This window comes from Rhinoderma darwinii (genome assembly GCF_050947455.1).
Source record: "Rhinoderma darwinii isolate aRhiDar2 chromosome 1 unlocalized genomic scaffold, aRhiDar2.hap1 SUPER_1_unloc_23, whole genome shotgun sequence".
NCBI classification, from domain to species: Eukaryota; Metazoa; Chordata; class Amphibia; order Anura; family Rhinodermatidae; genus Rhinoderma; species Rhinoderma darwinii.
Genome location: NW_027461660.1, coordinates 1 through 110,383, shown reverse-complemented (window position 1 = coordinate 110,383; position 110,383 = coordinate 1). Strand labels below are relative to the sequence as shown.

Genomic DNA, 110,383 nt, shown 5'->3' with positions numbered 1-110,383 from the left:
GATACACATGGCAAACTCAGCAGTGATCTTTACACCAAAGAGACGGACAAGAATGGCCACTTGCACTACTCCAGCTGCCATCCACTGGCAACCAGAAATTCTCTACCTAGATCGCAGTATACACGGGTAAACCGTATTGTAGACAACCCATCACTGCTGAGAGAGAGAACTGAGAACATGACTAAGAAGTTTTTAGAAAGAGGCTATCCCAGTAGAGTCTTGGAGTCAGCCCAAATACCGAGTGTTCCCCACACCCGGGCCAAACCAAAACGCATCCCCTTCGTACATGTCTATCACCCTTGTACCTATAAGATCCATCACGTCATCAGGAAGCATTGGCCCTTATTACAAGAAGCCTACCCACAAATCACGGAATTTAAATCCCCCTTCTTACCCTGTTTAAAAAAAACTAAAAATCTAAAAGACAAGATTGTGAGGGCAGATATTGGATCATCCAGAAAAATATCTAGACAGACGTTCCTGAGCACACCTAAGAGGGGTACCTTCCCCTGCAGAAGCTGTCTCCAATGTTCCCATATTATTAAAGGGGATAAAATCCACCATCCATCATCCGGTCAGAGTATCCCGATTAGAGAATATTTTGATTGCAATACGAATTACGTGGTCTATATGACCAAATGTCCCTGTGGATTAGCCTACGTAGGTGAGACCACGCAACGGATCAAAGACAGAATCAGCCAACACAAGTCCAATATTAGATGCGGCAAAATACTACTTCCCATCCCTGCACACTTTGCCCATCACAAACACAATATTTCCCAACTCATGTTCCAAGTCATTTTAACACGTTCCAGCACATAGAAGAGGGGGCGACAGGATCAACCTACTGAAACGCAGAGAGGCCTACAGGATACATAAACTCCAGACACTAGAACCAAGGGGGTCTGAACAGGGAGTACGAGATCAGCAGCTTCCTATAAACAGTATTAGAAAACTTGCCGTTTCACCACCTACTAGTTAGTTAACTATGGTGTTATACCTCAACTGTAACTCTGCTTATCCATCTCAATGTGTCACCCTTCCTGATTCTATGTATATATCCCATTGTCCAGGTATAAATGTATTATACAGTTATTTTATAATTGACATTAACACAACCTGCATCTGTTTTTATCCCAGACTCGATGATTCCCTCTGAGCCTGCATGTACTTCAAGGGATCCTTACTCCAACTACCTACGCATCATCTCTATTGACACGGTATCCTTTTACAATAGGGCGTACTAGAGCCAACCAGTTCATGATTTACCTAATACTAAAAATTGCACTATCTGTCTAAAACTGCACTACCAGGCACATACACAAGATGGAGCCATAGTACAATTCAGCATTTCTCTGCTGAACATTTTGTAAGATAGAGTCATTTATGATTATAAAGACCCCCACCTACGAGTCCTTCTACTATCTAGTCCACGACATCACTTTTGATATCTTTAATGTGCCCAGAAAGGAGGCAGCGATCTCCCTTCATTTGAGATATCCATCCACTCTGGGCATGCGCGTGCGTTCCACGCCTTGCTAATAACACGCGGTGGAACGCACGGCCATCTTGACCGATGCGTTCCACCCAAATAGACACGCCCCCCCCCTCATAGCACTTAAAACCAGGAAGTGACCAGGAAGTGACCAGGGATTATCAGAGCCCATGAAGAGCGGTAAGCTGCTGAATACGATTCAGAGCAGCGCTATAACGCATTATCGATTGATATCGATCCAATCCCCAGTACGGCTCAGGTAAGGAACATATCATCAGAGTTGATGGAGGTGTCTACACTCCATTGTATAACCCCCCCCCCTTCCTTGGACCAGTGGAACTTCGCTTGTACAGCTAATCTTTGTCTGTTTCGTTTATCATATTTATTCTGTATGCCTTGAACCCATTTCAGTGATGCTTTCTAGTCTGCGTTGTCTATGATTTATAAGATTTGTAAAATGTACCTCCACAATGTTCTTTTAAAGGGACCACCAAGTGACGTAGATCATCATTGACAAATGGTACCCTGCCTATCAAATATGCTCACGAAATTATACATACCTGAATGTATATGACTACCTAGAACAGCAGCTATCTCCCTATAGTCATCTGGCGCTCCCCCTAATGTGGTGAATGTACCTGGGGTATATGCAACTGTCTCCTCCCATTGTTTTTAATCTTCATGTCAATTTCATAGTCTTATTTTTGTAAAGAATAACTATGTTAAGATTGACCCAGTTATATATTCTATACTACATCTAGTGTGTATATATATGACATATTATGTGATGTAATAATGTGAATTATGTGACAGCTCTCCAAACTCATGATATGCTATAATTATGTGTACATATTTTTCCAGTGCCCGACGAAGGTCTTACGACCGAAACGTTGACGTCGCACATATAGCCTCTGGCATTTATCCTGAGAATCTAATAAATATAATTTTTGAAACACAAGCAAGGTGTGCCGACTACAATTCTTGGCCATTATATGTGGTTATGAAGCGTACATCAGGAGTTCCACTTTTACGGGGCTTGCATCTCAGTAAATCACTGCAAGATGTTGTTTTAGCTCTCATATATCCTGCCTGTATTGTCCTTTTGCTATAACTCCTATCCTCAAATCTGGACCGCAGGTCCTCTGACTGTTTTTCAAACAGACCATTCGTGGAACAGATCCGCCTCATCCTGAGGAATTGACCAACCGGGATGGCTTTAATGGTGGGTCGTGTATGAGATGATGAGGCATGCAATAATGAATTCACAGATGTAGATTTTCGAAAAACATCTGTTTGAAGATATCCACATTGATCAGTGAAGATCCGTATATCCAGAAATTCGATTGTATGTCTGTGGAAAGTATACGTCAATTTGACATTGAATTGGTTTGAATTCAAATATTGCATGAAACCTGCCAAATCAGACTCTGATCCTTGCCACACAAAGAGACAGTCATCTATGTAGCGCAGCCAGCATTGCACGTGGTCAGCGGCATGGGCGCCGTCCCCCTGAAAAACCTGTCTCTCCCAAAACCCGAGTAACAGGTTCGCATAAGATGGCGCGCATGCCGCACCCATGGTAGTGCCCTGTGTCTGAAGGCAAAAATTATCCTTGTACACAAAAAAATTATGGCTTAGGATGTATTGTAATAGTTCTAAAATTAATTCACACATCTCGCCATCCCGGTTGTTAGTCCTCAGGAAGAAGCGGACCGCCTCAATGCCATCATGATGTTGTATACATGTATACAATGATTCCACATCAGCTGTAACAGTATTTGGCGCCCGATATTTAAATAACCCCATGACATGTCAATGGGGAGGTAATTGGCCAGGGGGCGTGTAACATTGCTGTGACACTGTCCAATCAGCAACGGACAGCGTCACAGCAAGAGCTGGAGAGAGAGCACGTGCGCGGGAGCGCGCAGCTCCCCCACCACTACGGAACAGAAGAGGAGAAGAAGAGCGTGAATTCTTCTTCTGTTTCATGGCATTGGAGCTGTGCGTGCACGCACGCTCTTACTCTTTAGCTCTCGGCCGACAAGACTGATCTCTCGCGAGAGATCACACAGTCTTGTACTTGCCTGCCGAGAGCTGAAGATAGAGAGAGCGTGTGCGCACGCACATGCTCTCCTCTCTCCAGCTCTTGCTGTTGACATTGTCCGTAGCAGATTGGACAGAGTCACAGTGATGTTACACGTTTATTTAAATATCGGGCGCCAAATATTATGGCACCGATATCTAAGTAAGGAAAGAGGGTACAAGAAAAAATGTGAAAAAAAGCTCACCTTGTCACAAGAAGGGTATAGGAATCGGCACACGGATCCTCGTGTCGGCACACGCAGGAGATACAGCAAAAACAGGGGAATTGGATCCAGTGCTGAAAGGTGCAATTTCTATTAAAACGGGAATCTGTTCCCAAGTTTTATTTAGTCTTGGTTAAAATCGCAGCAACTACGAGACAGCAGTTAGTGACGGGTAGGTATAGTCCAAAGTAACAGAGAGAAAAGGAGGATAGGCGGTAGCCTACGCGTTTCAGACCTTCACTAGGTCCTTAGTCATGGCTTATGGACCTAGTGAAGGTCTGAAACGCGTAGGCTACCGCGTAGGCTACCGCCTATCCTCCTTTTCTCTCTGTTACTTTGGACTATACCTACCCGTCACTAACTGCTGTCTCGTAGTTGCTGCGATTTTAACCAAGACTAAATAAAACTTGGGAACAGATTCCCGTTTTAATAGAAATTGCACCTTTCAGCGCTGGATCCAATTCCCCTGTTTTTGCTGTAAGGAAAGAGGGTGTTTGTGCAGCCCTGACCATTACATGCTGCACTCAAATGCACATCTATGGGCAGGTGAAAGGTTCTCTTTAAAGTGTAACAACCTTTTTAAAAACTTTTGACATGTCAGAAGTTCTGATCAGTGGGGTCCGAACACTGAGACCCCTCACTAGTCGCTAAAACGAAGCAGCAGAAGTGCTCGGGTGAGCGGTGTGCCGCTTCAATTCTGTTTGGCTTTCCTTGGAGCAGTGTACAGGCACAATAGAAAGTATATGAGTCCGTACACCGCTCACTCGGCTGAAAGTCGATCATAAATGAAGCAGCACAGCGCTCACCCGAGCACTTCTGCTGCTTCGTTTTAGCGATCGGTGGGGGTCTCAGTGCCCGGTCCCCCACCGATGAAAACTTCGGACATGTCACTATGACTGTAAAGGATTTGCCAGACACAGTTTCTGTGTCGACGCCCGTGGGCAATCAGTCTGCACCTGCTCCTATGTCTGTGAGACTGACTCCATCTTCCACCACTCAGGATGGCAGGCTTAGGAGTGGGAGAGCCTATCACAGCATGGCCAGACGGAGCTAGCTCCCGCCCACTGTCTATTTATACCTGTCTTTCCTGTTCCTCCTTTGCCTGTGATTCTTCTATGCTTGTTTCCTGGCTTGCTGCTGCTGCTTGTACTACTCATCCTCTGCTTGTTATTGACCTTGGCTTTCTGACCACTCTCCTGCTCAGCGTTTTGTACTTCGTTCTCTCCTGGTTTGACTCGGCTCGTTCACTACTCTTGTTGCTAACGGTGTCTCCGTGGGCAGCTGCCCCGTTTCCCTAGCTTCTGTGTACCCTTGTCTGTTTGTCTGTCTTGCACTTACTGAGCGTAGGGACCATCGCCCAGTTGTATCCCGTCGCTTAGGACGGGTCGTTGCAAATAGGCAGGGACTGAGTGGCGGGTAGATTAGGGCTCACCTGTCTGTCTCCCTACCCTGTCATTACATAATCACAGGCCCATATACCTAGTCTACCCTGGTCCCTGACACATCTATGGACCCCCTTGAGACCCTGGCTCAGCAGATGCAGGGCCTCTCCCTACAGGTCCAGGCCCTGGCTCAGAGGGACAACCTGCGTGATGCTTCCCTGGTAGTGCCCCCCACCTCACCTCTTGAACCCCACCTCAAGTTGCCTGACCGGTTCTCAGGGGACCGGAAGACTTTTTTCTCCTTTCGGGAGAGTTGTAGGCTCTATTTTCGCTTAAAGCCCCACTCCTCAGGTTCTGAGAGCCAGCGGGTGGGTATAATTATGTCCCGACTCCTTGACGGGCCCCAAGAATGGGCCTTCTCCTTGGCTCCTGACGCCCCTGAACTTTCCTCCGTTGATCTTTTCTTTTCTGCTCTCGGGCTCATTTAGACTGACAAGACTGCCTTTGCCGAGAGTCAGCTGGTGACCTTACGTCAGGGTAAGAGACCTGTAGAGGAGTATTGTTCTGACTTTAGAAAGTGGTGTGTAGCTTCTCGGTGGAATGACCCTGCCTTGAGGTGCCAGTTTAGATTGGGTCTGTCGAACGCCCTGAAAGACCTGCTAGTTAGCTATCCCTCTGCTGACTCCCTAGATCAGGTTATGGCTTTAGCGGTACGACTTGACCGACGTCTCAGGGAACGACGACTTGAACGTTTTTGTGCCTTCTCCTCGGACTCCCCCATGATGCCTCCCGAGGTTCCGTTGCTTCGTTCTTCCACGTAAGACTCGGATGTACCTATGCAACTCGGGGCCTCCGTGTCCCCCCAACAACGTAGAGAGTTCCGCAGGAAGAATGGTCTCTGCTTCTACTGTGGGGATGACAAGCATCAAGTGAACAACTGTCCTAGGCGTAAGAATAAGCAGCCGGAAAACGTCCGCGCCTAAGTGATCATCGGGGAGGTCACTTGGGCGCACAGGTATTTCCCGTGAAGATGAAACCTAATAAAATCTTGCTTCCCTTTCAAGTCTCTTTTGGTGGTTGGTCTGCTACCGGCAGTGCCTTTGTGGATTCAGGGTCTTCTACTAATATTATGTCCGTGGAATTTGCTATGTCTCTAGCTATGCCATTGATTGATTTGCCTAAACTGTCCCGGTAGTGGGTATCGACTCCACTCCTCTTGCTAATGGTTATTTTACACAGCATACCCCTGTTTTTGAACACCTTGTTGGCTCCATGCATTTGGAGCAGTGCTCTGTACTGGTGATGCAGGGATTATCGTCTGATTTGGTTTTAGGCCTTCCCTGGTTGCAGTTGCTGTTAGAAGAATTTTCCATACTTATCAATAATGATTCAAGTTTTCATCCCAATAAGAGTTTTATTCTCATCGATGAGGAGACAAGTCAAAATCAGCAGTTGTCTGCCTTCATTACATAAGCATAGGTTTATATACACATATACCAAATGAAAACCGTTTGTGGCTTTCTTGTCATATGAAACGTTACACTTCAGAATGAGATTAGGCCACGTTGGACTTCCTCTGGAGATTGCAATCTTTATTAAGAAGTCCAACTGCCTCATACACTTAAGAATATAACATATTTAACCCTTTGTCAACTAAAGCATTTTCTGAGAACCCTGCATGCACATTTAATATCTATTTCATGAAGTAACAATAAATTTAAAATAAAACTTGTCTAACATTCCCTCCTCTTATAAATTTATGTAGACATGTTCTGTAAGATTATCCAGGACAGGTTCTCTTCTTTTGAATCTCTTGGCACATTGTCTTTGTTACTGAGGTCTCAATTAATCTTTGGATCAATACTCTTATGTAGAGTGTCGCATCGACAAACAGTCAATATACTGGCAACAACGGCAATGGTCATGAGTACAGATGTTACCAGGCCAGTCCATTTTCCAAACTATCCCTCACTCCATGAGGTGAAGATGTCATTTATTATAACATTTTGCCCTGTCTCCTCCCAGGCTCTGGATGTTTTCTTCGCTGAAGTTTGAGACCAGTCACTTCTAACAAATGACCACCCTTTGTAATCAGTCTCTTATAGCCTAGGAGGATAGTGGCAATTCCCTAACTACCTTACAGTGTTATAAATGTATAATTATACGTTCAGCTATCTGTACGGCCGTAGGTGTGGTAAGCAGAACCTGATATGATCTTTTTCAATGAAAATAATATCCAATTTCCTGGCTTCACAGGTTCAGGTTCAGGTATAGTTACACCTGGAATACAAGTAGAGATAGAAACTTCCTTGTTGGTTAGCATTTTTGCCATAAATTCAGCAAGTGTAAAATCAAACTCTTCATCCATCCTAGAGAATGGATGTAACTGCGGTATTACAAATAGTCTACCCATTTGGTGAATACATCAATAATCACTAAACAATAATTCTTCCCTTTGAGTTTCGCATAAGAACTAAGGTCAAAAATAACTATTTTAATAACATGCGAAATCAGCATTAATATAATTGTCTTAAAGGAACAATGTCTTTCTTATTCACTAAATAAGAACAAGATGGGGTTTCCAGACAAGATGGCTGCTGCACAAAATAAATTAATCTAAACATTATTTTAATCACTTTCATTTTTCCCACCTTTTGTTTATTTTAGGACATTTTGTACCCAAGCCAGGTACTTAAAATAGGGCTTATCCCCCTTATGGACTTTATTTTCTTAGCTTGCTCTATCCTGCATAAGGCCAAAAAGGTCTATACAGTGGCAACAGGTTGAGACAACTACTTGGCAAATGCCCCTTTGGGCAGAATTCAAAACATAAAACACGTAATCTGTGCCAGTTTCCAATCTGTTGGCCACTTTCTCTATATTATGAGCATTCTTTACTGCTAAACCTACTAATATTGGCAATAATCCAAACTTCTCCTCCACGGTACATATTGGTCATAATTGTCGCACTGTCACTTACTGTTCTAATTCGACTTTTACCCCTGCAGATATAACAGGTCGTGGGCAGCATCTTCCTCAAACCTAAAGACACCCAGGTCACATGACCTCCGGGCTCTCATTGCTGCCATGTACTTCTTACATATGAGTGACAACAACCAGTGACCTTCACCTCACACCTCCACATAAAACACCTCAAGTTGTTATTCACAATACCGTGGCATACATTATAATTATAAACCTCAGACAATATAAACAATAGGGTCTCAACTAAGAAAATAATTCTATCACCAATCTCATGCTATCACCCCTCATGTTTGGGTCTCATCAGTTCATTGACAAGTCTTGTACATCAAATCAAACAAACACCTTTATAAGAAAAACTTCTCTGTCCCTCTGGACAGGGCACATAGATAATATGTAGTTACTGGGTACATTTTATGTCACACTTGTTGTTACCCTTTTCAGCAGGATTTGTACCTTAATCTGAGCTTATTACCTGTAACATCTACTCACAGAAATATTTATAGATACCATAGATACCATAATATTCACAGATAGTTTATCTGACAAGTGTCTCAAGCCAAATTTTTTCAAATCAACACCCTTATACATATACCTAATATCTTAGGAAGCAAAAACAACTTCAATGAAATCCATACAAATGTGTTAGAATGGATATTGTGGATTTGGGAACTGTTCTCTTTTTGGTCTTACATTCCCCTGTGAATTATATTTGGCGCATGTTAAACAAAATTTTTTTTTAGAGTAGTTAGTAAAGCCATATGCCGTGAACACTTTATATATGATCTCTACCATCCCCCCTGTTGAGACATGGCTTGTCCCATGGCTCAATATAACTGCACATCTGAATAAGTTGCTGGGTAGGATGTATTTGTTCTTACAAGATCCATCTACAAACAGTATGAGATCACTATCTAGTAGTGGAATATCTTTAAGATCTGATCTTGGTAACACTCTTTCTGCTATGGAGGATCGGCAATCAAGTGGTTCACCATCCTCCGCAGTAGACATCAAGGTCGAAAAATTAAAAGTGGTACATCTTTCTATCATAAATAACATTAATGTAACGGAAGCTCTTATAGCTTCTGCGGCGGCTACAACTTATTGAACACAGGGAGGTAAGGCTCTAGCTACAGGGTCGAGTTTTGATGAGTAGTAAGCTAGAGGTCTATCCTTTCCCCCATACTCCTGTGTTAGCACTGAAGTCATGTATCCATTTTTACAATCTATTGTTTGAATTAAAAAAAAAAATCTTTGTTGTTTTTATTAAATAATCAGTTAGTCCAAGCACTGAAGATCCTACAAGAACCTGTTTTATCTGGAAAAAAAAAATGCCTCTTCATAAATCAAAGACATCAATGGTCCCGTAATAGTAGCCTAATTGGCTATCCAACTCCTGCAGAAGTTAGTCATACCCAAAAAGGACATCATTTGTCTTTTTGTCAGAGGTTTCGGTGCTTGGAGTATTGCTGACTTTCTTCCTTCATCTAGATGTTTACCTTCATGGATAATATGGTGTATGGAATGCCTGCGTGATGCCGAGGCTAGTAAGTATATGCCCTAATACTTCTCCTATGAAGTGGGTTCTTCTGTCACTCTCGATTACTTCAGGACCTCCATAGCGGCATACTACTTCACTGAGTATTTTCCTAGCAGTGTTTTTAGCTATGTTTTTTGGTTACTGGCCATGCCTCAGGCCAATTTGAAAACATTTCAATAGATACAAGGACATATTCATATACACTCACCTCGGGTAGCTGTATGTAGTCCACCTGCAGTCGCTGGAAGAGGTAATCAAGGCAAGGCGTGCGCTTACTGGGTGTTTTTATCATTTTACCGGGGTTGTGTCTGACGCATGTCAGGCCACCCTCTACATGTTAAGCATCTGCGTTCTGAAATCCAGGTGCAAACCAGTGTTGTATTGGTTTGCCTGCTGCAGTCAGAAAGCCTCTTACTCGCCATATTGTGTCATAATCGTGTGAGACTCCAAAGGTGTACCTCGAGTCTATATAGACGTTCACCCTTTTACCTGTGCCCAACTTACATGCTTCTGCGAGTGCCATGAGTTCTGCCTCCTGGGCAGAGCTGCTGGAGGGCAGTGACTTTTTCAGCACTGTCTTACCTTCCTGGACTACTGCATACCCAGTGGTGAAATGTCCTGTCTGCTCATTCCAGTATCTGGATCCGTCTACAAAATACTGAACATCATAGTTAGTCAAAGGTTCATCAGTGACACCTGGTAACCCTTGGGCGTCAAGTTACATTAAACTGTGACAATCAGACTCATGTTCCATATCAAACAAGACATTGTCATTTGCAAATTCGTACATTAAAGAAACTGTATTTATAACTTTAAAACTTGATTTTACACAGCTAACTTAATTAACTTCTTAAAAAGTCAGTCTATTTACACAATCTTGTACTTTAGTTCAATGTTCTAGGACTTTTTACACACTAATTTTACATATAATAATAATTTGAAATTCAATTAATTCAGTTCTTAATCTGGATTGAGAAACACATCTCACATCAAACAGTACACAATTTCATTTCCTCCTCAGACTAGTCTGCAACAAACACCCTGTATACACGGGGACACACACTGTATACATGTCTACATCATACTTCTTGTTATCATCCACCTTACTCATTGCAATGTACCTATCTGTATTACTCTTTATCACTACTACAGTCACTATTATTGAATGCTATTATTTTATGCACATGCTATACATATCAACATTTATTGACACACTCTTCTATAGTTCTGCTTTTCCAATCATTTCATGGTCTTTCAACCAGCCAGCATTTTGTTCTATGAAAGTTTTTCATCTTGAACTATATAAACAACCTTCTTTAACATTCCTTATCATTTTAACATTCTGTCAACCTTCTACCTTGTTCTCCTTTGTGAGATTCTTCCAACCGTCGTCTTACACAATCAAAACCACACTTCTCTTTTTCCTTCACTAAATTATAGCATTCAATTACCCTCAAAGTCCTTTTAAATCCAAATTTGCCAGACCTTTATCATCATCATCATTGTACATTCACATCTAATTTGTGCATATACTTAACATCCCTTTCTAAAGGAATATTTTAATACTTTTTAACACAAACAACCACATGTTGAAGCTGTTCCTGATACGTTACACATGTTACGAGCAGTGTCCTTTTGAAAGGAAATCTAATTTAGCAATTTTAGTATATGTCTCTCTATTTATTTAATGGACACCTAAAAAGTTTCTTTTTTCTTTTTTCTAGAATAGGAGTCTTACGAGCACTTTTAATATGAAAAGATTTGATTAACTTTGTATCCTTTATCAATTATTTTGACTATTCTATGATCTGACTCTAATTTGATCTCATTCAAAGAGTCTTGTAGAATTTTGATGGTCATTTGGGAATATTGAATAACAGTGTTTGCTGCACCAAAACGTTCTTCTCCCTGGACTGTAGGACTCGCTGCACTCTACACGCCTAGAGCTGCTTACGAAAACACAGTCCCAAGACAGTAATGTCGCTCACCCAAGGTGACCACGACACGAAAATGTGAAACACTGTCTCAACTCTCACTTTTATCACATTTAGACAAGACACATGATTAACAAACAGACAAATTCGATATGAATAACAAAACCTACTATCATATTCTATATTTCTGTATACCTCGTATATCTTGACCACAAGGTATTTTCACCAAAGTTTCACAGTACACACACAAAACACAACAATATTTACAAGTATTATGCTGATCAGTCATATACTTCATGTTCCTGGGTGTTTTACAGTATTTTTCCTACTGATTTGTCCTTGTAACAATTTTACAAAGGACGATTCCTAATTGGACTCCCTTATACACACAGGGTTTTATTTATTTAACCCTCATACATTCATTCTTCACAGTCAAGGAGTCTCATATATGTTTCATCTATAACAACCATTTTTTTCAACTGCACCAAAGAAATACTTGATTACCTTAAAACTTCTGGTGTCAGGGGCGTCCAGAGACAATAAGAGGCTGGTCAGACCAGCAGCAGATGTCCTGGATGTGTCTTTACACCACAGTTTGAAAGTCTTTATCTTTCTTTAACTTTGGATTTAGTTTATCTCAATCATTCAATACTTTTAGTCACAATCATAAACTTTATAAAACAAATAATCCTAATACTCTATAAGAAACAATCATAATACTCTATAAGAAATAATCATAATACTTATTCTATAGGAGATCCTCCAAATCTCCAAGTACTTTATCTTTTACGTGCCGCACGGAGTTATTTATTACCTGTAGCCTTCTCACACAGGCTATGGACTACTAACCTCGAGAACCGCTATTCCCAGGTTTTTATATTAAGACCTCTGCTTAATATAACTAAGACCCAGTCTTAGTACCTAAGTTCCAACTCAGGTTTTTTACGTTATCTTTTTTTTTGGTTTTTTTATCACATAACCTTATAACATCTAAATATGAAAAATAATAAAAACACATATATACAAAATTATATTACCGTTATTCAGATGAAAACTCGAATCCTCAATTCTCCTTACACCTCGTCCCTCCGTCTGACTGGCCTCTTTTTAACGGTAATTTAACCGGAGGTCTTTGAATTAAGTGAGTATTTTGATGACTCACCCCGTGCACGGTGTACAGTCCTCGGGTGGACGAGGGTCTGGAAATATTGGTTTCCGGCTTCGAAGGACCAAGATGTTAGAAGAATTTTCCATACTTATCAATAATGATTCAAGTTTTCATCCCAATAAGAGTTTTATTCTCATCGATGAGGAGACAAGTCAAAATCAGCAGTTGTCTGCCTTCATTACATAAGCATAGGTTTATATACACATATACCAAATGAAAACCGTTTGTGGCTTTCCTGTCATATGAAACGTTACACTTCAGAATGAGATTAGGCCACGTTGGACTTCCTCTGGAGATTGCAATCTTTATTAAGAAGTCCAACCGCCTCATACACTTAAGAATATAACATATTTAACCCTTTGTCAACTAAAGCATTTTCTGAGAACCCTGCATGCACATTTAATATCTATTTCATGAAGTAACAATAAATTTAAAATAAAACTTGTCTAATCCCATGTTTAACTGGAATACTGGGGATCTTACCAAATGGGGTAATGAATGCATGACGTCATGTTTTTCTGTTAATTCTATTTCTCTCCCTGAGGAGGTGAACACTCTACCTGAGTTTGTTCTTGACTTCGCTGATGTTTTCTCTAAAGAGGCCTCCGAAGTGTTACCTCCTCATAGAGAATACGATTGCGCAATCGATTTGGTACCAGGATCTAAGCTCCCTAAGGGTAGGATATTCAATCTCTCTTCTCCCGAACGCGAAGCCATGAGAGAGTATATCCAGGAATGCCTGGCCAAGGGTTACATTCGGCCCTCTACTTCTCCGGTAGGTGCTGGCTTCTTCTTCGTAGGGAAGAAGGATGGTGGTCTTAAGCCGTGCATCGACTACCGGAACTTGAATAAGGTCACTGTAAGGAACCAGTACCCCCTTCCTTTGATTCCTGATCTCTTCAATCAGGTTCAGGGGGCCCAATGGTTCTCTAAGTTTTATCTACGGGGGGCTTATAACCTTATCCGCATCAAAGAGGGGGATGGGTGGAAGACTGCGTTTAACACGCCCGAAGGTCATTTCGAAAACCTCGTCATGCCCTTTGGGTTGTGTAATGCTCCCGCGGTCTTCCAGAATTTCATAAATGAGATTTTAAGAGACTACCTGGGTGTATTTCCTGTAGTGTACATTGATGACATACTTGTGTTTTCCAAGGACTGGTCCTCCCACATTGAGCATGTCAGGAAGGTGCTCCAGGTCCTTCGGGAAAACAAACTGTTTGCTAAGACCGAAAAATGTGTGTTTGGGGTGCAAGAGATACCATTTTTGAGTCAAATCCTCACTCCTCATGAATTCCGCATGGACCCCGCCAAGGTCCAGGCTGTGGCGGAATGGGTCCAACCTGCCTCCCTGAAGGTGTTACAGTGCTTCCTGGGATTCGCTAATTATTACAGGAGCTTTATTGCTAACTTCTCGGTCATCGCTAAGCCTCTTACGGATCTCACTCGCAAAGGGGCTGATCTCCTCCACTGGCCTCCTGAGGCTGTCCAGGCTTTTGAGGTCCTTAAGAAGTGCTTTATCTCGGCCCCAGTGCTGGTTCAGCCCAACCAAATGGAGCCATTCATCGTGGAGGTTGACGCCTCCGAGGTGGGAGTGGGTGCAGTCTTGTCCCAGGGTACCAGGTCCCTCACCCATTTCCGTCCCTGTGCCTACTTCTCCAGGAAGTTTTCGCCCACTGAGAGTAACTATGATATTGGCAACCGCGAACTCTTAGCCATTAAATGGGCATTTGAAGAGTGGCGCCACTTCCTGGAGGGGGCTAGGCACCAGGTAACGGTCCTTACCGACCACAAGAATCTGGTTTTCTTAAAATCTGCCCGGAGGCTAAACCCGAGACAAGCTCGATGGGCGTTATTTTTTACCAGATTCAACTTTTTGGTCACCTATAGGGCTGGGTCTAAAAATATTAAGGCTGACGCACTGTCGCGTAGCTTCATGGCCAGCCCTCCTTCGGAGGAAGATCCTGCTTGTATTTTGACTCCAGGTATAATCATTTCCTCTATTGATTCTCATTTAGGCTCCGAGACTGCGGCTGATCAAGGTTCAGCTCCCGGGAACCTTCCTGAGAACAAGCTGTTTGTTCCCCTGCAACTCCGGCTAAGGGTACTTAGGGAAAATCATGACTCTGCACTATCTGGCCATCCAGGCATCCTGGGTACCAAGCACCTTATTGCCAGAAACTACTGGTGGCCTGGGTTGCTTAAAGACGTTAAGGCCTACGTCGCCGCTTGTGAGGTTTGTGCTAGGTCCAAGACTCCCAGGTCCCGACCAGCGGGCTTACTATGTTCTTTGCCCATTCCCCAGAGACCTTGGACCCATATCTCCATGGATTTTATCACCGATTTGCCTCCATCTCAAGGCAAGTCGGTGGTGTGGGTGGTAGTAGACCGCTTCAGTAAGATGTGCCACTTTGTGCCCCTCAAAAAACTACCCAATGCTAAGACGTTAGCTACCTTGTTTGTCAAACACATCCTGCGTCTCCATGGGGTTCCTGTCAATATTGTTTCTGACAGAGGGGTACAATTTGTTTCATTGTTTTGGAGAGCCTTCTGTTAAAATTTGGAGATTGATCTGTCCTTCTCCTCGGCTTTCCATCCTGAAACTAATGGCCAAACGGAGAGGACTAATCAGTCTCTAGAACAATATTTAAGGTGTTTTATCTCTGACTGTCAACATGATTGGGTCTCATTCATTCCCCTCGCCGAATTTTCCCTTAATAACCGGGTCAGTAACTCGTCAGGGGTCTCCCCCTTTTTCTGTAATTTTGGGTTTAATCCACGGTTCTCCTCCGTTTCACCTGGTAGTTCCAACAATCCCGAGGTAGAGGTCGTTCATCGGGAACTGTGTACAGTCTGGGCCCAGGCTCAGAAGAACCTAGAGGCGTCCCAGAGCGTACAAAAGACTCAGGCAGATAGAAGACGTTCTGCTAACCCCTTGTTTGTGGTCGGGGATCTGGTGTGGCTATCTTCTAAAAATTTGCGCCTTAATGTCCCGTCCAAGAAGTTTGCTCCCCGGTTTATAGGGCCGTACAAGGTCATTGAAGTCCTTAACCCTGTCTCCTTCCGACTGGACTTGCCCCCGTCTTTTCGAGTGCACGACGTCTTTCATGCCTCCCTCCTTAAACGCTGCTCCCCGTCCTTGGCTCCCTCGAGGGAACCTCCGGTCCCTGTTCTCACCCCTGAGGGGGTAGAATTCGAGGTGGCCAAGATTGTGGACAACAGGATGGTCCAAGGCTCCCTCCAGTACCTGGTCCATTGGAGAGGATACGGGCCTGAGGAGAGGACTTTGGTACCCGCCCGGGATGTTCACGCTGGGGTATTGCTCAGGAGGTTCCACCTTCGTTTCCCCAATAAACCAGGTCCACCTAGAAAGGGTCCGGTGGTCCCTCATAAAAGGGGGGGTACTGTAAAGGATTTGCCAGACACAGCTTCTGTGTCGACGCCCGTGGGCAATCAGTCTGCACCTGCTCCTATGTCTGTGAGACTGACTCCATCTTCCACCACTCAGGATGGCAGGCTTAGGAGTGGGAGAGCCTATCACAGCCTGGCCAGACGGAGCTAGCTCCCGCCCTCTGTCTATTTATACCTGCCTTTCCTGTTCCTCCTTTGCCTGTGATTCTTCTATGCTTTGTTTCCTGGCTTGCTGCTGCTACTTCTACTACTCATCCTCTGCTTGTTATTGACCTTGGCTTTCTGACCACTCTCCTGCTCAGCATTTTGTACTTCGTTCTCTCCTGGTTTGACTCGGCTCGTTCACTACTCTTGTTGCTTGCGGTGTCTCCGTGGGCAGCTGCCCCATTTCTCTAGCTTCTGTGTACCCTTGTCTGTTTGTCTGTCTTGCACTTACTGAGCGTAGTGACCGTCGCCCAGTTGTACCCCGTCGCTTAGGACGGGTCGTTGCAAGTAGGCAGGGACTGAGTGGCGGGTAGATTAGGGCTCACCTGTCTGTCTCCCTACCCTGTCATTACAATGACATGATAAAAGTTTAGTTACAGTTTAAAGGCTATGTACACCTTTAAAAACATATTTTATATATATATATATATATATACATACAGGGGCGGATTATAATGAGGGCAATATGGGCAAATGCCCGGGCCCGAGGCTGGAAGTGGGCCCAGTTCGCCCCGGTTCCCCCTTACCGGCTGTTAAAATTACAGCCGGTTTGGAGAACCGGAGTCAAGCGGGACTGCTCACCCAACCAGTGGCGTAGCTAGAGGGGCCGCACTACACAGTAAAAAGTTACTAAAGTAACGGGAGCCGCGGGCCCGTTACTATAGTAACTACAGTACTTACCTTCCTGTTTCCGGTGCGCAGCGCATGACGTCACCACCATCATGTAGTTCAGAGTCAGGACATCCGCCGCAGCTGAAGAGCAGGGCAAGTTTCATATTCTGCTTAAAGCTGATTGGCGGGGTCCAACTCCCAGGACCGCCGCCAATCACCTATTTTGAAGGGGACGCAGCGCTCGTACGAGAGCTGGTGCTTCCCCTTCATTCCGGTCACTTGCTCACATTGTGAATCCATGTCGGCGATACACAGCGTGAGCGACTAAGTGACATGAAGGGGAAGCAGCTGTCGTAAGAGTGCTGCGGCCCCTTCAAAACAGGTGAGAGGCGGGGGTCCTGGGAGACGGACCCCAAGTCATCAGCTATTGATGGCCTATCCTGAGGATAGGCCATCAATGTTTAGGGACTGGACAATTCCTTTTAAGCCTACGATGTTGCAGGCTTAGAGGGCCCATGAGACAGGATCACAGATTGTGTGATGCTGTCTGCTGGGCCCTGTATCTAAGCCAATCACATGGTAGGTTAGATACAAGGCCCATGTGTGATCCTGTCTGCTGGGCCCTGTATCTAAGCATCTTACATAAGCACATGGTAGGCTTAGATACAAGGCCCATGTGTGATCCTGTTTGCTGGGCCCTGTATCTAAGCATCTTACGTAAGCACATGGTAGGCTTAGATACATGGCCCATGTGTGATCCTGTCTGATGGGCCCTGTATCTAAGCGTCTTACATAAGCACATGGTAGGCTTAGATACATGGCGCATGTGTGACCCTGTCTGATGGGCCCTGTATATAAGCATCTTACATAAGCACATGGTAGGCTTAGATACAGGGCCCATGTGTAACCCTGTCTGATGGGCCCTGTATATAAGCCTACCACATGTACTGTATAAGATTACTGTCTGCTGGACCCTGTATTTTGACAGACAGTATCACACATGGGCCCTGTACCTAAGCCTACCACATGTGTTACTAATCATTTTTGTTGTGTTTGTGTTTTTTACAGGTTTGGTCGTTGGACTACGTCGGATTCGAGGACTACTTTGATGATTGCGTTTTTATTATCAATAAAATGGTTAATGAGGGTTGTCTGGGTGTTTTCTATTTCAATAAAATATTTTTTCTATGTCTTTGTTTGTTTTTTAAACTTTATTACTACCGCCTTAGTAATGGACGCCGGCTGATTGACAGCGTCCATTACTAAGGCGAGGCTTAGTGTTAGCCGGTACAGAGGCTAACACTAACCCCCATTATTACCCCGGTACCCACCGCCACCAGGGGTGTCGGGAAAAGGCGGGTATGATCCAGTATCTGACCATCTGTAGTGATGGTCGGACAATGGGGCGGCCGCAAGATGGTATTATTAGGCTGGGAAAGGCCAAAAACGGTGGCCCTTCACCCTGGTAATGTTAACCTGCTGCTGCTTTCTTGAATCTGGCTGGTTATGAAAAATGGGGGGGACCCCACCGGATACAACAGCAGCAGCCTAGCATTACCAGGGGGGGTGGAAGCGTCACTGTTTTTGGCCTTTCCCAGGCTGATATTATCGTCGTACCCGGCTCTTCCCTGTACCACTGGTGGCGGTGGGTACCGGGGTAATGGGGGTTAGTGTTAGCCTCTCTGCCTGCTAATATTAAGCCTCGCCTTAGTAATGGATGTTGTCAATCAGCCAGCAGCTGTTAAGGCGATAATAATATATTTTAAAAACATACAAGGACATAGAAAAAATATTATATTGAAATAAAAGAACAAACACAACCCTCATTAACCATTTTAGTGAGAATAAAAAAACGCTACTAGTGAAGTAGTCCTCGAATCCGACGTAGTCCAACAACCGAACCTGTAAAATAATACAAACACACAAAAATAATTAGTAACACATAAAAAAGCAAAACAATTCTTATACTTACCTTTTCTGGGTCCAGCGCTGGAACCGCAATGTCAGCGAGCTGGTCCCTATATCTAATCCTATCATGTGTGATACTGTCTGTTGAGCTACTGTATCTAATCCTATAATGTGTGATACAGTCTGTTGAGTCACTGTATCTAATTCTATCCATAGTTTGTAGGGTCGTAGTACAATAGATATGCTGTCTCCTATACACACACACACACATTCAGGGGCACAGTGTATAGTACTATTATATTCAGGAGTACAGTGTATAGTACTATTATATTAAGGAGCACAGTGTATAGTACTATTATATTCAGGGGCGCAGTGTATAGTACTATTATATTCAAGAGCGCAGTGTATACAGTGTAATACATCCCCAGAACCAATGTACTGAGCTTGGGTCTGGGGATGTATACATGTACTGAGCTTGGTTCTGGTGCTGTATATATACTGAGCTTGGTTCTAGCATTATATATATATATATATATATATATATATATATATATATATATATATATACTGAGCTTGGTTCTAGCATTGTATATATGTACTGAGTTTGGTTCTGGGGATGTATATATGTATTGAGCTTTGTTCTAGTGCTGTATATATGTACTGAGCTTTGTTCTGGTGCTGTATTAATGTACTGAGCTTGCTTCTGGGGCTGTATTAATGTACTGAGCTTGGTTCTAGTGCTGTATATATGTACTGTGCTTGGTTCTGGTGTTGTATATATGTACTGAGCTTGGTTCTGGGGCTGTATATATGTGCTGAGCTTGGTTCTGGGTCTGTATATATTTACCTTCTCTTAAGTTAAAAGTATATATGTTAAATCTACTTTTACCTTAACTACTTAATGACCAGCCTATTTTAAACCTTAATGACCAAGCCATTTTTTAAGTTTTTCCATCGTCGCATTCCAAGAGCTATAACTCTTTTATTTTTGTGTCGACATAGCTGTATAAGGTCTTGTTTTTTGCGGGACAAGTTGTATTTTTTAATAGCACCATTTCAAGGTACATATTATTTATTGATTAACTTTTATAAAACTTTTTTTTGGGGGGGAATAGAAAAAACCCTGAAATTTCGCCATGCTTTTTCGCGTCTTAAATCTACGCCATTTACCGTGTGATATAAATAACACAATAACTTTATTCAGCGGGTCGTTATGATTGCAACGATACCAAATTTGTATAGTTTTTGTATGTTTTACTACTTTTACACAGTAAAAACGCTTTTTTTTTCAAAATTATTTGTTTTTGTGTCTCCATGTTTGAAGAGCCGTAACGTTTTTATTGTTCCGCCGATGCAGTTGCATGAGGGCTTTTTTTTTGCGGGAAGACTTGTCGTTTTTGTTGGTACCATTTTGGAGTAGATGCGACTTTTTGATCACTTTTTATAACATTTTTTTTAAGTCAGGATTCACAGAAAACAGCAATTTTTCCATAGTTTTTTTATTAAATTTTTTACAGCGTTCACCGTGCGGGTTAAATAATGTAATAGATTTATAGTCGGGGTCGTTACGGACACGGCGATACTAAATATGCTTAACTTTTTTAATTTATTTTGGATTTTAAAAATAAAGCATTTTGTAAGGGGAAAAGCTGGGTTTTTCATTTTTTTTCACATTTTTTTTTAAAATTAACTTTATTAAACTTTCTTTTAACTTTTTTACTAGTCCCACTAGGGGACTTCACTATGCGATTCTCCGATCGCTATTATAATACACTGCAATACTCCTGTATTGCAGTGTATTACTGCCTGTCCGTTTAAAACGGACAGGCATCTGCTAGGTCATGCCAGAGGCATGATCTAGCAGGCATTCATGACAGGCAGACCTGGGGGCCTTTATTAGGCCCCCGGCTGCCATATAAGACACTGACACTCGGCGATCTTATCGCCAGGTGTCGGTGGGAGGGAGAGGGAGCTCCGTCCCTCTCTCCAAAACCACTCAGATGCGGTGCTCGCTATTGCGCACCGCATCTGAGGGGTTAAACATGTGAGATCGATACTTATATCGATCTCACACGGCAGAGCAGGGACGCCCCCAGCCCTCAGCTACCTGACGGCTCCCTGCTCTGTTTACTTTATCCTGATGCAGTGCCGTAAAAAGGCATATGCATCAGAATAAAGCCCGTTAGTGGCCGCTGTTAAAAGGCGTATTGGCGGTCACTAACGGGTTAAGAGAAGGTAAATATATACAGTAAAAACTAAATCAAAAAAACCATGAAGGAATCTCAGTTATTTCAAATTCACCCATTATATGGTACTTTACATGGTGCCACTAAAAACTATAACTCCTCCCGCAAAAAAAAAGTCCTGCACACATCCCTCCATTAACGTAAAAATAAAAAAGTTATAAAGCTCCTGACCACTTCAGTGTCTCAAAGTATTTTGGTTTCTTTATTCTATATAAAACTCATTCTGCTTTTACAGCTAAATTAAAACCATGTCAGGTCTGTGGCCGCCTAAACAGAAATCTGCAAATATATACGGTACAGGGTCTTCGGAGTCCGCGGCTGGGGGGGGGGCAGACCTGAAAAAGTGCCCGAGGCCCATGGTACCCTTAATCCGCCCCTGTATATATATATATATATATATATATATATATATATATATATATATATACACACACATATACATACACCAAATTCCAAATTATTATGCAAATGTTATTTTTCGCAGATTTTCCTAAATAGTCGATGCAAATGACAGTCAGTATAATCTTCAAGCCATCAATCGTTGGAGTATAATGTGAATTTTATTGGACAAATCTAATGATAACAGGTTTTTTTTTAGAAGTAAAAAACTCAAAATGCACTATTTCAAATTATTATGCACAACAGAGATCAAAACATTTTAAAGGTTGTAAAGAGAACTGAAATGGTAATTTGTTGAATTTGCAGCATCAGGAGGTCATATTTGCAGAAATCAAAAGCTCTTTTAAATAAAAAAAAACATAGTAGGCCAAGTTACATGTTAACATAGGACCCCTTCTCTGATGTCACCTTCACAATTCTTGCATCCATTGAATTTGTGAGTATTTGGACAGTTTCTGCTTGAATATCTTTGCAGGATGTCAGAATAGCCTCCCAGAGCTTCTGTTTTGATGTGAACAGCCTCCCACCCTCATAGATATTTTGCTTGAGGATGCTTCAAAGGTTCTCAATAGGGTTGAGGTCAGGGGAACATGGGGGCCACACCATGAGTTTCTCTCCTTTTATGCCCATAGCAGCCAATGACACAGAGGTATTCTTTGCAGCATGAGATGGTGCATTGTCATGCCTGAAGATAATTTTGCTATGGAAGGCACGGTTCTTCTTTTTGTACCACGGAAGAAAGTGGTCAGTCATAAACTCTACGTACTTTGCAGAGGTCATTTTCACACCGTCAGGGACCCTAAAGGGGCCTACCACCTCTCTCCCCATGATTCCAGCCCAAAACATTACTCCGTCACCTCCTTGCTGGCGTCGCAGCCTTGTTGGGACATGGTGGCCATTCACCAACCATCCATCTGAACCATCCAGGGTTGCACAGTACTCTTCAGTAAACAACACAGTTTGAAAATTAGTCTTCATGTATTTCTGAGCCCACTACAACCGTTTCTGCTCGTGAGCATTGTTTAGGGGTGGCCAAATAATAGCTTTATGCACACTTGCAAACCTCTGGAGGATCCTACACCTTGAGGTTCGCGGGACTCCAGAGGCACCAGCGGCTTCAAATACCTGTTTGCTGCTGTGCAATGGCATTTTAGCAGCTGCTCTCCTAATCCTATTCATTTGTCTTGCAGAAACCTTCCTCATTATGCCTTTATCAGAACGAACCTGTCTGTGCTCTGAATCAGCCACAAATCTTTTCACAGTACGATGATCACGCTTAAGGTTTCTTGAAATATCCAATGTTTTCATACCTTGTCCAAGGTATTGCACTATTTCACACTTTTCGGCAGCAGAGAGATCCTTTTTCTTTCCCATATTGCTTGAAACCTGTGGCCTGCTTAATAATGTGGAACGTCCTTCTTAAGTAGTTTTCCTTTGATTGGGCACACCTGGAAAACTAATTATCACAGGTGTCTGAGATTGATTACAATGATCCAAAGAGCCCTAAGACACAATACCATCCATGAGTTTAATTAAAAAACTAATAATTAAATGTTTGACACTTAAATCCAATGTGCATAATAATTTTGAACACGGTGTATTTTGTGTGGTATTACTATCTGTTTTACAAGCAGATACATTTACATTTCGAAAAATGCTAATTTTTGCAAATTTTCTCTAAATTTTGGTGTTTTTCACATTTGTTGATTTTTTTTTCAGAAATCTTTTGGGAACGGTAATTCAGGGGCAAGGCCTCAAATATTGGATCAGGCTTTTGATTAGTGAAGGAGAACATATGAATGTCAATGAGTTTTTATAAGAAGTAAGTCAGATACAAAGTAATCTGACCTTATTTGCCAAAGCTTTAAAGCTTAGACATATCCAGTAAGACAGCAGTACGAAAGTGGAGAAAGAAGTAAGTTTTTGTCAGCTGGAGTAGAGCATTTACAGATGAAATCCTTCTCTAGGTTTTCCTTAATGTATGAGACGTAGCTTCTGTCTCAGGAACAGACAAAGGGTATACCCTGTCCCGAGGAGGAGCAGAATCGGTTACCAGGTCAATGGCACAATGGCACGATTTATTTGCGTCTCAGCATTTGAAACACAATCCTGACAGAGAGGTGGGGGGAGCAAGAAGCAGTGGAAATAAGAGGCATATAATGTATGACATCATATTCTACAGGAAGGTGGAGTGGAGATAACCAAATCCGAGATAAACACCGGAAGCATGGTCATAGGACTACATGTGGGACAGGCCTTTATCCACTTGTCCAACACAGATTTTACCCTTGCTGCTTTTTTCTGACGTCTTTTGGGAAAATCAGTTCAGGGTCAGGGTTTAAAATGTAGGATCTGGCTTCTGATTAGTGACAGAGCTGTGGGGTAGGGCTCTATGAGCAGCAAATTGCCTTACAGAAAGAGACAGGTCTGATCTTAGTTTTCTGATGAGGAGGATGGAAATTTTTCTTTAAATGGAAAAACTGCAGCATGATTCATTTTAGTTATTTTACAGTTTTAATAGGTTTATTAGACAGGAATGGCTTAAAGTGAAACTAAAAGAGTTGATGTTTCTTGGGAAGTTTTTTTTAATCTCTCTTTATAAAATGCTCCGCTGTGTTGAAGGACCTGTAGGTGACGTCACGCTGTGTGTCTGCAGTGAAATAAGCTGGGTGGGAACGATGAGGTCACCCACAGGTCCTTCAACCTTGGCGTCGGAAGAGAGTAGATACATCAGCTCCAGGCGTCAGAGGGTACAGTGCAGGGTATGTGCAGGTAAGCATAGCAAACTCCCTAGAGACGAGCATATTAACCTTTTGGACGCCTGGAGCTGATTTATCTTCTTTGTCCGACAACAAGGTTGAAGGACCTGTGGGTGACGACACGCTGTGTGTCTGCAGTGAAAGAAGCTGGGTGGGAACGATGAGAAGTGTATGATGCTGATTTGTCAGCGTCATACACTTCTCAGCATTGTGAGAAACTAGACATGGACCGCACAATCCACAATATATACGTTGATCTGAGCCGCTAGGCATAATTTAGAAACATGAACGTGAGGTTCTTTGTAAACATTTTGATCAAACTGTATAAGCCCACTTGCCACTTCACGGCGACCTCTTTTAAGTGGGTCCCTACTCTATCGGCTGCAGCACCGCATGGCGGCCCCCGCCACCGCAGCACCGCTCCCACAGAGGGAGCAACCCATTGGTCCAAAAGCACTTCTATTCACAACGCCCAGTTGGTAAAAACACAATACACGCCCAGTTGGTAAAAACACAATACACGCCCAGTTGGTAAAAACACAATACACGCCCAGTTGGTAAAATGAGAAAACACGCCCAGTTGTCCATTGAAAAGCTCATTTGCATAAATATAAAATTGCTCATAACTTGGGCAAAAATGATAGTTTTTTAAAAAAAACAACAACTTTGCTGTTATCTACATTGCAGCGCCGATCACATTCAATAGGAGATAGGGATTTTATAATCTGGTGACAGAGCCTCTTTGACCCCTAAAGGACGCAGCCTGTTTTGACCTTCAGGACACAGCCAATTTTTTAAAATCTGACATGTTTCACTTTATGTGGTAATAACTTGGGAATGCTTTTACCTATCCAAGCGATTCTGAGATTGGTTTCTCGTGACACATTGGACTTTATGTTACTGGCAAAATTTGCTCGATACATTAAGTATTTAATTGTGAAAAACACCAACATTTTGCGAAAAATTGCAAGAATTAGCATTTTTCTTAATTTAAATGTATCTGCTTGTAAGACAGATACTAATACCACACAAAGTTGTTGCTAATTAACATCACCCATATGTCTACTTTAGATTGGCATTGTTTTTTGAACATCCTTTTATTTTTCTAGGACGTTACATGGCTTAGAACTTTAGCAGCAATTTCTCACATTTTCAAGAAAATTTCAAAAGGCTATTTTTACAGGGGCCAGTTCAATTGTGAATTGGATTTTAGGGCCTTATATTTTATAAACCCCCGATAAGTCACCCCATTTTAAAAACGTCACCACTCAAAGTATTCAAAACAGCATTTAGAAAGTTTCCAAACCCTTTAGACGTTTCAGAGGAATTAAGGCAAAGTAGATGTGAAATTTTCAAATTTCTTCTTTTTTTTTTTGCAGAAATTCATTTTTCATCTATTTTTTTTGTAACACAGAAAGTTTTACCAGAGAAACACAACTCAATATCTATTGCCCTGATTCTGCAGTTTTTAGAAATACCCCACATGTGGCCCTAGTGCACTTATTGACTGAAGCACAGGCCTCAGTAGCAAAGGAGCACCTAGAGGATTTTGGGGCCTCCTTTTTATTAGAAAATATTTTAGGCACCATGTCAGGTTTGAAAGGCTCTTGTGGTGCCAAAACAGTGGAAATCCCCCAAAGGTGACCCCATTTTGGAAACTATACCCCTTGGGGAAATTATCTAGGGGTATAGTGAGCATTTTGACCCGCAGTTTTTTTGCAGAAATTATTGGAAGTATGCCGTGAAAATGAAACTACATTCCTTCAAAGAAAATGTAGTTTTAGCTAATTTTTTCTATTTTCCACAAGGACTAAAGGAGAAAATGCACCACTACATTTGTAAAGCAATTTCTCCCGAGTAAAACAATACCCCACATCTGGTCATAAATGGCTGTTTGGACACACGGCAGGGCTTAGAACGGAAAGAGCGCCACTTGGCTTTTGGAGCTGAAATTTAGCAGGAATGATTTGCGGAGACTACGTCGTATTTGCAAAACCCCTAAGGGACCAGAACAGTGAAAACGAGAAAAAAGTGACTCCATTTAGGAAACTACACCCCTTTAAGAATCCATTTAGGGGTGTAGTGAGCATTTTGACCCCACATGTGTGTCATAGATTTCATTAGAATTGGGCAGTGAAGATAAATAAAATCCTTTTTTTCCAATAAGACGTAGCTTTAGCTCAAAATTTTTCATTTTCTCAACAAATAAAGGAATAAAACAACCCCAACATTTGTAAAGCAACTTCTCTGGAGTACGGCAATACCCCATTTGTGGTCATAAACTGCTGTTTGGGCACACGGCAAGGATCAGAAGGAAAGGAGCGCCATTTGGCTTTTGGAGCACACATTTTGCTGGATTGGTTTCTTGACACCATGTCACTTTTGCAAAGCTCCTAAGGTACCAGTACAGTGGAAACTCCCCAAAAGTGACTCGATTCACAAAACTACACCCCTTGAGGAATTAATCTAGGGGTGTAGTGAGCATTTTGACCACACAGGTGTTTCATAGATTTTATTAGAATTGGGCAGTGAAAATAAAAAAAATCCTTTTTCTTCAATAAGACGTAGCTTCAGCTGAACATTTTTCATTTTCTTAATAAATAAATGAAAAAAAGCACTCCAACACTTGTAAAGCAACTTTTCCTGTGTACGGCAATACCCCATATGTGGTCATAAACGGCTGTTTGGGCACAGAGTAGGGCTCAGAAGGGAAGGAGCGCCATTTGCTTTTGGAGTACAGATTTTGCTGGATTGGTTTCAAGGCGCTATGTCGCATTTGCAAAGTCCCTGTGGGACCAAAACAGTGGATTCCCCCCAGAAGTGACCCCATTTTGGAAACTACACCCCTCTAGGGGTCTAGTGAGCATATTAACCCCGCAGGTGATTGGCAGAAATTGGTGTGCACTCGATGTTGCAGAGTGAAAATGGGTTTATTTCCATAGACATGCCAATATGTGGTGCCCGGCTTGTGCCACCATAACAAGACCGCTCTCTTATTATTATGCTGTGTTTCTCGGTTTTAGAATCACCCTACATGTGGCCCTAATCTTTTGCCTGGACATTCGACAAGGCTCAGGAGTGAAAGAGTACCATGTAAAATTAAGGCCTAATTTGGCAATTTACAAAGTATTGGATCACAATTGCAGAGGCTCTGATGTGAAATAATAAAAGAAACGGCTGAGAAGTGACCCCATTTTGGAAACTGCACCGCTCAAGGCATTTATTAAGGGGTGTAGTCCGCATTTTCACCCCACAGGCCTTTTCCATGAATGATTGCGCTGCGGAAGGTGCAAAGTAAAAATTTTAATTTTTCCCTAGATATGCTATTTCAGTGGCAAATATGTCGTGCCCAGCTTGTGCCACTGGAGACACCCACCCCAAAAATTGGTAAAAGGGTTCTCCCGGGTATGGCAATGCCATTTATGTGGAAGTAAACTGCTGTTTTGGCACACTGTAGGGTTCAGAAGGTAGGTAGCACCATTTGGCGTTTGGAGCGTGGATTTTGCTTGGTAGTAGTTTTGTTTGGAGTCTTACTGGTGTTTCAGTTTATAATGTGGGGGTACATGTAAGCTGGGCGGAGTATATAAGGGGCATAGTCAGGTGGTATAATAATGGGGTAAAAAAAAACAATAAAATAATGCATAGATATTTGTTACGCTGTGACACAATCCTTTCTGCATAGGCCGGTGTCGCACTAATAAATGGTTCTTACTTCTTTTCCTTTTGGTCCACTCTCAGCATCTTTGCAGTTTGGGGAATTTTGCTGGGAAAGTGTTGTCCCGGTATAAAACGGACGCCCTCGCTTCCAGCAGATATGTTTGGGCCCTCCCCTTACTGGTTCCCTAATGTTAGGGGCCTTGATAATTCACCACTTGAAACAGAAGAAATGTTTCCCTCGGCTCGGCACAACTGCATATTATTTCTTTCCAGAGTAATTGGAGCCTTAACTAATTTTATTTTTTCATAGACGTATTGGTATGTGGGCTGTTTTTTTGCGGGACGAGCTGTAGTTTTTATTGGTACCATTTTGGGAAACATGCGACTTTTTGATCACTTGTTATCCTTTTTTATTTGGGAGGCAAGGTGACCAAAAATAATGCAATTCTTGCATATTTTTTTAGTTGTTTTTATACAGCGTTCACCACGCGTTATAAATTACATGTTACCTTTATTCTGCAGGTCAGTCCGATTCTGGCGATTCCTAATTTATAGAACTTTATGTCTTCCAACTTTTTGCACAATAAAATAACTTTTGTAAAGAGAATGGATTTTTTCTGTTGCCAAGTTGTGAGAGGCATAACTTTTTTATTTTTCCGTCGACGGAGCTGTATGAGGGCTTGTTTTTTGTGAGACGAGCTATAGTTTTTATAGGTACCATTTTTGGGTACATGCGACTTTTTTGATCACTTTTTGTTTCAATTTTTGGAAGAGAAAGTGACCAAAAATAGCAATTATGTCAGTATTTTTTAGTTTTTTTTTTTACAGCGTTAACTTTGCGGAATAAATAACATAATATTTTTATATTTCAGGTCGTTACGGTCGCAGCGATACCAAATATGTATGGCTTTATTATTTTTTTCAATAATAAATGACTTGATAAGGGAAAAAGGGCGATTGTGTTTTATTTTAATACTTGAAACTTTTATCGTATTTTTTACAACTTTTATTTTTACTTTTTTTACACTTTTCTTTAGTCCCACTTGGGGACTTGAAGGTCCAACTTTTTGTTTTATGTTCGAATATATTGCACTACCTATGTAGTTCAATGTATTAAAACTGTCAGTTGTTCACGGGGCCTAATCGGCTTCCGTAATGGCAGATACGAAGCAATTGTTAGGCCTCCTGTTGCCATAGTAGCAGTCACCAGCCTTACCATCGCATGGCAGGCTGCCGATTTGATACAAACCACTTTGATGCAGCGATCGGATTGGATCGCTGCATTGAAGGGGTTAATGGCAGGAATCGGAGCTAGCTCCGGTTCCTGCCTTTACAGTCGGATGTACACTGTAACATACAGCGGACACCCACTTCTGATGATGCCGGCTCAGCTTCTGAGCCGGCGCCATCTTGCCGATGGTACCGGAAGCCTTTTGGGCCCCGCCAACGACGGGGCATAGGAGGATTTAGTTGCTGGCAGACCGGGAGGTAAGTATTAGGCCTCCGATCGCCTTTGCAGACACCAGCAACCCAGCGATCACGTTGCTCGGGTGCCGGTGGCTATAAACTCCTCACATGCTGCGATTACTATTGAACGCAGCATATGAGGGGTTAATCGGTCGGATCGGAGGCTAGCTCCGGTCTTGGACGATACCTTAGGGTGCCAGCTGTAACATATAGCTGTCATCCGGCGGTTATGTCGCTGGCTCAGCTCCTGAGCCAGCTCCATCTCCTTCACGTACAGTTACGTGGAATTGCCTGAAAACACCAGCTCCAATCACGTAACTGTACGTGAAAATGCGGGAAGGGGTTAATGTATTGAGACATAGCTTCTGTGTAAGGCACAGACAATGTATATACCCTGCCCCAAGGAGGAGTAGAATTGGCTACCAGGTCAATGGCACAATGGTACCATCTATTTGCATCCCAGCATTTGAAACACAATCCTGCCAGAGATAGGAAGAGGTGGGGAGAGCAGGAAGCAGTGGAAATAAGAGGCATATAATGTATGATATCATATTTCTTAGAGAGCTTAGTTCAGTTATTTCTGTCCCCCTCTTCATAATATTTAGAGATTCTCTAGTGATATAGTGCCAAGGGAATGGCGCAGGGCGAATGTGGTGCCTATTTTCAAAAAGGGCTCTAGGTTTTCCCCTGGTAATTAAAGACCAGTTAACTTAACATCCATCATCGGGAAAATGTTTGAGGGGCTATTGAGGGACTATATACAAGATTATGTGGAAAAAAAACAGTATTATAAGTGACAGCCAGCACGGTTTTACTAAGGACAGAAGCTGTCAAACTAACCTGATATGTTTTTATGAAGAGGTGAGCAGAAGCCTAGACAGAGGGGCCCACTGTGGATATAGTGTTTTTGGACTTTGCAAAGGCATTTGACACTGCATAGACATCTAATGGGTAAATTAAGGACTATAGGTTTAGAAAGTATAGTTTGAAATTGGATTGAGAATTGGCTCAAGGACCGTATCCAGGGAGTTGTGGTCAATGATTCCTACTCTGAATGGTCCACAGTTATAAGTGTTGTACCCCACGGTTCCGTGCTAGGACCACTACTATTTAACTTATTTATTAATGATATAGAGCAGGGGTCTCAAACTCGGCCGGTTAATTGGGCCACATATAGAAAAAATGGGAAGTTGATGGGCCACATTACTTTCAAATTTGATACAATACAAAATTATTGTTAATCAATTAGTTATTTGAACTACTATAAACAATATTACATTACTATAATAATACCGCTAGGTTTAAAATTTGAGAGATTTCTCCACGTGCTTATTTCAACAATCCAGTTTTCCAGTTTAAGTGTCGCTAAATGCAGTCCGGCAGCTCAGTTGGCAGCGTTTGGCAGACACACAAATTACAAGATTGGGCAGCCCTTTTTTTGATAGTGCCACAGAGTCCTCTGCAGATAGTGCCACAGGGTCCTCTGTAGATACTGCCACAGTACCCTCTGTAGATAATGCCACAATGCCCTCTGTAGATAATGCCACAATGCCCTCTGTAGATAATGCCACAGTGCCCTCTGCAGATGCTGCCACAGTGCCCACTGTAGATGCTGCCACAGTGCCCTCTGTAGATGTTGCCAGTGCCCTCCATAGATATGGCCACACTGCCCTCTATAGATATGGCCACACTGCCCTCTGTAGATAATGCCAAACACTGCACTCTGTAGATAATGTCACAGTGCCCTCTGTAGATAATGCCACACACTGAACTCTGTAGATAATGCCACACACTGCCCTCTGTAGATAATGCCACACCCTGCACTCTGTAGATAATGCCACACACTGCCCTGTGTAGATAATGCCACACACTGCCCTCTATCTACAGAGGGCACTGTGACACTATCTACAGAGGGCTGTATCTACACAGGGAAGTGTATGGCATTATCTACAGAGGGCAGTGTGGCACTATCTACAGAGGGCAGTGTGGTACTATCTACAATGCCACACACTGCCCTCTGTAGATAGTGTCACAGTGCCCTGTGTAGATAGTGCCACAGTGCCCTCTGTAGTGCCATACTGCCCTCTGTAGATAGTGTCACAAACCACTGTAGATCATCACACACACACACACACACACACACACACACACACACACACACACACACACACACACACACACACACACACCCTATAGATAGTACCACATCCCCCCTATAGGAGTGGAATCCCAAGTCAGAGCATGCCGATGCACTGGCCTGGGATTCCTTTTCTGTAGAATGGGCCCAACACACCCCACCCTGCTGACAGCGCCACACGCCACCTCCATGTAGGTAGCTCCATTAAGACGCCCTCCTCGACTGGGGTGTGTAGAACTGTCAAAAGTGGGGTGTGTGGGGCGCTACTACAGGGGGTTTCCACTACATGGGACATTTGGGCCACTGCCAGGGGCGTAACTAGGAAAGACTGGGTCCCATAGCAAACTCTTGACCAGGGCCCCCCCCCACCCGGGTGCCACAAGCAGCCCCCCTTATAAATAGTGCCCCCTGTAGAATGTGCCATACAGCCCCCCTGTAGACAGTCCTATATAGCCCCGCCTATAGACAGTGTCACACCCCATTTGTAGATAGCGCCCCCCCCCTCTAGATAGTGCCATACAGCCCCACGGTGGATAACACCATAAAGCCCCCACTGTATATAGCGCTATACAGCTCCCACTGTATATAGTGACACACAGCCACCCTCCCTTGTATATAGTGCCAGACAGCCCCCCCCCCTTAGTAGAAAGTGCAGCACAGCCCCCACAAGACAATGGCGCATCCGAGAAAGTTGTTTCGGCCAGGGAGATGTCACTAAAACATGGAAAAGTGGGTTTGGAGGCAGGACTATGTAACTCCTCAGGATAGCGGCACCACCCCATGACCCTCTAATGAGTAATTAGCATATAGTGTGCGCCGTTTTAAAAGTTGATTTTAAGAATTTTGCTGCATCTGAAAAAAAAATACAAGGGAATTGTAAAGGATCTGCCAGGCACAACTTCTGTGTATACGCCCATAGGTAATCAGTCTGCACCTGAGTCTATGTCTCTGAGACTGACTCCATCTTCCACCACTCAGGATGGCAGGCTTAGGAGTGGGAGAGCCTATCGCAGCCTGGCCAGACGGAGCTAGCTCCCGCCCTCTGTCTATTTATACCTGCCTTTCCTGTTCCTCCTTTGCTTGTGATTCTTCTCGTGTGGTTTCCTGGCCCAGCTACAGCTTCTAAGTATTTGATCCTGCTCTATACTGACCCTGGCTTACTGACTACTCTCCTGCTCTGCGTTTGGTACCTCGTACACTCCTGGTTTGACTCGGCTCGTTCACCACTCTTGTTGCTCACGGTGTTGCCGTGGGCAACTGCCCCATTTCCCTTAGCTTTGTTTACCCTTGTCTGTTTGTCTCGTGCACTTACTGAGTGTAGGGACCGCCGCCCAGTTGTACCCCGTCGCCTAGGGCGGGTCGTTGCAAGTAGGCAGGGACAGAGTGGCGGGTAGATTAGGGCTCACTTGTCCGTTTCCCTACCCCCATCATTACATAATCACAAGCCCATATACCTAGTCTACCCTGGTCCCTGACACTACTATGGACCCCCTTTAGACCCTGGCCCAGCAAATGCAGGGTCTCTCCCTACAGGTCCAGGCCCTGGCTCAGAGGGTCAACCAGCCTGATGCTACCTTGGTAGTGCCCCTCACCTCACCTCTTGAACCCCACCTCAAGTTGCCTGATCAGTTCTCAGGGGACCGGAGGACTTTTCTCTCCTTTCGGGAGAGTTGTAGGTGCTCCTTTCGCTTAAAGCCTCACTCCTCAGGTTCTGAGAGCCAGCGGGTGGGTATAATTATGTCCCGGCTCCAGGAAGGGCCCCAAGAATGGGCCTTCTCCTTGGCTCCTGACGCCCCTGAACTTTCCTCCGTTGATCTTTTCTTTTCTGCTCTCGGACTCATTTATGACGAGACTGACAGGACTGCCTTTGCCGAGAGTCAGCTGGTGACCTTACGTCAGGGTAAGAGACCTGTTGAGGAGTATTGTTCTGACTTTAGGAAGTGGTGCGTAGCTTCTCGGTGGAATGACCCTGCCTTAAGGTGCCAGTTTAGGTTGGGTCTGTCGAACGCCCTGAAAGACCTGCTAGTTAGCTATCCCTCTTCTGACTCCCTAGACCAGGTTATGGCTTTAGCGGTACAACTTGACCGACGTCTCAGGGAACGACAACTTGAAAGTTTTTGTGTTTTCCCCTCTGACTCCCCCATGATGCCTCCCGAGGTCCCGTTGCTTCACACTTCCATGGAAGACTCGGAGGTACCTATGCAACTCGGGGCATCCGTGTCCCCCCGACAACGTAGAGAATGGTCTCTGCTTCTATTGTGGGGATGACAAGCATCAAGTGAACACCTGTCCTAGGCGTAAGAATAAGCAGCCGGAAAACTTCCGCGCCTAAGTGATCATTGGGGAGGTCACTTGGGCGCACAGGTATTTCCCGTAAATATGAAACGTAATAAAATCTTGCTTCCCTTCCGGTCTCTTTTGGTGGTAGGTCTGCTACCGGCAGTGCCTTCGTGGATTCAGGGTCTTCTGCTAATATCATGTCTGTGGAATTTGCTATGTCTCTAGCTATGCCTTTGATTGATTTGCCTAAACTGTCCCGGTAGTGGGTATCGACTCCACTCCTCTTGCTAATGGTTATTTTACTCAGCATACCCCTGTTTTTGAACTCCTTGTTGGCTCCATGCATTTGGAGCAGTGCTCTGTACTGTTGATGCAGGGATTATCGTCCGATTTGGTTTTAGGCCTTCCCTGGTTGCAGTTGCATAATCCCACATTTGACTGGAATACTGGGGAGCTTACCAAATGGGGTAATGAATGCTTGACGTCATGTTTTTCTGTTAATTCTATTTCTCCCCCTGAGGAGGTGAACACGCTACCTGAGTTTGTTCAGGACTTCGCTGATGTTTTCTCTAAGGAGGAATCCGAAGCGTTACCTCCTCATAGAGAATAGGATTGCGCTATCGAATTGGTACCAGGAGCTAAGCTCCCTAAGGGTAGGATATTTAATCTTTCTTGTCCCGAACGTGAAGCCATGAGAGAGTATATCCAGGAATGCCTGGCCAAGGGTTACATTCGCCCCTCTACTTCTCCGGTAGGTGCTGGCTTCCTCTTCGTAGGGAACAAGGATGGTGGTCTTAGGCCATGCATTGACTACCGTAACTTGAATAAGGTCACTGTAAGGAACCAGTATCCCCTTCCTTTGATTCCTGATCTCTTTAATCAGGTTCAGGGGGCCCAATGGTTCTCTAAGTTTGATCTACGGGGGGCGTATAACCTTATCCGCATCAAAGAGGGGGATGAGTGGAAGACTGCGTTTAACACGCCCGAAGGTCATTTCGAATACCTCGTCATGCCCTTTGGGTTGTGTAATGCTCATGCGGTCTTCCAGAATTTCATAAATGAGATTTTAAGAGATTACCTGGGGGTATTTCTTGTAGTGTACCTTGATGACATACTGGTGTTTTCCAAGGACTTGTCCTCCCACATTGAGCATGTCAGGAAGGTGCTCCAGGTCCTTCGGGAAAACAAACGGTTTGCGAAAACCGAAAAATGTGTGTTTGGGGTACAGGAGATACCATTTTTGGGTCAAATCCTCACTCCTCATGAATTCCGCATGGACCCCGCCAAGGTCCAGGCTGTGGCGGAATGGGTCCAACCTGCCTCCCTGAAGGTGTTACAGTGTTTCTTGGGGTTCGCTAATTATTACAGGAGATTTATTGCTAACTTCTCGGTCATCACTAAGCCTCTTACGGACCTCACTCGCAAAGGTGCTGATCTCCTCCACTGGCCTCCTGAGGCTGTCCAGGCTTTTGAGGTCCTTAAGAAGTGCTTTATCTCGGCCCCGGTGCTGGTTCAGCCCAACCAAATGGAGCCATTTATCGTGGAAGTTGACGCATTCGAGGTGGGAGTGGGGGCTGTCTTGTCCCAGGGTACCAGGTCCCTCACCCATCTCCGTCCCTGTGCCTACTTCTCCAGGAAGTTTTCGCCCACTGAGAGTAACTATGATATTGGCAACCGCGAACTCTTATCCATTAAATGGGCATTTGAATAGTGGCGCCACTTCCTGGAGGGGGCTAGGCACCAGGTAACGGTCCTTACCGACCACAAGAATCTGGTTTTCCTAGAATCTGCCCGGAGGCTAAACCCGAGACAAGCTCGATGGGCGCTATTTTTTACCAGATTCAACTTTTTGGTTACCTATAGGGCTGGGTCTAAAAATATTAAGGCCGATGCACTGTCGCGTAGCTTCATGGCCAGCCCTCCTTCGGAGGAAGATCCTGCTTGTATTTTGCCTCCTGGTATAATCATTTCTTCTATTGATACTGATTTAGTCTCTGAAATTGCGGCTGATCAAGGTTCAGCTCTCGGGAACCTTCCTGAGGACAAGCTGTATGTTCCCCTGCAATTCCGGCTAAGGGTACTTAGGGAAAATCATAACTCCGCACTATCTGGTCATCCAGGCGTCCTGGGTACCAAACACCTCATTGCCAGGAACTATTGGTGGCCTGGGTTGCCTAAAGACGTTAAGGCCTACGTCGCCGCTTGTGAGGTTTGTGCTAGGTCAAAGACTCCCAGGTCCCGACCAGCGGGCTTACTATGTTCTTTGCCCATTCCCCAGAGACCTTGGACCCATATCTCCATGGATTTTATCACCGATTTGCCCCCATCTCAAGGCAAGTCGGTGGTGTGGGTTGTAGTAGACCGCTTCAGTAAGATGTGCCACTTTGTGCCCCTCAAGAAACTACCCAATGCCAAGACGTTAGCTACCTTGTTTGTCAAACACATCCTGCGTCTCCATGGGGTCCCTGTCAATATTGTTTCGGACAGAGGGGTACAATTTGTTTCATTGTTTTGGAGAGCCTTCTGTATGAAGTTGGAGATTGATCTGTCCTTCTCCTCTGCCTTCCATCCTGAAACTAATGGCCAAACTGAGAGGACTAATCAATCTCTAGAACAATATTTAAGGTGTTTTATCTCTGACTGTCAATATGATTGGGTCTCATTCATTCCCCTCGCCGAATTTTCCCTTAATAACCGGGTCAGTAACTCGTCAGGGGTCTCCCCCTTTTTCTGTAATTTTGGGTTTAATCCACGGTTCTCCTCCGTTTCACCTGGTAGTTCCAACAATCCCGAGGTAGAGGTCGTTCATCGGGAACTGTGCACAGTCTGGGCCCAGGTTCAGAAGAACCTAGAGGCATCCCAGAGCATACAAAAAACTCAGGCTGATAGAAGACGTTCTGCTAACCCCTTGTTTATGGTCGGGGATCTGGTGTGGTTATCGTCTAGGAACTTGCGCCTTAAGGTCCCGTCCAAGAAGTTTGCGCCCCGGTTTATTGGGCCGTATAAGGTCATTGAAGTCCTCAATCCTGTCTCCTTCCTACTGGAGTTGCCCCCATCTTTTCAAATACACGACGTGTTTCATGCCTCCCTCCTTAAACGCTGCTCCCCGTCCTTGGCTCCCTCGAGGAAACCTCCTGTTCCCATTCTCACCCACGAGGGGGTGGAATTCGAGGTGGCCAAGATTGTGGACAGCAAGATGGTCCAAGGCTCCCTCCAGTACCTGGTCCATTGGAGAGGATACGGGCCTGAGGAGAGGACTTGGGTACCAGCCCGGGATGTTCCCGCTGGGGTATTGGTCAGGAAGTTCCACCTTTGTTTCCCCAGTAAACCAGGTCCACTTAGAAAGGGTCCGGTGGCCCCTCATAAAAGGGGGGGTACTGTAAAGGATCTGCCAGGCACAACTTCTGTGTATACGCCCATAGGTAATAAGTCTGCACCTGAGTCTATGTCTCTGAGACTGACTCCATCTTCCACCACTCAGGATGGCAGGCTTAGGAGTGGGAGAGCCTATCGCAGCCTGGCCAGACGGAGCTAGCTCCCGCCCTCTGTCTATTTAAACCTGCCTTTCCTGTTCCTCCTTTGCTTGTGATTTTTCTCGTGTGGTTTCCTGGCCCAGCTACAGCTTCTAAGTATTTGATCCTGCTCCATACTGACCCTGGCTTACTGACTACTCTCCTGCTCTGCGTTTGGTACCTCGTACACTCCTGGTTTGACTCGGCTCGTTCACCACTCTTGTTGCTCACGGTGTTGCCGTGGGCAACTGCCCCATTTCCCTTAGCTTTGTGTACCCTTGTCTGTTTGTCTCGTGCACTTACTGAGCGTAGGGACCGCCGCCCAGTTGTACGCCGTCGCCTAGGGCGTGTCGTTGCAAGTAGGCAGGGACAGAGTGGCGGGTAGATTAGGGCTCACTTGTCCGTTTCCCTACCCCCATCATTACAGGAATGTTTGGAAATATTGTCAGGTCATGTATTACCGCATGGTGGTGGTCCAAGGGGTTAAAACTACCTGACAGATTCCCATTAAATATACAATGAATCGAGAACAATTCCATCTGCCCTGCAATTTTGTTATTATAAATATATCCTATATAACCACAGATCCAGAACCAACCTCTGACATATATACAGTACCACAACCAAGCTCAGTACATAAATACAGCACCAGAACAAAGCTCAGTACATAAATACAGCACCAGAACAAAGCTCAGTACATATATACAGCACCAGAACAAAGCTCAGTACATATATACAGCACCAGAACAAAGCTCAGTACATATATACAGCACCAGAACCAAGATCAGTACATATATACAGCACCAGAACAAAACTTATTACAAATATACACAGCACCAAAACCAATCTCATACGTATATGCAGCACCAGAACCAAGCTCAGTACTTACATACAGCATCAGAACCAAGATCAGTACATATATACAACACCAGAAAAAATACAGCTCAATTTAGTGCAACCTCTGCCGTATAGGCTTGTACGGCGTAAAACCACAGCTCCCAGCATGGCCCGAACAACGGTGAGGATATGCTGGGAGATGCTTTAACAAAAACAAATCATATCATAATCATCTCGTTGCAGATCTTACAGTGACTACAGTGCTGATTAGAGGCAGAATAAACATTTACATTAAGTGACTCACCGGTGACGTCTCAGATTCTAGTTCTTTTCTTCTCCCTCCGGTCCAGACATCTATGATGGATTTCTACCGGCCATGACCCATTTCTGCATTTTTCCGCTCAGATGTCTTCAGCTTCTCACTTTTAAAACTTTTCTGCACCTATAAACAAAAGTTAAAATTCTCAACACCTCTTGCACCTCTAACTATAATAGCGCCATACACTGTGTCCCTGATTATAATAGTACCATACACTGTCACACACACACACACACACACACACACACACACACACACCGTGCCCCCTGTATGTAGTGCCCCCATAGCCCCCTGTAGCTAGTGACCCCCATAGAGCCTCTGTAGATAGTGGCATACATAGAAGCCCCTGTAGATAGTGTCCCACATACAGCCCCTGTAGATAGTGCCCATATATGCACTCCAGAGCTGCAAGGCAATAGTGCTAACTGCTGAGCCACCGTGCTGCCCTACATATAGCTTCCCCTATAGATAGTGCTCCACGTATAGCTCACCTCTGTAGACAGTGCCCTACATATAGCCACCCTATTGCTAGTGCCCCACAAGTAACCCACCCCTGTATATAGTGTCCCACATATAGCCCACCATTATAGAAAGTGCCCTAAAAAATAGCTCCCCTATAGTGCTCTACATATAGCCCACCCCTGTATAGTGCCTCACATATAGCTCCCCTGTATATAGTGCCCCACATATAGACCACCCTGTAGATAGTGCCCTACATCCCCACATATAGATCCCCCTGTAGATAGTGGCCCACATATAGACCCCCCTGTATATAGTGGCCCACATCCCCACATATGGAGCCCCCCTGTAGATTGTGCTCCACATTCCCACATACAGACCACTACTGTATCTAGTGCCCCACATATAGACCCCCCTGTATATAGTGGCCCACATATAGAAGACCCCCCTGTAGATAGAGCCCCCACTATAGATAATGCCATTAACAGTTTTATGAGAAAAAAAACCAAAAAACTTTAAATACTCACATGATCCCGCTCCAACGCTGTTGGCTGGCAATGTAGACATGCTCTCTTCTGAGCGGGTCTGCAGGAGCTGAATGAGCGTCGTCCAATGGCGCTGATTGGCGGGGCAGAATGACTTGCCCCGACAATCAGAGCCTTTCAAGCGTGGAAGCGGCGCGATGATGTCATCGCGCCGTTAGCCAATCAGAGTCAATGTAAGGTGCTGATGCATGTATTTGGCTGTTGCTACCACAGGGGCCCCCTCCGGTGCTAGCGACACCTACAGGCATGAGAGGGCCTTTGTCGCCCGGCCCATACTTGTTGGAGGGTCGGCGGCGCGGGCCCCATAGTAGCGGCGCTTCCGCTGTAGCAGTCATAACGGCTGCTGGCGGCGCCACCGAGCATATGGGGGGGCGTGTCGGCTGGCGGCACGGGCCCCCTCAAGCTGCGGGCCCCCCGCTACGGCTGCTACCGCGGTAGTTTCGCCACTGGCCACTGCTCACCAATGAGTTCGCAGTGCGGGAGGACTGATGTCATGAAGGAGCACTCATCCTTCCGACCGCTCTATCCTCTCCCCGCGAGCTCACCAATGCGTTCGCATTGCCGGAGGACTGACGTCATGAAGGAGCGCTCCTCCTTCCAAACACTCTCTCCCCGTGGGTTGCAGGCTGCAGATGACTGCCTCAGGGGCCGCATGCGGCCCGCTTGACTGAGACCCCTGATATAGAGGATGGGATTAATAACACTATTTCTATTTTTGAAGATGAGACCAAGCTATGTAGTAACGTTCAGTCTATGGAATACGTTCGTGAATTGCAAGCGGATTTGGACACACTGAGTGTTTGAGCGTCCACTTGTCAAATGAGGTTTAATGTAGATAAATGTAAAGTTATGCATCTGGGTACTGTAACGTCCGCTGTCGCAGACCGCAGACTCCTCTCATCCTGCCGACGCCTTCCTCCCCAGAAATGCCAGCAAATGCGGCCGTCCTGGCCTGTAGTGACCACTAGGGTGCGCACGCGAGCTCAGTCCCGGACTTAAAGGGCCAGCGTGCACACATGTTTAGAATTGTCCAATCAACCCATAATCACTCTGGACTATAATAAGGGACCTGCCCCTTCATCCATTGCCTGAGCGTTGTTGTGTTTTCCCGTGTCAGTCTAGCAAATGGTCCCTTAGTGTTTTCCTGTTCCCAGGGTTTCCCTTCCTGCTACCTGTATCCTGTGCTACCTTGTTCCTGTGCCTTAAAAGAGTTGGAGTCATGTTGTGTTACACAACGCCTGGTGTCTGCTGCCAAGGTCCCATCTGAGCCTAGTCATCACTACTCTCTGTACTACCACAGGTACCTTTGCTCGGACTATAGACTTTACTTGGTACACTGTTTGGCCAGCTGCTATCTCACTATGGAGGTACGGCCCAGTGGGTCCACATACCCACAGCTCGTGACAGTACGCTCAGGCCATGGACCCCGCTGGTCAACCCAAGACCGTGACGACATCACAAGCCATGCAGGCGGATATGCTAGTCTGCCAATTACAACAGGACCAGCACCTCTAGGCGGTGAACTCCATTACACAGCAATTGGATGCGCAAGCTGCAGCCATCAAGGAACCTGTTCCGATTACCCCGGCTGTTCCTCCTGCTACACCTCCTGGCAGTGCTGACCCCGCAACTACACCTCCTGGCAGCGCTAGCCCACGATTTTCTCTGCCACTACCTCATCAAATGATGGAGATGTAAGGACCTGCAGGTGATTTCTGTGCCAGATCCACTTCAGCCTACATGCCACAGCATTTTCTACTGACGGCGCAAGGATCGCTTTCATTGTCTCTCTCCTTACAGGCAAGGCCCTAGCATGGGCGAATCCTATCTGGGAACATCAGGGACCAGAGACCCAGGACTTCCAGTGTTTCCTATAGATTTTTAGCAGGGTCTTTGAGGAACCTGGACGAGTCTCCTCAGCAGCTGCATCTCTGCTGACCCTTCAGAGCTGTCCTGAAACAATGAGGCCTTGGTGGCTACATTCTTGCAGGGACTGTCTCCTAAAATTAAAGATGAGCTTGCCGCTCATGATCTGTCACCTACCCTGGATGACCTCATACTTCTAGCCACCCGGATTGACATGAGGATCCGGGAGCGATCCCAAGTAGTTCGCCGGGAGGCAAGATTCCCACCAGAGGAGCCTATGCAGGTGGACCTGTTTAAACTGTAAGCCCAGGAGAGACACCGCAGACAGACTTCAGGACTTTGTCTGTATTGCGGCCTTTGAGGCCATGTTGTGCATTGGTGACCGCAGAAGCAAACGAAATTCCCGTGCCTAGGATTGGTTGAAGAGACAACCCTAGGTGGAACGGCGCTAGAGAGAAATTTATCTTCGAGACTATTCATTCCTGTGACCATAGTGTCTTTTGAAAAGATGCACCGCTCTCTGCGTATCTGGACTCAGGGTTTGCAGCAAACTTCATACGGAAAGACTTAGTGGATCTTCTTTAGTTGCCCACAGTCCCCCTGGCGACATCTTTGGCTGTTGCCTCGGTCAAGGAACTGCCTCTGCCCGACTCAATCATAGCGGATACTAAACTGCTGAAACTCCAAGTTGGAGCCCTTCATTCGGAGCTAATCTCATTTCTTGTTCTGCCCAAAGCCGGCTCTACCTTGACTTCGACTACATGCCCCAGTTACATAGTTACATAGTTACATAGTTACATAGTTAGTACGGCTGAAAAAAGACACATGTCCATCAAGTTCAACCAAGGGAAGGGATAAGGGAAGGAAAAATTTCTACACATAGGAGCTAATATTTTTTTGTTCTAGGAAATTATCTAACCCTTTTTTAAAGCCATCTACTGTCCCTGCTGTGACCAGCTCCTGCGGTAGGCTATTCCATAAATTCACAGTTCTCACTGTAAAGAAGCCTTGTCGCCTCTGCAGCTTGAACCTTTTTTTCTCCAGACGGAGGGAGTGCCCCCTTGTTTTTTGAGGGGGTTTTACAAGGAACAGGATTTCACCATATTTTTTGTATGTGCCATTAATATATTTATATAAGTTAATCATGTCCCCCCTTAGTCGTCTTTTTTCAAGGCTAAATAGGTTTAATTCTTTCAATCTTTCCTCATAACTTAAATTCTCCATGCCCCTTATTAGCTTCGTTGCTCTTCTTTGTATTTTTTCCAACTCCAGGGCATCCTTTCTATGAACTGGAGCCCAGAACTGAACTGCATATTCTAGATGAGGCCTCACTAATGCTTTGTAAAGTGGCATTATTACATCCCTGTCCCGCGAGTCCATGCCTCTTTTAATACACGACAATATCCTGCTGGCCTTTGAAGCAGCTGATTGACACTGCATGCTGTTATTGAGTTTATGATTTACAAGTACACCCAGATCCTTCTCAACAAGTGAATCCGCCAGTGTAGCGCCCCCTAGGACATATGATGCATGCAGGTTGTTGGTACCAAGATGCATAACTTTACATTTATCTACATTAAACTTCATTTGCCAAGTGGACGCCCAAACACTTAGTTTGTTTAAATCTGCCTGTAATTCATGAACATCTTCCATAGTCTGAACTATATTACATAGCTTGGTGTCATCTGCAAAAATAGAAATAGTGCTATTAATCCCTTCCTCTATATCATTAATAAATAAGTTGAATAATAGTGGTCCCAGCACTGAACCCTGGGGTACACCACTTATAACCGGGGACCATTCAGAGAAGGAATCATTGACCACAACCCTCTGGATACGGTCCTTGAGCCAATTCTCAATCCAATTACAAACTATATTTTCTAAACCTATAGTCCTTAATTTACCCATTAGGCGTCTATGGGGGACAGTGTCAAATGCCTTTGCAAAGTCCAAAAACACTAAATCCACAGCGGCCCCTCTGTCTAAACTTCTGCTCACCTCTTCATAAAAACAGATTAGGTTAGTTTGACAACTTCTGTCCTTAGTAAAACCGTGCTGGCTGTCACTTATAATGCTATTTATTGTCACATAATCCTGTATATAGTCCCTCAATAGCCCCTCAAACATTTTCCCCACGATGGATGTTAAGCTTACTGGTCTATAATTACCCGGGGAAGACCTAGAGCCCTTTTTGAAAATAGGCACCACATTTGCCCTGCGCCAGTCCCTTGGCACTATACCAGTCACTAGAGATTCTCTGAATATTATGAAAAGGGGGACAGAAATAACTGAACTAAGCTCTTTAAGAATTCTAGGGTGTAACCCATCTGGTCCCGGAGCCTTGTGCACATTTATTTTATTTAATTTAGCTTGGACCATCTCTACATTCATCCAATTCAGTATATCAACTGATATATTAACAGCACTGGCACCGGCTACATCAGCTGCTCTTTCTTCTGTTGTATATACAGAGCTAAAGAACCCATTTAGTAACTCTGCCTTCTCTTGATCCCCTGTGATCAACTCCCCATTACCATTATCTAGGGGTCCTACATGTTCAGACCTTGGCTTTTTTGCATTTATATGCTTGAAGAATTTTTTAGGATTTGTTTTACTATCCTTGGCCACCTGCCTTTCATTTTGTATTTTTGCTAATTTTATTACATTTTTACAGATTTTATTAAGCTCTTTATATTTTACAAAGGCTACAGCTGTACCCTCAGATTTGTATTTTTTAAATGCCCTTTTTTTGTCATGTATTGCCCCTTTCACAGAAGGTGTAAGCCATGTGGGGTTTAATTTGAGTCGTTTATACTTATTACCTGTAGGAATAAATTTTGCACTAGAATAACTCAAAGTAGATTTGAAAATCTCCCATTTATCATTTGTTCCATTATTTGACATTAGTTCTTCCCAGTCTATATCCTGAATTGCAGCCCTCATCCTGGGGAAATTGGCTTTCTTAAAATTAAATGTTTTTGCCCTCCCAGCCTGCGTTTGTTTTTTACAGTATAGGTAAAATGTAACTATATTATGATCACTGTTACCGAGGTTTTCACGAACATTGACATTCCCAACAAGATCTGCATTATTAGAAATGACCAGATCCAACAGAGCTTCACCTCTAGTCGGGTCTTCCACAAACTGGCCCATAAAATTTTCCTGCAACAGGTTGAGGAAATGTCTCCCCTTTGCAGTTGAAGCCGAACCATGACACCAATTAATATCCCGGAAATTAAAATCTCCCATTATCACTACAGTACCCGCCTGTGCAGCCCGCTCCATCTGTTTATATATCTGACCTTCCATCTCCTCAGTTATATTGGGGGGTCTATAGATTACACCAAAAGTAATTTTTTCAGTGTTTACCTCCCTTTCTAGTTCCACCCACAAGGTTTCAACCTCCTCACAGTCTTGACCCACTATTGTCTCTTTCACACTCGCCTTCATATCACTTCTCACATACAGACATACACCACCACCTTTCCTATTTGTCCTGTCTTTACGAAAAAGTGTAAAACCCTGTAGATTTACAGCCCAGTCATGTGAAGAGTCCAGCCATGTTTCAGCAACACCAACTATATCTATATTTTCTTCCAGTATCAAGGCCTCCAGCTCCCCCATTTTGCTTGCTAGACTTCTGGCATTTGTGAACATACACTTTAACTTGCCTGTCAGTTTTTCACTTTTATTATTGGAAATGTGATTTGACATTAATCGGTCCTTTTTATTTACACTGATGTTTTGTAACGAAAGGATCTCCTTATCTTGTTGTCTAGCCCTCTCCCCACATTCTGTTTCTCCCCCCACCAATATAGTCTGACCCCTCTCTAACCTGGCTACCCCTTTTTTTTTCTACATTGACCTCCCTCCTCAGCCCTAGTTTAAATACTCCGCCACCCCAGCTAGAATTCTCTCCCCCAGCACAGCGGACCCCCTTCCATTTAGGTGCAAATCATCTGCAGAATACAGTTTGTACCCCAATGAAAAGTCAGCCCAGTGCTCTAGGAACCCAAATCCTTCTCCTCTACACCAAGACTTCAGCCATGCATTTAACTCCCTAAGCTCCCGCTGTCTTTCCTGTGATGCGCATGGCACAGGCAGTATTCCTGAGAATACAACCTTGGAGGTCCTTCCCTTCAGCTTGTAGCCTAGTTCTTTAAAATTATTCTTAAGGCTCCTCCACCTACCATTTATTCTGTCGTTGGTACCGACATGGACCACGACAGCTGGATCATCACCAGCCCCTCCCAGCAATTTGTCCACCCGTTCCACCACATGCCGAACCCTGGCACCAGGGAGACAGCAAACCATTCGGTTGAGGCGGTCTTGGCGACAAATTATTCTATCTGTCTTCCTGATTATAGAATCCCCTACAACTATCAATTGTCTTGGCTTGCCTGCATTACCATCCCGCCGACTACTAGCTGGGCTGTTCTCCCGGCTGTTAGGGAGATCAGTATCCACTAGGGCTGCCTTTTCTGAGACTGACACCCTCGCATCATCACCCAACCTGGCAATTTTGCTTGGAATGCCAGAAACCGGATCGGCCTTCCTTGTCTTTGACCCCTTTCTACTGCCCCTAACTACATTAACCCAGCTACTTACCTGATCCTGCTCACCCATGTCTTCACCCTCCAGTTCTAACCCACTAACTGCATGCTCTGTGAGCAGCAAGCTCCGCTCAAAATTGTCTATCCTCCTCAGTGTTGCATTCTGCTCCTCCAGATCTCTAATACGAGCTTCCAGGTGAACAACATGCTCACATCTGCCACAGAGATATTCACCCTGGAACTCCGGCTCCAGTCGTGTATACATATGACAAACTGTGCACTGAAGAAAACCTCCAATCTTGCTATCCATTATCCAAGTTACACCAAAACAGCGAACAATTGTCAAAGAAAAAGAAGAGTACTTACTGGGGCTTCAACTCCTCTTTTCAACTCCGGTTTTAGAACTCCACTTAGTTCACAAGCCACTTAAACCACCAAGCTCAGAAAGAGCAAGCTCAAAATGAGGTCTGATGACTAATTTATACCACCTGTGTCCAGTTAACCCCTTCCCCCTCGTCAACTGCTCAGCTGGAACGAATCTGCAAGGGGAAAAAAAAAAAAAAAATTTACAATTTTTTTTTTAAATTGTGTGAGTTTTTGCTATCTTCTATTTGCTAGCAATCAAAACAGATTCACAAACACAGAAATACAGCAACACAATACAGAAGTACAGCAACACAATCCGGTTTTAGAACTCCACTTAGTTCACAAGCCACTTAAACCACCAAGCTGGACTGGAGTTCCGGAGAGGTTCTCCAATGGGGTCCCAAGTGTCGCAATCGCTGTCTGTTGCAGATCCATCTGGCCCAGTTTCCTTTGCCTCAGTCGTCGGCAGGATTGCCTCCTCAGTACTCTGAATTTGCGGATGTCTTCAGCAAGAAGGAGGCTGAGACTTTACCTCCAGACCCGGCTTATGACTGCCCCATTGAACTGGTTCATGAAGCGTCCCCTCCCCGTGGCTGGGTATACCCTCTCTCCTTGCCAGAGACTCAGTCCATGTCGATCTACATCAAGGAGAATCTGGAGAGGGGTTTCATACGGAAGTCTTCCTCCCCGGCTGGAGCCGGGTTCTTCTGCATTGACTATTGTGGTCTCAATCAAGTCACGGTCAAAAACAAATATCCGTTACACCTAATCTCTGAACTATTTGACTGCATACGAGGAGCCAAGATCTTCTCTAGACTTGCGTGGGGTTTACAACTTGATTCAAATCCGTCAAGGTGATAAGTGGAAGATGGCGTTTAACACTCAAGATGGGCACTAAGAATACCTGGTGATGCCCTTCCGTCTGTGTAATACTTCAGCGGTCTTCCAGGAATTCATCAATGATACCTTCCGAGACCTTCTCTATGTTTGTGTTAGGGTGTATCTATATGACATTTTAATTTTTTCTCCAGATCAGACGACTCATTGGAGACATGTCCGTCAAGTTCTGCTGCGACTAAGGGAGAATTGCCTCTATGCCAAGCTGAAGAAGTGCGTGTTTGAGAAAAATACTCTACCCTACATCATCTCGGATCAAGGAAAAGCCCGTCTTGAAATTGCCATGTCCTCAAGGCTTGAGGTCCATACAGCGCTTTTTGGAATTCGCCACACTTCCTTTCACTAATGGCTCCCATCTCCACCCTCACCAAGAAAGGTATGAACGCCAAGGTGTGGACTCCAGAGGCAGAATCTGTATTTAATAGCCTTAAGAGTGCCTTCACGTCAGCCTCAACCCTCCCTCAACCAGATGTATCTCTACACTTTTCTTTGGAGGTGGACGCCTCCTGTTGGTGCAGGCACACTTCTGTTCCAGAGAGGTTCTAAAGGGAAGGCAGTGGTATATGGCTATTATTCTAACCTTTTTTTTTCCGCAGAGCACAATTACTTTATTGGGGATTAGGAGTTATGAGCCATCAAATTGGCTCTGGAGAAGTGGAAACATCTACTAGAGTGTGCAGTTCACCCCATCCTGATATATAATGACCACAAGAACCTCACCTATCTCCAGTCGGCCCAACGGCTGAACCCCCGTCAAGCCAGGTGGTCACTGTTCTTTGCTCGCTTCTAGCTTGTGCTCCACTACTGCCCAGCCAACAAAAATGTGAGGGCTGATGCCTTGTCCAAGTCGTTCGAACAGAGGACACCGTGGAGTCTCCGCAAAATATCATTGATCCGTCCTGCACCATCTCTGTTAATCCCCTGCAAGTTAGAGACAACCCTTCCGGGGAGGACTTTTGTAAGCCTGGTAGACAGGAGGAGAATCCTTCGCTGCGGACACAGCTCCAAACTGGCAGGGCACGTGCCTGCCCGTAAAACCCGAGATCTGATTGCCCATCAGTTCTGGTGACCCATGCTGCCCAAAGACATCATGGACTTTGTCTCGTCCTGCACGGTGTGCGCATCTAACAAGGTTGCTCACTCCAGGCCTGCTGGTCTGCTCCAGCCGCTGCCTGTGCCCAATGCCCCCTGGCAGCATATAGAAATGGACTTTGTCACAGACCTGCCGCCCTCTGCTGGATGCAGTACGGTCTGGGTGGTGGTGGATTGATTCTCAAAAATGGCTCATTTTGTTCTGCTGACTGGCCTACCTTCTGCTTCTTGACTGGCCAACCTCTTCATCCAACACATCTTCCGCCTGCACGGCTTACCCCTGCATATCGTGTCTGATCGGGAGGTTCAGTTCACCTCAAAGTTCTGGAGAGCCCTCTGTAAACTCTTTGATGTAAAGTTGGACTTCTCCTCAGCCTACGACCCCCAGTCCAATGGTCAAGCTGAGAGGATCAATCAGATCATGGAAAACTACCTACGACACTTCATCTCCAGGCAGCATGATGACTGGGTGCAGCTTCTTCCTTGGGCCAAGTTCTCTTATAACAACCACACAAGCGAGTCCACTGCTGCCACACCGTTCTTCATAGTTTACGGCCAACACCCACGAATTTCTCACCCGGTGTCAGTTACATCCCAGGTGCCCGCAGCTGACTCTGCAGATCTGGCAGCAAACCAGATACTCTATTCTGCTGGCGGTCGACCGCATGAAGCGTAAGTTGGACACAAAGAGAAGAGAGCCACCTCAGTTTCTTCCAGGTACCAAGGTCTGGCTGTCCTCTAGGAATATCCGGCTGAAGGTGCCGTCACACAAGTTTGCTCCCAGGTTCCTTGGACCCTTCGAGATCCTGCAACAGATCAACCCTGTCTCCTACAAGCTTTGGCTGCCTCCTAGCCTCAAGATCCCCAACTCCTCTCATTTTTCCCTCCTGAAGCCTGTGGTCTTGAACCGCTACTCCAGGACTGCTGGTCCTTCAGTTACCTCCTGCGGTTCATCAGATACATTTGAAGTTAAGGAGATCCTGGACACCAAAAATGTAGGAGGAAGAACCTTCCATCTAGTGGATTGGAAGGGATTTGGTCCAGAGGAGAGGTCCTGGGAGCCAGAGGAGAACCTCAATGCACCTACCCTCATTAAGAAGTTCCTCTCTCGCTATGGTCCCAAGAAGAAGAAGGGTGTAAGAGGGGGGATACTGTAAAGTCCGCGGTCGCAGACTCCTCTCAACCTGCTGACGCCTTCCTCCACGGAGATGCCAGCATTTGCGCCCGTCCTGGCCTGCTGTGACCACTAGGGAGCGTGCGAGAGATCAGTCCCGGCTGACCATGATCACCCTGGACTATAAGAAGGGCCCTGCCCCTTCACTCATTGCCTGAGTATCTGCCGTCAACAAGAAGTCGTCTAGATATGGGATAATTACTATGCCCTGACTTCTTACGAATGCTATGATCTCTGCCATAATTTTTGTAAAAATTCTGGGGGCGGAGGAAATGCCGAAAGGGAGGCAGACAAACTGGAAGTGGAGAATGGAAGGACCGTTCTGAATCGCGAATCTGAGGAATCTCTGGTAAGTGGGGTGGATAGGAACGTGATAATACGCATCCTTTAAAATCGATCGTACACATTGATGCCTCTTCCCTTATTAGAGGAATAGTCGATCTGATAGACTCCATCTTGAATTTTCGATATTTCACCCACTTGTTTAGGACCTTCAGGTTGATTATTGTCCTGTAGGAACCGTTTGGTTTTTTGACTAAGAAGATTTTTGAATAGTCGCCTTTGAATTTTTCGTTGTGGGGAACTGGAGTAATGGCTCTCAATTTGAGTAGTTTCTGGACGTCCCGGATAAGGATCTGATGAAGGTCTTTTGCTTGGTATTGGGTTATTAGAAATTTCTCTGGAGGAATGGAGGAAAATTCTATTTTGTACCCTTCTTCTATGATCTTTAGAACCCAGGGGTTCTGGGTTATTCCCGACCATTTGGGATAAAATTGTAGGAGTCTTCCTCCCACGCTCTTGGCGTCATTGCTTTGAGGGCTGAAATGAATTATTGAGGTTAAGGAGATATCCTCGACCCCTTCTTCCTTTGGGGTAACTCCAGCGACCGGACTTCACTTTCCCGCTGTAGTTCTGTAAGGTAGGTTCCCTCTGTTGGCGAAACCTCCCAAACTGAGGGTTTTTTTTTTGGTTTCTCTTCAGGAAACCCCTTTTTCCCATCTGCTGCATTCTCCAGCATGTTATCCAGGAGAGGACCGAACATCAGAGACCCTGTGAACGGGATAGAACATAATTTGTTCTTGGACTTCGTATCTACTGACCACATTTTGAGCCATAATGCTCTTCTAGAAGCATTTGAGAGAGCCCCATTCCTGGCAGCAAATCTAATAGATTCCGCTGAAACGTCTATCAAGAGTCCGGTTGCAGTCTTTAGTAAGGGTAGAGATTCTAATAGGTCTTGTCGTGATGTCTTCATCATCAAATGGGTCTCCAGCTGGTTTAACCATATAAACATTGCTCTTGCTACTGATGTGGCTGCGATATTAGTCGAGATCAAAGCAGAGGAAGATTCCCACGCTATTTTCAGTAGCCCGTCTGCCTTTCGGTCCATGGCGTCCTTCAACTGCGAGGAATCTTCAAATGGGATTGCGTTTTTTTTTTAGCAACCCTGGCTACTGGGACATCTACTTTTGGGATCTCATCCCAAGGTTTAGTGTCTTCTGGATCAAAGAGAAGTCTGTTTTTAAAATCTCTTGAAATGAAGAGCCTTTTTTCTGAATCTTCCCATTCAGTTGTCACCATTCTTTTGAGTTTTTCGTTTACCGGAAAAACCTTCGTTTTCTTTTCCGTTAGAACTCCAAACATCTCATCCTGGATGGTATGTGGTTGGTCTTCTTCGGGAATATCCATGGTTTCCCGTATTGCCTGAATTAAGGTATCAGACATCTCGGAAGAGAAGAATTTTTTTTTCTCTTGAGTGGAAGAAGTTGAAGGCAAGAGTTCCTCTCTTTCTTCTAACTCACCCTCTGATAGGTAATAACACTCCTGCTCCGAGTCAGACCCCTGAGAGGGAGAACAATATTTTTGATCCACTTCCATCCGTAGTCTTTTTGCCCGGGAGTGTGAGGGAGTTTCTTGAGGAGGGGCGAGGGAGGCTACTGACTGACTCACTTCTTCACGAATCATAGCCCTAAGTTCAGACATAAACGTTGGTTGTTCCTCTTTTAGTATTTTTGCAATACAATCCTGACACAATTGTTTCCTATGTGACTCTGCCAATTTTTTTGCACAAGTCACACATTTTTTAACCTTCTTTTTATCAGTTCGTCTCTGAGAGGAATCTTTATCCTAGAGAAAACAGAAGGTAGGTAAAGTATGGTGTGCATACATAAGGAGTCATAACCCTTACCCCAAGGGTGAGACTCACGTGACCCTGGGACATATCTGGAGTTCCTTCAGGACGAGGAAGTTCCATACCGCGACAGGTAACAGGCAATGCAATATGCAATCCACAAAATCAATCCAAGTTAGAGGTATCAGCTCTAACTACATACCTGTGCGTGTCCCTTTAAATGCGGGCGTTTTGAATTTCCCGCCTTCCAAGATGGCCGCGGACTGGAAGTAGCCCGACGTCATTTGCGGTCGGCTATTCGATGAGGTGCAGCCGCTCATAGCCGGCGACTGAGGCTTGCTATGCGACGCAGCGAGGATCCCTGCCGGTGCGTCCAAACCTATGAAGCTGCCGGTCCCCGCCTGGTCACGCGGCCAGGCCGAAGCCTGCTTGGGAATCCCGAACCCTACACACTACCGGAACCCTGCCTAGGATTCCTCCGGTAGGTGTCTTAGGTTGGGAGCTAAGGGACCTCTTGTTCCAGGGGTGTTAGCCTAGGCTTTAGGCGGAAGAGAAGGGGGAGTGCACGGACACCCCGATCTTGCCCCCTGCCCGAGTTTTTTCCTGCAGTAACACAGGAGCGACGTCTCTCTGCTCCTGACCCTGTAGGGACAGGAAGAATACTGGCAAGTGGGTGGTGGCAGGGGCCTCTTAACCTCTCTGTCTTCCTGTCCCTACAGAGGTCAATAGGGCAACCTCCTGTGGTGCGGTCATGAGGGATGTACTGGAAAACAGTAATTCCGGCATTATTTGTTTTTTTATTTTTTACAGTGTTCGCCAAGTGGCTTAAATAACATAATAGCGTTATAGTTGGGGTTGTTATGGAAGCGGCGATACCAAATAAGTGTAACTTTTTAACTTTTATTTATTTTTTCATAATAAAGCATTTTGGAAGGGGAAAAAGTGTTTTTTCATTTTTTTTTTCCACTTATTTATTAATAACTTTATTAAACTTTTTTTTACTAGTCCCACTAGGGGACTTTACTATGCGATCGTCCGATCGATTTTATAATACGGTGCAATACTTCTGTATTGCAGTGTATTACCGCCTGTCCGTTTACAACAAACAGGCATCTGCTAGACCATGACAGAGGCATCCACTACAGGCAGACCTGGGGGCCTTTATTAGGCCCCCGGCTGCCATAGAAGACACCAGCAGCCTGCGATCACATGTAGGGTGCCGGTGGGGTGAGAGAGGGAGCTCCCTCCAACTCTGCATAACCACTTAGATGCGGAGCACACTATTGAGCGCCGCATCTAAGGTGTTAAACGGGCGGATTTCTATCCGCCTGCTTGAGCAGCGATGCCCCAAGTTCTCAGCTACCGGAGGAAGCTGAGAACAGGGAGTTTTAACAGCTCCCGGTGTTGCAGATTTATTCTGATGCAGCGCCGTGAAAAGGCGTATGCATCAGTATAAAGCCCGTTAGTGGCCGCCGTGAAAAGGTGTATTGGCGGTCACTAACGGGTTAAATAAGGGTTTATATTACACGTGTGCAGATAAATCTTTACTACAATTTAGTAGAACTGAAGACGTCACCTGAATAAGTAGTGAAACGTCTTTATGATTTCTAATACAATTCCAGTAGGGTTTTCCCCGTTACATGATTTTTTGGCAGACAATGAACCTGTCACATGTAAACATTGATCTGACAAATGTCACCTGACACCAATATAAATCTATTTACTAGAACATCTTCACCATATGGAAAGGACAAGGCACTGCTGAGACATGAACTCAGGATCCTGTGTACTAGACCGGCGCTATATCCAGGTCACAGTTCCAATATAAGGGTATGTTCACATGACAGTGCAAAATACGTCTGAAATTACGGAGCTGTATTCTGGAGAAAACAGCTCCTGAATTTCAGACGTTTTTGCATGTACTCGCGTTTTTCGCAGCGTCTCTTACGGACGTAATTGGAGCTGTTCTTCAGTGGAGTCAATGAAAAAACGGCTCCAAATACGTCCCAAGAAGTGTCCTGCACTTCTTTGACGCGGGCGTAATTTTACGCGCCGTCTTTTGACAGTGACTCGTAAAATTACACCTCGTCTGCACAGAACATCGTAAAAACCATTGCAGGCAATGGGCAGATGTATTGGAGCCGTCTTTTCAGGCGTAATTCGAGGCGTAAAACGCCTCCATTACGTCTGAAAATAGGTCGTGTGCACATACCCTAAGAGCCCGGGAGTCTTAATTGTCTGTTTTTCCACTTCTATTTTTCTAATGAAAGTCATATGTAGCTACAATGTTTGTGTCAGTTCCTCAACTTCAGGCATTTATCAAACTTTGTTTTTATTATCAAAACCCACATGGGTTTTGCTTCATTAAGTTTTTCTGTATTTTTCAATAAAAGACATTACATATCAAATCAGACATATAAAATGCCCTAACACCCCACCCCCAATACCAGTGGAGCTTTAATAAAGATAAATAATTTTTATATATATATATATATATATATATATATATATATATATATAGGTAGATAGATAAATAAATAGATAGAGAGAGAGACATAGGACAAAGGAACGGCACCAGGACTTCAATGAAGATGAAAAACGGTTGCTTTATTCACCTCAAGTGAGAGACGTTTCGGTTCAAGACAGAACCTTTCTCAAGCTACCACATAATGCAAAGTGTCAAGTTTATATAGGAAGTACATACAATAATTAATCACAATCCAAGAGAAGAGGCAGCACTCAAATGTAGTAGAAAAATCCAAAAAGTGCAGCTCCTATAACTTGTTTGTTCCGTACACTAATTGATCAATACTTATTATATGTATAATTAGTGAATAAAAATACAAAATCTTTACATTTTTAACCCATCCACAGAGTCAGTGAGATGAAGTGTACAAAATACACAATAAAACACCATATGACAATTGAATCATATATATATATATATATATATATATATACTGTCAACAACTGTAAAAGTGTATAATCAGCTATCAGGACATAATTGGAAAGGGGCAGAGGCCAATTAATATACATAAATAATTTCAGAATAGTACAGTACCGAGTTGCAATGCTCCAAATTCGTGGCGTCTGTGCGCATCCACCGCGCATTCTCCAAGATGGCGCCCAAACCGGAAGGTCGACTGAATGGACCGCATCAGGTCATAGGAGAACCACCGCGCATGTGCACGACGGCGCTTGCGTTCCAGCACTAAATATGACGCTAATTCCCTAATTCTACATACATAATTGAGAGAGGACAATCACTGCAAAGAAATGTCATACTCCATTGAAATCGGTGGAGCATGACATATATATCACAGCTAGGACCAAAGTGTTTGTAAAAATTACAAAACACAGTGGGGATAATCCCAAAAGGCAAAACCAATGAAGATAAAGATACATAACAGAAACTATGTCCCAAACCAGGTTGTCCATCCAAACTGTCAAATACGGTGGTGTGACAACAACTAGGAACAATATCAGCTCTAAACCTAGAGATTTCAATAGTACAAAATCCTAAAGAATTTAAGGTTTAAACGTAAAGTCAATTCCGCTGGTATGTATCATAACCTCATTGGTTGCCACATATACTTGTTCAAGGAAATAAACCTCTCTATGCACAGCAATCATATTTCCTAATGATAAATAAACATGTGTCCTCAAAATTTAGGGAAGGGGAAGTGAAAAGAAATGGATATTGACATAATACCCCACTTTTTGGAGAATACCATACAAAGAAATCAACGGCCTCTGCTCCCTTGCAACTAACGTCCAATTTGCTTCACAGTAAGTGAATATCTGTGGAAAAATAGATAAAAAAGACCAGTGATTAATCCACAAAATGTATGGATGAATTACATACGGGATATACCATAAAAATACACCTGGAAAAAAGTCAATATAAGACTCAAATTCCTACATGTATATAAACTAACTATACTACAACGATCAGATACAAACCATAATCCCCAGCCAGTGCTTGCTCAGTGAGCTCTAAACTCCTCTCCAGGTTTACAATGCTCCTAACTGCTGCACGTTGAATATTTAGATCCAATACCTGGGCTGCCAAATACACAACATGCCGCATCTAGTGCACAGATATTCACCCTCAAACGGCTGTTCAAGGCACACATACATGCACAAGACACACCTGGTAGCATTGTCCATGGAGCACAATTTTAAATGGGATAAACAGTATAGTAACACAAATAATTAACTTCTGTTTTATACAGAACACAAAACAATGCACAAAGAAAATTGACCAAACCATAATAATCAGCAAAATCGCACTTTACTAGTGGACTCGAGGAGGATGAGCTGCCCAGGTCCTGATGCAGTTTAGCAGTCTCAAACCATAACATTTCCTCCACCATGATCTCAAGGAATTTACAGGTTTCTTTCTCGTGAAACCCAGTCTATAATTTATAATATTCATAATTTAACATGTCTTCTGATACTGGGGGACAAATTACTTTTTGATTCTTCTTTCCATAGCAGACTGTTCCAGAAGTCATGTTATTTGCCTAGCTGTTCACGAGCAAACTAAAGTCTAGATCTGATGTTTTTTTTCTGGATAACTAAGGTTTTGCTTTGGAGCACCCCATGTAGCTTTAATTTTTGCCGCATTTTTGGAATGGTAGACATCAAGAGAATCAAAATCTGCAGTAGATCTTTAAAGAAATTCTGGGGTTCTCAGAAACTTCTCTCAGAATCTTGTGTTCTGCTCTCAGGCTGATCTTACTGAGACAGACTGGCCTGGACAAATTGGCAGTTGTCTGAAATTTCCACATGCAGATTGTTTTCTGGACAGTGGAATGATTGACATCTAATAGTTTTGCCATTTTCCCTTTCCTGAATCATAGACATCCATAACCTTTCTGAAGGCCTCAGAGCGCTACGGTTCTCGGCATAGTGATACCAGACATTTCAATAACAAAGGGAAACCAAACATCAGGGGATTAACCCCTTAACGCCGAATATATCCGTCCTCAGCAGATGCTAGTTCGCGCAGGAGAACGGATATATCCGTCCTGTGATGGTGCGGGTGCTGACAGTGTACCCACGCGATCAGCGGCAGGAGCACGGCTGTTATACACAGCCTGGCTCCTGCTGCAGCTGCCGGAATCGAAGCACGCTCCGATTCCGGCAGTTTAACCCATTAAATGCCGCTGTCAATAGTGACAGCGACATCTAATGTGTTTGACAGAGGGAGCACCCTCTGTCACCCCATCGTTGCCCCGGCAAAGAAATCACGGGTCACCGTCGGGTTACCATGGCAGCCGGGGTCTAACAAAGACCCCCAGGTCTGCCTTCAGCAAATGCCTGTGAGGCGATGCCGGAGGCATGCCCTAATAGATTGCCTGTCAGTTTTACACGGACAGGCAATAATGCTTTGGTGTACTAAAGTATACCAAAGCATTATATATGCGATTGGCAGATCGCATAGTGAAGTCCCCTAGTGGGATTAAAAAAAAAAAAATATGTAAAATCAGTTAAATAAAGTTCGTGAAAAAAAAAATTAAATTAGTGAAAATCAAAAGTGTCAAAACAAATAACACATACACATATATGGTATCCCCGCGATCGTAACAACTTGAACAATAAAATGAACACATTAATTAAACCGCCGGATGAACGGCGTAAAAAAAAAACGCAAAAAACTCTTTTCTCCCATTCCCCCCATAAAAAATTAAATAAAAATTAATCTATAAGTCCTATGTACCCCAAAATAGTACTAATGAAAACTACACATTGGTCCGCAAAAATAAAGCCCACATACGACCACATTGACGGAAAAATAAAAAAGAATTACGTCTCTTGGAATTCGGCGATGCAAAAACAAGTTATTTTTTTCTAAAAGGCTTATTGTGCAAACGTAGGAAAACATATAAAACCTTTACATATTTGGTATCCCCGTAATCGTGCCGACCCATAGAATAAAGTTAACATGTTATTTACGCTGCATAGTAAACGGCGTAAATTTATAACGTGAAAATCAATGCTGGAATAGCTGCTTATTTTCAATTCTCTCCTAAAATAAAGTTAATAAAAGTTAATCAATATGTTATAAGCATCTAAAAACTGTGTCGACGGAATAAAAAAAAAAGTTACGACTCTTGGAATGCGACGGTGAAAAAACAAAAAATAATCCTTGGTCATTAACATGCAAAATGGCCTGGTAATTAAGGGGTTAAATGAGACACGTTCCTCCTGGATCCTGTCTAAGGCTGGAATCACACAGGTTTTTTTTAGGCAAATTAAAAAGTGTATGAAAAGAATTGGGAAATATAAATGAAGGACTTTTCTTTCCGGCTGGATCCACTTCTGGCTTTGAGATGCAGTTGGATGCTACAGAAACAACCCACTTAGATGTATGGAACTATTTACAGTTTCAGAAATTTATACTAGAAATCTGCCACAAGTGAATCTACCCTGAGGGTAAGAACAGACGGAAAGGCAACCACAACATAGCCACATAGGTGGCGAATGGACACGCGATTTAGCCGGTAAATTATTCAATTAGATAGTTACTTTGTTAGTGTTTTTTTCTTCTATTCCATCACCTTCATCTTTTTATGCTGTTTTAATGAAAGTCAAATATAAAATGTCCATATATGTTAAAAACAAAAACGTTTACATTGTCCTTACGGTCACTCTGGATTCTCCTTCAGTGTGGGGGAATTTATGAATACAGTAATAAGAAGCGAGATTCATGGTGGCAATTCAGCTTCTCTGCTTTGTAAGTAAACCAGGCACTTCTTTTCTTCTTTATATCCACAGTACTTTTTCTTCATAGATTCCGGTCACAGTTGAGCACAGGTAAATATAATTTGGGTGTTTGGCAGATCCAGGCTAATTCCAGCCAAAAAATAAACAAACACTCTTATTGGCTGTTTAACCCGTTACTGAACGCCAATACGCCTTTTCACGATCCCTGCTCGAACGGGTCAGATCGATATCAGTTTAACCCCCTCAGATACGTCACCCAAAAAGCGAGCACCGTATCTGAGTGTTTTTGGAGAGAGGGAGGGAGCTCCCTCTCCCACCCCACCAGCACCCTGCGCATGATAGCAGAGTGCCGGTGTCTTCTATATCAGCCGGGGGGCCCAATAAAGGCCCCGAGGTCTGCCTGTAGCGTATACCTGAAAAAAATTAAAAAAACACCTTTTCCCCATACAAAATGTTTTATTATTAAAAGGACAAAACAAAAAAAGTTCAAAAGCTACATATATTTGGTATTGCCACGTCCATAACGACCCCAACTATAAAGTTATTACATTATTTAACCCACACAGTGAACGTCATAAAAAAATAAAATAAAAAAAACATGCAAAAATCCGTTTTCTATGAATCCTGCCTTAAAAAAAAATTTGATAAAAAGTGATCAAAAAGTCGCATGTACTCCAAAATGGTGCCGATAAAAACTACAAGTCTTCCCGCAAAAAAAAGCTCTCATACAACTGCATCGGCGGAAAAAAAAAAAAAAAGAAAAGACATCGCTCTTCAAATATGGAGACACAAGCACAAATAATTAAAAAAAAAAAAAAATACATTGTTTTTTACTGTGTAACCATAGTAAAACCTACAAAATCAATATAAATTTGGTATTGTTGCCATCATAACAACCCGCTGAATAAAGTTATTGTGTTATTTATACCACACGATAAATGGCGTAAATTTAGGATGCAAAAAAGTGTGGCGGAATTGTTTTTTTTTATTCCCCCCAAAAATGCTTTTTTAGAAAAGTTATTCAATAAAATTCCATGTACCACAAAATGGCGCTGTTACAAAATACAACTTGTCCTTACAAAAGACAAGATCTAATACAGCTATGTCGACTAAAACAAAAAAGTTATAGCTGTTTGAATGAGACGATGGAAAAAACGTAATAAATAGCTTGGTCATTAAGGCCTAAAATAGGCGGGTCACTAAGGGGTTAAAGTCTGTGAATAATTTGATGTGTTTCAAATATTTTTTTTTTTATCTTATAGCATTTCCCACATTCTAAACGAGATTATGGTTTCTACTTCATGTGAATTCTCTGCAAAGTTCCAAAATGTAAATTTATTTTAAAAAACAAATATCTTCCACATATAGATCATCAAAATGGCTTCTCCCCTGTATGGTTTCTCCGATGAGCCCTCAGCTTTGCTTTAGTAGTAAAACATTTCCCACATTCTGAACACTACTATAATTTCTCTCCTGTGTGACTTCTCTTATGTACAACAAGACTTGATTTATCTGTAAGACATTTCCCACATTCTGGACATGAATATGGCTTCTCTCCTGTGTGACTTCTCTCATGTCTAACAAGACCTGATTTATCTGTAAAACATTTCCCACATTCTGAACATGAATACGGCTTCTCTCCTGTATGACTTCTCTCATGTATAACAAGATGGGATTTATATGTAAAACATTTCCCACATTCTGAACATGAATATGGCTTCTCTCCTGTGTGACTTCTCTTATGTACAATAAGACCTGATATATCTGTAAAACATTTCCCACATTCTGGACATGAATATGGCTTCTCTCCTGTGTGACTTCTCTTATGTACAATAAGACCTGATTTATCTGTAAAACATTTCCCACATTCTGAACATGAATATGGCTTCTCTCCTGTGTGAATTCTCTTATGTTTAACAACATAGGATTTTGTTATAAAACATTTCCCACATTCTGAACATGAATACAGCTTCTCACCTCTGTGAATTTTCTCATGTGTAACAAGAGCTGATTTATTTGTAAAACATTTCCCACATTCTGAACATGAATATGGCTTCTCTCCTGTGTGACTTCTCTCATGTCTAACAAGATGTGATTTATTTGTAAAACATTTCCCACATTCTGAACATGAATACGGCTTCTCTCCTGTGTGACTTCTCTCATGTCTAACAAGATGTGATTTATTTGTAAAACATTTCCCACATTCTGAACATGAATATGGCTTCTCCCCTGTGTGAATTCTCTCATGTCTAACAAGATTTGTTTTCAATTTAAAACTTTTCCCACATTCTGCACATGAATACGGCTTCTCACCTGTGTGACTTCTCTCATGTATAACAAGATGTGATTTATGTGTAAAACATTTCCCACTTTCTGAACATGAATATGGCTTCTCTCCTGTATGAAGTCTCTCATGTATAACAAGACCTGATTTATCTGTAAAACATTTCGCACATTCTGGACATGAATACGGCTTCTCTACTGTGTGAATTCTCTCATGTCTAACAAGATTTGATTTAAATTTAAAACATTTCCCACATTCTGAACATGAATACGGTTTCTCTCCTGTGTGACTTCTCTCATGTATAACAAGATTTGATTTATCTGTAAAACATTTCCCACATTCTGCACATGAATACGGATTCTCTCCTGTGTGAATTCTTCTGTTTGTTAAAAGACCTGAGATTTTTTTGAACGGTTTACCACATTGAAACCTTTTACCCCCTTTCTGGGCTGTACTTGTGGTAACAATCTGTGATTGGGTAGAAGGTTCCTCATTATTAGTGAAATTATATGATAGGTCTTTACTGTGAAGTCCTGGATGTATATTAAGGGTAATGAGGTTTTCTCCTGAAGAGCGCTGGATGATATCTTCATCGTCTACTTTATAATTTAGCAATAACGTGAAGTTTCCCTCAGAGTTCTTACTGGGATTTTCTGTTAGGATTAAAAAAACAAACTGTGATTTTGTTTCACAATAGAAAAGTTGACAAATTTATAACATTTGTGTTAGGCTGGAAACACACATGCCGTGTTTTGAGCCAAAGTCAGAAGTGTATCAAGCAGGAAGAAGTTTAAGCCAAGCCTTTTGACTCCATTCCAGCCTTATAACGCTTTGTATAACAATACATGACAGTCCAGGATTCTGGTCTACACTCAGTTCTCCACTATTAATTTATTACATAAAGCTCGACATAATAAAATAATTTTTGGGAAAAAGCAGAACCTTGTCTGGTAATGAAGCCTGTTCTCTGCTAACACATTTGGACTTTTAAATACTAATAAGGCATACACAATCTTAACTTAATATTGTTACAGTCTAATATTGCCCACAGTCTACATTTAACAAGATAATGTGTCATGAGACAAATCAAAGGATGAATTCATGGACATGATAATGAGGTCTGCATATCCAAATGGCTGAACAGTCACCGGATCTCAATTTTATAGATCATCTTTGGGATGTAGTGGAATAGACAGAGTGAAGTTAATAATCAGAATCTGTAATACAGGTTTCCAGTACATAGTAATATCATTCCACTAAGAATTCAGGCTGTTGTAAGGGGAAAGAGTGTCCTATCAAGTACTGATAATGTGAACCTAATGAAATGAAGTGGCCTCATTCAAGTTTTAGTCATGTGACAACTTAATAGCAAATTGTCGTTCTATTTCTCTCCAACCTATATGTATTTGGTCTTGTTTTTCTCAAAACATATAGGGCTTCGACGTTGTGTAATACAATAAGTGATATATTTAACTGTGATGGAGTGGGAGAGTCGGAGAGGAGAAAACTCAGCAGGATGTTTTAAAATGTCCTTGCAGAGATAGGTGTGGACCACCAGGACATTTATAATCTATGGGCAGTCAGCAACTGGTTAAAATAGGTGCTTTCTAATAATCATGGATATATTTTTTAATCCAATATAAAAACCACATCTTTAAACCCACTTTGAAAACTTCTTAAAGACCTTTAAAGCGTACCTAATTTTAAGACGACTTTTCAGAATAATCTGTTATATGTGTGTACAGGAGGAATAACACTATTTCTGGCCATTACATGACTTGTATATGGCATTCTTTTAGCAGTTTTCCCTCTGCAGGCTCGATCTATAATTCTCAGTTTTCCCTGAGGTAGTGGGTGTAGCTTAACTGCCATCATGTCTTCTATACACTGCACACAGAGCAGAGAGCCACCCTGGTCTACTATCTCTCTGTAGCACACCCTTAGAAGCTGCAGCAGCATGGAGCACATCATACAGCAAGCAGTAAGGAGCAGTGTAGTGGAAAATCCAGCACAGAGGTGACATATAACTCTTACCAGAGGCCTATGTCAACTCTCTCTGCTTCTGCTCCCCCTCTCCTGTTCAAAGTCCTTTATTGACAACAGCATCTGTGTCTATGTGCTCCTGCTCCCTCATTCTGCTTCCCCTTCCTTTCCCATAGACTTCTATAAGCAGCAGCGTCTGTGTGTCTCTCACCTAGTGGCACTAACTTCACATAAAATTTTCATGGATAAAACAGCTAAACTATAACAGTAAGTGAATTACAAAGTTGATATATATCAGGAATACTATTAGATACCACAAGTTGTTTGAAAAGTTAGGGTCCATTTAAAGAAAACATGTTCCAAAAAGTGTATAGTAGATTACAGTGGAGATCTGATTGCTTGATATTGCAGCCTAAGGTTGTACTACGGAAATATCCTGAAGACAACATGCCCCCTTGTGACATGTGTGCAGATTTGTCATGGGGACCTTGTGTGTTTTCTAATAGCTCCTCAATTATTGTCCCAGGCTCATATTAAATATAGAACTATAATGAGGATCTTTCTTCTCAGCGGTTATTATTACAAGATTTGTAATGGAAGAACCAAATAAATAACAAAAGTATAAAGGAAATGACCAAAATGTATGTGTTTTTTCATTTCGATTGACTCTTAAAATGATGTTTAACCAGTTGAGGACTGCCCACTGTGTACGTATGCTGCAGGTTTAAGTTTGCTGCCTGAGTGATTGAGCAGCTAAATGTCGCGTGCCCGGTCGTCAGAGACAGCCAGGGACCCTGAAAAGAAGACAAAAATTGTTTTTTACCACTTGTCTTCTCTGCACTCATGTACACAACGCTCAATGAGCGCTGCGGCCTCTTTTGATGCCGGTGGTCATGTGACTAGTCACATGAGCGCCGAGATGCCGGTAGTAGGAGGCTGCTGCTGTATCTAACTAGACCCAGCACAGCCCTATCAGTGACAATAGTCACGATAACAGGGTTGATCTCCCCTGCTGTAAAGCGCCAGTTACAGAGGAAAAGTATAGTGTAAAAAAAATAAAATGAAATAATAAAAGTTCCCCAAATGTCTTTTCTGATGGAAAGGCCATAAAAATAAAAGTTAAAAAATAAACAAAAATGAAGAAAAAATGACACATAAACCCCTACCCTAACGCATGGTCACCTACATGTACGTAAAAAGCGTTAAGGGGAAGTATGGAGCGCGCTCACGGGCAGAGCACGCTCCATACTCAACGGATGTCGGCTGTGTAATACAGCCGACACCTTACTGCAACGGGTAGAATCCAAGATCAGTTGATTCCGCCCGTTTAGCCCCTTAGATGCCGCAGTCAATTGCGACTGCAGCATCTAAGGCATTAGAAAAAGGGTCCGGCCAGCTCAAAAACCTCATCGGTCTTCCCGAAACGCGATTGCACGAAGCTGATGGTTGTCATGGCAGCCTGGGGGCCTAATGAAGGCGCCCAGGTCTGCCATTTCTGTACTCCCACGAAGTCCTGCCAGATGCCTGTAAGAATAAATGATATACTGCTATACATTATCGTTGCAGTATACACAGCAAGTGATCGCTAGTTCAAGTTCCCTGGAGGGGGGCGGGGGGGCTAATGAAAAAAAAAAAAAAAATAAATAAACTGTAAAAAATAAAAAACTAAAAGTTACAAAAAACCAAAACCTTTTCCCACCTGTTCTCTAAAGTAATGTTAACAAAAATGAAAATGAACATAACTGGTATTACCACATCCGTAAAAATGTAATCTATTACAATCTAATGTTATTTAACCCGCACGGTGAACGCAGTACGAAGAATAAAAAATTGTAATTAAAGACGCCATAATTGTTGTCTTTTTGTCACCCCAAGAAATCTAATAGAAAGTGAAAAAAAATACACATGTATCCCAGAAAGGTATTAATAAAAACTATCGCCCCACAAAAAATAAGCAATCACACCACCCAATCAAGCACATTTTTTCCAATAAGATGTAGTTTTATCTCTAAATTGTTCATTTTCTTAACAAATAAAGGAGAAAAAGCACCCCAACATTTGTAAGGAAAATTCTCCAGAGTACGGAAATACCCAATATGTGCTCATAAACTGCTCAGAAGGGAAGGAGCACAGATTTTGATGGATTAGTTTCCTAGCCCCATGTTGCATTTGCAAAACACCTTTGGGACCAAAACAGTGGAAACACCCTAAAAGTGACCCCATTTTGGAAACGACACCGCTTAAGACATTTATCAGAGGTTAGGGATGTCACGATACCTGAATTTGGACTTCGATACCGATACCAAAACGATACTTTGCCAACAGTAATTAAAAAAATAAAAAATTCTTCCATTTTCTGTTGTGAGGCATGAGGTGTTATTGAATTTTGAATGTGCCTCACATTAATAGTAATTAACCCCATCATGTTTCGCAGTCATAATTGGTTAATATGTGAGGTACATGATGGGGTTAATTACTAGTAATGTGAGGAACATGGAGGTTAAATTCATCACACCTCGTGCCCCACAATAAGTGAAAGAAAGCAGTTTTTATTTTATTTTTTTACAGCGTACACATAATAAATGACGGAATTTTTTTTTGAGGAGGTTATTACGGCCGCGCTAATACCGAATATGTGTATTTTATGTATTGAGACTTAGTTGAATGTTTATTGTAAAAATAATGTATGTATTTTTTTTTATTTAATATTACTTTATGTTTTTACTTTATTTTTTAAACTTTAATGTACTGGCATATATCTATATGCCAGTACATTAGCCTGTGTACGGATAGTACACAGGCAGTTGTTAGGGCATACTGAGGTATGTCCTAACAACAGGAAATATGGTAAGATAGCCCTGGGGTCCTTCAATGGACCCTGGGCTGTCTGCCTATATATGGTATGTCCCTCAATCTCGTCACAGGAATTCCCTGTGACGCGATCCAAAGTGCATCCCCCCTGCTCATTTTTCCCTGAATGCTGCAGTCAGCTTTGATTGCAGCATTCAGGTGAATAACGGTGCAGATAAGAGGTTTCCCTGATCTCCGCCGGCGGGGATGTGTAATACAGCATTGACCCGCTCCTGACATTAAAAGCATCTGCGGTCAGCATGAAGTGATGCGGCAGGCGCTGCACTAATGAGCGACGGTGCAGGCACTCAAGATAGAACATAGGGGTGTTTTGCAGTGCGCCCGCCATGTTCGGTCTTCATTGACGGCAATCATTAGTACAGCGCCGGCAGCATCACATCATCCTGACGGCGCGCACTTGTTGTCAGGACTCAAAGCGGGGCGATGGCTGTATTACACAGCCGCAGCCCCGCTCTCATACATTCATGTATTACTATACTGAGCTGTGCGGCCGCAGAGCTTAGTATCGAAATACACGAAATAACGGTATCGAACCGTTTGGGGATGAACAGTATCGAAGTTTCTATGCATCGTGCATCCCTATTAGGAGTGTAGAGCATTTTGACCCCACAGGTGTTTTCCTGAAATGAATGTGCTCCGGATGGTAAAAAGTGAAAATTGCAATTGTTCCACAGATATGCCATTTCAGAGTCCAATATGTTGTGCCCAGCTTGTGCCACTAGAGAAACACACCCCAAAAATTGTTAAAAGGTTCTCCTGGTTATAGCAATACCATATATGTGGTAGTAAACTGCTGTTTGGGCACACTGTAGGGCTCAGTATTGAGGCAGCGTCTTTTGGCGCCTGGATTTGGCTTGGTAGTAGTATGGTATATGTAATATGTGAGGATTACATCAGGGTATATGTAATCTGTGCAGTACATAAGGGCATATGTAAACCGTGTGGAGTACATCAGGGCATATGTAATATGTGCGGAGTACATCAGGTATATGTAATATGTGAGGAGTACATCAGGATATATGAAATCTGTGAGGAGTACATCAGGATATATGTAATCTGTGAGGAGTACATCAGGGTATATGTAATATGTGAGGAGTACATCAGGATATATGTAATATGTGAGGAGTACATCAGGTATATGTAATATGTGAGGAGTACATCAGGGTGTATGTAATATGTGAGGAGTGCATCAGGATATATGTAATCTGTGAGGAGTACATCAGGGTATATGTAATATGTGAGGAGTACATCAGGGTATATGTAATATGTGCGGAGTACATCAGGGTATATGTAATGTCAGGAGTACATCAGGATATATGTAATCTGTGAGCAGTACATCAGGGTATATGTAATATGTGAGGAGTACATCAGGATATATGTAATATGTGAGGAGTACATCAGGGTATATGTAATATGTGAGGAGTACATCAGGGTATATGTAATATGTGAGGAGTACATCAGGGTATATGTAATATGTGAGGAGTACATCAGGGTATATGTAATCTGTGAGGAGTACATCAGGGTATATGTGATATGTGAGGAGTACATCAGGGTATATGTAATATGTGAGGAGTACATCAGGGTATATGTAATATGTGAGGAGTACATCAGGGTATATGTAATATGTGAGGAGTACATCAGGATATATGTAATCTGTGAGGAGTACATCAGGGTATATATGTAATATGTGAGGAGTACATCAGGGTATATGTAAGATGTGAGGAGTACATCAGGGTATATGTAATATGGGTGGAGTACATCAGGGTATATGTAATATGTGAGGAGTACATCAGGGTATATGTAATCTGTGAGGAGTACATCAGGGTATATGTAATCTGTGAGGAGTACATCAGGGTATATGTAATATGTGAGGAGTACATCAGGGTATATGTAATATGTGAGGAGTACATCAGGATATATGTAATATGTGAGGAGTACATCAGGATATATGTAATATGTGAGGAGTACATCAGGATATATGTAATATGTGAGGAGTACATCAGGGTATATGTAAGATGTGAGGAGTACATCAGGGTATATGTAATATGGGTGGAGTACATCAGGGTATATGTAATATGTGAGGAGTACATCAGGGTATATGTAATCTGAGGAGTACATCAGGATATATGTAAACTGTGAGGAGTACATCAGGGTATATGTAATATGTGAGGAGTACATCAGGGTATATGTAATATGTGAGGAGAACATCAGGGTATATGTAATATGTGAGGAGTACATCAGGGTATATGTACTATGTGAGGAGTACATCAGGGTATATGTAATCTGTGAGGAGTACATCAGGGTATATGTAATACGTGAGGAGTACATCAGGGTATATGTAATATGTGAGGAATACATCAGGGTATATGTAATATGTGAGGAGTACATCAGGGTATATGTACTATGTGAGGAGTACATCAGGATATATGTAATCTGTGCGGAGTACATCAGGGTATATGTAATATGTGAGGAGTACATCAGGGTATATGTAACATGTGAGGAATACATCAGGGTATATGTAATACGTGAGGAGTACATCAGGATATATGTAATACGTGAGGAGTACATCAGGGTATATGTAATATGTGAGGAGTACATCAGGGTATATGTAATCTGTGAGGAGTACATCAGGGTATATGTAATACGTGAGGAGTACATCAGGGTATATGTAATATGTGCGGAGTACATCAGGTATATGTAATATGTGAGGAGTACATCAGGATATATGAAATCTGTGAGGAGTACATCAGGATATATGTAATCTGTGAGGAGTACATCAGGGTATATGTAATATGTGAGGAGTACATCAGGATATATGTAATATGTGAGGAGTACATCAGGTATATGTAATATGTGAGGAGTACATCAGGGTGTATGTAATATGTGAGGAGTGCATCAGGATATATGTAATCTGTGAGGAGTACATCAGGGTATATGTAATATGTGAGGAGTACATCAGGATATATGTAATATGTGCGGAGTACATCAGGGTATATGTAATGTCAGGAGTACATCAGGATATATGTAAACTGTGAGCAGTACATCAGGGTATATGTAATATGTGAGGAGTACATCAGGATATATGTAATATGTGAGGAGTACATCAGGTATATGTAATATGTGAGGAGTACATCAGGTATATGTAATATGTGAGGAGTACATCAGGGTGTATGTAATATGTGAGGAGTGCATCAGGATATATGTAATCTGTGAGGAGTACATCAGGGTATATGTAATATGTGAGGAGTACATCAGGGTATATGTAATATGTGCGGAGTACATCAGGGTATATGTAATGTCAGGAGTACATCAGGATATATGTAATCTGTGAGCAGTACATCAGGGTATATGTAATATGTGAGGAGTACATCAGGATATATGTAATATGTGAGGAGTACATCAGGGTATATGTAATATGTGAGGAGTACATCAGGGTATATGTAATATGTGAGGAGTACATCAGGATATATGTAATATGTGAGGAGTACATCAGGGTATATGTAATATGTGAGGAGTACATCAGGGTATATGTAATCTGTGAGGAGTACATCAGGATATATGTAATATGTGAGGAGTACATCAGGGTATATGTAATCTGTGAGGAGTACATCAGGGTATATGTAATATGTGAGGAGTACATCAGGGTATATGTAATCTGTGAGGAGTACATCAGGGTATATGTGATATGTGAGGAGTACATCAGGGTATATGTAATATGTGAGGAGTACATCAGGGTATATGTAATATGTGAGGAGTACATCAGGGTATATGTAATATGTGAGGAGTACATCAGGATATATGTAATCTGTGAGGAGTACATCAGGGTATATGTAATCTGTGAGGAGTACATCAGGGTATATGTAATATGTGAGGAGTACATCAGGATATATGTAATATGTGAGGAGTACATCAGGGTATATGTAAGATGTGAGGAGTACATCAGGGTATATGTAATATGGGTGGAGTACATCAGGGTATATGTAATATGTGAGGAGTACATCAGGGTATATGTAATCTGTGAGGAGTACATCAGGGTATATGTAATCTGTGAGGAGTACATCAGGGTATATGTAATATGTGAGGAGTACATCAGGGTATATGTAATATGTGAGGAGTACATCAGGGTATATGTAATATGTGAGGAGTACATCAGAGTATATGTAATATGTGAGGAGTACATCAGGGTATATGTAATATGTGAGGAGTACATCAGGATATATGTAAGCTGTGAGGAGTACATCAGGGTATATGTAATCTGTGAGGAGTACATCAGGGTATATGTAATATGTGAGGAGTACATCAGGGTATATGTAATATGTGAGGAGTACATCAGGGTATATGTAATCTGTGAGGAGTACATCAGGGTATATGTAATATGTGAGGAGTACATCAGGGTATATGTAATATGTGAGGAGTACATCAGGGTATATGTAATATGTGAGGAGTACATCAGGATATATATATATATAATCTGTGCAGAGTACATCAGGGTATATATAAACTGTGTGGAGTACATCAGGGTATAATAAGAGGGTATAATAATGGGGTAAATAATACAATTATCCATAGATGTGGGTTACGCTGTGATGCAATCCTTTATGCACAGGCCGGTGTCGCACTGATAAATGGTGTCCTTACTTATCCCCCTCTGCGTAGTTTGGGGAATTTTGCTGGGAAAGTGTTGTCCTGGTATAATACGGGCGCCCTCGCTTCCAGCAGATATGTTTGGGCCCTTCTCTTTGTGGTTCCCAAATATTAGAGCCCTGATAATCACCTCCTGATACAGAAGGAAAGTTCCCATCGGACCGGTTCATCTGCATATTTTTTCATCTTCGACTAATGGGAGCCATATCTTTATTTTTTCATAGGACGTAGTGGTTTGGGGGCTTTTTAGTAATACCATTGTGGGGTACATGCAACTTTTTAAACACATTTTATTCCATTTGTTTTAGGCAAACTGATCAAAAAACAGCAATTTTGTTTTAAATGTGTGTTCACTGTTCTGTATAAATCACGTTATCTTTATCCTGCGGGTTATTTTTATTTTATTTTGTTGATTGAGCAGAGTAAAGGCTTATTTTTCGTGGGCGAGCTGTAGTTTTTATTGGCACATACGACTTTTTGATCACTTTTTATTACATTATTTTTTAGCGCTAAAGTGACCAAATAAACAGCGATTCTGGCGGTTTCATTCATTTTTTTTACGGTGTTCACCATGTGATTTAAATAATGTTATATTGTAATAATTCAGACTTTTTACGGATGCGGTGATACCAATTTTGTTTATTTTTTACAATACTTTAAGAGGAAAAGTGGGAAAAGGTTTTTTTTTATTTTTGTACACCACTAAAAAAAATTTACTATTTTTAACACTTTTTATTAGTCCCTGCATGGGGTTTGGACCAGCGATCGTCAGACATACTAAGGTATTGAATTATTGTCATTTTTACAGGCTCTAAGTCTAGTGTATGACCAAATTCATACATCACCTTGTAGAGAACTTCTATGTGCAGTCACAGCTCCCTCAGGTCCTGCACTATGTATAACACATTGTCTGACGTGTTACTGTAATGTAGAACTAAGGAGGAACCCCACCTTACCAAACCTCCCAATTCACTTTCTAATATCATTATTACTGACCTGTGGTAACACCTCCTGGAATTTCCTCCTCCACTTCACTCTTACATGGTTGATCGCCCCTCACCCGCTCTTCTTCTGCTTCATGCTCGGCTTTACTATTAGTCAGATCTTCCCCCTGATTTCACATATGGAACAATTCAGTACAATACAGCAGAGTGCGAAGAATCTAACAGATCAACATAAGAAACCACCAAAATCTATGACCCCATGACCAAAAAGCTCCACACCCCCCTATATAGATCTGGTATAGGGCTCAGCTTCATCTACCTGATGATTCTCTGGCACATTGTGATTTTCCTCTGGACAGTCCTGGGAATACAGAGGACTGGGACATTTCTCTGGTGGATTTCTCCTACTGGATCCATCTGTAGGAAACACGCAGTGGCGGAATAGATTATTTACATGGGATGATATGAGAGTAGTATCTAGGTGATTCACTGTGTATAAGATAGCAAATGTAGTTCAAAAATGTAAATATATATTCACCGCCTGATAGAACGATTAAAAATAAATTTTATTATTAAATTGATAAAAGATATGGCTCAACCAGCCATTATTTCCAGAAGCAGGCAAAAGCAAGTGATTGGCGACAGTAGAGGTGTACCAGAGTGAACGAAGTTTCTCAAACACTCCAGGACCACCCTCCCTGCTTATTGTATAGTATTTCGCTACACCCTTGCCAATAGATAACAATCTATCCAGATCCAACGCGTTTCAGCAACACATCAAGAGTGATGCCTCATCAGGGATTACTAGATAGCAAGTTCAATTAGAATTGTTAGATTTCAAAAAGCTGGATAGCACTGTATATGTGCAGATTTTAGCCTCCAGACGCGTGAACGGCTCTGATACAATGACCGCACACGCGCCCGGGAAGCTGCAGGCTTATACGATTGAGAGCCCGCCCTCATTCCAATCGTCACCGGGGCACCCGCCAATCCGCATGTAACACGCACATTGTGACGTGCCGGAGGCGGCGCCTCACGATACAGACGACCAATGAGGGTATCTGGACGACAAGCGTCCATAGTTACTTAGGGGACGCTAGACGCGGCTCCTAAACTGCTGTCAACATCAAAAAACAAGGAATGGATCAAGAACGAATGTCCCTCCTATCACACATAGCACTGTCCCCAAACAAGCGGGGCAGTGTGAGGTGGAAGAGATATGTATCACGGGAGTCGTCAAGAGGAGACTGACCCCCAGTAATTCCATAGTTGCCTAGCAACTTATCGTTACCCTCCTAGCCAGGGATCAGACTCAGATAGAGGATGGATATAGCCCATTATCCCAAGGATTCTGCATAGCAGTCCTATACGAGCATCCTCCCAAAAACGGAGGATGCCCGGCAGAGGAGAAACTCCCATACATGGTTGCTCCCTTGATCTCAAGGCGCATACAAAGTGAATAGAAAGGAAAAAAGTCAGCAAGTGGAGAACAATGCAGCCACAAATCGCAATAGAAACCGCATAGTGTGAACAGGGACTGAAATACCATTTATCAGTCAAAATATAATATATTGATATATTCACAGAGACATCCCAAATTCTCAGAGATGCCATTGTCAGTCAAAATACTATATGTTGGTATATTCTCAGGGAAAACTGGGAGTAACCAAAATCACAACTTGTCACAACTAGGCACACATAGCTCGACAGAGAGGAATGAGAAATAAGAGGCACAAAGTAACTAGAGAAAACAAGAATAGGAGATTTGTTCATTCAGTCCATGGGGATTAATGGTCTGCATCCTAAAAATCCATTCAGCCTCCTTTTGTAGAATTTTCTTGTCCAGATCCCCCCCTCTCGCGAGCGGTCTGACATATTCAATTCCCTGAAAGCCAAGAGCAGTAGCATCCCCATCGTGACAGGACCATACGTGTCTTGATACCGGGGTGTCCACCTTCCTTCTGACATCCCCAATGTGGTCACGGATCCTTCTCCTAAACTCCCTTTTTGTTTTACCCACGTACTGTAGACCACATCTACAAGTAATCATGTATACAATGCCTTTCGTTTTACAGTTGATGTATGATCTGTTGTCAAATGTTTTACCAGTTTTCGTGCTTTTGAAACTACTGCTACATATAATGGACACACATGCTTTGCATGTTCCACATCTATAGGTACCTTTTAGACTGTTCTCCAACCAAGTACTGCATTGTGCCTGTGATAGTAGATGACTATGAACCAATCGGTCCCTAAGGTTCCGTCCCCTCCTGTATGTAATAAGCGGGGAGTCTCCTACCAGGTCCCCCACATCGGGGTCTGCCTTAAGGATGCCCCAGAACCGCTTAAGGACTTCCCTCACCTCTCTACTGGCAGAGTCAAAAGTACCGATCACTCTGATCGACTCTTCCTCCACTATCTTTGGTTTAGGGTTCAGGAGATCGTTCCTGTTGCAACCCAAGGCATTTTGATATGCCCCTTTCAGTACATCCCTGGGGTACCCCCTATGTCTGAATCTATTCTCGAGGTCACGTGCAGATACCCTAAAGTCCGAAATGGTGGAACAATTTCTCCGTGCCCTGAGATACTGGCCCTTCGGTATTCCTCTCTTCAGGCTAATTGGGTGCCAGCTTTCCCAGCGCAGTAAGCTATTGGTCGCAGTCTCTTTGCGGTACATATTCGTCTGTAACATCCCTGTGTCAGTTTTGGAGATCAGAATATCCAAAAATGTAATTTTGGTGTCTTGGATTTCAGATGTAAAAAATAGACCCAATTCATTGGCGTTCAGTATCTCCACAAACTCCTGAAAATCCCGCCTGGTCCCTGTCCACAAAATCAGAATGTCATCTATAAATCTAATCCAAAGTAAGATAGATGATGACCATTTATCCATAAGGTCACTGAACACAACCTCTTTTTCCCACCACCCCAGGTAAAGATTGGCAAAGGTAGGTGCACAGGGACTACCCATGGCCACTCCTCTGAGCTGGTGGTAAATCTTCTGATCAAATAAAAAGAAGTTGTGTTCTAGACCAAATCTCAACTGTTCAATGGTAAATTTATTATGGGCCTGATATTGTATCCCTTTATCCATTAGGAAATATTCAATGGCTCTACAACCCTGATTATGTGGGATGGAGCTATACAGGGACTCAACATCTAAAGATGCCAACAAAACATCGCCATCGCAGCGTATACCCTCCAGTCTTCTCAGTACATCCATGGTGTCCCTCACGTATGATGGCAGGGACACCACGAACGGCCTGAGGACCTGGTCCAGGTACAAACTCGCATTCTGCGTAAGGCTGTCAATCCCCGATACAATGGGGCGACCTTTCAAGGGATTCACCCCCTTGTGTATCTTGGGCAGGCTATAAAATGTTGCCATTTGAGGGTGCTCCTTAAGTATAAAATTCATCTCTCTGTCATTAATGAGATTGGCTGATTTCGCTGGACCAAGGATGTTCAAAAGTTTACCTTTAAAGTTTGCAGTAGGATTGCTGGTAAGTACCCCATAACAATTGCGATCATCAAGGATGTCATGGCACATCTTTCTATATTGTGGTCGATTCATCACCACAATATTCCCCCCTTTGTCAGAGGGTTTTATAATGATATTATCATCTCTTTCTAGAGATAGTAGGCCAGCCATCTCATTGCTAGAAATGTTAGAACAGTGTTCTCTTTGGTTGATCAATTTTAGCTGATCCTCAACCACCTTCACAAAGACATCAAATCGGTGTGTTGTCACTTAGGGGTGCATATTTTGTAGATGGAACCCGTAATTCGGTAAATGGGCCCTTGCCCTCCTCCCTGTGACCCTCCTCCCACAAACCCTCCAATAGTCTAAAATGTGGGAGATCTTCCTCCATGATGCCCAGCTCAAGACATTGTCGTTTATTATGCATTTTAAAAAACTTTTTCCATTTCAATTTTCTAGCAAAAAGATTCAAGTCCTTGACCCAAGTAAAGGGAGCGACCATGTATGGGAGTTTCTCCTCTGCCGGGCATCCTCCGTTTTTGGGAGGATGCTCGTATAGGACTGCTATGCAGAATCCTTGGGATAATGGGCTATATCCATCCTCTATCTGAGTCTGATCCCTGGCTAGTAGGGTAACGATAAGTTGCTAGGCAACTATGGAATTACTGGGGGTCAGTCTCCTCTTGACGACTCCCGTGATACATATCTCTTCCACCTCACACTGCCCCGCTTGTTTGGGGACGGTGCTATGTGTGATAGGAGGGACATTCGTTCTTGATCCATTCCTTGTTTTTTGATGTTGACAGCAGTTTAGGAGCCGCGTCTAGCGTCCCCTAAGTAACTATGGACGCTTGTCGTCCAGATACCCTCATTGGTCGTCTGTATCGTGAGGCGCCGCCTCCGGCACGTCACAATGTGCGTGTTACATGCGGATTGGCGGGTGCCCCGGTGACGATTGGAATGAGGGCGGGCTCTCAATCGTATAAGCCTGCAGCTTCCCGGGCGCGTGTGCGGTCATTGTATCAGAGCCGTTCACGCGTCTGGAGGCTAAAATCTGCACATATACAGTGCTATCCAGCTTTTTGAAATCTAACAATTCTAATTGAACTTGCTATCTAGTAATCCCTGATGAGGCATCACTCTTGATGTGTTGCTGAAACGCGTTGGATCTGGATAGATTGTTATCTATTGGCAAGGGTGTAGCGAAATACTATACAATAAGCAGGGAGGGTGGTCCTGGAGTGTTTGAGAAACTTCGTTCACTCTGGTACACCTCTACTGTCGCCAATCACTTGCTTTTGCCTGTTTCTGGAATAATGGCTGGTTGAGCCATATCTTTTATCAATTTAATAATAAAATTTATTTTTAATCGTTCTATCAGGCAGTGAATAGTATCTAGGTGACCCTCAAAACAGGTTTGTCTTTACAACGAATGAAAGTCCCCCCCCCCCTCTTACACTGCTGATCAGCCATTACATCCGTCTCCTCTTGTGCTTCATCTTTAACTTCAACCTTAATATGAATCAGATCTTCACCCTAAACAGACAAAAAAGAAAAAATGTAAAATGAAACTGGGTTCAATGACTTTATAGCAGAGTTGTAGTTTGGTTCTCCAGCACACGGGGCAAAGATTCAGTTTGCCCCCCCCGCCCCCAACATCTCTTTCTACCTCGCCATCATTGCTTTCTCTACCAATCAATGAGGTGTCATTTATATAAGTAACTCGAGTATTTTACATCGTACATTTTACAAGCGATATAAATTCTAGAAGGGAGTTACCAGAACAATAAATGAAAATAGAATAATTTAAAGAGGTCAGTGCCGGACTACAACAGATTGTATAACGGAGGCTAATGAGACTACATGGTGACATAATGAACAGCCTTCTCTCGTAGATAGTGTCACCCACCCCTGTAGTTACAAGGTTCGGATAGACTTAGGTAATGGTGTGGGTGCATTAGTAGGGGGCTAACCCGATCCAATAGAGAAAAAGTACTATGCACACCAATATGGAGTTATTTATCCAAACAAATAATTTATTTATTTATAGCCAGTGACAGTGCGACGTTTCGGTCAATACCATGACCTTCCTCAGGCACTATAGAATTAACAAAATTTATAGAAGTATAGATTCCGTAATAAGTGGTACAGAATGTCATCAGTAACAATAAAATCAATTATGTACAGATCACAGATGTATATAAATCTTCATATGAAGCAATATCAGTAGTAAGTGAGTACTGTAAGATCTATGTGACACAGGTTACTGTAGTTCAAACAAATAATGAAAACAAGAAAGAAAAAAGTAACGTTTTCACTGAGTAAAACACACATTGTAGATTTTCAGCTATGCATAGAACAGTGCGTTTTGTACAGAAAAAAAATCTTACATTGCAAGGAGAGGTTGCCGGTCATCAGACAAGACATAAATGTTCAATAACAAAATGCTGGTGGTAAATGTGTAATAATTAGCAATGTATAGTAATCATCTGAAAAGGTGGAAAAGGAAAATACAGGCAGACCAAGAGATATATAGACCAGTATATATAGTTGACAAGTAACAGTGGATGGATCTAGGTATAGAAAGTCTGATCCATAGTATAGAGATGTGTTATCAAATGAACCACATAATTATGTATAGGGAATTTACCTTTCGTCAATGCTTTATCCTGCGTGGATGGCGCTGTAAGCTTGGCGGGTAACCGCTATAGTGTGGCGCTACAGGAATGTCAGAAAACCCCTCTGTTATGTATCCAGCTGTGCAGTCACATGGCGTGCTTGGAACGCACATGTGAAACGCACCATGACCGGATGTTGTCTTTCAGACCGGAAGTTGTCATAGCTATATGCAACGTGCTGCTCGTAGCCGGTGTGTGTACACATGGCTAATTTTCATATTGCCTATGTTAGAACGGGGAGAAGAAAACCACAGTGCTGGGAGTACCAGCTGACTAGAAGGTAAGACAAATTAACCCCTTAACGCCGAAGGACGGATATATCCGTCCTCAGCAGCTGCTAGTTCGCGCAGGAGGACGGATATATCCGTCCTGTGATCGCGCGGGTACTGACAGTTTACCCACGCGATCAGCGGCAGGAGCACGGCTGTTATACACAGCCTGGCTCCTGCTGCAACTGCCGGAATCGAAGCACGCGCCGATTCCGGCAGTTTAACCCATTAAATGCCGCTGTCAACAGTGACAGCGGCATTTAATGTGTTTGACAGAGGGGGGAACTCCCTCTGTCTCCCGATCGGCGCCCCCGCAAACAAATCGCGGGTCGCCGTCGGGTTTCCATGACAGCCGGGGGTCTAACAAAGACCCCCAGGTCTGTCTTCAGCATCTGCCTGTTAGGCGATGCCAGAGGCATGACCTAACAGGTTGCCTGTCAGTTTTACACTGACAGGCAATAATGCTTTGGTATACGAAGTATACCAAAGCATTATATATGCGATCGGCATATCGCATAGTGAAGTCCCCTGGTGGGACTAAAAAAAAAAAAGTAAAACCGTTAAATAAAGTTTGTGAAAAAAAAAATAAAAAAAATTACAGTCAAAGTCAAATAAAACTACTTTTTTGCCCCAAAAAGTGGTTTTATTTAATAAAACGGTCAAAACAAATCACACATACACATATATGGTATCCCCGCGATCGTAACAACTTGACCAATAAAATGAACACATTAATTAAACCGCCGGATGAACGGCGTCCAAAGAAAACGCAAAAAACAACGGCAAAATTCTCTCTTTTCTCCCATTCCCCCCATAAAAAATAAAATAAAAGTTCATCTATAAGTCCTATGTACCCCAAAATAGTACTAATGAAAACTACACATTGTCCCGCAAAAATCAATCCCACGTACGGCCACATCGACGGAAAAATAAAAAAATTACGCCTCTTGGAACGCGGCGATGCAAAAACAAGTAATTTTTTTCTAAAAGGGTTTTTATTGTGCAAACGTAGAAAAAACATATAAAACCTTTACACATTTGGTATCCCTGTAATCGTGCCGACCCATAGAATAAAGTTAACATGTTATTTACGCTGCATAGTAAACGGCGTAAATTTATAACGTGAAAATTAATGCTGGAATAGCTGCTTATTTTCAATTCTCTCCTAAAATAAAGTTAATAAAAGTTAATCAATATGTTATAAGCATCTAAAAATGGTACAATTACAAAATACAACTCGTTCCGGAAAAAACAAGCCCTTATACGGCTATGTCGACGGAATAAAAAAAGAGTTACGACTCTTGGAATGCGACCGTGGAAAAACAAAAAATAATCCTTGGTCATTAACGTGCAAAATGGCCCGGTCATTAAGGGGTTAATGTCAGTTCAAACATGTTGTTGCTAAATGTTTGTTTGTGTAGTAGAGAGATAATAGTGCAGGAGTGAGTGCATGGAAGTATTAGATCTATTCAGAGATGATTGGAGGGATATAGAATCGGACTGTACGTCATCTAGGAGGAACCATGTCAGGTTGAAAGGATACATGGGTATGTAGTGTATTTTTCTTCCAGAGAAACCTTGAACAATGATTTTAAGTCTGCAAAAAAATTCTAGCTATATCATCTATACTAACTACTACCAATTTTTTTGCAGACTATAAAATAATTATGTGGTTCATTTGATAACACATCTCTACATCTCTATACTATCAACCAGACTTTCTATACCTAGATCCATCCACTGTTACTTGTCAACTATATATACTGGTCTATATATCTCTTAGTTTGCCTGTATTTTCCTTTACCACCTTTTCAGATGATTACTATACACATCTACAATGTGTGTTTTACTCAGTGAAAACGTTACTTTTTTCTTTCTTGTTTTCATTATTTGTTTGAACTACGGTAACCTGTGTCACATAGATCTTAGAGTACTCACTTACTACTGATATTGCTTCATATGAAGATTTATATACATCTGTGATCTGTACATAATTAATTTTATTGTTACTGAGGACATTCGGTACCACTTATTACAAAATCTATACTTATATAAATGTTGTTAATTCTATAGTTCCTGAGGAAGGTCATGGTATTGACCAAAGTGTCGCACGGTCACTGGCTATAAATAAATAATTTGTTTGGATAAATAACTCCATATTGGTGTGCATAGTACTTTTTTTCTACCCCCCCTGTAGATACTGCCACACCCCCCCTTGTAGATACTGCTATAAAAACAGCCCCTACTTGCAGATCCTACCACACCGCTCCCTTTGTAGATACTGCCAGACACCCCTAGTAGATAGTACTACACCCCCCTTGTAGATAGTGCCAAACACCCCCCCTGTAGATAATGCCACACCCCCGTTGTAGATACTGCCACACAGCCTCCCTTGTAGATACTGCCACACAACTCCTCTGTAGATACTGCCACACAGCTCCTCTGTAGATAATGCCACACAGCTCCTCTGTAGATAATGCCACACAGCTCCTCTGTAGATAATGCCACACAGCTCCTCTGTAGATAATGCCACACTCCCCACTGTAGATAGTGCCAAACACCTCCCTTGTAGATAGTGCTATACTCCCTCCCTGTAGATAGCGCCATTGGGGCTCCCTTTAGTAGTGGAATCCCTGCTCTGTCTGGAGGAGCCCCTGACGTCACTGTCCATATATGGATAGTGACGTCAGGGGCTTCTCCAAGAGCGGAATCCTTGGCCAGAGTGTTTTCAACAATCTGGCCGGGGTTTTTACTCCAGGAGGAGTCCCTAATGTCACTGTCCATATATGGACAGGGGTGTCAGGGGCTCCCTTTAGGAGCGGAATACCTGGCCAAAGCATCGGCAACTCTCTGGCCAGGAATTCCGCTCCAGGAGTAGTGAATGGCAGAGCAGGGATAGATTCCTGCTCTGCCATAATATTCAATTGTATCTGCGCCCTGAGGACGCAGATACAATTGAACATGGCAGTTGCCGGGACACGTCTCGGTAAATCTGGGACTCTCCCGGCAAATTCAGGATTGATGGCAACTATGCCCGTGCTGCCTAGCCCGGCGCCCCCCTACCTTCTTTCCTATTTGTGCCCAGGGCACATGCCCCCCCCCGCAGCTTTATAGATATATTTTAAAGAAAGCTTAGCGCCATCTACCTGATGATTCTCTGGCACATTGTGATTTTCCTCTGGACAGTCCTGGGAATACAGAGGACAGGGACATCTCTCTGGTGGATTTCTTCTACTGGATTCATCTGTTGGAAACACACAGTGACTGAATACATGACTACTGTATATCTGTCTATATATCACACACTTCCCTCTACATCTGCAATTCCATGTTTAAATAATCAAAGTCTAAAAGGTCGCGTCCTGAGAATTGCAGATACAGTTTAAAGGATATTTGCAGAGGATATTTATTAAGAGCTCCCTGCCAACCAAAGAAAAAAGTGCCCTGGTACGCCCTGGAACAATGACACCTCTGCTTATTAGGGAATTCTATATTTCAAGAGAGGGAACCCACAGTGAAGACACTTATCTTTTATTAGTCATACAAAGTACCTGTATTAAGGAAAACAACTACTCCAAGTTTTCTCTCCACAAGGGGTGGGAAACCACTGAGGTGTTGGAGGAAGCTCTACGGTTTTATAACACCAAGTTTCCTTTTACCTGGTGCAGTTATGAAGAATGAGAAAATAAAAATATATGATTACATTTAGTTAAAGAGGCTCTGTCACCAGAATTTGCAACCCCTATCTGCTATTGCAGCAGATCGGCGCTGCAATGTAGATTACAGTAACGTTTTTATTTTTTAAAAACGAGCATTTTTGGCCAAGTTATGACCATTTTTGTATTTATGCAAATGAGGCTTGCAAAAGTCCAAGTGGGCGTGTTTAAAGTAAAAGTCCAACGGGGCGTTTTTACTTCTTTTACTAGCTGGGCGTTCTGACGAGAAGTATCATCCACTTCTCTTCAGAACGCCCAGCTTCTGGCAGTGCAGATCTGCCACATCAGCACCAGAGGCTACAGTTGATTCTGCAGCAGCATCAGCGTTTGCAGGTAAATAGCTACATCGACTTACCTGCAAACGCTGATGCTGCTGCAGAATCAACTGTAGCCTCTGGTGCCGATGTGTCCTCGCTCGTCCGACACAATGCAGGACCTGTGAGTGACGTCACAGCGTGATCTCTCGAGAACACGCTGTGTCTGCACTGCCAGAATCTGGGCGTTCTGAAGAGAAGTGGATGATACTTCTCATCAGAACGCCCAGCTAGTAAAAGTATTAAAAACGCCCCGATGTACGCACATAATACACGCCGACTTGGACTTTTACTTTTAAACACACCCACTTGGACTTTTGCAAGCCTCATTTGCATAACTACAAAAATGGTCATAACTTGGCCAAAAATGCTCGTTTTTAAAAAATGAAAACGTTACTGTAATCTACATTGCAGCGCCTATCTGCTGCAATAGCAGATAGGGGCTGCAAAATCTGGTGACAGAGCCTCTTTAATGACCAAGCTATTTTTTACGTTTTTCCATCGTCGCATTCCAAGAGCTATAACTTTTTTATTTTTGCGTCTACATAGCTGTATAAGGTCTTGTTTTTTGCGGGACAAGTTGTATTTTTTAATAGCACCATTTTGAGGTACATATTATTTATTGATTAACATTATTTAACTTTTTTTTGGGTGGGAATAGAAAAAAAAAATATAAAAAAAAAAAAATAAAAAATCTGAAATTTTGCCACTCTTTTTTGCGTCCTAAATCTACGCCGTTTACCGTAGATTTTGTATGTTTTCTACTTTTACACAGTAAAAACGCTTTTTTTTCAAAATTATTTGGTTTTGTGTCTCCATATTTGAAGAGCTGTAACGTTTTTATTTTTTCGCCGATACAGTTGTATGAGGGCTTTTTTTGCGGGAAGACTTGTAGTTTTTATTGGTAACATTTTGGAGTAGATGCGACTTTTTGATCACTTTTTAATCACATTTTTTTAAAGTCGGGATTCACAGAAAACAGCAATTTTTCCATCGTTTTTTATTACATTTTTTACGGCGTTCACCGTGCGGATTAAGTAATGTAATAGCTTTATAGTCGGGGTCGTTATGGACACGGCGATACCAAATATGCGTAACTTTTTTACTTTATTTTGTTTTTTGTAAGAGGAAAAAGTGGGTTTTTCATTTTTTTTTTTTCAGTAACTTTATTAAACTTTTTTGAAACTTTTTTACTAGTCTCACTACGGGACTTTAATATGCGATCATCCGATCGCTATTATAATACACTGCAATACTTTTGTATTGCAGTGTATTACTGCCTGTCCGTTTAACACGGGCAGGCATCTGCTAGGTCATGCCTGCGGCATGATCTAGCAGGCATTCGCTACAGGCAGACCTGGGGGCCTTTATTAGGCCCCCGGCTGCCGTTGGAGACAGACACTCGGCGATCTTATCGCCGGGTGTCAGTGGGATGAGAGGGAGCTCCCTCCCTCTCTCCAAAAACCACTCAGATGCGGTGCACGCTATTGCGCACCGCATCTGAAGGGTTAAACGGGTGAGATCGATACTAATATCGATCTCACCCAACAGAGCAGGGACGCCCCCAACCCTCAGCTGCCTCTGGCAGCTGAGAGCAGGGAGATTTGACAGCTCCCTGCTCTGTTTACTTTATTCTGATGCAGTGCCGTAAAAAGGAATATGCATCAGAATAAAGCCCGTTAGTGGCCGCCGTGAAAAGGCGTATTGGCGGTCACTAACGGGTTAAATGAAGACGATTCACACTGTTCTCCTCAATATATACAATAATCAGCCATAACATTAAAACCACTGACAGGTAAAGTGAAGCACATTGATGATCTTGTGACAATGGCGCCTGACAAGGGAGGAGATATTTGGAAGAAAATTAACAGTTTTAAAAGTTAATGTGTTGGAAACATGGGCAGGCAAAAGAATCTGGGCGACTTTGACAAGAGCCAAATTGTGATGGCTAGACGACTGGGTCAGAGCATCTCCAAAATGGAAGGTCTTGTGGGGTGTTCCTAGTATGCAGTGGTTAGTACCTATCAAAAATGGTCCAAGAAAGGACAACTGGTGACACGGTCATTGATCTGCGTGGGGAAGAAAGGCCAGCCCGGCTGGTCCGGTCCCACAGGAGAACTACTGCAGAATAAACTGTTCAAAAACATAATGCTGGCTATGATTGAAAGGTGTCGGAACACACAGAGCGCCTCTCATTGTGGCCAGCCGCGTCTACACAAGCACCATTTTGCAAAAGCGCCTCTCATTGCGTCCAGAGCATCTACACAAGCACCATTTCACAGGAACCAGCATACTACAGTGCCTGAGGAAGGTCAAGGATATGACCGAAACGCTACTGGCAAATAATAAATGTCCTTGAACCTTGAAAATTACTCCCGTTGGTGTGTATTGTACCTTCTTCATACCATACTGGGTTGGGCCCCTACGTATGCACCCACCTGAGGACCTGGTGCTATCTAGCCCTCGATAAACTGGAACACAAAGAGCATTTCAGCTCACTGTATTTAGGGCTGCATCACTGCGGACTAGTCCTAGTGCTGATACCTGTCCTCTGGCAAAAGCTTCTACAATTGGCATCAGAAATGGACCATAAAGCAATGGAAGAAAGTTGCATGATCTGATCACGTTAACTTTTACATCAAACGAATGGCCGGGTGCGTGTGCGTCGCTTCCTGGGGAAGAGATGGCACCAGGATGCATTATGGGAAGAACTACTATAGAACAAATTGCAGATTGGCTAGCGGCTGAGGAAGTGAGAAGCTTTGGGCAATGTTCTGCTGGTAAAGCTTCGATCCTGGCATTCATGTAGATGTTATTTTGAAACATACCACCTACCTAAACATGGTCATATATCAAGTAAACCCCTTCATGGCAGCAATATTGTCAAGTGGCAGGGACCTCTTTCAACAGGATAATGTGCCCTGCCACACCGCAAAGATTATTCAGGAACGGTTTGAAGAACATGACAAAGAGTTCACGAACTTCATAGTGTTCAGTGCTCAAGGTGTTGACAAATTCCCCAGATTTCAATCCGATCGATCCTCTGTAGGACGCGCTGGTAAAACAAGTCCAATCCTTGGAGGACTCACAATTTACAGGACTTCAAGGATCTGCTGCTAACGTCTTGGTGCCAGATACAACAGAAATCTTCAGAGGTCTTGTGGAGTTCTATGCCTCGATGAATCAGAGCTGTTTTGTTGGCACGAAGGGGAAATACACAATATTAGGAAGGTGGTTTTAATGTCATGGCTGATGGGTGTATATCTTAGGCTCTGTTCAAAACTAGTTTTGAGCCTTCTGTCAGAGTTACACGTCAGTAGGACTCCCAACATATACCTTCCACGGAAGGCTGCAACGTATCTCACTGTATAGACTTACAATGAGACACGTTGCCTATGCAGCCCCTTTCCCCCCGCAGGCAGCGCTTCACTGAACAATACACGGTATAGGGGGAAAAGGGTGATTTTTACTACTCCCATGCGGAAGATGCAGTCAGTGTAACAGAGGTAAACAGTGATCACCGCACCTCGCCTTCACCTCTTCCATACTCCTCCTTGTTCCCCATATACTATGTATAGTTCATAGAAACAATGCCTGTTATGCTGTATGTATTGTCGTTTGTTCCCCTCTTGCAGCCACCTCATTCGGGGAGTATGTATTGTGCCCAGCTATGAGGTACAGGCTGGAAGTGGGGAGTGTTCTTGTCTGCGGCACGAGCACACCTAGGTGGACATGACTAAGCATGAGTCGGGGGCACGATATATACTGCTGTGCTGGTGTGGCGAGGAGAAAGGGATCACATCCACCATGCACACTGCAGGCTCTACTGCCTCTGTTCTAGAGAAGGTTATTCAAGGAGCAAGCTCAGGTCAAGCCTATCCCTCTTCCGATCCTTGGAGGCAGAGATACACAGTATTGCAAGGATTGAGTTCTCCCAGGGAAGCTGCAGTGAGAACTGTTCAGTTAAATCACTGGATCTTCTCACCTTATCCGTTTAACAGAGTCCTGTGACGGATGGCATATAGTGCCATCTGCCAGCTATAGGCTCCCATTGCAAAAAAAGTATATGTTTAGGGTACATGTTTTTTACTGGACCCCGCTGGAAGGAATAGTGTAGTGTACTACGCTATTCTATACGAAGGATAAAAAGATGGTTCAGTGAGACTCCTCAGGTAATGGTTCACGGTTTGGCCATAAGATTTCTGATATACAAAAGTATTAAAATAATCCTATGAGCCAGTAAAAGATGTGTATCAACTATGAATAATACGGTGCCAATGTATATGGCAGATAATACAATAATGTTTATTTATCCAAATACACCCTCAAAGAGGAAGAGACAAACCTCTTTGCCAAAGGATTATCATTCTGCCCAACGCAACAAGCAGATGAATTCCAATTATTTTTAGACCTCAATAATTTTTATTAGAAAAGTCACATTACAACGTCATTTTGCCATCGAAGCTGGGAAGCCTAAACAGATGGAAAATAGAATCAATTCAGAAGATCCCTACACACACCACGCAGTAAAGGGCAAATCAAGTTTTTATCCATTACACCACAGAGGCAATTTCCTCGAAACATTCTATACATTAGTTTCAAATGATATGAAAAACATTAATAGGAAAATAGTACCCAGTCAAAGTAATCTCAACAAAGTGGAGGAAAAAAAAAATAAATCACTGAAAGATTTGCAAAACAACAAAAACATAGGAATAAAATCAGCAGATAAGGGAGGAGGAATTGTGATACAAGACCGAGAGGTTTATGTTCAAGAAGCAGATAGAATACTATCTGACACAAAATATTATGAGTCTGATCCTACAGATCGATACGAGAAGGAATTCCTAAATCTAATAAAAATACATTTCGAAGAAGGTATTATAAATAAAACAGAAAAATCATTTCTAACAACAACAAATCCGGAAATACTATTCTTCTATCACTTGCCCAAAATTATAATATCGGGCATAAATTCACTTACTAGCCAACTTTCACATTATATTGATTTACACCTGCAAAACCTTGTTATCAAATTACCATCCTATCTCAAAGACTCCACGAGTTTAATTAGAGATCTTCAAAAGTACAATTGAAAATAAAACTACATCCTGATGACCCTAGACGTAACTTCTCTGTATTCCAATATAGATCATACCCTTGGAATAAAGGCGACTCAATTCTTTTTAGAAAATAACGGCATGCTACCAAAGAAACAAAATGCCTTTCTACTGAAAGGACTACATTTTATTCTCACCCACAATATCTTCAAACACAACTCAAAACTGTACAAGCATATAAGGGGCACGGCAATGGGGACACGAGTAGCCCCAAGCTACGCCAATTTGTTTATGCGGCATTTTGAATCCCAAAATATAGAGAACGAGCACTTGTATAGAAACAACATAGTCTACTATCGTAGATATATTGACGATCTCTTTTTTTATATGGTCTGGTACGCATGAAGAAGCCAACTGCTTTGTAAACACTTTAAATAACAACACATGGGGAATTCAATTCACCCCGAGCATATCTAAAGAAAATATTGTATTTTTAGATCTAGAAATCAGTCATTTTATTAACAAATTTACAACAAAAACACATTTCAAGGATGTATACAAAAACAGTTTCTTGAATTTCAAAAGTGCACACTATTTAAGATGGACAACAAACATTCCACATAGCCAGTACAGAAGGATAAGAAAGAATTGTTCATCGACAGAAGCATATAAATATCTATCAAAAATTCTCAAAGAAAGATTTGAAGAGAAAGGTTATCCTTCAAACCTCATCAAACACGCGTTTCAGAAAAATTTAGTTACCTCCCCTGAAACATGTCTCATAGAAAAAGATCATTTAATAACACAATAAAGGAGCCCCGATGAAGGACTATTCCAGCAATTTCATAACAATTTATAATTATGATCACAACATCATTCGAGGTTCTTTACAAAAACACTGGGGTATCCTCCAAAGTGACATAATTTTGAATAAGATCATTCCTTCAAATGCAGGCATAACATTTCGTCGAGGGAGAACGATCAAAAATATATTGGCACCGAGTAGATTGAGGACAAAAACCTCCAACTCCATCTCTAGCCATCTTCCGAAACCAACAGGTATTTTCAAATGTGGAAAAAGAAACGGCTTATGTTGTTTAAGTATAAATGCAGGAAAAAAAGAAGTTATGTCTAATGTAACAAAAGAAACATTCCAAACAGATACTTTCATGAACTGTGAAACCGATCATGTAATATATATATATGATTGAATGTGAATGTGGACTACAATATATTGTCAGAACTAAACAGACACTGAGAAGTAGATTGAATGATCACCGTTTTAATACCAAAAACGGATTTCTGAAACACAGCCTATCGAGACATTTGCTACAAAACCATAAATCAAATTTCAATAACATAAAAATTTCTCCAGTCGAACAAATAAATTCAAAAATAAATAATAGAATTTCTACTTTGAACAAACGTGAATCCTTTTGGATCTTCAAATTTGAATCTCGGAGTCCAAATGGACTCAACGAGAAAATAGATTCAGTCTAAATTAATATAGTAAAATAAAGAAAATTAACTAAAAAATGGAAGATCTGAACAAAAACAATCTGAACCTACGAATTGTTCAAAATAAGGCAAAAGTCATAGACTGATACACAAATTACCAGTGACACAAGTACCGTCTCTTAAAGGCATTGTGTTGCCAGAAAAAAATGTTTTGTTTTTTTTAATTAAACATTTAGTGTGTGGGTGATTAAACATTGTTCAAATTTTTTTCACGAGTCAGGAAATATTATAAATTAATTCTAATTTATAATACTACCCATTTTTGGTCACTAGATGGAGCTATTCCCAAAATTGCAGCATTGCAACATTGGGTTAAAAGCCCTCGCTCTAGTGAGCTCTCAGCATCCCCCCCTCCTTTATCCTGGCTAGTGCCGGGATAAACGAGGGGTTTGAACGGTGTAACCTCCTACACTGTGTGTCGCCATTTTTGGAGCTAACACACAGTGTAGTAGGTTTACAAACAGTAGTAAACACACACAAACACGAACATACATTGAAATCTCTTACCTGCTCCTGCCGCCGCGGCTCCCTCCGGCCCGTCCGCTCCGTTTGCTGCCGCTGGTCCAAGTGCACAAATCCGGAAGCCGCGACCGGAAGTAGTAATATTACTGTCCGGCCGCGACTTCCGGTCCACAGGAAAATGGCGCCGGACGGCGCCAATTTCGAATTGGACTGTGTGGGAGCGGCGCATGCGCAGTTCCCACACAGACGCCGTACACGGAAGTCAATGGGACGGGAGCCGTTCGCAGTCCCTATGGGACTGTGGCTGCCGTATTCCATGTCTGTATGTGTCGTTAATCGACACAGACAGAAATGGAACAAAAAATGGCAGCCCCCATAGGGAAGAAAAAGTGTAAAAATAAGAAAAAGTAAAACACAAACACACAAATGAATATAAACGTTTTTAATAAAGCACTAACATCTTTAACATATAAAAAAATAATTTGTGATGACACTGTTCCTTTAAAGAAAACAATGTAATAATATTCATCTAATATATCCCCAATGGAGGGTAAATCTAACTAAACGAATCAGTAGAGACAAATTATGAAACCAGATACAGAATCTCTAATCAAAAATACCTTTTCCGACGTGCAGTCAAATGCCGGAGCTATATTTCCGGCGATTTAAAACCTATGAAGGTGAACCAGCAAGATTAAATGACAGTTGCGATCCCAATAGCGACATAAAAATGTAATCTATCGCAACATAAAATACAGAGATTACACAATATAAAATCACATGATAGAAATGAGATACCAACGGAGAAGAAATACGTACATTTTTGCAGACATCTAGCCATTTCCGTATTTACATAAATTTTTATTTAAAAAAAAAATGCATTATTTATCTAAACAAATACTGCTAATTGAACACCATCATCGGCATCAGTACAGGTTTAAAACTAAACAAAATGAAATAAAATGAAGTATTAAACATAGAAACTTCATAATACAAAAAAGAAAAATAAACAATGCATACGTACCTGTAATGAAACTCCCACAACGAACTCTAAACTAAAAATAAGAAAGGGGGAGGGAGAGTGGTTGAGTCAGCCGCCAGCAGCAGAGTGAGGGATTTGAGTTAGAATTTGCAGGAGACCAGCTGTCCACAGGAGTTACACAGACTCTACAGCAGCCAAGTGGTAGGACCTTTTTAATGAAGACTATTTAGAAAGTTGCTTAATTTTACATTTGGGAACCAAATAAACAATAAAAATAATTAGGTTGAAAGGTGTACATAGCCTGTAAGTAGTACAACATTAAATGACACCCGCTCATGATTAATAGCCAGTAAATTATATGATCCTACATTACTTCTTTTTTATTTTCAATCTCTGAAACTAAAGATAACAAGAAGTTGTGGCCCCATATCCTCAGTGCATTAGATCCAAACACAGATAATATCCAACAAAAGCTCCACCCAAAATGAAATGTGTTGAGAAAGCAAAATATTCTAATCCAAAAATTCAATAATAATTCTGAAGATAATTTAATTATTCAAAATTCAGGCAAAATGGACCAAGTGGCCCTTCCATAGTGAAGTTCTCCTACATTTCCCTCCTCCCATGATTCTATCACTTCATAAAAAAAGGTTTAGTAAACAACAAAGAGAAATTCTTCTCTTCTACTAACATTATTGCTTGATAAACAAAAAAAAAGAAAAAAAAAAAAAAAGGAGGAGGGAAATGTAGGAGAACTTCACTATGGAATAGCCACATAGCAGGTCAGAGTATAGAGAAAGCACCTTGATAGCCTGTGAGCTCTCCTCCTTATCTTCACTACGATACTAACAGCTTGTGGGATCACAACCCTCCGCTGCCATCTCTAACACTGAAAGAATGGAGGTGGAAGAGCACTTGAGTCAGCCACCAGGAGCAGTGCACTGACGGATTTAAGTTAGAATTTGCAGCAGATTAACTGTCTACAGGAGTTATACAAACACTACAGCAGCCAAATGGCAGGAAATTTTAAAAAGGACTATTTAGAAAGTTGCTTAATTTTGCATTGAGAAAGAAAATTAACAATAAAAAAAATAAAAAATTACTTAAAAAAGCTGTACATAGCATTTAAAAGGAACCGGTTAGTAGGTTTGAAGTTGCTAAAACACCAATATGCCATCATGAAGCAGGAGTTTAGCGCTCTAAACCTGCCTACCTAAAAAAAAAAAGGACATTTAGGGAATGGTTAGTAAAGTAAATTACAACTTACCGGAAGAAGTCCAGCAGCATCGGGTGCATGCACATATGAAGCCGAGGAGACTACACCTCACTTTACTGTGCATGCGCAGTGAACAGTCCTCTGCTTCCTATGCGCCTGATGCCGCTCCCGAGCTCCTTTCGGTAAGTTGTAAATTACTTTACTAACTATTCCCCGTCTATTTATGAGGTAGGCAGGTATTGAACACTAGACCCGGTTGTAGAACGGTATGCTGGTGGCTTAGTGGTTAAGTTCAAACTTACTGACAGGTTCCCTTAGTTATTATTTGTTGATCAAGGTTTCTTAGAAGGTGTGAACCTCTACTGTTTCGATATCAATGTATTTCTATGTTATTAATTATGGTATAAAATCAACTGCACGTCCCGAATATGTTATAGAATCACTGGTTGCACAATTCCAAAAAGTCTGCTGGAGACCGTCGGGAGTAAGCATGCAAATAAAACCGCAACCCCAAATCCGTCACAACACTGATCGACAGAATCTAAGGCTACTCTGAGGTATTCGGCAGAGCCCACCGCAAGGCTGGATGGTTTTTGATGTGCAGAACCCAGGTTGTTCTAACAGAGTTCAGTGTTGGATAAGGAGTGCAATGCAGGCTACACCTGAGCAGGTAACCAGACAGCCAGAGGGTAAACAGCAAGTCCAAAACAGAGCTAGTGGAAATCAGGTACACCAGAGGTAAGAACCAGCCGGGAGCAGATAATCAAAACCGGTAAAACAAGGGGTTAACGAGAGACAAGCCGAGGTCAGTTTCCAAGAAGTCCAAAACTCTAGTGCCCAGGGTAAGTGAGAGCTTGATCACAACACCTAAGAAAGGAGAAAATTCACAAGCAAAGAAAGAGGGAGGAGGCCAGGTATAAATACCCCACCCTACACCTGACAGGAAGAAGACAGAGAAGTGGGATAGACTCCGGAAGTAAATAGAACCCCCCAGAAGCTACATCAGTAGTCATGGCAATCTTAAAGACACAGACACTTCCTAACAGAATACAGTTAAGTCAGAACAGAATCTTAAGGGCATCTGGTCTCCTTACACAAGGTTAGAAGCTCATACCGCAAATGACAGGGGGCCGATATTAACCCCTTCCAGTATCGCTCCTTACATGTTCAGCACAGACAGGAGGTAAAGTAAGGAACGTCTGTTTGAAGCTCAGGCATTAACCCCATCAGGAACGTCTGTCAAACTCTCAGATTTTATGAGCAGGATGACAAAGGAAAATCATTCTGTGTGGGCGGGGGAAGCAGGACTCACAGCTTTTCTCTAGAAGTCCTGGCAGCATTTATACCGTTCTTTAGATGAAAATACTGAATGATATCATTGAAAACATTATATCCCAGATCTCAGCGTCTACCCACCCGATCCTATGCTGCCCTCTGATAGGGGAACATAAGAGACCTGACACATCCACACTAAATGGATCCTTCTAACTGGACAAATCTTCTCAAAAAGGAGGCTGGTCCAGAGAGTAGCCGTACGCCATGGGTCCTGCTGCTGAAAGATCCAAGAATCAGCTCATATCACCGAACTGCGGGCGGTCACATAATTAATATGTAAAGGATCTGCCAGACACAGCTTCTGTGTCGACGCCCGTGGTTAATCAGTCTGCACCTGCTCCTAAGTCTGATAGAGTTACTCAATCATCTACCACTCGGGCTGGGAGGCTGAGAAGTGGGAGAGCCTATCACAGCCTGGCCAGACGGAGCTAGCTCCCGCCCTCTGTCTATTTATACCTTCATTTCCTGCTCCTCCTTTGCCTGTGATTCTGCCCGTTTCCTGGCTCTGCTGCTGCTTGTACTATTGACCTCTGCTTCATATTGACCCTGGCTTTACTGACTACTCTCCTGCTCTGCGTTGGTACCTCGTACACTCCTGGTTTGACTCGGCTTGTTCACCTCTCTTGTTGCTCACGGTGTTGCCGTGGGCAACTGCCCCATTTCCCTTAGCTTCTGTGTACCCTTGTCTGTTTGTCTGTCGTGCACATATTGAGCGTAGGGACCGTCACCCAGTTGTACGCCGTCGCCTAGGACGGGCCGTGCAAGTAGGCAGGGACTGAGTGGCGGGTAGATTACGGCTCACCTGTCTGTCTCCCTACCCCGTCATTACATAATATGTATGTAATATTACACAACTCCCAATCACATGAACCCCAACAATATAATACAAGGGAAGTCTCTCTTTAACCCTCTCACTGCTTGTCCGGATCTGTGTTCATGCAGGGGGAAAAGTACTGCGCACAGCTCGGACAGTAGTGTTACTGCACGGAGAATGGCTTGTAATGAGCGGCAGCTTCTCTCTGCACAGTAAGGCTGGGTTCACACACACTATATACGGACGTAATGCGGGCATTTTAGCCCCGAACTACGTCCGAAAATGCGGCTCAAATGCGTCGGCAAACATCTGACCATTCATTTGAATGGGTTTTATGATGTACTGTGCCGACGGTCATTTTTTTTACGCGACGCTGTCAAAAGGCGGCACGTAAAAAAAGACGCCCGCATCAAAGAAGTGTCTGTCACTTCTTCAGACGTAAATGGAGCCATTTTCCATGGACTCCATGGAAAAACAGCTCCAATTACGCCAGTAATGGACGCAGCGAAAGACTCCTGCACATGCCATTACGGCTGAAATTACGGTGCTGTTTTCTCCTGAAAACAGCACCGTTATTTCAGCCGTAACGGATGCTGCCGTGTGAACATACCCTAACAGTAAAGTTTGACGGTCCATGACCACCCTGACCAGGTCTTCTACATTTCTAGCGTCCTGCTGCTGGATTCCTCTTGTTCTTGAGTTCGATTCCCCTGAAACTCTATTCCAATAAAATGTTTAAAATAAAATGTAACGGAGTGTAAAATAAATAAAGAAATATATCTCCACACACACATTGTTCAACCTGTTTTACTTACAATCGGACAGATCCCTGGATCCACATTCCTCATTACTACCAGTAACCCTGTGTATTGTGTCTTACAAGGAAGATCTTTAACCCTTTCTTATATCTCTCTGCACTGTACCATTACCAAATACTGTGGGAGCAGGTTCCATGACTTTACGGTTCGGACAGTGATGTGCGGCTTTAGGACTTTGTGATGAAATTGCACTTCCTTTATTTGTAAGCAGTGACCCCGTGTTCTCTGCGGGCCCATGAAAATAATAATTTATTACATTGTTTTACAGGGACGTTTCCACATTTATATAAAGATATCCCCTCCCCCTGAGCCTTCTCTTCTCTACAGGAAATACATTTAGTTTTGATGGTCTTTCTTCATAACCGAGATCTTCCATACCTTGTATTATCCCCAAATGGAGAAATGGTGGCAGAAATTTCTGTGATTGTCCAACTTATCTGAACGTGGTTACTAAAAATTCATGTACCAACTGCAGAAAGAACCACATTCAGATATATGGAAACTTCTGCGTGTGAACATAACCTAGTGCAGCACTGCAGCAAAGCGAGGAACGTATGATCAGAGATCAGGAATCCCATGTCTGTATATACTGCACATTACGAAATTAACACTTCAAAAAATAAACAAACAAAATATAATATCTATATCTTCTTACCTTGTGATGTGCGCGGCCGGTAGTTCTCCATCATGACCTCCTCGTACAGATCCTTGTTTCCTTCTAGATACTCCCACTCCTCCATGGAGAAATAGACCGCGACATCCTGACACCTTATAGGAACCTGACACACACAATGATACAGTCATCACCCAGACACCTCCAGTGCTGTTACTGTAGAATTTCCCAGCATTCCCAGCAGTGTCACCTCTCCAGTCAGCAGCTCAGTCATCTTGTAGATCAGTTCTAAGATCTTCTTCTCATGTATCCAGGAGTGAGGGGGAGGCTCTGTGATGGGGCTCTGACTACTGCTCCATCCTCCTGACTCATGGATGATGGGAGTCGTACAGTCACCCGATGTCTTCTTCACTATTGTGTACTCCTGTGTATGGAGAGAGACACTTAGAGAACTGAACACAGTATTCCCCCCTCAGTAGAGAGGGAGATTGTGACCCCGCTGTATAGAGCTCTAGTGACCCCCCCATCTGTAATACTGGAGACCTCACCTACAAAAAGACAATGAGAATATAGAACAAGGCCAAAACTAAAAAGTAAATAATATTGGGGGGACTAGATGGACCATGTGCTCTCCTCCTGCCGTCATCTTCTATGTTTCTATATAGATGTAGTCCTGATCCTCCTGGTTCCTGGTCATTCTCATTGCTCTACAACATTACTATTGCTGCATTGGTGACATGACACATAACTGACCATATTGGTGGCTGATCTTCAGCTTTTCTGCTGGTGGCTTCTTGATGTCACTTGGAAGGTCTGGACGCTGTTATACAGGACACCGGATTCTTCCTATTATGTATTGTCCCTTCCCTATGTGTGACTTGTTCTATAATGTAGAAAAGTTTACCTCTCCGCTCAACAGGTAGATGATCTCCAAGGTGAAGTCTAATATTCTTCTGCTCATCTCATTCCTGTCCTTGTCCATCCTTGGTGGGTCATTCAGGAGAAGGAACGTTATGGGGGAGAAGATGAGAAAACTGGAGGATCTAGTACTGCAGACGTCTTTATGAAGAAAGGAGAAGATGGAGATCATACAGTGGACAACATCATGTGTGACATACAGAACCTCACTTATTGATCATTGAGGGAAACATCTTCTCAGAGCCGTCACCACATGGAATAAAGGGGTATTCCCAACACGGACATTTCTCCCCAGGATATGCCAGAAACGTCTGATAGATGCGGCTCCACCTCTGGCCGTGCTCGGCTGTTTCTGGAACTCCTATACAAGTGAATGGAGAGAGTCGTGCACATGTGTGGTCACCTCTCCATTCATTCTCCACCTGGATGTAGTCATCACCTCACCAGGCGGGCTGGGGGACCCCCGTTCTCCACATAGAGGTGGGACCCCCATATATCAGACATTTATGGCAAATCTCTCAGGTGAGAAGAGTAAAATGAAGAAATTCCCCCCCAGACAATGAAGACCTGACTCCGGACAACCTGACACATGGCGGATACTGCGGAGACATTGCTGACATCTCACAAGACGTGGTGCACACTATGCAGTCAGTGTTTGATATGAGGTGTGAGGTTCTGCAGCAACTGAGGTGACATTATATATAGGGAACATGCAGTGTGATCTCTTTTCATCATATTACAGCGCAGGTGGAGCGGAGCAGAGTAATACATTGTTTTGTGGAATAAGATTCAGTATAAACTTGTATTTTACTCATTTAACCCCTTCCTGCACAGGACATTTACCGCTCAGGACTTGTTCACATGACATAGGGAAGACCTGACACCTGCTGCAAAGGCCGGAGACCTGAGGGAACGCCGACCCCGGGCATTTAACTACTTAGATGCCGTGGTCAATATCGACTGCAGAATCTAAGCTGTAAGAAAGAGGGGGGGGGGGGGTCCTCTCTGACAGATCATCAGCCCCTCGCGACACGATCACGGGGTATGGATGGTTGTCATCGCAGCCTGGGGGTTAATGAAGTTCTGCCATATTTCTGCTCCTATTAACCCCTTCATCTTAATCACGATATACTGCGATACATTAGTGTTACAGTGTATTGTACCAGCGATCTAATCATCACTAGTTCACGTCCCCCAGGGGAGTAATACAATTTGCTAAAAATATTCAAATAAAGCGTTTAGTTCTCTACAAAATATTAAATATAAAATAAAACCTTTTCCCAATTTGTCTTTAACCCCTTCAGGACCATTTTTTAAAATCTGACATATTTCACTTTATGTGGTAATAACTCCGGAATGCTTTTACCTATCAAAGCGATTCTGAAATTGTTTTCTCGTGAGACATTGGACTTTATGATAGTGGAAAAATTTGGTCGCTAAATTCAATTTTTATCAGTGAAAAACTCCAAAATTTGGTGAAAAATTGCAAACATTAGCATTTTTCTAAATGTAAATGTATCTGCTTGTAAGACAGGCAGTTATACCACACAAAATTGTTGCTAATTAACATCCCCCATATGTCTACTTTAGATTGGCATAGTTTTTTGAACGTCCTTTTATTTTTCTATGACGTCACAAGGTTTAGAACTTTAGCAGCAATTTCTCACATTTCCAAGAAAATTTCAAAAGGCTATTTTTACAGGGGCCAGTTCAGTTGTGAAGCGGCTTTTAGGGCCTTATATATTAGAAACGGCCAAAAAGTCACCCCATTTTAAAATCTTCACCCCTCAAAGTATTCAAAACAGCATTTAGAAAGTTTCTTAACCCTTTAAACGTTTCACAGGAATTAAATCAACGTAGAGGTGAAATTTTCAAATTTCATTTTATTTTTGCAGAAATTCATTTTTAATCTTTTTTTTCCTGTAACACAGAAGTTTTTACCAGAGAAATGCAACTCAATATTTATTGGCCAGATTTTGCAGTTTTTAGAAATATCCCACATGTGGCCCTAGTGTGGTAATGGACTGAAGCACAGGCCTCAGCAGCAAAGGAGCACATAGTGGATTTTGGGCCTCCTTTTTATTAGAAAAGATTTTAGGCACCATGTCAGGTTTGTAGGGCTCTTTCGGTGCCAAAACAGTGGAAATCCACCAAAAGTGACCCCATTTGGGAAACTACACACCTTGAGGAAATTATCTAGAGGTGTAGTGAGCATTTTGACCCCGCAGGTTTTTTGCAGAAATTATTGGAAGTAGGCCGTGAAAATTAAAGTCTACATTCTTTCAAAGAAAATGTAAGTTTAGCAAATTTTTTCTAATTTCCACAAGGACTAAAGGAGAAAAAGCACTGCAACATTTGTAAAGCAATTTCTCCCGAGTAAAACATTACCCCACATGTGGTAATAAATGGCTGTTTGTACCCACGGCAGGGCTTAGAATGGAAAGAGCGCTATTTGGCTTTTGGAGCTCAAATTTAGCAGGAATGGTTTGCGGAGGCCATGTCGCATTTGCAAAGCCCCTAAGTGACCAAAACAGTGAAAACGCCAAAAAAAGTGACTCCATTGAGAAAACTACACCCCTTGAGGAATCCATCTAGGGGTGTAGTGAGCATTTTGACCCCACAGGTGTTTCATAGATTTTATTAGAATTGGGCAGTGAAAATAAAAAAAATCCTTTTTCTTCAATAAGACGTAGCTTTAGCTCCAAATTTTTACGTTTCTCAACAAATAAAGGAAAAAAAGAACCCCAACATTTGTAAAGCAACTTCTCTGGAGTGCGGCAATACCCCACACGTGGTCATAAACTGCTGTTTGGGCATACGGCAGGGCTCAGAAGGGAAGGTGCGCCATTTGCTTTTGGTGTACAGATTTTGCTGCATTTGGTGTCTGGTAGCTATGTTGCATTTGCAAAGTCCATGTGGAACCAAAACAGTGGTTCCCCCTCAGAAGTGACCCCATTTTGGAAACAACACCCTCAAGGTATTCTCCTAGCGGTGTAGTGAGCATGTTAACCCCACAGGTGTTTTGCAGAAATTAGTGTGCACTCGATGTTGCAGAGTGAAAATGGGATTTTTTTCCATAGATATGCCAATATGTGGTGCCCAGCTTGTGCCACCATAACAAGACAGCTCTCTAATTATTATGCGGTGTTTCCTGGTTTTAGAAACACCCTACGTGTGGCCCTAAGCTTTTGCCTGGACATTCGACAGGGCTCAGGAGTGAAAGAGTACCATGTAAAATTGAGGCCTAATTTGGCGACATATAAAGTATTGGTTCACAATTGCAGAGGCTTTGATGTGAAATAAAAGAAACCCCTGAGAAGTGACCCCATTTTGGAAACTTCACCCCTCAAGGCATTTATTAAGGGGTGTAGTGAGAATTTTCACCCCACGTGTCTTTTCCATAAATGATTGCGCTGCCGAAGGTACAAATTAAAATTTTTCCCTAGATATGCCAATTCATTGTCAAATATGTCATGCTCAGCTTATGCCACTGGGGACACACACCTCAAAAATTGTTAAAAGGGTTCTCCCGGGTATGGCGATGCCATATATGTGGACGTAAACTGCTGTTTGGGCACACTGTAGGGCTCAGATGGGTGGGAGCGGAATTTGGGTTTTGGAGCGTGGAATTTGCTTGGTAATAGTTTTGTTTGGAGTATCACTGGTGTTTCCGTTTATAATCTGGGGCATATGTGAGCTCGGCAGAGTACATCAGGGGCATAGTTAGGTGGTATAATAATGGGGTAAAAAAAAATAATAAAATGATCCATAGAGGTGTGTTACGCTGTGATCAATCCTTTCTGCACAGGCCGGTGTCGCACTGATAAATGTCCTTCCTTATCCTTTTGGCCCACACTCTGCACCTTTGCAGCATGGGGAATTGTGCCGGGAAAGTGTTGTCCTGGTATAATACAGGCACCCTCGCTTCCAGCAGATATGTTTGGGCCCTCCCCTTCCTGGTTCCCTAATTTTAGTGCCTTGATACATCGCCTTTTGAAACAGAAGAAATGTTCCCCTCGGGCCGGCAAAACTGGATATTTTTCTTTCCTGACTTATTGGAGCCTTAACTTATTTAATTTTTTCATAGACGTAGTGGTATGAGCTGTAGATTTTATTGGTACCATATTGGGGTACATGCAACTTTTTGATCACTTGTTATCCTTTTTTTGGGAGGCAAGGTGACAAAAAAACAGCAATTCTGCCATCGTTTTTTAGTTATTTTTTTTAATATACAGCGTTCACCATGCGTTATAAATTACATGTTACATTTTATTCTGCGGGTCAGTACGATTCCGGCGATACCTAATTTATAGAACTTTTTTATAACTTTTTGCACAATAAAATTACTTTTGGAAAGAGAATGAATTTTTTCTGTCGCCAAGTTGTGAGAGCCATAACTTTTCAATTTTTTTGTCGATGGAGCTGTGTGAGGGTTTGTTTTTTGCGAGACGAGGTATAGATACCATTTTTGGATACATGCGACTTTTTGATCACTTTTTATTTCAATTTTTGGAAGACAGTGACCAAAAAAAACAGTAATTATGGCAGTGTTTTTGAGGGTTGTTTTTTTACGGCGTTCACTGCGCTGGATAAATAACATAATATTTTTATAGTTTAGGTCGTTACGGTCGCAGCGATACCAAATATGTATGGCTTTATTATTTTTTTCAATAATAAATGACTTGATAAGGGAAAAAGGGCGATTGTGTTTTATTTTATTACTTGAAACTTTTATTGTATGTTTTACAACTTTTATTTTTACTTTTTTTACACTTTTCTTTAGTCCCACTAGGGGACTTGAAGGTCCAACTGTTTGTTTGATGTTCTAATACATTGCACTACCTATGTAGTGAAATGTATTGGAACTGTCAGTTGTTCACTGACAGCAAGCCGATCAGGCTCCGCCTCTGGGCGGTGCCTAATCAGCTTACGTAATGGCAGACAGGAGTCCATTGTTAGGGCTCCTGTTGCCATAGTAGCAGTCGCCAGCCTTGCCATCGCGTGGCAAGGCTGCCGATTTGCTACAAACCTCTAGGATGCAGCGATCACAATGGATCGCTGCATCGAAGGGGTTAATGCCAGGAATCGGAGCTAGCTCCGGTTCCTGGCGATAGATCGGGGTGTTCGCTGTAACATACAGCGGACACCCACTGCTGATGACGCTGGCTCAGCTTCTGAGCCGGAAGCTGAGCCGGCGCCATCTTGCCGATGGTACCGGAAGCCTCCTGGGCCCGCCGACGACGGGGCATAGGAGGATTCCATTACTGGCAGACCGGGAAGTAAGTATTAGCCCTCCGATCGCCTTTGCAGCCACCGGCAACCCAGCGATCACGTTTCTTGGGTGCCAGTGGCTATAAACTCCTCACATGCTGCGATCTCTATTGAACGCAGCATGTGAGGGGTTAATCGGCCGGATCGGATGCTAGCTCCGGTCCTGGCCGATACCTCAGTGTGACAGCTGTAACATACAGCTGTCACCCGGCGGTGATGTCGCTGGCTCGGCTCCTGAGCCAGCTTCATCTCCGTCACGTACAGTTACGTGAAAAGGCGGTAAGACACCAGTTTTAATCACGTAACTGTACGTGATTGGGCGGGAAGGGGTTAAAGGAACGTAAAGAACACAAAAATAAATATAACTGGTATCACCGCATCCATAAACATAATGATTATAATAAAAGGTTATTTACCCGAACGGTGAACGATGCAAGAAAAAACAAAAACAAAACACTAGAAGCGCAAAAAAAAAAAAAGTCTTGAAAAGTGATCAAAAAATTCCAACTCGTCCTACAAAAAATAAGCCCTCACTCCGCTCCATCCACGGAAAAATAAAAAAGTTCTGGCTCTGTATACATATTTGCCAACATTTTTTTCCCCAGGGACACTTAGGGTGTGGCTTCTTTGGTGGGTGTGGCTTATGGGCATGACTTATCTGGTGGATGTGGGTTATGGGGCGTGGCTTCCCAGAATTTCTCCATATTAATAAACAGACAAAATATTCTGCACTAGTTTGGCTGACAACCATTATGGTGGCCGGTATCTCTCTCTGGGTATGTGGTTGTTTAGAGGCAGGTGATGTCTCACTTTATCACTATATGTGCTGACCACTACTGGCAGCGTAAAAACCAGCGTAGATAGTGCCACACTGAGTGCCACACTGAGTGCCCCTTGTAAATAGCGCCACTCACTGTTTCCTGTAGATAGCGCCACAACCCCCTGTAGATATTACCACACACAACCCCCTGTACATAGTGCCACACACAACTCCCTGTACATAGTGCCACACACAACCCCCTGTCCATGGTGCCACACACCCCCCACTGTAGATAGTGCCGAACACATACACACACCCCTGTAGATAATGCCAAACTCACACCCTGTAGATAGTGCCACACCCCCCCTGTAGATAGACAGCCCTCCGTAGATAGTGCCACACACACCCCTGTAGATAGCGCCGCACACCCCACTGTAGATAATGCCACACACCGCCTTTTAGACAGGCCACGCACACACCCTCCTGTAGATAGCGCCGAACACCCCACTGTAGATACACACACACACACCCCTCTGTAGATAGTGCCACACACTCCCCTGTAAATAGTGCCACACACACCCCCTGTAAATGGTGCCAAGCATACAGACCTCCATAGTGTCGCACACCCCACTGTAGATGGTGCCACACACTCCCCCTGAAGATAGTGCCAAACACACATACACACCCTATAGATAGCGCCGAACACCCCACTGTAGATAACGCCACACCACCCCCTTTAGATAGCGCCACACACAAAATCCCCTGTAGATAGTGCCACAAATTCCTATAGATAATACCACACACCCCTGCAGAGTGCCACACACACCCCTGTAGTTAGCGCCACACAAAACCCCCGTAGATAGTGCCGCACACACAACCACCTGTGCCACGCAAACACCCCTGTAGATAGCGACACACATTGCCCTGCAGATAGCGACACACACCGCACTGTAGATAATGCCACACACACATCCTTTAGATAGAGCCATCAAATAGAAGATAGCAAAAACTCACACAATTTAAAACCGTTTTTTTTATCCCTTGCAGATTCGTTCCAGATGACCAGCTGACTAGGGGGAAGGGGTTAACTGGACACAGGTGGTATAAATTAGTCAGCAGACCTCATTTTGAGCTTGCTCTTTCTGAGCTTGGTGGTTTATGTGGCTTGTGATCTAAGTGGAGTTCGAAAAGAGGAGTTCGAAAAGAGGAGTTGAAGCCCCAGTAAGTACTCTTCTTTTCTTTTACTTTGACAATTTTTCACTGTTTTGTTGTAATTTGGATAATGGATAGCAAGATTGGAGCTTTTCTTCAGTGCACAGTTTGTCATATGTATACACGACTGGAGCCGGAGTTCCAGGGTGAATACCTCTGTGGCAGATGTGAGCATGTTGGTTACGGGGAAGCTCGCATTAGAGATCTGGAGGAGCAGAATGCAACACTGAGGGCGATAGACAATCTTGAGCTGAGCTTGCTGCTCACGGAGCATGCAGTTAGTGGGTTAGAACTGGAGGGTGAAGACATGGGTGAGCAGGATCAGGTAAGTAACTGGGTTAATGTAGTTAGGGGCAGTAGAAAGGGGTCAAAGAAAAGGAAGGCCAATCCGGTTTCTGACATTCCAAGCAAAATTGCCAAGTTGGGTGATGATGCGAGGGTGTCAGTCTCAGAAATGGCAGCCCTAGTGGATACTGATCTCCCTAACAGCCGGGAGAACAGCCCAGCTAGTAGTCGGCGGGATGGTAATGCAGGTAAGGCAAGACAAATGATAGTTGTAGGGGATTCTATAAATCAGGAAGACGGATAGAATAATTTGTCGCCAAGACCGTCTCAACCGAATGGTTTGTTGTCTCCCTGGTGCCAGGGTTCGGCATGTGGTGGAACGGGTGGACAAATTGCTGGGAGGGGCTGGTGATGATCCAGCTGTTGTGGTCCATGTCGGTACCAACGACAGAATAAATGGTAGATGGAGGAGCCTTAAGAATAATTTTAAAGAACTAGGCTACAAGCTGAAGGGAAGGACCTCCAAAGTAGTATTCTCAGGAATACTGCCTGTGCCATGCGCATCACAGGAAAGACAGCGGGAGCTCAGGGAGTTAAATGCATGGCTTAAGTCTTGGTGTAGAGGAGAAGGCTTTGGGTTCCTAAAGCACTGGGCTGACTTTTCATTGGGGTACTAACTGTATTCTGAAGATGATTTGCACCTAAATGGAAGGGGGTCCGTTGTTCTGGGGGAGAGAATTCTAGCTGGGGTGGCAGAGTATTTAAAGAGGCTCTGTCACCAGATTTTGCAGCCCCTATCTGCTATTGCAGCAGATCGGCGCTGCAATGTAGATTACAGTAACGTTTTTATTTTTTAAAAACGAGAATTTTTGGCCAAGTTATGACCATTTTCGTATTTATGCAAATGAGGCTTGCAAAAGTACAACTGGGCGTGTTGAAAAGTAAAAGTACAACTGGGCGTGTATTATGTGTGTACATCGGGGCGTGTTTACTAATTTTACTAGCTGGGCGTTCTGATGAGAAGTATCATCCACTTCTCTTCACAACGCCCAGCTTCTGGCAGTGCAGATCTGTGACGTCACTCACAGGTCCTGCATCGTGTCGGCACCAGAGGCTGCAGTTGATTCTGCATCAGCGTTTGCAGGTAAGTAGCTACATCGACTTACCTGCAAACGCCGATGCTGCTGCAGAATCATCTGTATCCTCTGGTGCCGATGTGTCCTCGCTCGTCCGACACGATGCAGGACCTGTGAGTGACGACACAGCGTGATCTCTGGAGAACACGGCTGTGTCTGCACTGCCAGAAGCTGGGCGTTGTGAAGAGAAGTGGATGATACTTCTCATCAGAACGCCCAGCTAGTAAAAGAAGTAAAAACGCCCCGATGTACGCACCTAATACACGCCCACTTGGACTTTTACTGTAAACACACCCACTTGTACTTTTGCAAGCCTCATTTGCATAAATACGAAAATGGTCATAACTTGGCCAAAAATGCTCGTTTTTTAAAAATAAAAACGTTACTGTAATCTACATTGCAGCGCCGATCTGCTGCAATAGCAGATAGGGGTTGCAAAATCTGGTGACAGAGCCTCTTTAAACTAGGACTGAGGAGGGAGGCCAATGTAGAAAATAAAGGGGTAGTTAGGTTAGAGAGGGGTCAGACTATATTGGTGGGGGGAGAAACAGACGGTGAGGAGAGGACTAGACAACAAGATAAGGAGATCCTTTCGTTACAAAACAGCAGTGAAAATAAAAAAGGCCTAAATGTCAAATAATCACATTTCTGATACTGAAAGTGAAACATTTAAAGGCAAGTTAAAGTGTATGTTCACAAATGCCAGAAGTCTAGCAAGCAAAATGGGGGAGCTGGAGGCCTTAATACTGGAAGAAAATATAGATATAGTTGGTGTTGCTGAAACATGGCTAGACTCTTCACATGACTGGGCTGTAAATCTACAGGGTTTTACACTTTTTCGGAAAGACAGGACAAATAGGAAAGGTGGTGGTGTATGTCTGTATGTGAGAAGCGATATGAAGGCGAGTCTGAAAGAGACAATAGTGGGTGAATACTGTGAGGAGGTTGAAACCTTGTGGGTGGAACTAGAAAGGGAGGTAAACACTGAAAAAATTACTTTTGGTGTAATCTATAGACCCCCAATATAACTGAGGAGATGGAAGGTCAACTATATAAACAGATGGAGCGGGCTGCACAGGCGGGCACTGTAGTGATAATGGGAGATTTTAATTACCGGGATATTAATTGGTGTCATGGTTCGGCTTCAACTGCAAAGGGGAGACATTTCCTCAACCTGTTGCAGGAAAATTTTATGGGCCAGTTTGTGGAAGACCCGACTAGAGGTGAAGCTCTGTTGGATCTGGTCATTTCTAATAATGCAGATCTTGTTGGGAATGTCAATGTTCGTGAAAACCTCGGTAACAGTGATCATAATATAGTTACATTTTACCTATACTGTAAAAAACAAACGCAGGCTGGGAGGGCAAAAACATTTAATTTTAGGAAAGCCAATTTCCCCAGGATGAGGGCGGCAATTCAGGATATAGACTGGGAAGAACTAATGTCAAATAATGGAACAAATGATAAATGGGAGATTTTCAAATCTACTTTGGGTAATTATAGTGCAAAATGTATTCCTACAGGTAATAAGTATAAACGACTCAAATTAAACCCCACATGGCTTACACCTTCTGTGAAAGGGGCAAGACATGACAAAAAAAGGGAATTTAAAAAATACAAATCTGAGGGTACAGCTGTAGCCTTTGTAAAATATAAAGAGCTTAATAAAATCTGTAAAAAGGTAATAAAATCAGCAAAAATACAAAATGAAAGGCAGGTGGCCAAGGATAGTAAAACAAATCCTAAAAAATTCTTCAAGCATATAAATGCAAAAAAGCCAAGGTCTGAACATGTAGGACCCCTAGATAATGGTAATGGGGAGTTGATCACAGGGGATCAAGAGAAGGCAGAGTTACTAAATGGGTTCTTTAGCTCTGTATATACAACAGAAGAAAGAGCAGCTGATGTAGCCGGTGCCAGTGCTGTTAATATATCAGTTGATATACTGAATTGGATGAATGTAGAGATGGTCCAAGCTAAATTAAATAAAATAAATGTGCACATGGCTCCGGGACCAGATGGGTTACACCCTAGAATTCTTAAAGAGCTTAGGCCTCATGCACACGACCGTAGCCGTGTGCACGGCCGTGATTTTCGGGTCGGCCGGCTGCGGACTGTCAGTGGACTGTCAGCCGCAGGCCGCCCGCACATGCACATGGCCGCGGCCATTGTTTTCAATGAGCCCGGACCGCAGAACCGGGCCGTAATAAGACATGCCCGTTCTTTCTGCGGTCCGGGCTCCCGGGCCGTGCACGGACCGCAAAAACTACGGTCGTGTGCACGGCCCCATAGAAAAGAATGGGGCCGCAATTCTCCCGTGGATTTTCGGGGGAATTGCGGCCGCAAAAACACGGTCGTGTGCATGAGGCCTTAGTTCAGTTATTTCTGTCCTCCTCGTCATAATATTCATAGAGTCTCTCATGAGTGGTATAGTGCCAAGGGACTGGCGCAGCGCAAATGTGGTGCCGATTTTCAATAAGGGCTCTAGGTCTTCGCCGGGTAATTATAGACCAGTAAGCTTAACATCCATCGTGGGGAAAATGTTTGAGGGGCTATTGAGGGACTATATACAGGATTATGTGACAATAAATAGCATTATAAGTGACAGCCAGCACGGTTTTACTAAGGACAGAAGTTGTCAAACTAACCTAATCTGTTTTTATGAAGAGGTGAGCAGAAGTCTAGACAGAGGGGCCGCTGTGGATTTAGTGTTTTTGGACTTTGCAAAGGCATTTGACACTGTCCCCCATAGACGCCTAATGGGTAAATTAAGGACTATAGGTTTAGAAAATATAGTTTGTAATTGGATTGAGAATTGGCTCAAGGACCGTATCCAGAGGGTTGTGGTCAATGATTCCTTCTCTGAATGGTCACCGGTTATAAGTGGTGTACCCCAGGGTTCAGTGCTGGGACCCCTATTATTCAACTTATTTATTAATGATATAGAGGAAGGGATTAATAGCACTATTTCTATTTTTGCAGATGACACCAAGCTATGTAATATAGTTCAGACTATGGAAGATGTTCATGAATTACAGGTGGATTTAAACAAACTAAGTGTTTGGGCGTCCACTTGGCAGATGAAGTTTAATGTAGATAAATGTAAAGTTATGCATCTGGGTACCAACAACCTGCATGCATCATATGTCCTAGGGGGAGCTACACTGGGGAGTCACTTGTTGAGAAGGATCTGGGTGTACTTGTAGATCATAAACTCAATAACAGCATGCAGTGTCAATCAGCTGCTTCAAAGGCCAGCAGGATATTGTCGTGTATTAAAAGAGGCATGGACTCGCGGGACAGGGATGTAATAATGCCACTTTACAAAGCATTAGTGAGGCCTCATCTAGAATATGCAGTTCAGTTCTGGGCTCCAGTTCATAGAAAGGATGCCCTGGAGTTGGAAAAAATACAAAGAAGAGCAACGAAGCTAATTAGGGGCATGGAGAATCTAAGTTATGAGGAAAGATTAAAAGAATTAAACCTATTTAGCCTTGAAAAACGACGACTAAGGGGGGACATGATTAACTTATATAAATATATGAATGGCGCATACAAAAAATATGGTGAAATCCTGTTCCATGTAAAACCCCCTCAAAAAACAAGGGGGCACTCCCTCCGTCTGGAGAAAAAAAGGTTCAACCTGCAGAGGCGACAAGCCTTCTTTACTGTGAGAACTGTGAATCTATGGAATAGTCTACCGCAGGAGCCGTCACAGCAGGGACAGGAGATGCTGCAAAAAAGGGTTAGATAATTTCCTAGAACAAAAAAATATTAGCTCCTATGTGTAGACATTTTTCCTTCCCTTTTCCCATCCCTTGGTTGAACTTGATGGACATGTGTCTTTTTTCAACCGTACAAACTATGTAACTATGTAAAACAGCCCCCTGTAGATAGTGCCACACACTCCCCCTGTAGAGAGTGCCACACACTCCCCCTGTAGATAGTGCCACACACTCCCCCTGTAGATAGTGCCACACACTCCCCCTGTAGAGAGTGCCACACACTCCCCCTGTAGATAGTGCCACACACTCCCCCTGTAGATAGTGCCACACACTGCTCCCTGTAGATATTACCACACACTCCCCCTGTAGATAGTGCCACACACTCCCCCTGTAGATAGTGCCACACACTCCCCCTGTAGATTGTGGCACAAACACTACTCCCTGTAGATAACGCCACACCACCCCCTTTAGAGAGCGCCACACCCCCCCTGCAGAGCGCCACACACACAACCCCCTGTAGATAGTGCCATACATACTCCACTGTACGTAGCGCCACACACAGCCCTCCTGTAGATAGTGCCACACACTGCCCCCTGTAGATAGTGACACACACTGCCCCCTGTAGATAGTGACACACACAGCCCTCCTGTAGATAGTGCCACACACTGCCCCCTGTAGATAGTGACACACACTGCCCCCTGTAGATAGTGACACACACAGCCCTCCTGTAGATAGTGACACACACTGCCCCCTGTAGATAGTGACACACACAGCCCTCCTGTAGATAGTGACACACACTGCCCCCTGTAGATAGTGACACACACAGCCCCCTGTAGATAGTGACACACACAGCCCTCCCTATAAGAGTAGAATGCCCAGCCAGCGTGATGCCGACGCTCTGGCCGGGGATTCCACCCCAGAAGGAGTGAATGGCAGAGCAGGGAGCGGATAGTTTCCTGCTCCACCATAGTATTTAACTGTATCAGTGTCCTGAGGATGCAGATACAATTGTATATGGCCGGGACACGTCCAGTACAGTAATTTGCCGGGACTGTCTCTGTAAATCCAGGACTGTTGGCAACTATGAGAATCTGGCGACAGAAAATAAAAAAGAAAATGAAACCAAAATGTTTTTTTGTAAATGTCGCACATCATGAAAAACTCTAGAAATTTGTTATCACGGTAACCGCACGGTCCTGCGGAATAATGTTACGTGGACGTTTTTACAACACGGTGATCGCCGTAAGAATAAGACCGAAATACATTGGAGGAATCTCAGATTCTCCCCATTTCCCTCACATAGAAGTTTTGCAGTTGCAGTGACATTATGTGATACTTTATACGACGCCCTGAAAATCTACAGCTCGTCCCGCAGAATCTAATCCTCGCACCGCGGCACCGACAGAAATACACAGAAGTTATAGATCCGAGAAGACGGAGAGGGAAAAACTAAACCAGAAACTGGCCTGGTGGTTAAGGGGTTAACCTGCGGTGCGGATTATAAACACGCAGGATATCGGATTTATACCGCAGATTCGCGGCGCATTTGTTGCAGAATTTCCCCATTAAGTTCAATGAGAAAGTCAAGTTCCGCAACAAACGCCATTGTTCCCAGAATCCTCTGCGGCTCCACCGCGTGTTCACAGCAACGCTGCAGGTTACACATGTATAGAAAGAAGGCGTCATGTGACCCCTGCAGCCAATCACAGGCCGGAGAGGTCACGTCATTATAGGGGTCCCCTGGACACGGCCGGAAGAGCAGGGACGTGTTGCTATGGTAACGCTGGGAGAGGTGAGGATCGGCCTTGTTGTATTTCTGTAGTAGATATTCGGGAGGATTATACGTCCACCATTTGGGGTGAATATTCGGGGGGATTTCCTTGCGTGTTGTGGGTCGTATTCGCTACGTGTGAACATTCCCTTAAACCGCACGGTGAACGACATTAACAAGAAATGTATAAAAGTCAGTGAATAAGTTGTATGTCCCGAATATTATGTCATTACAAAACACGACTCGTCCCACAAAACATCCGACCACTACAAAGACCAGAAATAACCACTTACCCCAAAGAGGCCGGCACTGGAGGGGTTAAATCCCGGCTAGGAGTCCAGTGGGCGGGGTCATTCAATGATTGACAGCTCTCTGTATACACACTCATACAGAGGGGACTGATAACAGAGAGAACACCCGACCAGCGCTGCTCCCTACCTCATACACGGAAATAGCTGAAGGACCTGAGAAGACGTCACTACCACGTGACCAAGGAGGAGGGGCGGAGCTTATCAGAGGAGAGAGGAGGCGTGGTGGATAAAGGACATTTGATATTAAAAGCACGTGACCGCGGTATCAGGGGGAGGAGCTACAGGGGTTACAGATAACAGAGAGAACACCCGACCAGCGCTGCTCTCTTTCTAATACACCGAAATAGCGAAAGGACCTGAGATGACGTTACTACCACGTGACCAAGGAGGAGGGGCGGAGCTTATCAGAGGAGAGGGGGCGTGGTGTATGAAGGACCTTTGATATTAAAAGCACGTGACCGCGGTATCAGAGGGAGGAGCTGTTAAAATGTGACTAATGAGCGATGGACGGATGACCTGTGATGATGATCACGTGACATCAGGCGCAGATCTCTGAGGGAGTGGTACGCATGCGCTGTGGAAAGGGGATGATCACGTGACATGAGGGGCGGCGTTCTATTCCCTC

General features: G+C 43.1%; 1 protein-coding gene across 1 annotated transcript; it reads right to left on the bottom strand.

Annotated features, from left to right (window-relative positions):
* Positions 1 to 59,213: 59,213 nt before the first annotated feature.
* On the bottom strand, positions 59,214 to 110,031 carry LOC142671118 (uncharacterized). The gene is made up of 9 exons (XM_075847139.1): positions 109,741 to 110,031; positions 95,274 to 95,428; positions 94,620 to 94,793; positions 94,412 to 94,535; positions 80,668 to 80,765; positions 76,032 to 76,110; positions 71,413 to 71,510; positions 71,146 to 71,260; positions 59,214 to 61,304 (listed from the first exon to the last, which is right to left on the bottom strand). Exons 2-9 carry the CDS (start codon positions 95,349 to 95,351, stop codon positions 59,827 to 59,829), a joined length of 2,244 nt encoding a protein of 747 aa, XP_075703254.1. The 5' UTR covers positions 95,352 to 95,428; positions 109,741 to 110,031; the 3' UTR covers positions 59,214 to 59,826.
* Positions 110,032 to 110,383: the final 352 nt, after the last annotated feature.

Bases quoted from the DNA above. Each gene is read 5' to 3' on its own strand.
- LOC142671118 (XM_075847139.1), bottom strand. From the start codon at position 95,351: ATGGACAAGGACAGGAATGAGATGAGCAGAAGAATATTAGACTTCACC. The intron at 94,536-94,619 runs GTGACACTGCTG...TGTGTGTGTCAG, and splicing joins CTGAGCTGCTGACTGGAGAG to GTTCCTATAAGGTGTCAGGA. The intron at 76,111-80,667 runs GTAGATGGCGCT...TTGTCTGTTTAG, and splicing joins ATGTGCCAGAGAATCATCAG to GGTGAAGATCTGATTCATAT.